The 131,393-nt window shown below is 59.9% G+C and overlaps 11 protein-coding genes across 55 annotated transcripts in view; 6 read left to right on the top strand and 5 right to left on the bottom strand.

Moving 5' to 3' along the window:
* The window catches only part of TMEM80 (transmembrane protein 80), an 8,644-nt gene extending 8,615 nt beyond the window's left edge, over positions 1-29 (bottom strand). The window contains exon 1 of one of the 3 annotated variants that reach the window (XM_067747795.1): positions 1-29. This exon is cut by the window's left edge and continues 19 nt beyond it. The gene's annotated coding sequence lies outside the window, so the exon portion shown is untranslated. The other 2 variants (XM_067747799.1, XM_067747801.1) reach the window with 2 other exon arrangements.
* A 143-nt stretch (positions 30-172) lies between these two features.
* Positions 173-27,032, top strand: DEAF1 (DEAF1 transcription factor). Of its 13 annotated transcripts, none has more exons than XR_010945850.1 (13): positions 822-1,152; positions 3,324-3,421; positions 4,824-4,953; positions 5,239-5,385; positions 5,883-6,022; positions 6,906-6,971; positions 10,430-10,556; positions 11,292-11,420; positions 11,781-11,909; positions 13,521-13,768; positions 20,190-20,279; positions 20,653-20,844; positions 22,464-22,703. XR_010945850.1 is itself a non-coding variant. In XM_067747785.1 (12 exons), the coding sequence occupies exons 1-12, from the start codon at positions 864-866 to the stop codon at positions 22,545-22,547; spliced, it is 1,677 nt and encodes a 558-aa protein (XP_067603886.1). In that variant the 5' UTR covers positions 825-863; the 3' UTR covers positions 22,548-22,703. The 13 variants fall into 13 exon arrangements, 6 of the variants coding, with proteins under 6 accessions (XP_067603890.1, XP_067603886.1, XP_067603888.1 ...); XR_010945851.1 differs by having other exon boundaries at positions 825-1,152; positions 20,680-20,844; XR_010945853.1 differs by lacking the exons at positions 20,653-20,844; positions 22,464-22,703 and adding exons at positions 23,572-23,803; positions 26,621-27,032 and having other exon boundaries at positions 833-1,152.
* Positions 27,033-30,174: 3,142 nt separating this feature from the next.
* DRD4 (dopamine receptor D4) lies at positions 30,175-33,265 on the bottom strand. Its single transcript, XM_067747803.1, has 4 exons — positions 32,996-33,265; positions 31,278-31,390; positions 30,583-31,205; positions 30,175-30,459 (listed from the first exon to the last, which is right to left on the bottom strand). The coding sequence occupies exons 1-4, from the start codon at positions 33,263-33,265 to the stop codon at positions 30,257-30,259; spliced, it is 1,209 nt and encodes a 402-aa protein (XP_067603904.1). The 3' UTR covers positions 30,175-30,256.
* Positions 33,266-43,809: 10,544 nt separating this feature from the next.
* On the top strand, positions 43,810-44,705 carry SCT (secretin). The gene is made up of 4 exons (XM_067747802.1): positions 43,810-43,962; positions 44,059-44,160; positions 44,241-44,333; positions 44,551-44,705. The coding sequence occupies exons 1-4, from the start codon at positions 43,877-43,879 to the stop codon at positions 44,672-44,674; spliced, it is 405 nt and encodes a 134-aa protein (XP_067603903.1). The 5' UTR covers positions 43,810-43,876; the 3' UTR covers positions 44,675-44,705.
* A 1,275-nt stretch (positions 44,706-45,980) lies between these two features.
* Positions 45,981-52,085, top strand: CDHR5 (cadherin related family member 5). 5 transcript variants are annotated; one of them, XM_067747777.1, is made up of 15 exons: positions 45,985-46,214; positions 46,293-46,468; positions 46,829-46,879; positions 48,022-48,114; positions 48,248-48,349; positions 48,435-48,545; positions 48,648-48,818; positions 49,158-49,248; positions 49,387-49,484; positions 49,592-49,792; positions 49,897-50,010; positions 50,087-50,171; positions 50,264-50,572; positions 51,085-51,278; positions 51,550-52,085. In XM_067747777.1, the coding sequence occupies exons 1-15, from the start codon at positions 46,160-46,162 to the stop codon at positions 51,985-51,987; spliced, it is 2,289 nt and encodes a 762-aa protein (XP_067603878.1). In that variant the 5' UTR covers positions 45,985-46,159; the 3' UTR covers positions 51,988-52,085. The 5 variants fall into 5 exon arrangements, with proteins under 5 accessions (XP_067603875.1, XP_067603874.1, XP_067603876.1 ...); XM_067747775.1 differs by having other exon boundaries at positions 45,982-46,214; positions 48,435-48,818; XM_067747776.1 differs by having other exon boundaries at positions 45,983-46,468.
* A 779-nt stretch (positions 52,086-52,864) lies between these two features.
* IRF7 (interferon regulatory factor 7) lies at positions 52,865-56,370 on the top strand. Of its 4 annotated transcripts, none has more exons than XM_067747791.1 (9): positions 52,865-53,271; positions 53,459-53,777; positions 53,865-54,027; positions 54,109-54,329; positions 54,645-54,706; positions 54,807-55,011; positions 55,341-55,868; positions 55,947-56,065; positions 56,155-56,370. In XM_067747791.1, the coding sequence occupies exons 4-9, from the start codon at positions 54,254-54,256 to the stop codon at positions 56,320-56,322; spliced, it is 1,158 nt and encodes a 385-aa protein (XP_067603892.1). In that variant the 5' UTR covers positions 52,865-53,271; positions 53,459-53,777; positions 53,865-54,027; positions 54,109-54,253; the 3' UTR covers positions 56,323-56,370. The 4 variants fall into 4 exon arrangements, with proteins under 4 accessions (XP_067603892.1, XP_067603891.1, XP_067603894.1 ...); XM_067747790.1 differs by having other exon boundaries at positions 53,396-53,777; XM_067747793.1 differs by having other exon boundaries at positions 53,144-53,209.
* Positions 56,371-56,885: 515 nt separating this feature from the next.
* On the bottom strand, positions 56,886-85,033 carry PHRF1 (PHD and ring finger domains 1). 15 transcript variants are annotated; one of them, XM_067747759.1, is made up of 19 exons: positions 84,879-85,033; positions 82,898-82,978; positions 81,181-81,296; positions 80,784-80,882; positions 77,141-77,355; positions 76,087-76,170; positions 74,362-74,480; positions 67,882-68,051; positions 67,219-67,345; positions 64,507-64,703; positions 63,720-63,847; positions 63,118-63,299; positions 62,606-62,725; positions 61,921-62,075; positions 58,730-61,321; positions 58,350-58,495; positions 57,877-58,152; positions 57,660-57,788; positions 56,886-57,234 (listed from the first exon to the last, which is right to left on the bottom strand). In XM_067747759.1, the coding sequence occupies exons 3-19, from the start codon at positions 81,272-81,274 to the stop codon at positions 57,091-57,093; spliced, it is 4,977 nt and encodes a 1,658-aa protein (XP_067603860.1). In that variant the 5' UTR covers positions 81,275-81,296; positions 82,898-82,978; positions 84,879-85,033; the 3' UTR covers positions 56,886-57,090. The 15 variants fall into 15 exon arrangements, 13 of the variants coding, with proteins under 13 accessions (XP_067603860.1, XP_067603865.1, XP_067603866.1 ...); XM_067747764.1 differs by lacking the exon at positions 64,507-64,703 and adding an exon at positions 68,325-68,422 and having other exon boundaries at positions 67,882-68,057; positions 84,879-84,931; XM_067747765.1 differs by lacking the exon at positions 64,507-64,703 and adding an exon at positions 68,325-68,422 and having other exon boundaries at positions 62,606-62,722; positions 67,882-68,057; positions 84,879-84,931.
* Positions 85,034-92,772: 7,739 nt separating this feature from the next.
* RASSF7 (Ras association domain family member 7) lies at positions 92,773-94,830 on the bottom strand. The gene is made up of 5 exons (XM_067747752.1): positions 94,706-94,830; positions 93,833-94,545; positions 93,544-93,672; positions 93,386-93,467; positions 92,773-93,303 (listed from the first exon to the last, which is right to left on the bottom strand). The coding sequence occupies exons 1-5, from the start codon at positions 94,827-94,829 to the stop codon at positions 93,272-93,274; spliced, it is 1,080 nt and encodes a 359-aa protein (XP_067603853.1). The 5' UTR covers position 94,830; the 3' UTR covers positions 92,773-93,271.
* Positions 94,831-96,326: 1,496 nt separating this feature from the next.
* Positions 96,327-102,132, top strand: LMNTD2 (lamin tail domain containing 2). 2 transcript variants are annotated; one of them, XM_067747745.1, is made up of 13 exons: positions 96,329-98,042; positions 98,446-98,530; positions 98,642-98,797; positions 99,105-99,176; positions 99,259-99,347; positions 99,637-99,932; positions 100,350-100,461; positions 100,577-100,766; positions 100,850-100,969; positions 101,054-101,250; positions 101,493-101,620; positions 101,712-101,764; positions 101,862-102,132. In XM_067747745.1, exons 1-13 carry the CDS (start codon positions 97,744-97,746, stop codon positions 101,991-101,993), a joined length of 1,929 nt encoding a protein of 642 aa, XP_067603846.1. In that variant the 5' UTR covers positions 96,329-97,743; the 3' UTR covers positions 101,994-102,132. The 2 variants fall into 2 exon arrangements, with proteins under 2 accessions (XP_067603848.1, XP_067603846.1); XM_067747747.1 differs by having other exon boundaries at positions 96,327-98,042; positions 101,101-101,250; positions 101,712-101,898.
* Positions 102,066-122,799, bottom strand: LRRC56 (leucine rich repeat containing 56). 4 transcript variants are annotated; one of them, XM_067747750.1, is made up of 14 exons: positions 122,513-122,796; positions 119,884-120,353; positions 118,040-118,110; positions 117,404-117,591; positions 115,262-115,349; positions 114,697-114,757; positions 106,873-106,969; positions 106,603-106,803; positions 105,636-105,819; positions 105,053-105,229; positions 104,910-104,974; positions 104,666-104,808; positions 104,319-104,452; positions 102,066-103,040 (listed from the first exon to the last, which is right to left on the bottom strand). In XM_067747750.1, the coding sequence occupies exons 4-14, from the start codon at positions 117,578-117,580 to the stop codon at positions 102,748-102,750; spliced, it is 1,620 nt and encodes a 539-aa protein (XP_067603851.1). In that variant the 5' UTR covers positions 117,581-117,591; positions 118,040-118,110; positions 119,884-120,353; positions 122,513-122,796; the 3' UTR covers positions 102,066-102,747. The 4 variants fall into 4 exon arrangements, with proteins under 4 accessions (XP_067603851.1, XP_067603850.1, XP_067603849.1 ...); XM_067747749.1 differs by having other exon boundaries at positions 106,603-106,969; positions 117,404-117,594; positions 122,513-122,799; XM_067747748.1 differs by having other exon boundaries at positions 106,603-106,969; positions 122,513-122,798.
* Positions 120,218-124,899, top strand: HRAS (HRas proto-oncogene, GTPase). Of its 6 annotated transcripts, XM_067747758.1 has the most exons (6): positions 121,907-122,061; positions 123,255-123,416; positions 123,584-123,762; positions 123,853-124,012; positions 124,103-124,184; positions 124,534-124,899. In XM_067747758.1, the coding sequence occupies exons 2-5, from the start codon at positions 123,306-123,308 to the stop codon at positions 124,163-124,165; spliced, it is 513 nt and encodes a 170-aa protein (XP_067603859.1). In that variant the 5' UTR covers positions 121,907-122,061; positions 123,255-123,305; the 3' UTR covers positions 124,166-124,184; positions 124,534-124,899. The 6 variants fall into 6 exon arrangements, with proteins under 6 accessions (XP_067603856.1, XP_067603858.1, XP_067603859.1 ...); XM_067747755.1 differs by lacking the exons at positions 121,907-122,061; positions 124,103-124,184 and adding an exon at positions 120,218-120,275; XM_067747757.1 differs by lacking the exons at positions 121,907-122,061; positions 124,103-124,184 and adding an exon at positions 120,337-120,654.
* Positions 124,900-131,393: the final 6,494 nt, after the last annotated feature.

The following is a 131,393-nucleotide window of genomic DNA, read 5'->3' as shown; positions in this document are numbered from 1 at the left end:
CTTGCCGCGGCCCGCCCCGCGGCCCGCCCCGCGGCCCGCCCCGCGGCCCGCCCCGCGGCCCGCCCCGCGGCCCGCCCCGCGGCCCGCCCCGCGGCCCGCCCCGCGATCCCGGCATCCTCTCGGAGCCGGACGCAAACGGCGTCCCTTCGGCCATTTTCGCTTCTGCTCCCGAACGGGCTCGACGGCGTCGCGTTTCGGGACTTGATCCCGAACTGTGGCCGAGGCCCGATTAGCCCGTCCGACAGCGCTCGGGCACTTTCGGACAGGAGGAGGCGGAGAGCCGAGGCTCGCTCGTGAGGATCCCGGCTCGGGACCGTTCGGCTCCGCTCGGCTCCTTCTCGGGCGGGCTCGGCTCCCGCGGGCGGCGGGTGCAGGCGGAGCCTGCAGCGCAAGGTTCTCTAGGCCGGGTCGCGTTGCGTCGGAGTCCGGCGGAATCGGCCTCACAGTAAGGGACCCCGATGACTGGGGACCACGGCCGACGCGGCCTTCTAGGCCCTGAGGAGGGCTAGCGCAGAGCCTCTCGGAAACCCTCGTGCGGCCTCGGACCAATTCGGACCGACTCGGCTCCGCGCTTCGGACCACTTCGGCCCCCCTCGTTTCCGGACTCTAGGCCTCGGCTTGGCTGGACTCGACCGGGCCGCTTCGTGCCGGTTCGGGCCCTATTCGGGCGGCCCCGGCTCGGCTTGGCGGCCGGCTTCGGGCGGGCTCGGCTCAGCTCGGCTCGGTTCGGGCAGCCCTCCTCGGTCAAGCTCGGCCCGTCTCGGCCCGGCTCGGGCGGCCTGCTCGGGCGGCGCGCTTCGGGCTCCGTCCCGGCCTTCGGGCGGCCCCGGCCGGCGCCTTCGGGCGGGCTCGGCGGAGTCCGGATGGAGGACTCGGACTCGGCCGCCAAGCAGCTGGGCCTGGCCGAGGCGGCGGCGGTGGCGGCCGCGGCCGCTGTGGCGGCGGCGGCCGCGGCCGCGGCGGGAGGCGAGGCGGAGGAGCCCGTGCTCAGCAGGGACGAGGACTCGGAGGAGGACGGGGACTCGGAGGCGGAGCGCGAGACGCGGCGGGTGACGGCCGTGGCGGTGATGGCCGCCGAGCCCGGGCACATGGACATGGGCGCCGAGGCCCTGCCTGGCCCCGACGAGGCCGCCGCGGCCGCCGCCTTCGCAGGCAAGTGCCGCCCGCCCGTGGTTCCCGCGCACCTGTCCGCACCTGCCCCACACCTGCCCTACACCTGCCCTGCACACCTGCCCCGCACACTCCCGCACGACCTGGCGGCACCTGCTCCGCGCGCACTCCTCACACTTGTCCTCCACGCGCACCTGCCCTGCCCACGCCTGGCTGACCACCCACCCTCCCCCAGCACATGCCTCGCACCTACCTTGTGTGTCGTGTGGTCCCTGCACACCTGCCCCATGGGAGCATCCTGGCCCTGCCCTGCCGCATACTTGCTCCCTGAACTCCTTTCCTTCCTTTCAGTGCTCTGCGCTACTTCCAGAACCTTCTCAGCACCTGCCTGTTGCCTTGCGTGTCCTCTCCTCCTCTGTCCTGGGTGCTGGTGACACAGGGGTCAGACACGGGTCCTGTCCTGGAGGAGCCCGGGGTTGGGTGCATCTGGTCACCCAGAATCCTGAGGGCCTGCTCAGGTGTGACCTTAGTCCTGGGGAGCAAGGCATCTCACTTAGTCTGGGAGGGCCCGCAGCCTTTGGGGGCAGTCCCCTCTGGCCTGTCCGTGGGGCCCCCATTTCCTCCTTTACGGATCTTCCCTTCTTCGGGCACCACCGGGCTGCTGGCCCACGCTTTTGTTCTTGCCGCACAGAACATTCTCATTTTCAAGGTTCGTGAGCCATGCCCCAAAGCGCCCTTTAGAGGTTGTGTCTCCCCGGGGCACCGTCCCGAAGGAGGTAGAGACTTTCCTAAGCATTGTTCCCTCCCACTTGGGCTCCCGTGTGGCCGGCAGAGCCGGGCACTGGAACCCCTGGGGAGCATCCTAAGGCTCTTCTCCCCGAGGGAATTTCATGGGTTTCAGAACTGGACAGCGGCCTCCCCACCCAGTGCTCCGGTTTTTCTGGCCCTGGAGGAGCTGCGTGGGGCCTGCAGCCCGTTCTCTCACTGCCCCGGTGCCTGTGGTCTGTCCGGGATCCTCGCAAAAGGCAGGGAAAGAAGGCTTTGTGGCCCTTAAAGGTTTCCATTTTCATTGCTAAACTCTGGTTTAAAGTTGAGATCTTGGATGGTGAAGTTTTTCTTCAGCTTTGTGTTGTTTTTGCACGGGTTTTTCTGAATGCAGAAAGGGAATGTGATGCTATTCACACGTTGGAGACACGTATTGACATCACGTGTTTCTTTCCTGCAGAGTTTTATCCTTGTGTTTTTCCAGTGTGTTAAAACTTGTTGGTTGTGAATTACCGAGGCCAGGTGATTCCCGGGTTTCTGTAACTCAGCAGGACAGGGTGCTGGCTTGAGGCTGCCTCCCGGGCTGCTGGCGAGCTCTTTAGACCTGAGCTTGTGTTCAGACCCCTCGGGCCCGGGCTCCCTGGGACACGGTGGAGGAGACAGATGGGGAGCAGGTGTTTTTAGAGCAGTTTAAGTGAGCTCGGGCTGATGGAATGTGCAGGACTCTCGGTCAGTTTGAGCACCTCCCCCAGGCCACAGGCGCTCTAGGTTTGGGACATTCCGGAAGGCAGCGCCACCCCTGGTGGCTGGGGGAGCATCAAGGGAGGGCTGTCCGGGGCAGCCCATCAGGAGTGGGCCATGGGCAGTGGGGGGAGCACGGGGGGCGGGGCGCGGCGGCGCCCCCGTGTACAGACGCTGCTAGGAGGGGCCGGGCTTAGAGTTGGGGGGCGCGTGGGGTGGGCACAGGCAGGTCTGCCGCTTTTCAGGAGGAAGAGGTCCGTGGCAGGTAGGGGTGAAGGAAGGGGAGGGAGGGATAGACATGAGCCTTCCTGCACTGACCTGCAGGAGAGGGGCCAGGAGGATCCCCACCCGGAAGGGAGGGAACTCTAGGATTTTAGGGGCCTCTTTGGGGTATGGTTTTAAGTAGAAGGGAGCGAGATGCCAGGGCAGAGCTGTGGCCAGCTCAGTGGGTGCGTGAGGGCAGGCGTGCCCTGTGGTCTACACTGTGCGTGGCAGGCTCTGTGGAGAGGGAGAGGTGGCCTTTTGTCCTTGGAAGGACCAGGTCATTCAGACTGGTCTAGAAACGTTGGTCGGGCGTTTCGTGTACAGCGTGAGGCCTCCCACGGTAGCTCAGGTACTTGACCTGGACCCACCGTGGGCTGCCCCCCACCCTCGCCCTGTCCCCAGTGGCCTTTGGCTGGGCCCTGAGTGAGGCTCCTGTGTTGCAGAGGTGACCACTGTGACAGTGGCCAACGTGGGCGCCTCGGCGGACAATGTCTTCACCACGTCGGTGGCGAACGCCGCCTCGCTCTCGGGCCACGTGCTGGTAAGCCGCCACGGGAGCGCTTCCGGCCCCGAGGGGGGTGGCCCGTCCCCCAGAGACCCTGAGCCTGCCCTGTGCCGACTGCCTGGGGAGGGGAGGGGAGGGGAGATCTCACGGTTTCCTTCTAGCCTGGATCACGCACCTGGGACGCTGTACACCTGAAAGCAAAGTGGTTGTTACTGAGGTAGTGACAGACAGAAAAGTGTTGCTCCTGAGTGTAAGGGCAGCAGGTTGGTGAAGGGCTCAGGGGTGCAGATCTAAGAGTCTTGGTTTATTTCTTCTGGTATCAGGATGCACGCAAGCTGATAGCCAGGCAGTGACGTGGTGCCTCTGGCCGGTGTCCTGCCTGACAGCAGACTCTGTCACGTTCTCGTTTTCTAGGAGGGGCTGGAGCCAGAGGGTCGGGGAGTTAGGGGCGGCCCCAAGTCAGCGGGCTCTGAGGACAAGAAGACCCAGAAACTAGTGTGATCCTTCTGGAAACTGACAAGGAGAGGGGGTCTCGAGTATCGACATGTCTCACATGCCTTCGTGAGAAAAATACTTTGCGGTTCTCGAAGGAACGCAAAGCGTTCTGTGGTTCCGGTCGAGAGCTGTACGAGTGCAGTGATTCAGATGCAGGCAGTGTAGACGCCCTTACTGAGGCGTTGACCCTGCAGGCCTGTGAGAGCAGGCCAGGTGTGTGCATGCGCACGCCGGGTGGAGGGCCCGCAATCCCACGATAAACTTCTACTCACCTCCCCTGGTTTGAAGGCCACATTTTCAGATGTAAGAAAAGGTCTTTGTCTTAGTTTTATCCTCAGCGTGAAAGCACGAGAGTGTCCCAGGCCTTGGTGTGGACGGGGTGCGCCGGGGTCTCTAGTCCACTCCAGGGCTGTCTGAGTGAGGCCATGAGCGTGTGCCTGTGGGCAGTTGGGGTGGGCTTAGCGCCCGCAGGGATAGGAAAGGGGCATCTGGCTGGCCCAGAGGAGGCAGGCGCGGTCACGGCAGCATCCAGCCCCAGTGGAGAGGCATGTAAGCAGCGTGGCTTGGGAAGCCCTGTGTCTGGGTGGGCTCGGGCATGAGAAGGGGTCCTGCACTGGGCCTTGGCTGTGCTTATGAGCTTGGCCTCTCGGAAACCCTCCTCTGAGGCCTGCAACCTCAGAGGCTGCCCAGGCAGACGGGAGGGCATTTCCTGTTCCAGGAACACATTTATCCCTTAACTTGGACAAGCCATGTGAGCATTCGCTCAGAGCCATGCAGACCTAGTGTCGCCTCTTCTTGGCCTTGGCTCTGCATCTGAGAAGCATGAGGCATGGTGGGCCCCCCGGTGGCGGTGTCAGCTGGAACCTCTCTGTAGGACCACGTCCCGGTGTGCAGGTGTGCGCCAGCCGCTGTCACTTGAGACTACTGGTGTTCTTTCCCCCAGTCGGGCAGGACAGCCCTTCAGATCGGGGACAGTCTGAACACCGAGAAGGCCACGCTGATCGTCGTGCACACGGACGGGAGCATCGTGGAGACCGCCGGGCTGAAGGCACCCACTGCCCCTCTCACCCCCGGTATGCCCTCCTGCTCCAGGCCTCGGGGGCAAAACGCTCTGAGAGCTGGTGGAGTTTATCCTGGGGGTGAATTTTATCTTGTGGTGAATTTCAAATTTCAAATACTATTTAGTTTAAGTATAAAAAGTGGATTTTTTCAGGCAATAGAAGAGTTGCCCAGAGTTACAGGGGGCGATGCTGCAGAGCTGGGGGAAGAACCTGTTAGAATCAAGATGTTTTTTGTGCCTTTCTGTTATTCGGGGTGCGTTCAGGTCTCTCATTTTCATGATGCTTTCTTTGCTCAAGGCCCTCAGTCTCCTCCGACTCCTTTGGCTCCCGGCCAAGAGAAAGGTGGAACTAAGTACAACTGGGACCCATCGGTGTACGACAGTGAGCTGCCTGTGCGCTGTCGGAACATCAGTGGCACCTTGTATAAGAGCAGGCTCGGCTCAGGTGGGTGCATGCGGGGTGGGCCCAGGTGTGCACAGAGTGGGCCCAGGTGGGCTTGCGTGGAGTGGGCCCAGGCTGCTGCTTATCGCCTTCCCTTTGCATCCCCCACTGTAAGTTGGGGCCAAGGATGGCCATAATGACGCATAAACTAGTTAAACGGGCAGGTCGAGGAATGGGGTGGCCCGTGGTAGGAGCAGGGCTGGACCATGTTCCCTACGGTCCTGGGTCAGCTGGGTGACCCGTAGGTAGAAGGCTCTGCAAGTGGGAAGACGTCATGAGCTCCGTGTGGGATATGGTGGAGTGTGCGGTGACCGTGGACAGCAGGTCGGGGCTCAGGCATGCAGTGGGAAGCGCTGCCTGCAGATGTGGGCTCGCCGTGGGGCACCGAGGGAGCGGCTGAGCGCAGGCAGGCCCGGGACACCGAGGGGGGGTGGGCGGGAGGGGAGATGGGCCTGGCCCAGTGTCAGCGGGAACTACAGCGGGTGGCTTCGTCCTTTCAGGAGGCCGGGGGCGCTGCATTAAGCAGGGGGAGAACTGGTACAGTCCTACCGAGTTTGAAGCCATGGCAGGAAGGGCCAGCAGCAAAGACTGGAAGAGAAGCATCCGCTATGCGGGGCGGCCGCTGCAGTGCCTCATCCAGGTACCCAGGTGCCGCGCTTCCCCACCCTCCCTGCTCAGAGCCGCAAGCCGCAGGCCCGGCTCCTGGAGCATCGGCCGCAGGGCTTTCCAGGGTTCACAGGCTGGAGTCAGATGCGATTCGAGTCCCCCGCTCACTTGCTGTGTGAGTTACGTCACCTTTCCATCTGCTTCCTGATGTTCCAGATGGGATGTTGAGGGTGTTTGCTCCACACCTTGCCGTGAGGAGTGGATGAGGCAGCGTAACAGCTTCCGCTTGAGTGCGTGTGACTTTTGTTTATTTATTAACAGGAGAAAATCAAACGGAAGTTTAATAACACGTATACATGGGAGAGACTGAGGAAAACTGAGTAACTCTGCCTGTGACGTTTAATTAATTAGTTATTATTTTTTTATGGTACGCGGGCCTCTCACTGTCGTGGCCTCTCCCGTTGTGGAGCACAGGCTCCGGACGTGCAGGCTCAGCGGCCATGGCTCATGGGCCCAGCCGCCCCGCAGCATGTGGGATCCTCCCGGACCGGGGCACGAACCCGCGCCCCTGCATCGGCAGGTGGACTCTCAACCACTGTGCCACCAGGGAAGCCCTGCCCGTGACTTTTTAAAAGACACCTAACTTCTCTCTCCTTGAGCTCATCTGTGAGAGGAGAGGGCTCCTCGTCGCTGTTTCCGGTTTAGCTCTAGGAGGTTGATAGAGAAATCACGCCTACACTCCCTGGCAGGGGAGAGATAGACGCTGCCACCAGCAGAGATGTGTACGAGAGAAGGTTCTGGAAATGGTGGGATTTTACCTTCACAGGGGGATCGGGGTGAAACTGGTTGGGATCTGGGGCTGTTGACTCACTTCAGAGCCGACTTTCTCACGTGTTGCGGTACTTTTTAAATTTCAGGATGGGATCCTAAACCCTCATGCCGCCTCCTGCACCTGTGCCGCCTGCTGTGATGACATGACCCTGGTGAGTGGGCCCCTGCTCCCCTCAGCTCCTCTCAGAGCTGCTTCCAGCTTAGTTTCTTCCTCAAATTCTGGGTTTTGACCATTACTCTGATGAGTGAGGCCTCAAGTGGGCCCTGGGGCTGCTCAAAGAACGTTAAGGGAAACTTTCTTAAATAACGGAAAGCTCCTATAATGTCACCGTTTGTTTTTTTTTTATAAATCTATTCATTTATTTATTTTTGGCTGCGTTGGGTCTTTGTTGCTGCGTGCAGGCTTTCTCTAGTTGCGGCGAGCAGGGGCTACTCTTCATTGCGGTGTGCAAGCTTCTCATTGTGGTGGCCTCTCTTGTTGCGGAGCACGGGCTCTAGGTACCCAGGCTTCAGTAGTTGTGGCTCGTGGGCTCTAGAGTGCAGGCTCAGTAGTTGTGGTGTAGGGGCCTAGTTGCTCCGTGGCATGTGGGCTCTTCTCGGACCAGGGCTCGAACCCATGTCCCCTGCATTGGCAGGTGGATTCTTTAAGCACTGCACCACCAGGGAAGTCCCTATAATGTCATCGTCTTAACCGTACTTTTTTTTGTGGTGACAAGTATATATGTGCTGTTTTATGTTTTTCATTTTTAATGTCACGTTATAAAAAAACTACACTGAGCTGATTTATATAGAGAACTTTTAATGTCTTTTGAAGTCTTTTTTATTCTAAATTCTTAACTGTTTAAATAAAAGATATTTGCATTCGTTTGAACGTATATTGCTCTATAGCTTTCAAAGTGTGACACTAATTTGTTATATGTGGACTACCAGTTTTGTTTCAATGTTTCTATTGTTGAATATTATTTTTAAATGTCCTAAAATTAACTAGGAAGCTGCATAATGAGATTTCTTTTTTTATGGTTAATTAGCAGCAGCTATGGAAGAAAACTTAATTGGAGAGATGTTGTTGAGTGGGAAAACCAAATATTCTAAAATTGTCTAGTTCATGTGTAGATCACACATGAGTCTAGTAGAATGACCAGTAGGATATTTGTGTGAGAATAAGACACTTTTAAAGTTTGCTTGCGAAGATTGGTGGGTGACATTCTTGGAGATCTTCAGGGGTAAGAGGAGCAGAGTGGGGGGTCAGCCCCATCGGGAAGCATGGAGTACCTGGTACGGTTGTTTACGGTCACTCCAAACGCCGAAACCCTCAGGTGTCACCTGACGGCACATGTATGGGACGTGTGTACTGAAGCTAGAAACGGCCAGCAAGAGAACTCCGAGAAGACGTGGACCTGCGGGCTGGAGGCCGCGATGCAGTGAAGACGTCCTTCTCCCCACACTGGTCTGTGGGTTTAACACGGGTCTCTTCAGAGCCCCGGCAGGATCTTGTAGACATCAACAAGTTGATTCTAAGATTCATATCAAAAGGCAGAGGAAAGGGGTAGCAACACGGTTTTGAGGACGAAGACTACAAGTGGAGGAATCACAGCACTTGACTGTCAGACTTGCTGTATTGTTTCTGCGGCCAAGACCGTGTTTGGCAGAGGGGGACCCGTCGATCTAGGAGCAGACCCACCGTCCACACATGGACCTGCAGGTGTGGGAACAGTCGGACACTCACAGGCGTAGAAGTGACCCTTGACCTAAACATCACACTTTATGTACACACGAATTCAAGATGGATCATACAGCCAAATGTGTCCAAAACTAAACTACAATTTGTAGAAGAAAATCTGCCCTGATCTAGGGTTAGACCTTCGACGTGGAACCAAAGGCACGGTCCATGAAATGAAAACTCATAGGTCAGACTTCATCAAATTGAAACATTGCGGCTTCTGCCTCAGGAGTAGTGCTGTGCAGGGCTCCAGGGACCCACTCCCCGGACAAGTAACCCTAACTGGTGAAGATGATAAAAAGCAACCACTTAAGGTCTCTGGAGATTGTCCTGGGGGCATACAACAAAAAGAGAAACACTTATCCAGGAGAATCCTGTGAGTCTGGCGTTCGCGTCAGGCCCTGCTCCCTCCCTGCATCCCTCCGGCTCAGCCCAGGGAAGGTCCATCGTCCCGGCCCCGCTCGTCCCTAGGGTGGAGGTCCACGCAGCTGAGGCCAGCCGAGACCAAGCGGCTTGGCGAGCAGGGCTGACGGCCTGAGTGCCGTTTCTGCCCTGCTCCAGGGCAGCCCGTGGGGAGGAGGCCGGCAATGCAGGAGGGCAGCCGGCTCAGCTTCCCACCGGGAAGTGATCACCCTGAGAAGCCTCCTCAAAGGTTTGTCCTGAAAGCCACCCAGTACAGGAGCCTAACATGACGATCTGACAGTGGAGCCGTTTGCAAAGGGTAGAGCAGTTAGGTGGCTGAGTCCAACAGCTGGTGCGGTAGCTGGGTCACTGCCGCCTGGAGGCCTTTGTCCAGGACTGCAGCCAGGAAGCCCTGGAGGGAGGGGGAGTCATCTGCACAGCCACTCAGTACAGCACCTAAAATGTCCAGTTTCAGCAAAAATTGTGAGACATGTAAAGGGCCAGGGATATGTGAACCACACAGAAGAAAAGCAGCAGATGCAGGCACTGCCCGTGGTGGGGGCAGCAGACGAGGCTTCCAAGCAGCCTCTGTGTCTTCGGGGCTGAAGGAGACACGTCAAAGCGTCGTCAGCACGGGTCTCGGTCTGCGGGGGCACTTCAGGAGCGGGCGCTGACTTTCTCACAGTTGTGGAGGCAGGCAGCCCAGGTCAAGGTGCTGGTGTGTTCCTGGCGGGGCTCCTCCTGGCTTGTAGGCTCTCGCTTACTCAGCTGCTCCTACAAGGGCACTAATCCCGGCGGTTCAGGGCCCTTACCCTCAAGACCCCCGTTGCCTCCTTGCTCCAAATACGGCCACCCTGATGGTCAGGGCCTCACAGGTGGTCCTGAGGACACAGTTTAGCCTAGAAGGTGACGGCAATGTCTCAACACGTGGAGAAAATCAGTAAAGGGAGGAGCCACCGGGGAGAGCCCGGTGGAGATTCTGGGGTTGACACGTAGGACAGAAGCTCACTTGCGGGTCCACAGCAGGTTTGAATGGGCAGCAGGAAGGGCCAGCGAGCCCACAGGGGTCTTGGGCGTGAGCTGGGAGGCTCACCTGATCTTCACGTTTTCCTGCTGTTTCTGCTCCATCGAGGTTCTCTCCTCCCGCGTGTCGGGGCCTCAGGGTCTGCGGGGCGCCCCCTGCTCCCCGTGGGCCCTCTCCCTTCTCCTTCCTTTGTCCCCACTTGTTTTCTGTCTCCCGGGGATTCCTAAAAATTCGGCGTTGATATTACTCTCCTGTTGGAAGTGCTGTTAACTCACACGTTCTCTCTGAAAGTACCTTTTCTGTTATTTTAAGCCGTTTGGGGCCTAAAGGGAGCTAAGGGAGCTTTGCACGGTTCCGTCTTCTGGCCGCAGTCTGGGCATGTCTCCAGGCAGGTCGCCATTGGAGAAGAGTCCCAGGTGGCGTTTCCACGCATCTCACTTTGCCTCCCGCCCCCCCTCCCCCAGAGCGGGCCCGTCAGGCTCTTCGTCCCCTACAAGAGGCGCAAGAAGGAGAGCGAGCTGCCCGCCACACCCGTCAAGAAGGATGCCCCCAAGAACATCACCCTGCTTCCCGCCGCAGCCGCCACCACCTGTGAGTCACAGTGAAGCAGCTGTCGTCACGCGACATGCTCTTAGCGTGTCCTGCTCACGCGTGTGGCCGAGGGGTCTGGTTCAAAAGCAGGCACGGCTGCCGCTCATGGGGCTCCCTGGCCTCTTCGGTCCCGGCCTGTCCTTGGCACGGACTTCACTTCGCGCAGCCCTCAGGCCCTCTCGCCGCCCCGGGGGCAGGCGCGGCTGGGGCACGTGTAGGGAGGGCGGAGGCGGGGGAGGCGCCTGCTTCTGAAACCGGGAGGAGGCGAGTTGGGCTGAGTTGGGCTGCGGTGGTGGGAGAGGCCTGGGAGGCGCCCGGTCGCTAGGGACTGTCAGCAGCCTGACGGCTCCTGCGGGGGAGGCGCCCCATGTCCTTGGGGCTGGTCAGCAGGAGGAAACAGAGCCCCCAGAATGCCGGGGGCCCCGCTGTGTTTTCTCTTCAGCTTTGACAAAAATCTTTTTCTTAATTCAAGCTACAAAGTCCTTCTTACGTTCTTTTAAATTTTATCTCTTGCCTTCTGACGAGACAGTACATCCAGGTGCTCAGGACACACAGCAGGAGCTGCGTCTGCTGGGGTAGGCGTCTCTGGCCCCCCCCCAGGCACCGCCCCTGCGGAGGTGGCTGTGGGCCGGCGGACGCTGCTGTGGCCCCCACGCACCCCGCCCCGACCCCTGGGTTTTTCTGCAATGTGCCCAGTGGGCCCAGCACGCGGTGACAGCTCTCCTGCTTTTCCAGTCACCGTGACCCCCTCAGGACAGATCACTACCTCTGGCGCGCTGACCTTCGACCGGGCGTCCACCGTGGAGGCCACCGCGGTCATCTCGGAGAGTCCGGCCCAGGGCGACGTCTTTGCGGGAGCCACAGGTGAGTTGTCTCAGCGCCTGGCAACGCGGCCCCAGCGGGTCGCTGGCAGGAGCTGTGGGGACCCCCGCAGGCAGGGGCGGCGGGACCAGGGCCTGAGAAGCTGAGGCTGCTCACGGAGCCTAGACGGGCGCCGCGGGGCAGAAACGCCCCATGTGCACGTGGAATGTTCTGGTAGCCGCCTCCGGAAAGTGAAAGGGAACAGTGGAAACTGGCTTTTGTACTGTGTTTTATTTCATGCAGAACATCCCAAATACTGTCCCTCTGACAGTTCACGTCCCCCACTTCCGCGGCTCAGGAGCTGCCCTGTTGGACGTGCAGCACAGCTGGGTCTCACGCCATCATGTCCCTCTCCCCTGACAGTACAAGAAGCAGGCGTGCAGCCCCCATGCAGGGTCGGCCACCCGGAGCCCCACTACCCAGGGTATCAGGACAGCTGTCAGATCGCACCGTTTCCGGAGGCCGCGTTGCCAACATCTCATCCCAAAATAGGTCAGTGTGGAAGAATTCTCCACGAGTGGCCATCACGTGCAGAATCATCCTTCTGAAAGGCTTCCTAGGTGAAGTGGGGTGTGGGGCTTCAGGCCTGTGTTTGTAAAGCAGGTTTCACTGGAAGCTGCTGCTCATTTCTGTGTGGGGTGAGGCCGCTCACGTAGCGACCTTTGACCTGCAGAGCCTGAGATTCGGCTAGGCTCTGACCAGGACACTGTGCTTGGGGTCTGTCCCGTGAGGGCGCTCGTCCAGGTGGCCTCAGGTGAGAGGGTGTGTGCGTGTCTGCGACTCGCCCCGCCTGAAGCTTAACGGGGACGTGGCCCCACGTGTGCATTTTGAGCGATTTGTCACTGACGGCACGTTTTGGACACATTCTATGTCAGGACACTTTTTTACAGGGAGCATCGTAATCCCAGCTGGTGGACCTTTGTGTTTTTTACAGTTTCCGCCAGAGACAAGACAGCAAGATAGAAATTTGTCCCCGAGTCCTAGAAAACGCCCCTTCTCCTTCTCCTTTTCTTGTCTCGCCGCGCTCTCCTCTTGCTGTGACGCCCCTCCCACCCTTAAAGCTCGCCTCTGTTCTGCCTCTTCCCCACACCTTGCCTCAGACCCTGGCCCCAGGCCCGGTGAGCCTCCTGGCCGGGCTGTGGCCCTGCTGACTGCGGGGTCTGGGCAGGGACTGGATGGGGAGTGCCCACCCCATGCGGTCGGCCGTGCCCTGAGCAGGGCTGCGAGGCCTGGGCGACCAGTCCCCCGTCTGCTTGCTTGCTTGTTTGCTTGTTTCAGCGTGGACGCGTGGCTTCCTGTTTCATTCAGGGCATTGCAACCTGTTGCTGGGATGATTTGTATTGGGATGGTCCCTGATTTGGCTGGCAGGGGCCCCGAGAGCGGCTGCTGCGTCCTCTGTCCACCCTGTCACGCTGCCTGCTTCCTTATGTCCGGGCCCAGGGCCCTGCCCTTGCGGGGGCGGGGCATGGCCAAGGGGGCAGGCGTCGCTCGTCCGGCTCCCGTGTGTCTCCTGCAGCCTGTGTCCAGTGACCTCCAGTTGGGGGCTTTTACACCGAGGACTCGGGCGATGCTACCGTCAGGTGTTCTTCTCTGGGAGGATGTTAGACATTCAGCAGCACAGCCTGGGTGTCTCTGCCCCCAGGCCCCCCGGGACAGGGGTGGGGAGCCCTTGCGCGTCCGCGTGTGCGAGTCTCCACTTCCCGTCCAGAACAGCGTCCCTTTGAGGTTCCCTCCCGCCTCCATGACTTTCTTCTCCAGCTGAGGGGACCCTGTCTCCTACATCCCTCATCAGCCCCCCGGGGACCACAGACATCCCCGAAGGCTTTCTGTGTGAGCAGAAACGAAACCAGGAGGTTTTAGTTCTTCCGTCTGCTTTACTTTTTATGTGATGTAACAGCCCCCCGCCCCACACTGGCTCTGCACAAGCTCTATGGTCACCTCACCTGCAGCTGTTGTGTCATCCATGGACGGGTGACTTGAAGGGGGGACCGTGGGTATGCTCTGTTCGCCACCCTACTTTCCCACGTTTGATGAGCGTGCAGAGGCACCTTGAAGCCAGGAGATGGGTTAAGTTCTTGTTGTGTTTTGCTTTCCACACGCTAGTGTTGACATCCTTGCCCGCCCTGGCGGTGCCTCCCTCCACCCCCACCAAAGCCGTGTCTCCCGCTGTGGTCAGCGGGCTGGAGATGTCGGAACAGCGGAGCTGGCTGTACCTGGAGGAGATGGTCAATTCCTTGCTCAGCACCGCGCAGCAGCTGAAGACGTTGTTTGAACAGGCCAAGCAGGCCAGCTCCTACCGAGAAGCCGCCGCGGCCCAGGCCAGAGTCCAGGCGGATGCAGAGCGGAAAGAGGTACCATTTGCGCAGCGGGTCTGGGGCTGCCACCTGCAGAGCCCGCCCACCTTCCTGGGCAGGGGACCTGGCGGCCCACGCACAAGTGAAGCTTCTCTGATAGACAAGTGGCCACCGTTACCTGTCGGGCGTTTTTGTCCCTCACACGCACCAGCCGTTGTTTTTGAGTGCCCGCCTGTTGTAGATGTCACTCACCTGGTCAGGCCGTCTTCCTCCCGGGGAAACGGGTCTCGTGTGTTATCAAATCTGGAGGAGCGTCCTCTGGTGTGTCTTTGGGGCAGAGGTCTTGCGGTCACCAGCCCCTCCAGGCACCCAGCTCTGTGGCCGCATCTCAGCCCCACGGGGACTCGCTTCTCAGCCCCAGAGGAGCCGTCACAGGTATTTCGCTGCTGATGAGGTCCCCGTGGTTCGGGAAGCCTGGTGCCCAGAGCGTTTCCTGCAGCACAGGGTCCCTCAGCCGTGTGGCGCCTTTTGGGATGCAGTCTTCCAGGTGATGTGGAGCAGGTGCCCAAGCCGAGAGGAGGTGTGTCCTCACTGCCCAGGGCTCATCTGGGGCCGGAGGAGGGCGGGCCGGGCTGCTTGGTACCCAGAGCCCTCTTGGGAGCGGCTGGAGGCGGGAGAACGGACAGTGATGCGTCTTCAGTGTCACTTTGGTTTGTAGGTGAGTCGAATTGGTTTATCTCCACCAAATCCATATAAGAAAAAGAATTTCAGTTAGTACTACTTTTTATAGGTAAAGGGGAAAGAAGAGCTTTTCAGGTGCAGTTTTCCTTTTTCTTCTTTTTTTTTTTTGGCCGCGCCGCCTGGCTTGCTGGATCGTAAGTAGGGGGCTCTCATTGCCGAGAGGCAGTGGATTGAAAGCCTACGTGCGTCTTTTATGGAGTTGCCTTTACTCTGCTGCGCCCCAGCCAGCCGCTCCGCATGGTCGCCTCTTCCTGCACTTCACTGATCTCCTTCGTCTTCACTTCTTTAATAACTGACCTTTGGGTCAGCTCAGGATCTGCCTCTGTTCACTCCTTTCCTCTTGACTGGAAGCTCTGTTCCTTCCTTCACATTCCAGTCATTTTGATTGTTGGACCTTTTGGGTTATTCACGGCAGAAGCTCTGAGTTCTGTTGGATTCTCTCTCTTCCCCTGAAAAGTGCTGGACTTGGTTCTCAGAAGCAGCTGAGCTCCTGGCTGGTCTCCTGAACTCTGTTGTGTGAGGGGGAGTCTGTCTCGGTTACCTCTGCCCGTCACATCTCTAGTCCTGGTCTGGGTCACGTGCGGGAATGCAGGCCCTTCTGGGGGCGGGGGGCACCAAGATCCCTGCTCAGCGCCGCCTTCTGGGCTGCTCTTTCTGTTGGCTCAGCCCCGTGCTGGCTGCATGGGGGCGGCAGGTGCCTGTGGCCATCTGTGCTGATCTCGGTCTCCCTTGGCTTCCAGCCATCTGGCAGCTCCATCTTCAGCCCTCTGCCCACCCCCCAGCCCAGGTGACCACGGCCCCTTGCTGTGGCCCCACACACCTGGTGGGCAGGGGAGGCCCTGAGGCTGCCCCACCTGCGGGGGGCCTTCCCCCTCCCCCCTCCCCCTCGAGATTGGCTCCACCCCCCCCCCCCACTCCTGTCCCACCTGCCTGGGCCTTTCTCCCCGCCCCTCCCCGGGGTTCAGCCCTGCAGACTGCTCTGGTCACCAGAAGGGCAGCTGCTCCTTCCTTTCTGGGTCTGGAGGCCGCACGCGCGGGGCAAGAGTGCGCTCTTGCTGCTCAGCTGCCGGTTCTTCAAACATTTAATGTCTGCATGTTCCATGTTTGTAAACAGTTTACTAGTCCTGTTTCTAAAATACTTGATCGTATCTGGTTTTTGCGGTTATAACCAACGTCTTAATCGCAAAATGCACTCACGTTCACACGTTTCTGATCATATACTTCAGAAAAGTCCCCAATGTTCATAACGAAAGGGCATTTTTTTCTTCGTTGAAATATGGTTCACATACTGTGGAATTCACACCTTTAAGGTGCACAGTCCAGTAGTTTGTTCACCAACTTGTACGGCCACCACCACCATCTGATCCCAGATCGTTTCCCCTCCCAAAGGAGCCGTCACTCCCCACCACCCGCAGGCCCCAGCTGCGCCAACCTGCTTTCTGTCTCTGTGGCTTTGCCAGTTCTGGATGTTTCTTGGAAACGGAGTCATACAACATGTGGCCTTTTGTGTCTGGCTTCTTCCACTGAGCAGAGTGTTTTCAGGGTCCGTCCACGTAGCCTGGGTCAGAATTTCATTCCTTTTTATGGCTAAACATTAGTTGTCGCACCGCATGTTTCTTCACTCAGCCATTGGTGGACATTCGGGTTGTTTCTACTTCTTGGCTCTTGTGGACAGTGCCCTGAACATTTTTGCACGGCCGTTTGTGTGGACGTGTGTTGTCACTTCTCCTGGGTGCGTACCTGGGAGCAGAGCCGCTGGGTCCCACGGTGGCTCAGGGTTCACTTTCTGAGGAGCCACCAGACTTTGCCAGGGCGGCTGCCCATCCTGCATCCACCACCGTGTGTGCCGTGTGCCTTGCCCACGGCCTCACCACCACCTGTCCCTGATGAGCACGGCGGGGGGGCGACCCTCCCTTCCCCGGGGGTGGCGAGGATGCCCCCTTGCCGAGACTCTGGGAGTGGAGGAGACCACAGTGTCCCCCCGTCAGGCCGGCTGGACAGCGGGTGGGCGGGTGGCTCGGATCTGGGGTGGCGGCGACAGCACAGAAAGCCGGACCTCATCCCCGCAGGGAAGTGCAACGGGAAAACGGTTTAACTTTCAGTTTTACGTTTTTCATTAATTTTTGTGGACCTTACCTTCACAGAATAAAATTACAAGTAAATTAGACACATCCCTTCCCCTCTGTGAAAATTCTCCAAAGACAGGTGGCATGAAAAAGACGGAGTGAGGCGTTTCCACCTGGTCGGTCCCGAGGTTACTTTCAGGGCACCGTGTTGAGTCAGCTGCGTGCGTTTTGTCTTTCACGTAGGAATAGCCCACAGTCATGGCCACGCTCATCCCACATTTAAGGGTCCAGGAGCTGAATTCCTGTTGTGCAGAACTTCCCCGTCGACCCACCGTGGGACACGTGCTGACGCGCGTGTCTGTCGGGTCAGCCAGGAGCGTCTGCCGCAGCTGGATCGCCGAGTGCCCCACCGTGAAAGGCTGGGCTTTGCACTTCATTTGTAGTTTTATGAATTTCTAAGGAAGAAATACGGCGTGAAATCCTTTTATCCTTAAAATCCTGTTTGGCGGAAGGATGCTCAGCCTTTAGTGAGGGGCTTGAGCCCACTTCCCCCGCCAAGGCGTCCGACACGTTCCCACACCCGGAGCTTTGAAAATGGCTGGAGCTCTTACAGGTGTGCTTGTCCTCTCTCCGGAGCTGTAGGTGTGACGTGTCCTCCAGTAGTTTTCTGTAAGCTGATCACATGGCGGGGGGAAGCTAGGCATCCGTCCTGTCCGAGTGCCACCGGTGGGTGGACGCCAGTGTCCTTTTGTGTGTGCTGGTGTCACGAGGCTCCTCGGGTGACCTGGTTAAGTTGCTTGCAGACGTGGGTTGACCACCCTGTGCACCCTGTGTGTTTACCCTTCGTAACGGCAATGTGTCTGATCCCTGTGGCCCCGTGATGACCACAGCTCCTCGACACTGGGTTCTTGGGAACCAGACTCCTCGGAGAGCCTGTTCCCCAGGATCCTCTGGGGGTTTCAGGGGGCTCGGGGGGGCTGAGAGGCCCCGACCTCAGTCACATGTGAGTGAGGGGACACAAAATGTGTCCCTGAAGCAGGTGGCGGCAGCGAGAAGCGGCCGGCGGGGCCCGGGGGACAGTGAGCCAGGAGGCCAGGTGGGGAGCACTGGTGGCTGTTGTGGAGAGGCTGCTGGACACCCTGACGTCGCCAGGGTGAGACGGAGCCCCCCAGCTGGGTGGTTGGGGGAGGGCTGCCCCGGAGAACTCTTCTGGAAGGTCCTGTCCACGGCAGCCTCCTTAGGGTGCTGGGGCTTGGTGGGGAGGACCGGACGAGTGAGGCCCCGGGACCCCTAGGAGGAGGCTGAGCCCTCGCTCCCTGGCTCCCTGGGAGGGCTCAGGTGCTGGCGGCCCAGGGTGGGGAAGCAGGGCTGCCTGCTTGGACGCTGTCTGTGGAATTTCTTGAAAAGTCACGTTTTAGCCCTGCTGAACTATTAAGGAGATTTTGCCAGTTTTAACCATGGGGCATTTGTGTTGTGTTTATATAGTTAGCTCAGCAGAGATTAAACAGGGCGGAAGACCAGATGCCCTTCCCGTCAAGGGCGCTGTGTCCATCCAGCACAAGCCAGCCACGTGGCTGCAGGGCGCCGGGCCGCCTGCCACGGCCCCGGCTGGGGGAGCGCGCGCACTCTGGGCCCCATCCCTGTGCTCTGGCCTCTGTTCATGCCTCCCGGCTCCTTCTCAGGCCTTCGATGATCTTCCCAACTTCCTTTTCTAGAGGGAATTGTGGCCCAAAGAGTAGCAGTGGCGGGCAGTCTGGGCGGCGCCTCTGGCTGCACCGCAGAACAGCGTTGGAAGAGAGCCGGTGCCCGCGGGTCAGTCCGGTGACACCTCTTCCAGGCTGCAGACATGCCTCCTGGCCGAGCCAGGGCGGGGGGAGGTCTCTGGCTTCTCTCTTCTCATCAGCCCCCGACCCCCTGTCGCGGACTCGTCTCACTCCAGGGCCCCAGGGCCCAGGCCCAGCACATGCGCATTTGGGGCAGATGGGAGGGTTCCATCTGTGGAGTGATTGCCCCTTTTCCTCCCTTAGTCACCCGGGGTGGCGGTCCCCCTCCTGGACAGCGGTGATCTAGGAATATTTCCAGAATTCTTCTCCGTGGGGGATCTGTCTCTTGTACATTTGTTTGTACCTTTGTTTCTATCAAGAGGGGCTCACGGCACCCGTGTTACTTGTTCTGCTCATCCGGTTTGGCTTTGGCGGCTGGAGCTCTGTCGGCTCCCGCGTCCCTAACGTGCCTCTCAGAGCACCTCCCTCCTTTCTGGTGCTAGAAGACGCTCCAGGCCCATCTTGGGGGTTCCCCGCCCCAGCCCTGGAATCAGCCGTTTCTCCAGGGAGCCTGGTTCCTTTATTGGAGAACGAATGCTCTTAGGAACCAAGATCTGGGCGCTCTCAGCTGGCAGCAGGGAAGCAGTGGGTCCGACCGATGTGTGCAGACACAGCCCGAGGGCTCTGTGGCCGTCCGTCTCTGTCTGTGTGTCAGCCGGCGTGTCTGAGCCAGATCTCCTGCCCCAGGTTAGCTTGGGTTAAGAAGTAATTCCCAAGGGGATGTGTTGGGAGCCCGGGGTCGGAAGTTCTTGCCGCACAAGAGCGGCTCCCGCTCCACAAGGTCTGCTCATGACACAGGCTCTTCATGCACTTAAGAGGTATTTATTGAGCGGTGGCTGTTTTCCAAGAACTGTGCTGGTGCCAGGAGCACCAACATGGCAGGTCCAGGTGAGCCGGACTCGCGGGCTCGCGGGGGACAGGGTGTGACACGAGGCCGCTTCCCTGAGGACTTCCAAGCTGAGAGGCAGGAGGGTCCATGGGGCCCCCAGCCTCAAGGGCAGCCGCACCTCTGCTCCCACTAACTGTGAGACCTTTGCTCTCCCTGGAGGAATTTCTATGTGTGGTTACAGACTTCGGTTTTTTCCTGTAAGTATTTTGTTCTTTAAAGTAGGGACAGTGGACAAGCTAACTTAGTAGTATCTCAGAGTCCCCGTAATGCGCGTGTTTCCTGAAGCGAGTGAGGGGGTAGCGGGGGCTCGGGGTGGAGCGTGTCAGTCAGCGCTGGGCAGAGAAGGGAGCTGCAATCCAGAACAGGAAGCAAGAAGCAATTTGCTGCTTTGCATGTACTCTCGGGGGTAGCGGTGGGAGGCGGTCAGCGGTGTTAGGAACGGGCGTCTGGTGTGGCTCATGGGTGTGCAAGTCACACACTCACCCGCTGGCTGGGAGCAGGGGCCTGGCTTGCAGTCAGTGCAGCCAGGTGCGCCGGACAGCGTGGGTCACGGCTGCACACACCAGCGCTAGCGGTGCCACTGGAGTCCCCCTCCCTGGCTGGTTAGAAGGAGTGGCTCCTTCGCGCCTTGTGGGGAAGACACACAGAAGACCCACCTAGTGGAGCTGCGTGGCTGGGCCAGGGGTGCCTGGGCTGCGGATGAGGGTCCGGCTGGGGGCCGCAGGGCCTGACCGCTCAGGAGACGATCCTGACAGCTGAGAATCCTGGCCTTCCTCAGTTTGGTTTCCTGCACGTACTTGGTGGCAGTGAAATCCCCTGGTATTTGGAGCAAGGTTGGTGCAGCAGTGTGATCCGGAGCCCTGCTTCCCGCTCAGCAGTGCCCACCCCGCATCTGGGCAGCGGGGGGCGGGGACGCGGGTCAGCCTGTCCCCGCGACTGACGCCTGTGTCCTCTTGCAGCAGTTCTGTGTCAACTGCGGCCGGGAGGCCCTGAGCGAGTGCACCGGCTGCCACAAGGTCAACTACTGCTCCACCTTCTGCCAGCGCAAGGTAGGCCCCCCCCCCCGTGCCACCTCCGCACTGTCCCTGGGCTCCGGCAAAGCCCCGAGGCAGCCACACAGGCTGTGGCCATGGAGGCCGCTGCTCCCCAGTGACCTTGACCTTGTCGTGGTCAGTGCTCCCCAGCCCTGGACGCCTCGTCATAAACCCTGAAAGTCAGTGCGGTTGTACGTGTAGGCGTCTGATTCTAAGAAGATTAAAGAGTGTTCTGGAGTAGCAGTTGCTAGTTCGGGTTTTTACCACTTTTCTCACCCTTACTCAGAGTGAGGGGCCAAGCCGTTGACTGGGACCTGTGGGGTTATCCTCTCCTCTTAGAAACTTTCCACGATTAAAAAAGGTAACTTGGGCTTCCCTGGTGGCGCAGTGGTTGAGAGTCCGCCTGCCGATGCAGGGGACACGGGTTCGTGCCCCGGTCCAGGAAGATTCCACGTGCCGTGGAGCCGCTGGGCCCGTGAGCCATGGCTGCTGAGCCAGTGTGTCTGGAGCCTGCGCTCCGCAACGGGAGAGGCCACAACAGCGAGAGGCCCGCGTACCGCAAAAAAAAAAAAAAAAAAAGGTAACTTGCCGGGTGGACAAATAGTAAAAAATCCCACCCCTGGTGCCTGTGACTTGGAGCTGCATCTGCGGACACAGCCTCTGCTGCGCAGGGGACCCTGTGCCTGGCGGCTTCCCAAAGCGCCCCATCCTCAGATGTCCTCGGGAGGGAGGTGGGCAGGAATGACCCCCAAGACTAGGGTGTGTGGGACGTGGCATCTTCCTCTGCATCTCAGGGCTTCCCGGGGGGCTGCAGGGGTCAGCACAGCGCGGAAGGTGTGTCCAGGGGCTCCCAGCTACGCTCCTGAGCCCTGGCCCGTTCCCGGGGCGGGAGACTTGGGAAAGAGACCCGCAGGTCTGCTTTCCCTGGTGTCACCTATGGCTCGTGTGCTGAGCAGAGGGCCCGCATGCCTGCTGCGCTCGGGGACGCTGGGAGGAGCCCAGGCAGCCAGGAGGAGCCGGCGGGGTGGACGGGCTCCTGCTGGCTCGTGATCCGAGAGGGCGGCTGATCGGTGGCTCTTCCCTGACTGTGAACCATCAGAGGAAGATTCGTGGGTTTATTTCGTGATGGAGTCGTTTTAGCCAGATAGCACTTTGTCTAAATGCAAGCTGCAGTTTTGGAACCTCTCTTGGTGAATTGGGCAGGTATATTTCAGGTGCAACCTTGTTGACAAAGACTCCATTTCTTCCGTTGGTTGTGTTGGGTTTGTGCTCCTGTGACTCGCTGCCCTGATAAAGGCATAGGCTTTGGTTTTATTGGGTTGGCCACAAAGTTCCTTCGGTTTTGAAGTAAAAACAAAAGACACATTTTTCATGTTTCCCAACAACTTTATTGAACAACGTATTCACCGTTTTGTTCCACTACCTTCTGCCATTTTCCAGCCAACTTCATAATTCCATCTTCCCAAAACTTTTTATCTTTTTGAGCAAAGAACTGTTCCAGGTGCCTTTTACAGTCTTCCCGAGAATTGAAATTTTTTCCATTAAGAGAATTTTGTAAAGACCAAAATCAATGGAAATCCGAAGGGGCAATGTGTGGTGAATACAGCGGATGAATCAGAACTTCCCAGCCAAGCTGTAACAGTTTTTGCCTGGTCATCAAAGAAACACGCGGTCTTGCATTATCCTGATGGAATATGATGCGTTTCCTGTTGACTCATTCCAGACGCTTTTCGTCGAGTGCTGCTTTCAGTTGGTCTAATTGGGAGCAGTACTTGTTGGAATTAACCGTTTGGTTTTCCAGAAGGAGCTCATAATAGAGAACTCCCCTCCACTCCCACCATATACACATCACCTTCTTTGGGTGAAGACTGGCCCTTAGTGTGGTTGGTGGTGGTTCATTTCGCTGCCCCACGATCTCTTCTGTTCCACATTATTGTACAGTATCCACTTTTCATTGCCCGTCACAATTTGTTTTAAAAATGGAACGTTTCCATTACGTTTAAGTAGAGAATCGCATGCAGAAATATAGTCAAGAAGGTTTTTTTCGCTTAACTTATGTGGAACCCAGACATCAAAGCGATGAACAGACCCAAGCTGGTGCAAATGATTTTCAGGCTTGATACGGAGATTCTGAGTCTGTCGGCCTCTCCCGCGTGGGTATAACGTTGATTGTTCTCAATTATTGTTTCGATTTGATAGCTTTCAACTTCAACTGGGCTACCCGACTGTGGAGCGTCGTCCAGCGAGAAATCTCCAGCACGAAACTTCGCAAACCGCTTTTGACACGTTCGATCCGTCACAGCGCCTTCTCCACGCGCTGTGCAAGTCTTTTTTGGGGGGGTTTCAGCTGCGTTTTTACCTTTCTTGAAATAGTAAAGAATAATATGCCGAAAATGTTGCTTTTTTCCTTCAATATTAAAATGGCTACACAAAAATTCACCAATTTTGATAACCTTTTTTTTTTTTTTTTTTTTGCGGTACGCGGGCCTCTCACTGTTGTGGCCTCTCCCGTTGCGGAGCACAGGCTCCGGACGCGCAGGCTCAGCGGCCATGGCCCACAGGCCCAGCCGCTCCGCGGCATGTGGGATCTTCCCGGACTGGGGCACGAACCCACGTCCCCTGCATCGGCAGGCGGACTCTCAACCACTGCGCCACCAGGGAAGCCCTGATAACCTTTTTTTAAATGCATGGTGATATGACAGCTGTCACAATACAGTATAACAAAATTGTTTCGAATGAAGTTAAAGACAATTAAACGCTACTAGAGCCATCTTATGGAAAAAAACAAACTCTTTGGCCAACCCAATATTTACAAAAATCAGTGTACAGTGAAGTTCAAGAACGGTTAATTTTCACGTGGGATCCATCGTGAACCCTCGGTAGGACCTGAAAAAACTTAAGCTCTGGGCTCCTTGTAATAAATGGTGGTGCCGACAGTACAGCTTCTGGGCCTGCCCACTGTGCTCCCCAGAATTCTTTGTGCTCCCCAAAGACCTGGAAAGGTAGTTAATGTTACTCACCTTCTTACAAGTTGGACAAGGGCCATGAATTGTTTTGGCTTTTACGTGCAGACTATTTTCTTTGCAGATCCCATGTCAGGTGTGTGTGTGTGTGTGTGTTTTACATCTTCATCGAGGTGGAATACATACCATAAAATCCACTAATTTTAAGGGTACGATTCAGTGGGTTTTAGTAAGTTTGCATTTGGGCAAACATGACAATTTGGTTTTAGAACTTTCCATCACCCCCGAAAGCCCCCTCGGCCCACACCCCAGCCGCTGGCAACCACGAATCTCTTTCTCTGTAGATGTGCTTCTTCTGGACATTTCACGTAGCAGGAGTCGTATAACATGTGGTCTCCCGCGTCTGGCTTCCTCTGACCAGCGTGTTTTCAAGGTTCATCCATGTGGAGCCTGAGTAGCGTCCACGGTGTGGCTGGACCTCGTCTTGTCCTCCAGTCCTCAGCCAGCGGACATCTGAGTGGTTCCCGCCATGTGACTGTCGTGAACACTCACGAGCGAGCTCCAGGGTGGAGACAGGTTTTTGTTTGTCTCGGCTACATGCGTACATGGATTTGCTGAGTCATATGGTAAACTTGTGTTTAACTTTAGTAAGAAGCTTCCCAACTTCTCCGAAGTGACTGCACCCCCTCCAGTGGCGGGTCCGCCCGTGTCCACAGCGCTGGCTCTTGCTTTCTGGTCGTAGCCCTGCTACCGGCTGTGAAGCGACGTCAGTGCGTTTAGTCTGCATCTCCCTGATGTCTAAGGGCGCCGAGCATCGTTGTGTGTGCTGATCGGGCGTTGTGTATCTTTTGGGGGGAAATGTCTATTCAGATCTTTTGCCCATTTTTAAATGGGATCGTTTCTCTTCTTATCGAGTGTGGAGATGTCTGTGTATATCCTGGATACAAGTCCTTTATCAGATACGTGATTTCCAAGTACTTTCCCCCAGTCTGTGACTTGTCTCTTTATTTCTTAATAGTGTCATTTGAAGGGCAAAAGTTTTTTTAATTTTGATGAAGTCCAGTTTACTTTAAAAAAATTTTTATTATCTATTATTTTTTATTTTTGGCCTTGCCATAAGGCTTATGGGATCTTAGTTCCCGACCGGGGAGCAAACCCGGGCCCCCTGCAGTGGAAGCATGGAGTCCTAACCACTAGGGAAGTCCCAAGAAGTCCAGTTTATTAAAAAAACATTTTTAATGGAGATCACGCTCTTGGTGTCATCTCTCAGAACTTCTGCCTGACTCAAGGTTAGGAGAATCTCCTATTTTCCTCTAAAACATTTATAATTTCAGCTCCTTTTTTTTTTTCGGCCGCATAGCATAGCTTGCAGGATCTTAGTTCACCAACCGGGATTGAATCTCAGCCATGGCAGTGAAAGTGCCGGACCCTAACCACTGGCCCACCGGGGAGCTCCCTTTAAGCTCTTACTTTTAGATTTATGACCCATCTTGAGTTAATTTTTAGGTATGGTGTGAAACACTGTGGACTTGAGCCCAGCACACATGAAGTTTTACGTACTGTACAGACTTACAGAGTCAGGTAATCTACATAGTCAGGTAATTTACAAACTAAAAATTTATTCTTTTGAGTCTAAAAATAACAGGTGCTGGAGAGGGTGTGGAGCAAAGGGAACCCTCTTACACTGTGGGTGGGAATGTAAATTGGTGCAGCCACTGTGGAGAGCAGTATGGAGGTTCCTTACTAAACTAAAAATAGAGTTGCCATTTGATCCAACAATCCCACTCCTGGGCATTTATCCAGAGAAAACTCTAATTCGAAAAGATACGTGCACCCCAGTGCTCATAGCAGCACTGTTTACAATTGGCAAGACATGGAAGCAACCTAAATGTCCATCAACAGAGGAATGGGTAAAGAAGATGTGGTTCACACATACAATGGAATACTACTCAGCCATAAAAAGGGATGAAATAATGCCATTTGCAGCAACAAGGATCGACCTAGAGATTAGCATTCTGAGTGAAGTAAATCAGAACGAGAAAGACAAATACCGTATATCACTTATATGTGGAATCTAAAATATGACACAAATGAAATTATTTACAAAACAGAAACAGACTCCCACACAGAGAGAGCAGACTTGTGGTTGCCAAGAGGGAGTGGGGTGGGGGAGGGAGGGATTGGGGTTAGCAGCTGCAAACAATTATCCATAGGCTGGATGAACAAGGTCCTAATGTATAGCATGGGGAACTACACTCAATACCCTGTGATAAACCATAATGGAAGAGAAAGTGCAAAAGAAAAAGTATATGTCTATAGCTGAGTCACTTTGCTGTACAGCAGACATTAACACACACTGTAAATCAACTAAACTTCAATAAAAAATTTAAAAAATTTATTCTTTTGATATACAGGCAGACCTTGTTTTATTGCACTTCTCAGATGTTGTGTTTTTACAAATTAAAGGTGTGCGGCAGCCCTGCCTTGTCAGGTGAAGGTTATCATTTTTAGGAATAGAGTGCCTTTGAACTAGGTTCGTACGGTCACACACTTAATAGACTACAGTGTAGTGTAAAAGTGATCTGTATAAGCCCCGGGAAACCTGAAATCTTGTGTGACTTGCTTTATTGCTACATTTGCTTTATTCTGGAACTGAACCCGCAGTGTCTCTGAGGTACGCCTGTAATGATTTGAAATTTTATTTTTTTATTATAAAAATAAGGCAACACGTTGTAGAAAATTTGGAAGACATAGGACAGCACGAAGATAGGCAGCTGGAGCCCTGCCCTCCGGGGCTCACCGCTGGTCTCTGTTCTTCCGAGTGTGTGTGATGTTCATTCTTGTCATGGCTCACCAAACCCTAACCTCTCCGTGCGTCTTGGGGTCCGTGTCTCCACTAACCACGCCCCGTCGGGCCCCCAGAGCGAGCCCTGCTCCAGGCCAAGTTCGGCTCCATTTCCCGCCCGTAACGGGCGATGGCAGCCCCCACCCTGATGGGGGGCATTGCGGGGTGGGGGGGTGGGCGTCCTCCCCGGCCTCCCTGGGGGCCGCGGCCTCCCAGCCCCTTTGTGGACACGTGGCTGGCTCCGGCGCAGTCCTTTCACTTTTGCGATGATGAGTAATACGGCTGGGCAGCAACATCGGAGACAAGCATTCCTCTGCAGGTGTGAGTGTTTTCGTTTAGATCCCAGGGAGGAAGCAGCAGGTCAGAGCGTGGACGTGTCTCAAGGGTCATCCTGGGTACTTGCCTTCGGAGCGGGTCCCTAAACAGGAGGGTGGGCGAGGCTGGGAGCCCCCTGCCCCGGAGGGCTGGCCGCTCAGCACGTGCACACCCACTCCCGGGCACAGCCTTCTCACTCTGAACCGTAACACGGAGTCTGTCCTTCCTTTCAGGACTGGAAGGACCACCAGCACATGTGTGGTCAGTCGGCAGCTGTCACCATGCAGGGGGACGACGTCCATGTCGCCGAGGGTGTGATCGAGAAGGTCACCGTGTGAGGGCTCGCGGGGCCTCTGTGGCCAGGAAGGAGCCCTGAGGACGGGGGCCGCTGAGGACGAGGAGGAAGTTGCTGGCCAGGTTACGAGTGGACGTCGCGTGACCGGCACCCGGGCAGCGCGCTCCTGCCGCCAGGCCCCGAAGCGGGCGGGCGGGCGGCCGGTGGGCGCGGCCTGGGCCCTCAATGCCGCTCGCGGTGCTTTTTTTATCCCTTGGATGGTGAGCATCCGGTCTTCCCTACGGGTGTGTCGTGTTCCGTAACACGCGTGTACATACATGTGTCTGTCAGTAAAGTTGGCGGCCCTGCCCCATGCGGACTGGTGACTCCAAGCTCCGACCTCCCCGAGGCCCCGGGGGCCCGATCGTGCAGTTCAGAAGCCGAGACCGTATGGGGCCCAGCCCGGCGGGACGGGAGGCTGGCACCTGCTGCCCAGGAGCTGGGGCTCCAGAGCTGCCAGCCGGGAAGGCCGAGCCGCCGTCCAGTCTCAGGGACGGCTCGGCGTCTGGACGTGCCACCTTCCCTTTGCACAGAGCGCACCCGGGACCCCTAGGGACCCGCCCAGTGTGGCTCTTGCCTGCGCCCGGCTATCCTCGCCCAACTCTCACGGGCTGGGGCCTCGTCCCTGCCCTTCCTGGCGCCCTGCCCAGCCTGTCCCCAAGCCTGGGTTCCAGGAAAGCTTGCAGTGCCCCGTCTTCTGTGCACTGAGAGATGGACTTTGACCCCGACGCTCGCCTCACTGTTGCATCTCGTTCACTCCTCCGGCCCCGCACCTCCCGGCTCCTGCTTCCAGAAGGTTCTTCATAGCACACGGAGACTTGCCTTTTGGGCCACGGGCTCCCCGGTGAGCCGAGGGGGTGGCACCCACGCCCGTCCTCCCGCGCCCAGCCTGGCTCCAGGTGGGGAAGGACCTGCCCCCCCAGAAGCCCCTCTGCCTCCGTTCCATCGGCCTCTGCGGACTAAGCGGGTTTATTTGGGTTTTATTTGTTTTGTCGTCCCGCCTCTCCACCACCTTGGGGAAGGCCAGGCCCGGCCCCTGGGGTTTGCACAGCATGAAGGTGGTGGGAAGTGAGGACGGGAGGTGGGGGCCACGTCGGCCTCAGCAGAAGGGGCTGCACCCCCAGAAGGAACCCCCCCCAAACCTGAAAAGGCTAAAATGGCGACGTAGGCGGGCAGCGCCCCCAGGGAAAGGCTTCCAGGCCCTCCCTGGCGTCCTGGCGTCCAGCTCCAGGCGGCGGCCTCCCCGTGAGCAGAGTCGGAGGCCTTGGGACCAGGCCCTGCAGGGAAGCCGTCCCGGGCGAGGGTTTTCTGGGATCGGGGCGGCTTCTCCTCCCCTTCTCCTTAACGTAGAAGCCTGGGGACCGCACGTGTTCGGGGCAGTTTTCCAAGGTGTATCGTTTCTAAGCCTTTGAAGCTATCTCTGCGCAACCCCGGACATCAGGATCCTTCTGGAAATTGCCATCCAAGCGCCCAGGGTGCGTTGACACCCTCAGTTCTGTGTCAGCACTTCTGACGGCCTCTGCCAGACGCAGCCGCGGGGGCCAGGCCAAGGCTTCTGACAGTGTGCGCTGCGGCAGCCGTCCGGGTGCTGCGGGTCCTCCGAGCTGAGGCTGCGGTGACGCTTGGCATCAGTGAGCCTGGGACCCTCGAGGCACCTGCTGAGCCCCCGGGTCAGCCAGGCTCTGTATATCTGCACCTGTTCCCCCAGTGCCCACCTTGTCACTCCCTAGTGTCCACCTGTCCCCCCTGTGCCCGCCTTGTCCCCCTCTTGGGGGACACAGGAGTCTGCCCACAGGGCCAGTGGGGACAGCGCCGGACACCAGCAGATCCCAGCCCATCTGCAGCCCCACCTCCGAAAGAGATGCACTTACTGGCCTGGCCTGTCGGGGGCGTGGTCACCCCCTCCCTAGTATAGATGAGAAGGGTACATGGAGGGGGACGTGGCCTTGCTCCACACAGATCCCTGGGCTGGTGGGCATGGCAGCTGGTGCCCACGGCTGGCGGGCAGGGGTGCTGCTGCTTGAGACCCTCTTGGCGGTGGCAGACACCAGCTCTGACCACCTGGAGTGACCACAGAAGGCCCAGCAGGCGCACGTCGGGGCACATCAGAGATGGGTGGCAGGGCACGGGCGTGGGGTGTGGACCTGAGGGACGAGCCAGGTGGCAGGGCCAGCGGCCGCAGTCAGGGGCCCTTTGCTCCGACCCTGACCCTGACCCTGCCGTCAGCCTGATGGTCCCTTCAAGTCTGAGGTTCCCAGGAGGGACCACCAGCCCAGCTCTGAAGCAAGTGTCTTGCCCGGGTGAGGCTGTACCATCTGGGGCTCCTCCCGGGAGGAGCCCCGGGGTATCCGCTGCAGCCATCCTCATGCTTCACAGGCAAGAAGGTGCTGGAAGCTGAAGCAGCCAACAGACCTGGGGGCCGGCCCTGGGCCCCCTCCCCCACTCCCATTTTGTGTTGGTTCCTGTGTGGTGCAGGGACACAGCACCCCATACTGGCCCCCAGTCCATCAATACTCGGTTCCTCGAGGGCCAGTCTCTCCCAGGATGATCGGGGCAGGCTGGTCCTGGGGGGTGGTCAGCTGGGGCTTCTCAGGGGAGGCAGCAGCTGAGTCTGAGCAGGAAACGGTGCTCACCCAGAGAGGGGAACAGGGTGGCCCCCTCTCCACGGAATACTTCAGCACGCTGAGGGGGGGCCTGATGCCGGGGCCCTCACAGCCCATAGTTTCTCATGTTCAGAGGAGAGCTTGACACCCGGCAGTGGCCGGCTTGGTCACAGTTCCTGACAGGAGCGCTGAGCCACAGTACTGGGCACAGCGGGTGCCCACAGCGGGGGACCTGGGAGGGTCTAGGTGAAGTCCAAGTGGGGCTGCCTCGGGTTGAGGGGCGGGCCGTGCTGTGGGCGGGAGAGGGGCAGCCACTCCCTGCTCTGCCCACTTGCTCCCAGCCAAGTGGGCAGAGGATGGCTGAGTGCCTTGTGGGCCTGCGCTGGCCTTCCCTGGAGGGAGGCTGCCCCGTGAGCCCACCCAGCACCCAGGCCCCCTGCTCCTCCAGGTTGGGGCGTCTGTGGGCAAGCCAGGAGCTGGCAGGGAGCTGTGCCCCGACCTTGAGGCAGCTGCCGGAGCCGTGGCCGGGGCAGGTCAGCTGCATTTTGCAGGGACGAGGGGAGGAGGCTGCTGGCCTGGGAACAGCTGTCGGGTCGGGGTGGGTTGCAGCTGGCCGGGTGTGTTGGGGAGGGAACGTGTTCGGGGAGGGTGTGAGTCGGGGCAGTCTTCCCAGGCAAGGGCTGGCCCTCTTCCCAAGGCTTCCGGGGCGGGGCAGACCTGGCTTGGTGGGGTCTCTTCTCTGGGCTTCCTCCGGAGGAAGGAAGGGGTTAACTGGCCGGATGAGGGTTAGTGGAGGCCTGGGCTCCTCCTCCTTGCCCCCTCCCCCGCCTCCAAGAGCCTTCCCAGCAGGTGTTGGGGATCTGTTGAATAACTCCTACAAACCCCCAGGCGAGGCGGGGTGCTGAAGAGGGGCTGCGGTGCCAGCGGTCTGCTCAGTAGCAGAGGCGCAGAGCCTTGCGGAAGACGGTCCGGAACTCGGTGTTGAAGACGGTGTAGATGACGGGGTTGAGGGCGCTGTTGACGTAGCCCAGCCAGGTGACCGCGCTCACCAGCCGCGGGGGCACGGCGCACGTGGGACACAGCGCCCGGGAGATGTGCACGACAAAGAAGGGCGTCCAGCACAGCAGAAAGGCCCCTGGGGGCGGGGTTGGGGCTGCCGTGAGCGGCTCCCTGCCACGCCCCCCGCCCCGGGCACCGCCTCACACCCCGGGCGCTGCAGTCTTCCCCTCTCTGCCCACGTCCCCTGGCCGGTACCCACCGACCACCACAGGCAGGACTCTCATAGCTTTGCGCTCCCGGCCCGAGATCTTGGCGCGTCTCCTCCTGCGGGCCCGCAGCGGGGGTTCGGCTGGCATGGCGTCCGAGGGCAAGACGGCATCCGAGGCTGGGGTGGCGTCGGGGGGCGGGGTGGCGTCGGGGCCCGGGATGGCGTCGGGGGGCGGGGTTGCGTCGGGGCCCGGGATGGCGTCGTGAGGCGGGATGCAGTCTGGGGCCGGGATGGCATCCGGGGGCACGGCGGCATCGGGGGCCGGGATGCCGTCGGGGGGCGGCGGGCCGGGGCCGCTGGGGCGGCGGGGCGCACGGCCGTGCAACTTGGCGCGGCGGGCTGCCTCCCAGCGCCGAAGGCCCCGGAACGTGGCCCAGTAGAGCAGCAGCATGAGCGGGCAGGGCAGGAAGAAGGAGCACACGGACGAGTAGACCACGTAGTCGCGGTCCTCCAGGCGGCACACGGAGGGATCGCGGCTGCGCGCGTCGTTGAGGCCGCACAACACGGGTGCCGCCACCGCTGCCGACAGCAGCCACGTGGCGCCGATGAGCAGCAGCTGCCGGCCACCGCGGCTCTGGCGGTTGTAGTGCAGCGGCACGGCCACCGCCACGAACCTGCGGGGAGCGTGGTGAGGGCGGCGGGGCCGGGGCGGCCCTACAGGGGACGGGGCGGTGGGGGCGGCCTACCTGTCCACGCTGATGGCGCACAAATTGAAGATGGAGGCCGTGCACAGCATGACGTCCATGGCCATGAGCGCGTCGCAGAGGCCAGGGCTCAGCAGCCACACGCCGCCCTGGACCTGGGCGCAGGGAGGGGCCCCGTAGCAACAACAGACACAGGACGCTACCCTCCCCCAGCCGCCTGCCCAAGCTGTCCTTCTGACCCCCAATGGTCCGGGAGCAGAGGGGGCTGAATACCAGAGGGGAGGGGAGAGGAGGGGAGGGGAGTGAGCCGGAGACAGCTGGGCAGTCCTGCCCGCCCCTCAAGCTGGGCGCCAAGAGACGACCCCCTTCCTTTCTCTTAGAACTGACAAAGGCCTTGGGGGGGATCCTGGGGGCATAGTCACCTGAGGACTGGGATCTCTGATGCTGTGGGGCTCAGGGTACCGTGGGGCCCCTCCCTGCGCAGGTGGGGACCCTGCGGCCCAAGAGTGTGAGCCCAGCACCCCTATACCACCCCCCAGCCCCTGCAGACAGCTAAGAGTCAGTGTCTGCGGAAACTCGCTCTCTGGGCGTCTGGACGTGTCATTTCACTCCTGTCCCCTCACCCGCAAGAGAGGGCGAGGATGGTACCCACAGCATTGTTACAAAGTCAAGTCCCCGGCGCCGTGCCCGGCGGTCCCACCAAGGGCAAAGGAGCAGACAGCCACCCCCCTCTAAATCCCCTCCTGCTGATTTGGGGCGATTAGGAGCTTAAGAGCCGTCATTGTGACGTCTGTCTGCAGCTCGGGGTGGGGGGGAGCGGCAGGTCACGTCTGTCCTTGTCCTGCTGGCCTCTGCCCCAGCCCTGCCCAGGCTCACTGTGTCCACTGCCTGCCCTCCCCCATCGCCCAGGACGCTGTGTCCCCAGCTCAGCCCTCAGCAGCTTCTCTCTGCCCAAACTGCACAGTGGACATGGCTGGCACCAAGGGGGACCGACCCAAGGGCCAGACCTGCTCTGGGGACGGAGGCTCCTGGGCCCAGGTTCTGGCGGGGGCCCCGGACCCCACACCTGCGCCTTCCCTTGGTTCCACTGTCAGGCCCGGTGTCCCCTCGCTCCAGCTGTGCTCACTGCCCTGCAGCTCCTGGCAGCTGAGTGTCCCTCCTGCTGGGAGCCCAGTCGGTGCGTGAGTGAGGGTCTCCTGCCCTGAAGTGTGCTGGTGTGTGCCCGCCTGTGGTCCTGCCTGGCTGTGGTGTGGCCTCGTGCAGTGACGTGTGTGTCTCTGTGCCCCAGGGGGAGCCGGCATGGGGGTAAGCCTGAATCTGCCTGTCTGTCCAGGATCGGCGGCGCCAGCTCCATGCCCACCCTTCCACCCTCTACACCTGGCTCCCCTGGGGGAGTGGAACCCGGCTGAGGGGGCTGAGTGGGGGGCTGGACTGCCAAAGTCGCCTGTTTCTGGGTTCTCTGCTTGAAGGACAGAGGCATCTCTTGGGTAACAGACACCAAGACAGAAAGGGAGAAGAGGAGAGAGGGGCAGAAGAGGGAGGGCGGACAGACAGCAAAGCGGGCAGATGGACAGCGAGATGGGGGAGGGGAGTGAGGCTCGGAGGTGCTGGAGGCTCCGGTCGTCCTGGGACCAGGCGCGGCCCCCAACTCGAGGCTCCTGAGAGGCCAGGCGGCAGGGTCACGCTGGGTCCTCGGTGTGGCTCGGCACAGGGAACAAGGAGCAGGTGAGGGTGCGCGTGCGGTCGCGACGCGGGCTCACCTCGGAGTAGACGAAGAGAGGCAGCACGAGCAGGGCGAGTAGGAGGTCGGCGGCCGCCAGGCTCAAGATGAAGTAGTTGGTGGGCGTCTGCAGGGCGCGCTCGGCCGCCACGCTCACGCACACGAGCGAGTTCCCTGCGAGCACCGCGCCGATGAGCAGCACGCCCCCCGCCAGCGCCGCCGCCGCCCCGGGGCCCCCCGCGCCGCCGCCCGTGCCGGGCCCGCGCCCAGCCAGCAGCCCGTCCGCGTCCGCGGCGCTGCGGTTCCCCATGGCGCACGGCCCCGCGCGCCCCGGCGGGCGCTCAGCACCGCGGACAGTGCCCAGGTCGGGAGCCGGAGCCCCGCCCCTCCGGCCCGCCCAGCCTGGTCTTAGTCCCGCCCTGTCCGCCCGGCTCGATGGACCCCGGGGCGCTCTAAGTTGCATCCAGTCTTTGCCCATCTTGGACTTCTGCGCTTCGAGAGACCGGCAGGTGGACAAATGCAACGGCCCAAAGCGACCCGAATGAAGTGATATGATTGACACGGGCGGGCCCAGCATCGCTCTGCGCCTGGAAGGGTTGGGGGGCGACGCGCTGGTCTGAGCCCCGAGAAACCGACGGGGATGGAAGGTCGGCCCGACCATCCCACGAGACTCGCGGGCGCCCATGCCAGCGCCATCCCGCCCGGCCCCAGAGAGCCCCGGCGTCCCTACAGGGACCCAAGCTGGGCGTCACCTCCCCGGGGACCCTGCTGGAGGCCCTCGAGGCAGAGGTGGAGCCACTTCTCACTCCGTCCGGTTCTAGCATCTGCGGAGGACCAGCCTTTTCAGGCCACCACCCCAGCCTCCCCCCGGGGCCCCCTGATGCTCGGCGGCGCCAGCTCCATGCTCACCCTTCCACCCTCTACACCCCAGCCTCTTGGGCCCCTTTGCGTCCCCCCGCAATGATTGCAGACCCCAACCAGGGGCCCTGCACTCCCCCCACCCAAAGCAGCCTCTCCATCAGTCTGGACCACACTCAGTCCCTCTCCACCCACACCCACTGCCTGACCCTTCATCTTCCCCCCAGCCGCTGAGTGGTCAGCCTCAATTCCGGCTTCATCGCCTCCGAGCCTGTGACCCTGAGCGAGCTGTGCACCCCTCTGAGCCTGGAAAATGAGCTCACCCCACAGAGCCTGAAAGGCCGTAACAGGAGGAAAGGCCGTGATAAGCCCACAGGGGGCTTAGCAGTCTCCAGAGTTCTGCGTGCTCTTCAGACATGTTTTACCTGAGTCACTTCCTTCTTCACAGAGAAAAGCCCCAAATGAGAACCCGCTCAACCTGCACCCTCCACTCCCACAAACTCACTAGACCCCGGGCCTCCCTGGAGCACTGGAGGTGGTTCTCCCTCCCTCCCTCCCAAGGATGAGCCTGGGGCCCCATGTGCCCATCACCCTCCACCTGCCAACATAAGACTGTAGGAGCTTGAGGGGCTCTGGGTACAGGGTCCCAGACCCATGCAGGTAAGACTGTGTTGTATCCATGGGGCACAGAGTTCATGGCAGAGATGGCTGTGCATGACAGAGAGGTCAGCCCAGACCGTCTGTCTCAGATTATAAAAGTGAACAGAGGGGCTTCCCTGGTGGCGCAGTGGTTGGGAGTCCGCCTGCCGAAGCAGGGGACACGGGTTCGTGCCCCGGTCCGGGAGGATCCCACATGCCGCGGAGCGGCTGGGCCCGGGAGCCACGGCCGCTGAGCCTGCGCATCCGGAGCCTGTGCTCCGCAATGGGAGAGGCCCCAACAGTGAGAGGCCCGCGTACCGCAAAAAAAAAAAAAAAAAAAAGTGAACAGAAAGAACATGCAAGGAAAATGTGCAGTGAGAATTTTTATTATGGACTTCCTGTGATGCGCAGCCTGGTCACTAACGGAGCCAAGAAGTGGGCTATGCAGCTGCATCACTCGGTGGGACCATCTAAGGCACATCCTGGCCCCTCGTTTGCATCTGTGACTCCCTCCGCCCTGGGAGGGCCAGAAAACTCAGGATGGACCCGAAGCGCAGAGGTGCTGCCAGGAATCAAGGATCCTGATTTCAAAGACATCAGGAGACACAGGGGCCAGCTTGAGGGACTGGTAGTGTGTGTATTAAAGAGAAAACAAGGACTCTGAAGAGACAGATGTCATGATATACTCATAAGGGGCAAAATCACTTGAGGTCTGCTAAAGGAAAGGTGTGCAGGACGCGGTGTAGATGGGCATCCGGGTCTGAGTTGCATTCAACATCTCCACCCCTTTCATGTGGATCAGTAAAGGGACAGGCAGGCTTCCTCCCCTTCTGAAGCTTTGAGCAAGAGAACTCACAATACTAGTGACTAGGGCAGCAAGTTTCTTTTCTCACAAGACAAAAATCCAAGGCAGGGCTGGCTCTGTGATCTTGGGTTGGGTGCCAAGTGGTGAGTCCAGCCTAGCCTCCTATCTGCTTTGGGTCTCTCTCCTGGTCCTCAAACATCTGCCACCATTAAGAGTGAAAAGGTAGTCCAGACTGGGAAAGGATATAATATAGTTGCAATGTAGATCTCCGATAAAGGATGCAGATCCAGAATATATAAAGGGCTCTGACAAATCAACAAGAAAAGAAAGACAATCCCATTTTAACAAATGTAAAAGTCTTGTACCCACATTACAAAAGAGGGTATCCCCGGGCTTCCCTGGTGGCGCAGTGGTTGAGAGTCCGCCTGCCGATGCAGGGGATGCGGGTTCGTGCCCCGGTCCGGGAAGATCCCACATGCCGTGGAACAGCTGGGCCCGTGAGCCATGGCCACTGAGCCTGCACGTCCAGAGCCTGTGCTCCGCAACGGGAGAGGCCACAACAGTGAGAGGCCCGCGTACCGCAAAAAAAAAAAAAAAAAGAGGGTATCCTAATGGTCAATAAGCACATGAGAAAGTGCTTAACATCCTTAGCCATTGGGGACATGACAATAAAAATCACAACGAGGGGACTTCCCTGGTGGCGCAGTGGTTGAGAATCTGCCTGCCAGTGCAGCGGACACGGGTTCAAGCCCTGGTCTGGGAAGATCCCACATTGCCATGGAGCAACTGGGCCCGTGAGCCATAACTACTGAGCCTGCGCGTCTGGAGCCTGTGCTCCGCAATAAGAGAGGCCGCGATAGTGAAAGGCCCGCGCACCACGACGAAGAGTGGCCCCCGCTCGCCGCAACTAGAGAAAGCCCTCGCACAGAAACGAAGACCCAACACAGCCAAAAATACATAAATAAAAATAAATTAATTAAAAAAAAATTATCTCCATAGTCAAAATAATTCTTTAAAAAAAAAAAAATCACAACGAGGGAGTTCCCTGGTGGTCCAGTGGGTGAGACTCCACGTTTCCACTGCAGGTGGCAAGGGTTTGATCTATGGTCAGGGAACTAAGATCCCACATGCCGTGGGGCACAGCCCCGCCCCCCCCCAAAAAAATCACAAAGACTTGTCATTGCACACTAAAATGGGGGGGAAAATGTCAGATATGTAATTTGAAAATATTTCCTCCCAGACTGTAGCTTGTCTCTTCATTCTCCTAACAGTGTATTTGGTTAATTTTTTTTTATGTGTGAGGTATGAGCCTGATACCTTACACACATGATACCTTATGTGTAAGGTATGAGCTGAGGTGAGTGATTGATTTTTCTTGCCTATGGATGTCCAGGTATCCCAGCACCACTTGTTGAAAATATTGTTTTCTCTCCATAGAACTGCCTTTGAACTTTTGTCCAAAAGCACTTGATCATATTTGTGTGGGGCTATTTCTTGACTTCTATTCAGTTCCATTATCCAAGCGTCTTTCCTTTCAACAACAGTACAGTCTTGATTATTGTGGCTTTATAGTAAGTCATGATATCAGGTAGCTTGGGTCCTCTAAAGTTGTTCTTTCACAAAACTGTTTTGACTACTCGAGTTCCCTTGTATGTATGCATTTTAGAATCAGCTTGTCTATATCTACAAGAAAGTCCTGCTGGGAAGTTGACTGGGGGAAATTGACATCTTAACAATATTGAGTCTTCCAATTCATGAATATAGTATATCTCTCCATTTATTTAGATATTCCTTGATTTCTTTCATCAGTATTTTGTACTTTTCAGCATACAGATCCTGCACATATTTTGTAAGATTTGTACCTAAGTATTTCATGTTTTCTGGTACGATTGTAAATGGTAGTTAAAAATTTTTTGGTTTCCAGTTGTTCATTGCCAATGAGCAGAAACAGTTTTGTATATTGACCTTGTATCTTTTTTTTTTTTTTTTTTTTTTTTTTTTTTTGCGGTACGCGGGCCTCTCACTGTTGTAGCCTCTCCCGTTGCGGAGCACAGGCTCCGGACGCGCAGGCCCAGCGGCCATGGCTCACGGGCCCAGCCGCTCCGCGGCATGTGGGATCTTCCCGGACCGGGGCACGAACCCGCGTCCCCTGCATTGGCAGGCGGACTCTCAGCCACTGCACCACCAGGGAAGCCCGAACTTGTATCTTTTGATGTTGCTAAACTCACTATTAGTTCAAGGATTTTTTTTTTCCTTTGGTTTTCTTCAGGATTTCTACATAGATAATGATCTTGTTCATGAATAGAGACAATTTTATTTCTTCTTTTCTTATCTGGATGACTTTTCTGTCTTTCTTTTTCTTTCTTTCTTTCTTTCTTCCACTGTAGTTGATTTACAATACTGTGTTGTTTTCAGGTTTACAGCAAAGTGATATATCTATATAATCATAGATTTAAATGTAAAACCTAAAACTATAAAAAATTTGGAAGAAAAGATGGGAGAAAATCTTTGTGGCAAGGGGTTAGGCAAAGAGTTTTAGACATGACACCAAAAGCATGGATTTACAAATGAAAAAAATAGATAAACTGGACTTCACTAAAATTAAAAACTTTCAGTCATAGGATGGAAGAAAATATCACCAAATTGCATTTCTAGCAAATGACTTGTGTGCAAAATACATAAAGAACTCTCAAAGCTCAACAGTAATGATACTACAGGAAAGAAAACTGCAGATGAGTATCCCTTATAAATATACATATAAAACTCTTCGACAAAATATGATTAAGCCAAATCCAGCAGCACTTTTTAAAGGATTATACACTATGACCAAATGGGGATTTATCCCAGGAATGCAAGGGTGATTCAACAGACAAAACTCAATCAATGTAATACATCACATTAATAGAACGGGGGAATAAATTTAATCATCTCAGTTGATGCAGAAAAGTGCATTTGATAAAATCCAACACACTTTCATGATAAAAAGACTCAATAAACTAGGAATAGAAAGAAATTTCCTCAACACGATCAAGGCCATATATGAAAAACACAAAACATCATACTCAGTGATGAGACTGAAACCTTTCCCTTGAGATCAGGAAAAAGACAAGGATACCCAACTTCGTTGCTTCTATACAACATGTCCTGGAAGTTCTAGCCAGAGCAACTGGGCAAGAAAAAGAAATAAAAGGCACCCAAAATCGGAGAGAAAAAAGTAAAACTATTTCTATTTGCAGATAGCATGATCTTATGTATAGAAAATACATAAGGAAGGAAAAAAAAGGAAAGAAAAAAAAAACCTGTTAGAGCTAACAAACAAATTCAACAAAGTTTCAGGATATAAGATTGACATATAAGAATCAGTTATATTTCTATACATTAGCAATGAACAATCCAAAAATGAAATTAAGAAAGTAATTCATTTGAAATAGCATCAAAAAGAATAAAATACTTAGTAAAAAATTTAACCAAGAAGGTGAAAGACTTGTACACTGAAAACCAGAAAACATTGCTGGAAGAGATTAAAGAAGGCATAAATAAGTCAATCTAATGTTCATGGATTGGAAGATTTAATATTGTTAAGATGCCTTTTCTCACCAAATGATCCCCAGATTCAATACACTCCCAGGTGAAACTCCAGTGACTTTTTTTTAAGAAATCCAAAACTAAAATTCATATGGAATTGCAAAGAAACCCAAATAACCAAAGCATTCTTGAAAAGGAAAAAACAAAGTTGGCACAGTTGCTGATTCCAAAAATTGCTACAAAACTACAGGAATCAAAACAATATGATACTGGTGATAAGGACAGACATAAACATCAATGGAATAGAATCGAGGGTTCAGATATAAACCCATACATCTGTGATCAATTGATTTTCTTTTTAAAAAATATTTATTTATTTATTTTTGGCTGCATCAGGTCTTAGTTGCAGCACACAGGATCTTTTGTTGTGGCGCACAGGCTTCTCTCTAGTTGTGGCGTGTTGGTGTGATCAATTGACTTTTTTTTTTTTTTTTTTTTTTATGCAGTACGCGGGCCTCTCACTGTTGTGGCCTCTCCCGTTGCGGAGCACAGGCTCCGGACGCGCAGGCTCAGCGGCCATGGCTCACGGGCCCAGCCGCTCTGCGGCATGTGGGATCTTCCCGGACGGGGGCACGAACCCGCGTCCCCTGCATCGGCAGGTGGACTCTCAACCACTGCGCCACCAGGGAATCCCTCAATTGACTTTTAACAGGGGTGTCAAGACTATTTAATAGGGAAAGAAGAGTTTCTTCAATACATGGCATTGGAACAACTGGACATCCACATGCAAAACAATGAAGTTCAATCCTTACCTCACACCACATACAAAACTTAACTCAAAATGAATCAAAGTCTAAAATATTTGATCTAAAACTATACAACTGGGAATTCCCTGGCTGTCCAGTGGTGAGGACTCTGTTCTCTCACTGCCGTGGGCCTGGGTTCGATCCTGGTTGGGAACATAAGATCCCACAAGCTGCATGGTATGGTGGAAAAACAAGAGTCTTACAAGAAAAATAATAAAAATTAAAATAAACCTATAAAACTCTTAGAAGAAAGTATAGGGGCAAATCTTCATGACCTTGGATTTGCAATGGTTTCCAAAGAAGGTACACAAATGACCAAGAAGCACGTGAAAGATGCCCTCCGTCACTCATCATTGGGGAATCGCGATTCGGAAGCACAATTTCATAGAATTCTAAAATTGATCTAACAATTTGATGAAGTTTTCATTAGTCTCCTAACAGTATCTTTCTGTAAACCTTGACAAGTAGATCCTAGAATTTATATGGAAATGCAGAGGGTCAAAAATTGCTAAAACACTCTTGAAGAAAAACAAGGTGAACAGATTTGATCTGTCAGCTATGAAGACTTATAAAAGTACCATAACTAAGATAGTGAAGTAGTTGAGGCGTTGTGGCTAAGACAGTATGAAGGATGAGAAAATCAGGCTGATGGCATATAACAGGGAGTGTGGACCTAGACCTAAGACGGCTGGTTCACAGTTACAATGACATTGAAGGGCAGTGGAGAAATATGGTCTTTCAGTAACTAATGCTGGACAACTGGACAGCCGCATAGAAAAAACGAAACTTAGTCACTGCCTAACACCATGTGCAACATAAATTCCAGATCTATATCTGGAACATAAAATAATGATGCTTTGGGAGGTAATATATGGGGTTATCGCCCATATATTATGTTATCTTAATTAAGCAGGAGACAAGAAATAGGAAAGGACTGTAAGTTTCACCATATTAAGAATGTTGTCTCCCTGTGTTCACCAGCCCTAAACTATTTACAACCTTTTCTCAATCCTGGCCAGTTTCCTGCTTGAAAGACCCTTCTTAGAGCAATTGTGCCCTTATCCCAAAGCCTGATAACGACACCCCTTGAGCCATTCTCAGCCCATGCTCTTTCTGGCTTGCGTTTGTTAACTCAAGTTCGTTTGATCATCGACAATTGACAGTCCTTAACTTTTTGAGATATATGCTGAAATCCTTACAGGTAAAATGATACAAGTTCTGAAACCTGCTCCAAAATTAATTTGAAAAAAATAGAGAAAATCAACAGGGATAGATAGAATTTATCATAAATTGTTGAAGCTGAGTAACGGTACATGGGCGTTTGTCTACTTTTGTATGTTTATAATTCTCTATAATAAAAAAATTATTTTTTTTCTGGTCCTTAAGAAGGGATGTTCATTAAGGCCACAGAAAGGCTGCACTCTATTACCGTGGGTCCCAGGCTCACAGTGTGAAAGCATCCAGCCAAACATAACCTAAGTCACACTGGAGTTTGCAGTTCTGTGGAAGGCGGGGAAGAGCAGTGTGGTCGGAGATTTGAGGGAAATAATTCTTTTCAATACCTTCCTAGGACACTCCTAATGTAGAACTAAGAGTAGATACAATTAACTTAAACTTGACATTTAAATCTTGGTTAAAACAAACAAACAAAAAAAGAGTAGAGAATACTTTCTGTGCTTTAGTATTCAGAGAATAAAACTGTGTCACAGTGAGAGAAATTCTTCTGCTTCGAAAACGCTCCCTCCTATGTTCTACCGTGAAAAAATAAAGCTGCGGGGCTTCCCCAGTGGCGCAGTGGTTGGGAATCTGCCTGCCGATGCAGGGGACGTGGGTTCGTGCCCCGGTCCGGGAGGATCCCACATGCCGCGGAGCGGCTGGACCCGTGAGCCGTGGCCACTGAGCCTGCGCGTCCGGAGCCTGTGCTCCGCAACGGGAGAGGCCACAACAGCGAGAGGCCCGCGTACCGCAAAATAAATAAATAAATAAATAAAGCTGCATATTCTTCCTCAGAAACCTGAATCCTGAAATTGGCCATTATGAGGATCCCACACACAGAGCGATGTCCGATTAGAGGCTTCAAATAGCTATTCACATATGTTGACTGTTTTCTGTGCGTTTGTAATGAGGACCCAGCCAGGGTTGATGTCCTGGAAATCCCTGGGGCTCTCCCTGAAATCTGTGGGTTGAACGTGGCGTTTAGTCATGTGGCTTGTGTTGTGTGTTTCAGAGTAGGGTCCGAACCAGGCAAGGTGTGAGCGGACCCGTCCATTCCTGCTCCAGTTCCCATCAGGGTCCGGTCCTCGTTACCTGTCGCATTTCAGCATGCAACGCTGAGGCAGCCACACGTGGGTGTGGAGGACACAGGCCAGGACCGTCTCTGGAGAGATTCTGAGCGGCAGAGACAACCGGCGACAGCCATTCAGGCGCGATGGAGACAGCTGGTCACAAAGTCCTCTGTGCCGCGCACATGCAGGACACAGCCCGCCTGTCCTTACCTCGGTTCCATCCGGTCTGTCCTTCTATGCTAGTGACTGCTGGGGACCTCGAGCAGGTGCGACTGAAGTCGCTCAGGGCAGTGGATGTGCCCACAAAGGGCAGCAGGAGGGGGCTCTTTGGGGTGATGGACTTGCTCTGTATCCTGATTGTGGTGGTGGCTACACGGACCATACATGTGTTGAAATTCATTTTTTACAGCATGTTAATTTTTTAGAAGTCAATTTTACTGCATGCAAAAAAATTTTTTTAATAGGAAGATCTTTCCTATGAAGATCTGCCTGGTCACTTAAGTGTTTGAGGTGCTAAGACATCTGACTGGTTAAATGACACTACTCACAATTTTGAGTGTTCTCATGAATGTCATTAATCGGTCAATGTTGTTAAAGTTTAGCGGTTTTAATTTGCCAAATTTGTGCAAGAAGAGGCCGCAGCAGCTGTTGCAAATACATGTAGAGAAAACAACAATGAGATACCACGACACACGCCCTGGTGTGAATGCAAAACGGTGCGGCCACTTTGGAAGACAGTCTGCTGCTTTCTTATAAAGCAGACCATAACCTTACCATGGGATCCAGCAATCGTGGTCCTTGGTGTTTACCCAAAGGAGCTGAAAACTTGTTTCCACACAGAAACCTGCACACAGATGTTTACAGCAGCTTTATTCATAATTGTCAAAACTTGGAAGCAACAAAGATGTCCTTTAATAGGTGAGTGGATAAATAAACTGTGGTCCATTGGACAATGAAATATTGTTCAGCACTAAAAAGGAATGAGCTATCAGGCCATGACAAGGCATGGAGGAACCTTAAAGCATATAACTAAGTGAAAGGAGCCAATAAGAAAAGGCCACAGACTGTATGCTTCCAACCTTATGACATTCTGGAAAAGGTAAAACTATGGAGACAGTGAAAAGATCAGGGGTTGATGAAGGAGGGGCGAGCAGGTGGCGAGCAGGGGACTTTTAGGGCAGGGCCCTGGGTGGTACTGTCTACAATAGCAGACTCGTGTCATTGTACATTTGTCAAAACCCACAGAATGTACACCACCAAGGTGAACCGTACTGTGAATCATGGGTTTAGTTAATAATAATGTACAATACTGGTTCATCAATTGTAACGAATGTCCCAAACTAATGCCTCGTGCCGGGGAGGCTGGGCACGTGCGTGTGTGAGCTCCATTCTTCCCTAACCCTAAAACTGCTCTAAAGAAAGTCTACTAATGATCTTTAAAATGCATATAAAGTTTAACACAAGAACTACTGGCTTATAAGAAGTCCCCTTACTCGATTTGTAATTTACGTGTAAGGATTTCACGGGTGCTGGTTGTAAATGGCCCGAAGCAGGCTCAGGTCTCCCGCCTCCAAAAATGCACCCAAAGGCCAAGGCGCCCCAGGCCCAGGTCTTGCGCGGCATCAGCCCCCGCCCGCCCCACCGCCCCCGGCCCACCTGCCCGCCGCTCCCCCGCCGCCCCGCGCCCGGCGACTGGGAAAGGTCACTGCACGGGCCGACACCCCGCAGGTCCCGCCCGCTGCCCCCGCGGGGGTCCTCTTGTCCCCGGGCGCCCGACCCCAGCGGGCCCGCCGAGGGGCGCCGCCGCGGCGGTGGGGGCGGGCGGGCGGCCGGGGCGACAGCTGCGGGGGCGGCCCTGACCTTCCCGCGCGATCGATGGGGCGCGGCTCGGGCGGCGCGGAGCCGGGGCGGCGCCGACCCCCGCCCGCCCCGCTCCCGCTCCCGGGCGCCGCTATAAAGGGGCCGCGGCCCGACGGCCGCTCAGCCCCCGCCCGGCGCCCACCATGGCCACTCGGGCCCTGCTGCTGCTGCTACTGCTGCTGCCGCCGCCGCTGCTCCGGGGCTGCGCCGCGCGCCCCGCGCCCCCCAGGTGAGCCCGCGGCCCCGGGCCCCGCGCCCGCCCGCCCCCACCCCGCCCCGGCCCTGACCCCCCCCCCACCCGGCCCCCTCCGCGTCCCCTCCGCAGGGCCCCGCGACACTCGGACGGGACTTTCACCAGCGAGCTCAGCCGCCTGCGGGAGAGCGCGCGGCTGCAGCGGCTGCTGCAGGGCCTGGTGGGGAAGCGCAGGTGAGGGGCGGCGGGATGGGGGTGGACCTGCCAGGGCGCTCCCCAACTCCAGACTAATTCTGACTTGGGGTGGGGAGCAGCGAGCAGGACACAGAGAACAGCACAGCCTGGACCAACTCTGCGGAGGGCCACCTCTGCCTGCTGTGGTCGGACGCGCCCACCCTGCAGGCCTGGTGAGCACCAGTCCCATCCCCCCATCCCCCATTCCCTGCCCCATAGCCTCCCTCCCTGGGGCACCCCAGGTCCCGGGCACAACTGGACACAGCAATGGCCCAGGGGTCTGGGAGGGTGAAACTGTCAGCGCTGGTGACCAGAGAAGGCCCAGTTTCGCCGGGTGGGCAGCGGTCTCCAGCACCAAGACCCCAACCCCTAACCTGGCTGTCTCTGCAGGATGCCCCTGAGGCCCCCCGAGGATCAAGCCTGGTCTCCCCAGATGCCTCTTGGACTGAGGGCTGGGGTCATGGTGTCAGAGCCAGCCATCCCTGCTGCTGAGGGGACCCAGAGGAGGCCCTGAGGAAGAAGGAACCTCCCAAGGGGAGCCTGGACAGGGGAGGGGGGCGGAGGAGGGGGGGTTGCAGTTGGCACCAATAAAGGAGCAATTCAGACCCTGGCCCTGTGAGCCCGCTCTGTGCGCCGTCTGGGTACCATCGAGGAAGCTGCTGCAGGGCACGGCTGCCAGAGGGAAGGAGAGACCCATCCTCGGGATTCTAGGACCGTGGCTATGCCCAGCTGCCCTTTCAACCTGGGAAGCCAGCAGGGAGCCTCATCTTTCTGCTTCCTTCTCTCCTGCCCCATCCACTGAGCTCCCTGGAAGCCGCCCGGCACCTCTGGCATCCACACAGCAAACATTCAGGGGCTCTGGGAGATGTCCCCTAGATCCTGCCCCGGGGGGCAGCGGTGAGGGGGCAAGGAGGCTCGGCCAAGCAGGAAGAGGCGACAGGCAGGACCCAGCAGGCCACTCCCCAGTGAAGGTACCTGAGCATGAGTCCTGGCTCCCGGTCCAGGCGTGCAGTCTGGATGGGTGGCTTGACCTCCCGGGGCCTGTGGAGCAGGGCCGGTGATGACACCCCAAGTGCCAGGCTGCAGGAGGCCTTGTAGCACCACGGGCTCAGGGTTGCTCTGCGAAGGTGTTTCAGGCGCGCATGGCCTGGGGCCTGGAGGTGCGAAGGGCTCCACCGGACCCATCACAGCAGCCCCTCCCCCACCCAGTGTCCTCTCCCAGCTGCTGGGCTTAGGGGGCTGAGGAAAGATGGAGGTGGGGCAGTTGCGGGCCTCTGCCATGGGCCCCTCACAAGGATGCCCCTCTGTCGGGGCCCAGGGTCCCCCCCCCAGCTGCCAGCTGCCCCGAAGCACTGCCATCCTTGTCACTGTGACCCCGCCCAGCCCCCTGGAAGAAGCTGGCTTGTTTCTGGGACAGGCAGGGGAGTCCCTAGGACGCATATAACCTTTCCCCTCCAGACCTGTCCCCTAAACTCGGGGACAGGAGGTGGGCCCGGAGGGGAACACCTGCGGCCTGAGCCTGAACCTCCCGGGCCGCCTTAGGAGCTGTGCCCACGAGGGTTCTGGCAGAGGGGCCCAGCAGAGGGCCATCCCGGGTTGGGGGGCAAGTACAGCAAACACAGAGGCCCACCCCAGCCCCAGCCCGCCCAGGCCCCCAGTGCCCGTCCACCAGCTCTGGGTTCCTCTGTCTTGGGGTCCGTGGGTTGAGCCCCCGTCAGCCCCTGCATGTGGCCCGGTTCCGGCCGGGTAACCACCTGGCCTGCCCCTCCTGGCAGCCGGCGAGGCCTGGCCGGCGGCCGGCGGCCGGCGGGGGCCCCCTTGGTGGAGGCCAGGCCTGCGGTTGGTTGGCGGCAGCCGTTGTAAAGGGTCATAAAGTGGGGCGGCGCCTGGCAGGGGCGAAGGTCGCCCCGGCAGAGACTGCGCCAGCAGCACAGCCGCTCAGAGGGTCCCAGACGCCAGACGGGCCCACAGCCTCCCCCGGGGCCGCCCGCCTGCCGAGATGGTGACTTGGGCCCTACTGCTTCCTCTGCTCGTGGCTGTGGCCCAGGCCCAGGGTACTGGGGGCAGTGGCAGAGGGGCGGGGTGGCAGGCAGGGGCCTGGCAGGCACCGACCCTTCCTCTCCAACTTCCAGTCTGCTCTGTGGAAAAGAACTCCTTCGAAGTCAGTGAGAACACGAGTCCCGGGCAGCTACTCCTCAACATCACCGTCCCTGAGGGCCAGCAGGTGACCCTCGGACCCTCGCCCACCCGCTTCGCATTTCGGATCCAGGGGACTCAGCTGTTTCTCAATGTGACCCCGGACTACGAGGTGTGGATGGCGGGCCCAGGGCTGGCTGTGCCCATGGGGTCAGCGGGGGTGGCCGACCCTCCATGGGCCCCAGGCGGCCACCCACACTCTTCCCCAGAGAAGGGCTCTCTGGGGATCTTTGGGTCTCAGTTTGCCCAGGGGGCCTCTCGGGCCCCCAGGCTTGGCTGAGGGCTGGCCCTGAGGGGGTGGGGCCCTCGGGGGACGAAGCTGCCTGGGCCCCGCCGCCCTCTGGACTCAGCATGGGTGACAGGGACCCTTGGCCAGCACCTGCTGCTCTCGCCCTCTGTCTCCTCACCTGAGGAATGGGGCGGGGGTTGGGCCAGCTGCCCAGGTGATTCCCACACCTGCCCGCCCCCGCAGGAGAACTCAATGCTGGAAGCAGTCCTGGAGTGCAAGAGGGATGACACTGTGGTGAGTCTGCCCCTCAGACCCCCTCCGGCATCCCCACATCCCCACCCTCCCTGTGATGTCAGAGGGCTCCGGCTTGGACCTCTGTGCCCTGCTCTGCCTGGCCCACGGTCACTCCCTGGCGACCTCACCCAGTGGTGTGTTTCAAGTGTCACCTCTGTGCCGGCAACGCCCACACTTCCCCCAGCCCAGACTGTGCCTCGAGCCGCAGACTCACAAACCCGGCCCCGGACGGACATCACACCCCACAGACACCCCCACCCCGAGATCCAAGGCCCCCCCAAAGGCGCCTCGCCCTGCCAGCTCAGTCCTCACTTCCCCCTCCCCACGCCGGTCCTCCAGCAAATCTGCCGGCTGACTGGGCCTGACACCAGCATCTTCCGCTGGTCCATCTGTTCCCCTCTTGGCCCCGCCCACCCCAGTCCACTCTCCGAATGGCAGGAGAACGATCCTATCCGGTAAAGCAAGCAGCGGTCCCTGCCCTCCCAAATAAAGCGAATAAAGGCCCAGCGGCACGCCGCGCCCCCAGCCCCCCACCCCGGCTGCTCCCTGTCACCTCCTCGGAGAGGCGCCCGCCTCCCTGGCCCCTCGCACCAGTCAGCTCTGTGGTCTCCCTGAGCCCCGTGGGTGCCCCCCGCCCGACGTCACAGCACACCACCCACAAATACCTCAGGATGAGCCTCTAGCGGACAAGGCCGCTTCTGCTTAACGCGGTAGTGTTGTCACGTCCGGAAAAGGCAGGGGCTCCTCAGCAGCGCGGCATCCAACGCCCACACCCCACCAGCTCCAGAGCGGTCGTTCACAGTCTCCTGCCAGCAAGGTCCACCCAGTGCAGCTGGCTGATGTTTCTCTCACGTCTCTTTCAACACATGGTGTCCTGATTTTCCGTGAGACTTATGCTTGAAGAAATTCAATTGTTTTGCCGTTTTCCTCATTTGGGGTTTTGCTGGTTGCGCCCCCAGTGCCTGCGTTATTTTTCTCCAGGGCATTCGCACCTTCTGTGCTTTAAAAAAATTGCTTTCTGTTCCTTGTCCGTAACGCCTGCTGGAGCGGGAGCCCCAGGCAGAGAGCTGTCTTGGGAACTGTACCCCAGCGCCTAGAATGAGCTCACGCCGCTGGGCCGGGGACCCTCCTCCCTCCCCCAGGTGACCAGCCTGAGGGTGTTTGTGTCAGTGCTGGATGTCAACGACAACCCGCCCAGGTTCCCCTTTGTAGTCAAGGTCCAAAGGGTGCCAGAGGTGAGTGGAAGGGAGCAGCAGTTCACACCATCTGGGGCATCTGGCACCTGGGATGGGGGGCAGAGGGCTAGTGGCTGGGGGTCTCACCCTGGGGACACGGGCGTGGCCAGACCGACCCCCCTCCGTACCCCAGGACACTAAAGTGAATGCCGTCGTCATCCCCGAGACAGAGCTGAAGGCCCAGGACCTCGACAAAGATGACGTCCTGTTCTACACCCTCCAGGAAGTGACCCCGGTCAGTGCCCCCAGCCCTCCCCTTTGGGTATCCCCACCTCTGCGTGTCCTCCCGGGGTCCCAGGCTGAGTCCCCCACCTCCCTAGGGTGCCAGCGGCTTCTTCTCTTTGGTGGGTGCGAACCGCCCAGAGCTGCGGCTGGACCGGTCACTGGACTTCGACAGGTGGCCGAACATGACCTTCCAACTGCTGGTCCGGGTGAGCAGGCCACTCCCGCCCTCATCCCGGACGCCCACGGCCCCACCCGAGCCGCTCCAGCCACAGGCCCCCAGGCCTGACGGCAGGGCTGCGGTGCTGCAGGACACGCGAGAGGAGAACGTGGAGCCCAGCCACACGGCCACAGCCACCTTGGTCCTGGAGGTGCGGCCCGCCGACCTGCGGGCCCCCTGGTTCCTGCCCTGCACATACTCTGACGGTTTTGTCTGCGTCGAAGCCCAATACCACGGGGCTGTGCCCACAGGCCACACACTGGTACGGGGGCCGTGGAGGACCAGGGCAGCATGAGCACGGGCCTGGCTGCCACGGGGTCAGAGTGGGTTGTGATTTTCAAGCAAATGTGAACGATTTTTCGTAAACCAATCTTGCCCCACCCCATGGTGGCAAGTGGGACACAGGGCCTCTGAAATTCAAATGAGGAAACAGGGTCCAGCTGTCCTCAGGGCAGAGCCAGCCAGGCCCCTGGGACCCAGTGAGGGACCCCAGGGACCGACCTGGGTCCCTGACTGCCCCCTGGGGCTACTCCAGATCTCCTTGAGGGGAGCGGGAGGGGCACCAGCTCCACGACGTACCCTCCCCTCCCTGTTCCCGCAGTCAGGACCCCTCATCCTGCATCCTGGGCCCATCTATGCCGTGGACGGGGACCGGGGCATCCATCAGCCCATTGTGTACAGCATCATCAGGGGTGAGTGGGCACCAGCCCCCAACTTCTCTCTCCATGCAACACCCTGACCCCGTCCCCACATGGGCAGAACCAGCTGTGACACTGGGACCTCAGGCCTCCAGAGGGGACTGCGGCCAAACCGTCCTGCCGTCCTCCCAGGAAACGAGGATGGCTCGTTCTCCATTGATGCCAACACAGGCAACCTCACCATGACCAAGAGCATCCCCAGCCCCAAGACCTTCCTTCTGCTGGTCAAGGTGGGTGCCCGCACAGGGCCAGGTCTCCACGGGCCCTTCCTGGGCCCCTGGCTACAGGGCTCACCCTTCAAGGACCTGCTGGTCACTGCGGCCTCTCCAACCCCCAGGGCGAGCAGGCGGATCACGCCAGGTACTCGGTGACCCAGGTCACGGTGGAGGCCCAGGCCGCCAGCGGGAGCCCGCCCCGCTTCCCCCAGAGCCTGTACCGCGGCACCGTGGCGCTCGGCTCTGGGGTAGGCGTGGCCATCAAGGATGCAGCTGCCCCCTCCCAGGCTCTGAGGATCCGGGCCCAGGATCCTGAGTTCCCAGTAGGCACCACCTGGTCCCTGGGTCTGCCCGGCCTCCTGCCGTGGGGGGGTTGGAGCGGTCTGGGGAGCAGCCTGGGCTCAGGACTCACTGGGGCCACGTCCAGGACCTCAACTCGGCCATCACGTATCGGGTCACCAACAACTCTAACTTCCGGATGGACGGGGAGGCCATGCTGACTGACGCTTCGCTGGTGCACGCCGGGGTCTTCTACGCAGAGGTGAGAGGCGGGCAGCATCTCCGAGGGCCAGGGGTCAAGCTGGAGCCCAGGAGGGACAAGCCCCCTTCCTGCCCAGGTTGAGGCCAGGAACACGGTGACCTCAGGCACAGCGACCACGGTCGTGGAGGTTCAAGTCTCAGAACAGGAACCCGCCCCCACAGGTGAGCCTCCCAGGGACCCCGGGTCGGCTCGGGGAGGGCTTCTTGCTAGGAGGAGTGGCGAGCCTGAGCCCTGGCCCTGGCCCTGGCCCCAGGCCCCCCCCCGTCCCCAGAGACAGCAGCAACAACCAGAGCCTCCAGCGGCACCACGTCGGAAGCCCCTCGGCCCCCTGAGCCCTCTTGGGGGTCCTCCACGACCAGCTCTGGGGGCGACAGCAGCCCGCGCCCCTCCTCAGGCACAACTCTGAGGCCTCCGGCCTCCTCCATGCCTGGGGGGCCCCCCAGTGCGGGAACCAGCCCCTCCTCGCCATCAGCCTCACCCAGTGGGGGCTCAGCACAGACCTCAAAGCCAGGAACCTCTCTGCCAATGTCCCCTGGACCCAGCAGGACCACCCAGCCTACAGGTAACACCACCATTTACCCTAGTTAACCTTCATGCTCTCTGACTCAGGACTCTGGGCGGTCGCTGTGGGGTAGGGTCCACCCCAGGTCGGCCCAGCACGACCATGGGGACCACGAAACCCCAAGGGGGGGTCTGGCAAAGAGACAGGTCCTGGGGGGCCCCAGGAGGTAAGCTAGGGAAGATGTGTGGAGGGTGGGGCAGAGGCCAGACTTAGGATCCAGTGACCCCCCCAATTTCCAGGGCCATTCAGCCCACGGGCCCCGTGCTACCCTCAGCTCCCTGCCTGGCACGTTGGCCCCCTACCACCCACCTGGAACTGGTGGGCACTGACCCCCTCCCCGCTCCCAGTAGCCCGGCCTATCGGGGCTCCCTGGCGGGGGTCAGTGGCGCCCACTCCTCCAAACGTCATCTCCGGTGGCCAGGCCTAGCCTGCTCTTCGGGTGTCCCGAGCTTGCCCCAGGCTGGCCCGGGAGTGCTTGCGGTGGGACAGCAAGCGGGCAGCGGTGTTGCCAGCAGGGACGCCTGGGACCGGAGGAAGCAGCCCGCCAGTGGGTGGCGGGTCAGACGCAAGCCGCTTCTCGGTGGTGGATATGGCGGCGCTGGGCGGGGTGCTGAGCGCGCTGCTCCTTCTGGCTCTCATCGCCCTCATAGTCCTCGTCCACAAGCACTACGGCCACCGACTCAAGTGCTGCTGTGGCAAAGCGCTGGTGAGGCCCTCGGGGTGGGGGAAAGGACAGGAGAGAGGACGGGGGGCGGTGGAGAAGCGGCAGGATGGAGAGAGAGGCAGCGTGGAGGCCAGGAGTCCATCCGGGAGATGCAGGGCAGAGGTGAGGAGGGACGGGGCATACACACCATAGCCCACAGATGGGGGGAAGGGCAGAGAGAGGCAGAGCGTCTAGCCACCTGTCTCTGGGGGAACAGGGGTGGTCTGAGCCCAGGCCTGGTCTGGTTGATTGCTGGTTCCCGCCTGCCCCCCAGGAGCCCCAGCCCCAAGGCTTTGACAACCAGGCCTTCCTCAACAACCCCGACGAGGCCAGCTGGGCGCCGGCTCCTAGCCCCTCATCCAGTCCCGTCCCGCCGGCTCCCCCAGAGCCTGCACCCCCAGAACCCAAGCCCCCCAGCCCGGAGACCCTCCGCCGAGTCGCCGAGTCCCCTACGGTGGCCCTGGATGGGGACGGCCCGGCCGCTGTGAGGTCCATCCTGACCAAGGAGCGGCGGCCTGAGGGTGGCTACAAGGCGGTGTGGTTCGGCGAGGACATCGGGGCCGAGGCCGACGTGGTGGTCCTCAACACGCCTGCCTCGGAAGTGGACGGTGCTGGCGACGAGGGCAGCGAGGGCAGCGGCGACGAGGGCGCAGAGGCGGGCCTGCGCGGGGGTGCCCAGGACGCGCCTCGCTCCGACTCCGTCTACCTCTAGTGTGGCCGCCCCTCCTCTCCCGGCGAGTCTGGGTCACTGCAGTCGGCTTGGTGGCTCTCCCCCGACTCCATTGCGCAGAATAAAGTGACATTTTCGGATCTGCTGGGACGCGTGGGGTCTGCCCCAAGAGGCTGCCAGTGGGGGCTGTCAGGACGTGGTCCATTTGCTCCCGCCCTGCACTGAGTCCTCCTCAGAGGGACCGCCAGGGGCGCCGTGGGGGCGGAGAGGGGTGGGCGGGGTCGTTCCCTGCCCAGAGCACTGGGTGCCGTTTCCCGTAAACCACCTGCTGCGCCCGCGGGGCTTCCCAGGCTCGGTGCCAGCTGGTGGCCAGGAAGTTCCTCTCCTTGTCTAACCACAGCTGACCCAACACAGAGATTCTTCCCCTGGGGGAGGCAGAGGAGCCACCTGAGGACACTCATTTGGGAGAGCATGGGCCCGGGGACCTTCCAGGGGCTCACACTCCTGCGTCTGTGGGCTACAGTGAGGGCAGTAAACACGCTGGGGTGCCCTCGGAGGCACGTGGTCCAGGTGGCTGGGCTGTGACGGGCGGTGCGGGGTGGAGGCGGGTGGTTTGGCCCAGTGTGACAGTGGCCTGCAGGCCCTGGGCCCCGGGCAGCAGGTGGGGCCAGTGGGTGCACAGGACAGAGGCTGTGGACGCGACCCAGAGCCACGGAGTTAGGGACCGAGCCCCCTCCACTGGCTTCCTCAGGGGCGACCCTCAGTCAGGACTTCAGCCCCGACCACCGCCACTGTCCCTTATGCATCACTGGCGTTTTTTCCTCACGAAAAGGCATTTCCGATTCCTTTCCAAATATTTTAATCTCGATAGTATTTGAGTATTCTTGCCTGGACAACTGTCACTGGTAAGAACCCAAAGAGCACAGCTGCATCTCCTCCCACGCAACCCCCTCACCCGCTCGTCCGCTCAGGAACCTGACTGGTTTTATTTCCGATCCCGGGGTCCCCAGCTTATCCCACTGCTTCTCCCACCACGTTGGTTGCTGGCGCCCCAGCCCCCCGCAGCTCTGGGTGAGGGAGGGCAGCGGCTGGACTCCGAAGGGGCTGTGCCCTGCGGCAGCCAGGACCCCAGTGCCGCCCCCGCCCGCGGGAGCACGTGACTTCCCCGGCCCCGGCCCCGCCTCCGGCCCCCGCCACCATAAAAGCGCTTGCTCCGGAGCCCCAGCGGAGCCGAAATTTCCCGCGCCGGCGGTGCCACTACCAGGTACTCGGTACTCCCAACCCACGCGGAGCGAGAAAGGCAGCGACGGCCGCGTCGGACCCCAGGTTCGCTCCGCGGAGCAGTGACCAGGAGGGGGCGGGCAGAGCGGGTGACGGCGAGGGGCACGGGTCCGGAACTGGGGGACCTGGAGGCGGAGATCGCGGTGACGCGCGGGGTGGGGCGGGTTAGGTTTCGTTTTCCCGCAGCGCGCGGTTTCGTTTTCCTACGGCCGTTCCCGTCGCGCCCCCGCAGGGCCCAGCCCGGACGCCGGCTCGACACCTGTGGCCCCTCGTGTGCCCGAGGCCCCGCCGCATCTGTAGCCACACCCATCGCCTCCTTGGCCAGGACTCACCTGGGCAACACCGTGGCCAGAAGTCCTCAACTTCCATCTGTGATCCCAACACTTGGGACCCCAACACCAGGGACTACCTGCGGAGAGTCACGCGGAACCCTCCTCTCACCTGCGCTATCCCCCGACTGCCCCCGCGACCCCAGCCCTCGCCGCGGAGGGCGCGCCGCTCTCTCTACGCCCAGCCCTTGCGGAGGGAGCAATGGCCGTGGCTCCCGACGGGTGAGCCCGCCGCGCTGCCCGCTGCCGACCCCACCCACGCCCCCGGTGGCCCGCGCGCGCCCTGACGCCCGGCTGCTCCGCCCGCAGGGGGACCCCGCGCGTGCTCTTCGGAGACTGGCTTCTGGGCGAGGTCAGCAGCGGCCGCTACGAGGGACTACGGTGGCTGGACGCGGCCCGAACGTGCTTCCGCGTGCCCTGGAAGCACTTTTCGCGGAAGGACCTGGGAGAGGCCGACTCGCGCATCTTCAAGGTGGGACCCCAGCCCCGCCCGGGGCGGGGGAGGGCCGGTCCAGGCCCAGGCCCGAGTGTCCGGTCCGCGTAATCCACTCAGTCTCTCTCCCCAGGCCTGGGCTGTGGCCCGCGGCAGGTGGCCTCTCCGCAGCAGCGCAGGTGCCCGGCCTACCGCTGAGAGTGCGCTCCGAGCTTCCTGGAAAACCAACTTCCGCTGCGCGCTGCACTGTACGCGGCGCTTCGTGATGTTGCAAGACAACTCGGGGGACCCTACCGACCCTCATAAGGTGTACATGGTCACCCCCGGGCCGGCGTGCGGAGGTGAGGAGGCCACGGCAGGGCTGCCGGCAGGGAGACTTGGCTCTGTCCTGGGAGCAGCCGCTGGGTCGGATTTTCGGTTTTAGAAAACTGGCATGAGAGAGGCTGGTGCCAGATTGCTGGGGGATGGCGGGGCCGGGGTGAGGGCATGTGGCGCGGCTAGCGGGGACTGGGGATTGCTGGGAGGAAGCTCATGGGCCTGTTGGGATCAGTGAAGAAGTGCGGTTGAGCTTTGAGGAGCTGCCCAGGGATTCACACCTAGGTGTCCCACTCCAGAGTCACAAATCCAGTGTTCCCCCAACCCTAATTCTCCCTCAGAAAGCCCAAGCATTATTAGCCAGGGGGAGGACAAGGCCCTTGAAGATGCCCCACCTACAAGGGTAAGGTCACTGCCCTCTTGGATTCCACCTTGGGGCTGCCCCCTCTCACTGGGCTGGGGAGCTGCTGAGTTATGCTGGGACTGTCTGTCCTCTCCTGCAGGATGGGCTTCTGGGGCCATACCTGGCAGCAGATGCTGGCGAGAGGCTGGGGCATGGGCTGGCCGGGCTGAGCCCTGAGCCCTGTGCCCCAAGCCCAGCTGGAGATGCTGGGGACCTATTGATCCAGGCTCTGCAGCAGAGCTGCCTGGAGGACCATGTGCTGAAAGCTGCGTGTGGGGTGGAGCCGATAGCCCCTGGGGCTCCTGGTGAGGGGCTGTTGGAGGGGGATGCTCTGCCCTGCAGAATTCTGTGTGCCAAGGGGAGGAACAGGCAGGACAGCAGAGTCTCCGGGGAGAGAGGGCTCGGGGGAGGGGGGTGCCCAGCAGGGACGGTGCTGGCCAGAGGTGGGCCACCATCCCTGCTGGGCACAGCTGAGCCTCCTCAGGTCCAGAGCTCCCTGCTTGGGAGTTGTGCCCGCCACAGTAAATGTGGCGCCCCAGCCCCAGGCCCAGGTGACAGGAGCTAGGGGACATGTGGAAGGAAATGGGAGGAGCTGGCGGCTCGGGTGCCAGCTCAGGCCTGCCTTCCTCTCCAGACACAGGCCCACCCCCAGCCCCCTGGCAGCCGCGAGAGGCGGAGCCCCGCACCACAGCCTCCCCCAGTGCCTGCACCCTGATGGCAGGGCATCTACACGTGGCTGGTCCCACCTGCTCACAGCTCGGTCTGCACACACTGCCCAGCTTGGGGGCCCTGGACTTGACCATCACGTACAAGGGCCGAACAGTGCTGCGGGAGGTGGTGGGGCGCCCGAGCTGTGTGCTCCTGTATGGCCCCCCCGATGTAGGTGGTGGGGCTTCAGAGCACCAGCGAGTAGCCTTTCCTAGCCCCGCCGAGCTGCCCGACCAGAAGCAGCTCCACTACACAGAGAAGCTGCTGCAGCACGTAGCCCCCGGCCTACAGCTGGAACTCCGGGGTCTCAGGCTGTGGGCCCGGCGCCTGGGCAAGTGTAAGGTCTATTGGGAGGTGGGAGGGCCCCTGGGCTCGGCCAGCTCCTCCACCCCCGCCCGCCTGCTGCCCCGGAACTGCGACACCCCCATCTTTGACTTCAGCACCTTCTTCCAAGGTCAGTGATGCACCTGCCCTGGGGCTGAGGGCCTCCCCGCCTCCCCCCACCCCCCCTCACCAAAGCCCTGTCCTGCAGAACTGGGGGAGTTTGAGGCCTGCCGGCGCCGGGGCTCCCCTCACTACACCATCTATCTGGGCTTTGGGCAGGACCTGTCAGTGGGAAGGCCCAAGGAGAAGAGCCTGGTCCTGGTGAAGGTGAGGTGGAGGGTCCCTGGGGTGGGGGTGGGGGGAGGGAGGGAGGCTGCACACAGCCCTCCCCCCACCTGACCGCGCCCTCCCCACAGCTGGAGCCATGGCTGTGCCGGGCATACCTGGAGGGCGTGCAGCGCGAAGGCGCGTCCTCTCTGGACAGCGGCAGCCTCAGCCTCTGCCTGTCCAGCTCCAACAGCCTCTATGATGACCTGGAGCACTTCCTGGAGCACTTCCTGATGGAGGCGGAGCAGCCCGGCTAGGCTGGGTCCCCAACCCCTCCCAATCTAATAAAAAGATCCCAAGAACCAGTGCTGGTGTCCTGACCAGGGGCAGGCTTGAGACTGAGGCTTGGGAGGGGCACTGTGGATGCGAGGTTCACCCCACTTCACGGGAAGCCCGTGACCTGTGGGCCCAGGAAGGGAGCCCCCTGCCCCGCCCACGTTGGCCTCCTGTGCACACCCGTTCTCCTGACTTCACAGTGAAAAAACTCAGGGCATGCTTTAGAGCCAACAAACTGCTCCAAGAGCGCAAGGGCCCCTCAGGACACGTGTTCCCCAGAGGGGGCAGCACCTGGGGCCCCTCTGCCGTGAACAGGGCTCCCCATCTGTGCTGCGCCCTGGCCTTCGAGACCCGCCAACACTGCTGTGCCTGGGAGGTGGCGGACCTAAGTGAAAACCCGAGCGATTACTTATAAAACACAACGAGCAGACGAGGGAATCCTGGGACCAGATGGTTGCCCGTGGGAGAAGCGCCACCCGCCCGCCCGCCTTTGGTTTCTCATCACCAAAGGCTTCGCCTTTCAAGTACTGAGCCAATCAAGACATTTCTAAAGATAATCCGTTTTTGATAAATTAGAACACAATGGGAACAGTGTGTATCTATAATATACATATAAAAGTCCAGTTTTAAACTGTGAGCAAGACAGGTGCACAGACCACGTGCGATCACAGGAACCCTGGAAACGGGAGGGCGAGTGGCCCGGAGTTTTCTGCTTCGGCTACTCCAGCCAGAAGGGCCCCGGGCAAGCCTCAGCCCTCGGCACCCTGGGCAGGCGGCTCCTCACCGGCCTCGGCCCGCCGGTGTCTGCGCATATGCCTGTACTTGTCCACATAGGCCTTCACCAGGTTGCCCACCTTCACGGGGTTGATCTCCCCACTCTTGCTGTGGCAGATCTGGGGGAGTGGGGCACAGTTACCCGGATGTCCCTGCAAACCCGCGTGGTCAGGGATCATGGGGATGGAGCGCTGGGGAGCATGCCATGAGGGACAGCAGGCAGCCTGACGTGCGCCTGCCTGCTCTGCCCCCCTCAAGGGCTGCTGAGGGTCCCACTGAGATCAGCTGGCATGTCCATCTCTCATGTCCATCTCTCAGGGTCTCACTTCCTACCCATGAGCTGGGTTAAACATCTTGTGTCATTTAGCCTCTTTAACTAAAGTCACGAGGACACAGTCGTAAGCCCCTCACAAACACCAGCATTTTATACCCCCGAAGCATCAATGAGGCGTGGCTACAACTGGCCTGAAGCTGCGCCCAGGATGTGGCCGAGCGACCCTGGGGCCGGAGCCCCTCTCTCTGGGCTCACGGACCCCACACCCACCTTCTGCACGGCCTTGCGCAGAATGTCCTTGTACTCGTCCTTTGTCACCTCCCTCTTCTGGTAGAAGGGCTTGATGGCCAGCTTCACCTCCTCCACAGCCCGCTCCTGCACGTGCAGCTTCTTCATGTACTAGGGGGGAGGACACTTGTGAGACCACTGGCCCCTGGCTTCCCACCCACCTGCGCCAGTCCCTGGAGGAAGGAGGGGCGCGACTCACCTCCTCGTTCTTGGTCTTCTCCGAGGCTGGCCTGGGAGCAGCTGTTCTCTCCTCGGAGCTGTTGGCAGCGGCGGTGGTCACAGTGGCAGCATGACCAGCCGGCTCTGAGACTGCAGTCAGGACGGTGGGCACCGGGGCCGGGCTCTGGGCCACCCCGCAGCCCATCAGGGGCAGGCTCCCCTGCAAGAGGAACTGGACCGCGGGCTGGCTGACAGGTGCATATGGTGGGACACTCGAAGGCAGAGCCGGGGTGGGGGGCAGGTTCAGGCTCTGTACCTGGGCGAGAGCACAGCCCGCTTAGCCCCTGCAGAGCTCGGTGCCCCAGTGCCCAAGGCAACGTGCTCCCAACCCCCACTCCCGAACCACTAAAAGCCCCGGCAGAAAGGGGCTGGTGCATGAGGCCCTCAGCCCCAACCCGGCCCAGCTTGAGTGGCCTGAGCCCAACGCCACATCCCTGCAGGCCAGGCGCCCACCTGAGAAGGGTCAGCATCAGGAAAGCCAGGCTCTGGAAGCACATAACCAGGGGGAGGGGGCTCAGAGAAGGGAGCCTGCTGGAACGCAGCCACGGGGCCCGCGTCCTCGGTTTCCCGGGGCTTCTGCGGCCTGTGAAGCGGCGTCCCTGAGGGCCAACACAGGGGGGTGGGTGCTCTGTGGCCACGCCAGAAGGCTGTTTCCTGGCTGGAAAATTCCAGAAAAGCATCCCAGCAGCAAGGACCACAGGTCAGGCCGTGGCCATCTCCCTGCATGACCAAGGAGGCCCGTGAGCCATCCAGGGAGAAGACTCCGTGGTGGTCGCTCTGAGCCATCCTCGTATCCCAACCCATTGCCCCACCCCGCCCAAGCGCCTACTCACGCAGGCCTCTGTCCTCAGCCGGGGCACCGCTCTCCACCTCCTGGAGGTCCCAGGTGACTCTCTTCACCAGTGCCTTAACCCGCAGCAGGGGGTTCTGAGAGGGACCCTCCTCCTTCCCCGCAGGCGCCCCGCCCATGGCTTGGCCTCCCAGAGCGCAGGGAGCTGTGGCTGCCTCGGCCGCGTCCTGCTGGAGCAAGTGCTCCTCTCGAGGGCCCTCCATCCTGGGCAGGGGCTGCGCCACATCTTCACCGTGGATCCGAGACACCTCCCTGCGGATGATGGCCACGGCCAGGCCAGCGTCATGCTGCTGGCCAGCCGGGGGCCCAGTGGGCTTGGGCAAGAGGCCTCGCTCTGGGGAGGAGTCCGTGCTCTCCGGGGAGGGCGGGGAGCTCATGTCATCAAGCTGCATGAAGATGGCTTCGTTCGAAAAGTCCTCGAAGAGATGCCCCGCCTCCACGGAGTCACCGTAATCCAGATCCTCAGGGGGGTACTCGGCTGGCACCTCCAGGACTGGGGGGACCTTTGTGGGGGGCTTGTCGGCCTCGGACCCCTCCAGCAAGGCGTCTGTTCCTGCCAAGGCCAGGGGCCTGGCCGGGGGCTCCCTGTCCGGCCTGGGCTCCCCCTGGGGAAGGGGTGCCGGAGAAGCCTCTTTCGGAGCCAACTTCCTCTCCGGGGAGCGGGGGCGGGGCCGTGGGCGCTTCTCACGGGACCGAGGCCGCCGGTGCTCCCGGGGCCTGTGCTCGGGGCTGGGTGACCTGGACCTACGCCGCCTCCTCTCCCAGGAGCCTCGCCTGTCTCGGAGCCGCGCGGCACTCTCCCTGTCGGGCCGCTCCCTCCTCTCCCGGGGGTGCCTGGGCCTCCGGGCTCTCTCCAGGCTGCTGTGGGGTGAGCACTCCCTCCCCCGAGACCGGGACCCCGACCTCCGCCTCTTCTTCCTCCTGCCGTCGCGATGCTCGTGGGAGGAGCTGCCGGGGCTGCCGGAGCGGGAGCGGGACCTCCGCCGGCCTCGGCCCCAGGAGCCCCTCCTTCTCTCCCTGCTCTTGTCCTTGGCCTTCCTCCGCTTGGTGCGCTCGCGGCTGCTGGAGCGGTCGCTGGAAGACCTCCGATCCCGGGCCTTGGGCCGGTGCCTCTTGGCCTGGTCCTCACCTGCCGGTGGCGACGCAGACCGCGAGCTCCTGTCCCCCGAGTGCGACGAGCGGGACCCTGAGCGGGCCCTCCGGTGCTCCCTGGTGGCGACCCTCGGCCTCTGGGCTTTCTTCCCACCGCGGGAGCTGGACCTGGAGCGGGAACGGGTGGGGGACCGCAGCTCCACGACCCTGTGGGTGGTCACGGGCAGGGCGTCCGGACTGGGTGGGGCGTCCGGCTCCACCGCAGTCACACAAGTCACCGTCCGCCCCTCTGAGCCAAAGAAGGAGATGCGGGGTGGTGGGTCCTCGTCCCCCCAGGGCTCTGGCGGGGACGGCCTCTGTGCTTGTGCCACGGGCTCCTCCTCGCCCTGGAGCTCGGGCAGGCCGCAGGGCCCCTGGGGGGGCTCGGGCTCCTTCCCCATGCCGGTCTGCACCGTGTAGGAGGTGACGCAGCGCACGGGCGGCAGCACGGGGGCCTTGGGGCTGTCAATGGAGATGGTGCGCGTGATCTCAGAGGGCAGGAGGCCAGAGCCCGGGTGCTCGGGGCTGCTGCTGGCCGAGCTGGAGTCAGAGCCCGTGGGGTTGAAGGGGTCATAGATCTCGCTCTTGAGCTGCTTCGTCTTCCTGACGGAGAAGAGGGGCACAGGGCTCTCTCTTCTCTGCACCTTGCTGTCCACAGGCCGGAACGTGTTGCAGAAGCCGGGGCTGAGGACTCTGCCGGAATGGGCTGTGTTCCCAGGAATGTTGATCCTGAAGCTCTCGAAGGTGGAGCCGACACCCTTCCCCCGGGAGGGGCCCAGCGGGGCAGGGGGCTGGGGACCGCCCCCCGAGCGCGTGCTGGGCTCCTGAGCGCCCCTGCTGCTGGGCTCACCCTCCGCCCTGGCGCCACAGCCAGGCTGCCCGGGGCCCTCCCTGCCCGTCAGCCGGCTGATGCAGGAGCTGGGAATCTCGACTCTCTGCCCGCCGGCAGGGACCTCGCCCACCCGCCTGTCGTCTCTCCTGATCTTTGGTATCCTGGGGAGCTCGGAGATGTCCGTCCTCCTGGGAGCTGGTCTCGGGGCCCGTCCCAGCACCGTGCTCTCGGAAGGCGAGTTAGAGCTACCATTCGAGGTCTTCAATGACACAGACCTAAGAGGCGGAGGGTGCTTGCTGTCGCCGTTAAATTGGGGGCCGTCACTTTGTTTTAAGCTGGGTCCGCTCACGCTGGACAAGGTCTGAGCCTGGCCTGACTGAAGGGTCACCAAGGAGTCCAGTCTCACAGCTGCCCCCAACGTGAGCGCAGGGACATGGGCGGGGGTGGGCGGGGCCGGGGGTGTGCCTGGGGTAGCCCTGCCTGGACAGCTGGACCCCAAGCTCTCTGGCCCGCTTCCTGACTGAGTCTCTCTGGGCTGCAGGCAGGCCCCAGACCCGGCGCCTTCTGCCCCTCTGGATGGACCAACTGAGTTTCGCTGAAAAGAAACTGGCGCTAAAAGACAAAAGGCAAACAGCCATCAGTCCCCACCCCCATCCTTAAAAAGCCCCACCCTTCTCAGAACACCCTCAGAACACTCCCAACGGTTACAGGGCACAGGGACGGGGCTGGAGGCTCGCTCTGCTGCTGCCCACCAGCCCCTTCTGCTTCATACACTATCTTCACGCTATCTGTGGATCAGAAGGAGCCTGAGCCCGTGATGGACACTTGAAAACAGGGTAGCACCCCAGTCTACCAATGACCACGCCCATGCAGCCTACCCTGCCCTCCATGGCCAGATCCCCCCAGGCCCGAATCCCGCTGGGGCCCAGATCCGTGGAGAGGGCTCCACGCTGGTTCCTGGGGCTGTGAGAACAGACGGCAGCTGCTGACAGCAAGGAGGGCCTGTGGGCTGCCTGGTAACTCCCCCAACAGATGTGTTATCAGAAAGCGATGGGACAGGCATCTTCAGTCCCTCAGCACCCTCACCTACACTCGGAAGCAAACCCTAGAACCGCTGGGTCACACCACACGACTGTCCCTGGAGGAACGCGTGTCCCCATCTCCAGGCGCGCAGAGGTGGGGACGGCGGGCCGTGCGCAGAGGCTCCTCACCTGCCCTCTTGGCGCTGAGGGAGCCATCGCGGTGGATGACGATGTCGGCGCCGTTCATCATCAGGAAGCTCTGGCCCGACAGGATGCTTCCCAGCAGGTCAGGGCCGGGGTCCGCATCCACTTCCGGCTGGGGCGCCATGGCGGGAGCGCTCCTCCTGCAGGGCAGACCCGGGGCAGGCCCAGCGGTCATGGCCCTCCTGCCCACGCGCCTCCACACCCAGGCAGCAGGCAGTGTTCCCGAGGGGTGGGGTGAGACCCACCCGGCAGCTCGGACTAAAGGAAGATGGGGTGGGGGGGGTGGAGTCGTCCGAGGCTTTGGCCCCGGCTCCACTCACTGACAGGCAGGAGCTCGTGAGCAACGCCGACTGGTAGAGTTGGTTAAGTCTTTCTTTTGGAGGGTCAAACAGAGAAAAAGCTTGGCTCCCTGCCCGGCCCCTCCCTGCTGTGGGTTCTGCAGCAGAGCTAGGCACACGGAGGCAGCCTCTGGGGTTGTCACCTCATCCCTGTGCCCTTGGCTTGGGACTGGCCGCAGCACTTCCTCAACCAAGAGCCAGAGGACAGGCCACAGGAGAGGCCGTGGGTGCCAGGTGGCAGAGCGCCAGCCCAACATGGAGCCTGCGGTCCTTGTACGCCTGGGGACCCACCCCGCACCACTGCCCTGGCCATCCTGTCCCCCAGGACACACCTGGAGAGCCCCATGGAGACGGGCCTGGCCACAGGCTGGTGCGACCGCAGGGCTGACCGGGACAGGATCCTCCTCTTGACGCTCAGAGGGGAAGCAGGGCTCGGAGATGCCTCTTCACTGCTGGAGGAGGACACATGCCAAAGGGCACGGGGTGACCCTGCACATCGAGGCCCAGGGAGCCACCCCCCAACCTCTCAGCAGCGCGTGGCACAGGTGGGCTCAGCACTACCCCCACGGCAGCCCTCGTGACTCAACAATGAACCCAGGCCCCGTGCAGCGGTTTTCTGTCAGCAGCTGCCCGAGTCTCTGAGCGGGGACGGGGTGGGGGACAGGCGTGTGAGTTAGATCTTTCTCCAAATTAGGGGACGAGTAGGTACAGAATTCTGAGAACAACTCGGAAGCAGGAATTTCACAAATGCGAATTCTGAGGGTGAGCCATGCCTCCACCAGGAGCGACATGCCCACGGGCCTAGGAAAAGAGTGAGCCCCCCCAGCTCCCCCTCTGCAGTCACCTGTCGAAGGGGTCCAGCTCATAAGGGTCTCCAAACAGGGAGAGAGAGGCTGCCCCGATGTCTGCACGCATCAGCCCCAGAGAGGGGTCTGCAGGCTTGTACACCGAGGGGATGCAGGCTCCATGGGCTGGCCTGCGGAGGCCCAGCGTCCGTGCGATGCGGGAACGAGCTGTGGCTTCATTCTGAACCCAGAGGACAGAGGGAGAAACACTGACCCACAGGGTTGAAATCTGCAGCCTCCATTCCAACTAGGAACCCGCAGCACCGAACACGGCCGACCGCGCAGCCAGGCCTGCAGCCTGAGGGCCACGCGCACTCATCACGCGAGGGCCCCGCCTGGGCCTCGCCCCACCCGGCTCACACCGGCTGCCGGCACCCCAGGGAACACGCGCCCTGACGCGCCCCCCGCGGTCCCAGGAGCCGCTCTGCGGGGCCCAGAACACATCTTGTCTCAGCCCCACCTTCAGTCCGTGCTGCAGAAACGTGCCTATTTATCTGTGAACCTCTAAGTAATTATAAAAAAAGGGTCCTTCTACGACTCCCACTATCTACCCACACACAGGACTGAAGCTCGCCCAGCGTGATCCCCCATCCGACGCCACCTTTATCTTCTTCCCTTTACTCTTCTTCGCGCGGCCCTGGCGTTTCCTGGACCTCGTCCCCGAGCTCCTGCTCTTCACAGATGATCTGGGCTGGGTTTTCTTTCTTCCCGACACTTTCCTCCGTCTTCCTACAAAGAGCACATTGACAGCACACACTTCACTGTGCGCCCCACCCCAGGTGTCCCCCCCCAAGACCCAGCGGATGACAACTGTCCATCCCGGCCTGGGGCCTTCCTCTTTTTTTTTTTTTTTGTTATAGGGTTTTACATACTTCGCCACAGAGGAGGGGAGGGGGAAGGCAGTGCAAAGCAAAAACAGAGTAGGTCTGAGCCTACTTTGATTTGTAGACCTCATTATTAGAACCTGCAGATTATTTTACACAATTATGAAACAAAATTAAATTAGAAAACACAAACCCTAATAATCAAAAGTAAAAGGAAACACTGGCTCCCAGCTCTGTATCCACTTGGTGGTCTCACCCCGGAGAAGCACTCTCCCAGAGGCCTGGAAACAGACGACCTCACGGTACGTGTCCAGTAAAACGTATCCTGAGGATTACATTGCAAACCCAGCAGCGTTCCGACCCCCTCAGCCACCCTGGGGCGCTACGGGCTGACTGGGGACGAGCCATGGCAGCCACAGGGCGCCCTAGTTCTGTGATGCTCCAGCACCCCCGAACTCTCAGGAACCCCAGCACAGAAACAGCAGGTTCCGAGAAGACGTGTGCTGTTAAAGCACTTCCGCTACACTTGAATCTGTGATCTCGCGATGAAGCTAAAAGCCCTACCTGATCTCCACTGAAGGATGCTACAAGCAGCTCGGGGGTTCTGAGAACTGCTCAACAAAGGAAACAGACGGAGGCGCCAGCGAGCCCGTGCTGTCCACGGAAACTGCACTCCTGGAAGCAGCCCGTCAGGAGGAAGCCTCTCCTTCACCTCCTCCGTCACTTCATGGATCTGAGACCTGAGCCCCGGGGCTGCCTGACTGTGAACAGAGAGCCTGGCGGAGCTGCCCGCTGGGAGGACCCCCAACCCCAACCCAAGCAACCCTTCAAACACCCCACCAACCCAACGAAACGCCCACCTGCACCTGAGCCAGCCTCGGGGCTCCAGCCGCCCAGCCGGAGCAGGTGAGACCTGCCCGCGAGGGATGCGCCAGGATAGGAGACCCCGCATCAACCCCAGTCAAGGGGACACAGAGACACTTAACAGGCAGCCACTAGTGCAGCACAGACCTCCTTTGGCTCGAGATGCAAGTAAACTATTTTTTAAATTCCATCACAATTTGTGACACAATTAGAACTTTCAACACCGACCAGCCATTCCACCGTGCTGCGCGATTATTGCTCATCTCCTTGGGTGTAACAACGGCCTCATTGTTAAATCAAAAGAGAGACTCCCTCTTCCAGAAACATACTGTGAGACACTCAGAGGTAAAATGAGGATCTGCTTCAAAATAACAGAGGGGGAGGGGGTGGAGAGAGACGAAGCAGCCCCAGCCAGGAGTCGCCAGGCCATGGCAAGACGGTCACAGGGTGCTGTTCCGGTCTCCCTGCGCTTCCACAGTGTGACTACGTCTGTAAAAAGTGCGAAACATTGGGCTTCTCTGGTGGTGCAGTGGTTAAGAATCTGCCTGCCAATGCAGGGGACCAGGGTTCGAGCCCTGGTCCGGGAAGATCCCACATGCCGCGGAGCAACTAAGCCTGTGCGCCACAACTACTGAGCCTGCGCTCTAGAGCCCGTGAGCCACAACTACTGAAGCCCGCGCGCCTAGAGCCCGTGCTCCGCAACAAGAGAAGCCACCGCAATGAGAAGCCTGCGCACCGCAACAAAGAGTAGCCTCCGCTCGCCACAACTAGAGAAAGCCCGCGCGCAGCAATGAAGACCCAAAGCTGCCAATAAATTAATTAAATAAATAATTTTTTTTAAAGAAGTGTAAAATATTCACGGCAAAGATGTAACAGCCAAGCGTGGGGGCCACTCGGGACAAAGGGAGAAGTGAGCCCGTCTCTCCAGGAGCTGCAGCACCTCCAGCTCTTATCCTGGGACGGGTCTGTGAAATGCAAGGGAGCAACTGCTGGGACTGAGAAGTGAGACCCTGGACATGAGAGGAGATCCAGACAGAAAATACGAGAAGCAAAACCTCTCTCATCCTGAACTTCAAGGCAGTGATCAGCGTGACCTCGGGGTACAGCTCCTGGCTCCATCCACTACACGGGGTTGCGAACCAGGACCGCCCGCCGGCGGCCCTCGGGTGTCTTCTCTGTGCTCAGCTCTTCGGGGGTGAGGGCTCTCCGGGAGCACATATGCGCTCGGCACCTGGCGGGGCCACGCAGGGCAGCGGAACCTGACACACACATGCCCGCTGGGGGTGGGGAGGACGAGCGTGGGCAAGAACGCGGCGCAGCTACAACGCACACATTGCTGATGGGAGTGCAGGGGGTGAGTCAGCTCCAACACACGTTCACTGGTTGCACCAACTAGTCTACTGCTCTCTACCGACCCAGAGCAGCGGAATCACCTGCCTGCAGGAAAGATGCTCACAGCAGCTTCATTACAGAACCAACCCAAACGCCCGGCACAGGCAGGTGGACAAGCTGGGGTGGTTCGTGCCGTGGCACGTTCCTCACCAATGAACAGAAATTAACCCCAGACACCCACTACACAGGCCCCCAATCACTCTGCTGAGCAACAAACCAGAGCACACACTCAAGACCTCATGAGTGAGAACCGAGGATGGCACAGCTAGCGCCAACGACAGGACGGCAGGTGCCTGGAGGGGCTGCCTGGGGAGCGGGGGCAGCGGCTGGAAGCCTCGTCGGTCTCACCGGGAACCATATGCCCAGAGTGGGTGTGCTCATCACAGAAAACGCATGTCTCAATAATGTTGATCTTTAAAAGACCACAGACTGCAACCCGCTGAAAGAAACAGGAAACCACATCTACTGGTTTAAATGAATAGTCAAGGAGAAAAAGGAAAGCTCTTCTTTGGAGAATTCCAACCCATGAATATAAATGGAGCACAGACCCAGAAATCGCCGAGGATGTTAAACTGGGGTGAAAGCTTCTCCCCAGGCAGGGATGTCGACTACCAAAGAAAAATGGAACTTACTGGGACGAAATTACCGAGACTAACACAGAAAAGGACTAGAAAACGTGAACAGCGCCCAAACCAGCAAAGACACTGAATTAATCATTTTAGCTGTTCCCACCCAGAAAAGCCAGGCATGGGGCTTCACCTGTGTGTTGCCCAATTTAGAGAAAACATCGCGAATCTTCCACAAGGTCCTTGGGGACTCTTCCCCGATCAACTTCGGGGAGGCTCTGTCACCCTGATGCACATGCAGGGCGCTGCTGCATAAACAGCACCCTGGGGGGTTCAGAGGGAAGGACCAGACCCAGACCCCTGGGCCTGCAGGGCCTTCTGCGCGATGGTCTGCGGAAACCAGGCTACAGGAATGGCAGCCACCACTGGAAGCCAGAGACCGAGCCAGGCCTACCTGCTTTCCTCCTCCGACGGGCAGGGGCTCGCGGCCCGGGGTGCTGGTACACAGCTGTGCTCAGACCAGCGGCCACAGCTTCGATGGTCTCGTCCAGCAGAGGAGACATGAGGTACCTCGGGACGTGCTGCACAGCACGGGACGGCGCTGGTCAGGGGGGCCGGAGCCGCCTCAGGCCCCTTGAGGGAGCCCCAAGGAGCCCCCTGAGCCCCCGGGAGGCTAGATGCCTCAGCCTGGCAGCAGCAGACATCAGGCAGGCTGCTGGGGGCTCCCCAAGGGCCCAGTGGGAAGTGGGGTCTGGGAAGGCCTCCCGAGGAGCAGGCCGGGCAAGGATGCAGAACAAGGAGGGCTTGCGGGCCTCAGAGTGGAGGGCGGAGGTGCCAGGAGGGACTGTGGGCATCTGTGGTGGGGTCCCGGGACCACATTCCCCATGAAGTCCTCTCAGCTCCTCTCAGTTCAGTACTACGGCCTTGGCAGGTGACAGCTGCAAGGCAGGGGACCCCCGGCAGCTTCCACGATGCACCCACGGGCCGGGCCACCGACCACTGGCCGGACCCGACTGTCCAGCACCCCCAGGGCCAGTTCTCCACTGCTGCCGCCGCCTCAGGCCCACTTGGCTTTGTTCCCTGCACATGGCCAGGATGCGAGGCCACCAGCACCCACCTGGATCCTCCTGGCTGTGGAGATCCGGTTCCGGTTCACCGTCGCTCGGACCCTCTCGCTCTGCCGTGTCCTGGCGATGGCCCGGGTCCTCCCTGCGTGTGGCTGAAGCCGGCTGGTGGTGGGCACTACGTCGGCCAAGAGCAGGGAAACCTCCTCCTCGCTCACGGGACCTGCGTCTTGGAAGAAAACACCCTGGGCTGACGTGCACTCCGCTGAGCCCTGGCCCTGGTAGGAGGACTCTGGGAAACGGGGCACAGGGGGTGTCTCCCTGGAGCTTGGGCTCCTAGACCCCCATCAGCCAACCCCCTGTCTCCAGCCCGTGCCCCGCCCAAAGAGTGCAACCGAAAGCCGCCCCTGCTGGAGAGCCGGACGCGATCTCCCTGGGATGAGGGGCCGGCCCCACAGGAAGGGTCCGGACCACCTGAGGGGGGGCAGTGTGTTACCCGCAGCAGGGGCGGCCCCGGGGGCAGCACATTCCGGACAGAACCACTCGTCCACTGGCACCTCCTGGAGAGGGGGGTCCAAACACTCCATGTGGTACCTAGGAAACGAGACGGTGTCCCCAGCCTCACTGTCCCAGCCAAGCGAGCCCTATGACAGGTCTCCTGACAACACACCCTGCTGTGATCTCGTGGCCCCCCAATCCACGTGTGGAAGCCCTAACCCCGCAACGTGACGGCACCTGGAGACGGCCTGTGGGGGTGATGAAGGTTAAGTGAAGTCATGAGGGCGGGGCCCTGACCAACACAGCGCCCCCTCCCCGACCGTGAGCTCTGCCAGGACTGACTTGGATGCCCCCACCCGAGGCCAAGGGGGAGTCCGCCTGCTCAGAGGGCCTGCGCGCTTGGAGCTGCAGACACCTGTCTTCTCACTCTCCCACCGGCATTCTGGGTGGACGGACCCCCACCGCAGGCTTCTGGGCATCTCTGCCCTCCAAGGGGACCCTGACGGCCGCCAAACTCTCCCCAGGGGACGTACCATCTGGAGGGACAGAGCTAAGAGAGCGGCAGCTGGACCCTGACGGCGGCGGGGTGGCAGCCACCATCCTGGGAGGCCAGTCTCCGAGGAACTAACACCCCGCACGGCAGCGCCACCCAACAGCGTCTGCTCTTCAGTTGCTGGAGGAGCCACCGCTGGCGTGGGCCGCCGGTGCCGGAACCCTCCAAACTCCATCCCAGTGTCCGAGATGGCACCGAGCCAGGCCAGGTGGAAACCAGCGCCGAGCCCACACTGAACACCCGAGCCCAGGCTGGACTCGGCTTTGAAACCCAGAACAGCCCCATGATCGCCCAGTAGGACCGGCCTGCAGCGCTCACTTGAGCACAAGGATGACCTCCTCCCACTGGGAGAGCCACAGCCATGCGGCACAGAGAGGTCCTCCCTCGAGAATAAATACCGCTACATAAAACACAAATGGGGGAACTCCATGGAGGTCCAGTGGTTAGGACTTGGCAATTTCACTGCCAGGGTCCGGGTTCAATCCCTGGTCGGGGAACTAAGATCCCAAAAGCCACGAAGCACGGCCAAAAACAAAACCAAGGCAAAACCCCCCACAGGGCTTCCCTGGTGGCGCAGTGGTTGAGAGTCTGCCTGCCGATGCGGGGGACAGGGGTTCGTGCCCCGGTCTGGGAAGATCCCACATGCCGCGGATCGGCTGGGCCCGTGAGCCATGGCCGCTGGGCCTGCGCGTCCGGAGCCTGTGCTCCGCAGCGGGAGGGGCCACAGCAGTGAGAGGCCCGCGTACGGGGAAAAAAAAAAAAAAAAAAAAAACCCACAAATAATCTGTACCTTGCTTCATATACCAGTGAAAGAACCTGGCATATTCATGTATCTATGGACAGGCTTGTGAGTTACTCATTTAAAAATGAGTAACAGGGCTTCCCAGGTGGCACAGTGGTTAAGAATCCGCCTGCCAATGCAGGGGACACAGGTTCGAGCCCTGGTCTGGGAAGATCCCACATGCTGCAGAGCAACTAAGCCCGTGCGCCACAACTGCTGAGCCTGCGCCCTAGAGCCCGCGAGCCACAACTACTGAAGCCTGTACTCTAGAGCCCGTGCTCCGCAACAAGAGAAGCCACCGCAATGAGAAGCCCGCACACTGCAACAAAGAGTAGCCCCCACTCGCCGCAACTAGAGAAAATCCACGCGCAGCAACCAAGACCCAACACAGCCAAAAATAAAAACAAATAAATAAATTTATATTAAAAAAAATTTCAGTTGCAGCTCCCATTATTAAAGAAAAATGAGTAACAGTGATCTTAGACTTGTAGACTTGTGACTTTAGTTGAAAGACTTAACTGTAAGAAAATTTAGCTAAGGGCAAATATTAGCAGTGAGGATATTCAGAAGCATACGAATCACTATATTTTTTATCAGTTTTAATGTTTTAGGTCTATCACAATTTTTATGTACTTGTCTTATCTGTTAAATTCAAGCACATAAAAAAACAAATAAGTTTATAAATATACTTTACAACAAAAAATATTTTTGCAGAAGTTGCAAAAATCCCCGAGTCACTGTTAAAACTACTAAAATTGGGGCTTCCCTGGTGGCGCAGTGGTTGAGAGTCCGCCTGCTGATGCAGGGGACACAGGTTTGTGCCCCAGCCCAGGAAGATCCCACATGCCGTGGAGCGGCTGGGCCTGTGAGCCATGGCCGCTGAGCCTGTGCGTCTGGAGCCTGTGCTCCGCAATGGGAGAGGCCACAACAGTGAGAGGCCCGCGTACTGCAAAAACAAACAAACAAACAAAACACTACTAAAATTGAAACAATTTTTTTTTTGGCCACACCACGCGGCATGTGGGATCTTAGATCCCTGACTAGGGATTGAACCTGACCCCCTGCACTGGAAATGTGGAGTCTTAACCAATGGACCACCAGGGAACTCCCTGAAACAGAACCTGATATAAAGAATTAACATAATCAAGGATTGTAGGCTCAGACAAGGCAATCCCAAGAAAGAACTGAGCTGGAGGTATCACCCTCCCTGACTTCAGACTATGCTACAAAGCTACCGTAATCAAAACAGTACAATACTGGCTCAAAAACATACACACAGAAAAATGAAACAGAAAAGAGAGCCCAGAAATAAACCTACACTTACATGGTCAATTAATCTACAACAGAGGAGGCAAGAATATACAATTGAAGAAAGACAGTCTCTCCAATAAGTGGTGCTGGGAAAGCTGGACAGCTTCATGTAAAACAATGAAATTAGGATACTTTCTCACACTATATACAACAATAAACTCAAAATGGATTAAAGACCTAAACGTAAGACTGGAAACTATAAAACTCCTAAAAGAAAACAATAACAAAACACTCTTTGACATAAGTCACAGCAATATTTTGGGGGATCTGTCTCTCAAAGCAAAGGAAATAAAAGCAAAAATAAACAAATGGGACCTAATTAAACTTTAAATCTTAACTTTTGCACAGCAAAGGAAACACTGACAAAACGAAAAGACTTCCTGAATGGAAGAAAATATTTGCAAACTACATGACCAACAAGGGATCAACATCCAAAATATATCAACAGCTCATACAACTCAATATCAAAAAAAGTGATTAAAACATGGGCAAAAGACCGCAGACATTTTTCCAAAGAAGACATACAGATGGCCAAAAGGCACATGAAAAGATGTTCAACATTGCTAATCATCAGAGAAATGCAAATCAAAACCACAATGAGACAACACATCACACCTGTCTGAATGGTTTTCGTCAAAAAGGCCACAAATAGGGCTTCCCTGGTGGCGCAGTGGTTGAGGGTCCGCCTGCCGATGCAGGGGACACGGGTTTGTGCCCCGGTCCAGGAAGGTCCCACATGCCACAGAGCAGCTAGGCCCGTGAGCCATGGCAGCTGAGCCTGCGTGTCCGGAGCCTGTGCTCCGCAACAAGAGAGGCCACAACAGTGAGAGGCCTGCGTACCGCAAAAAAAAAAAAAAGACCACAAATAACAAATGTTGGTGAGGATGTGCAGAAAAGGGAGCTCTCTTGCACTGTTGGTGGGACTGTAAATTGGTGCAGCTGCCACGGAGAGCAGTATGGAGGTTCCTGAAGAAACTAAAAATAGAACTACCATATGATCCAGCACTTCCACTCCTGGGTACTTAACTAAAGAAAATGAAAACACTAATTCAAAAAGATACATGCACTCCAGTGTTCACAGCATTATTCACAAAAGCCAAGATATGGAAGTAACCCAAGTGCCCATGAACAGACAAATGGATAAAGAAGATGTGGTGTACACAAACACACACCCTCAGCCATAAAAAAGACTGCAATTCTGCCATTTGCAAAAACATGAATGGACCTGGAGAGTGTTACACTTAGTGAAATAAGTCAAAAGAGAAAAACAAATACTCTACGTTATCGCTTATATGTGTAACGTAGAAATGAAACAAACCACCGTATATAATAAAACAGAAACAGACTCAAATATAGAGAACAAAGTAGTGGTTAACAGTCAGTAGAGGGGAGTCGGGGAGCAAGACAGGGGTATGGGTGGGATTAAGAGATACAAGCTACTCTGTATATAACAAAGTACAAGAATACACTGCACAGCACAGAGAAGTAGAGCCAATATTTTATAATAACTTTAAATAGAGCATAACTGATAAAAATTTTGAATCACTGTGTTGTACACCTGAAACTAATATAACTCTATAAACCAATTATACCTCAATTTAAAAAAAAATGCATGCTATGTTTCAATTTTGTTATGAACCTAAAATTGCTCTGAAAGATAAAATCTATTAAAAAAAAAAAAGGACTGTAGGCTCCATTTAAAAGCTTAAGGGTGTGTGGGGGCTTCCCTGGTGGCACAGTGGTTGAGAATCTGCCTGCCAATGCAGGGGACAGGGGTTCGAGCCCTGGTCTGGGAGGATCCCACATGCCGCGGAGCAACTAGGCCCGTGAGCCGCAACTACTGAGCCTGCGCGTCTGGAGCCTTGTTGCTCCGCAACAAGAGAGGCCGCGATAGTGAGAGGCCCGCGTACCGTGATGAAGAGTGGCCCCCACTCACCGCAACTAGAGAAAGCCCTCGCACAGAAACGAAGACCCAACACAGCCAAAAATAAATAAATAAATATTAAAAGAAAAAAAAAAAAACGCTTAAGGGGGGAACTCCCTGGCAGTCCAGTAGTTAGGACTCGGTGCTTTCACTGCTGAGGGCCCGGGTTCAATCCCTGGTCAGGAAACTAAGATCCCACAAGCCATGCAGCAAGGCAAAAAGGAAAAGAAAAAAAAGGGATAAAAGCTTAAGAGAAAATCCAGGCTTTGTGAGTGAAAGCGCCAACAGCCTCATCCAGGGCTCCCCAGCGTCCTCAAGGCCACTGGAAGGCACACAAGCTCGTCTGGCACAGGGAACCCAGGCCAAGAAGGCAAGGCTGGTGACGAGGGCCAGGCCAGGCCAAGGGGTGTGGCGGCCAGTACCAGGCCTCTCCTTCCCACCACGTGTGGGCTCTCAGGCAGCATCCAGCTGTCCCAGGCCCCTCCTTCTCAGGCCCCGAGCAGCCACCATCACTGGGGAAAAGGGTGCAGTCTGCGTGTGAGCAGCGTTCTGAATGCTGCCACCCCCGTGGCCCCACTCGGTCATGGAGTGTGACAGCAAGAGCCGTGAGCTGGACACACGGGTCTGCAGGACACCCAAGGCTCTGCTTCTGCCCTCTAGCCCCAGACCGACAACAGGCTAGAGGGGACCCGCTCAGACATGGCCAACTTCCGGGACTCCAAAGGGGCAAGGAGCAGCAAGGTCAGGCAACCGTGTCACCAAACACGGATGCAGGCTGAGACTGGTGAGAAAGGAGGGAGGAACGCATTGCATTCTCAGCTGTGTGAGCACCGAGGGCGGGGCTCGGAGGAAGGTGGGAGATGCTGCCAGGCCCGGGGAGTGTGACCTGCTGTCTCAGTGCAGGGAGGTGGCAGGTAGTGGGCCCCGGTGGGCAGCCCAGGAAGTGTCTGCATTGGGACAAGCACAGGCCCCACAGGCGCCCGTCCTCCAGGGCTTGTGCTGCTCCAGCACAAGGAAAGGGCCTGACGAGAAGCAGGGGACCCAATGGTGTTGCAGAATGACAATGAAAGGGGCTCCACGGACACAGGGGTGGCTGGCAGCCTGGCTGGAAGCGCGTCCCACTGTCCTGCCGTGTGAAGCTGCCCCGGCCCCTGGCCTCGCACAAAGTGTGGGTCCCGCTCGTGTCCGCCCCCGGCCCAGCCAGCCCACGCCCCCATTTCTTGCCTCTCCCCCTCGTCCTGAGATACTAGGTACATCTCTGCAAGCGGCCTCAGGATATCGTCTGGAAACAGGTGGAGGATATAAACAACGATGGGGGGGGACGAAGCATGCGGAGCCCAGGACGCAGCAGACGACCCTCGAGGGGCAGGTGGCGCTGAGCACAAGCACAGCTGGGCAGGTCTCTCTAGCGGGTCAACAAGACCAGCTCTGAGCCGAGCTCAGGGCACCCAACGGGAGGGGCTCACCCAGCGTCGCAGCCGTCGCAGAGCAGCAGACGGTCCTCCCGGTCGCTCCTGCCGCACACCCCACAGAAGGTCGGGTCTTCATCCTCATCCTCCCCAAGCCTGGCGCTCTCCACTGGGATCTGGGGACAGGACAGCGTGCTCAGCACATGGCAAGAGGGACCCAAATCCCAGAGCCGTTTATATCACGGTTTGCAATGGACCCAGAGCAGATTCACACGGGCTCCATGGGCCCAGAGCTTCTGAATTAACAAGCACCAGTGACTTTTATGTTTTCTAACCATCTCAGGGTAGTTAGCCCTGAGAAAAAAAACGATTCAACAGAAAAAGTCTGACCCACGGAAGGGCTCCAGAGCGGAGTGGCAGGTGAGACAGCCAAACATGAGGGCTACGTTGCACGGACCACGCGGGTGGAGAACAGGGAAGCGCCGGGCTCTCGTCCCCCAAGAACTGTCCCAGGACCAAGCAAAGCACAGAAACGTGACTGCCAAATGACACTCAAACATGTGCTGCCCCACGACGATCACAGCTACTCCTCATCGCTGCCGCCAGCCCGAGCCACCTCAACAGGCTGCCTCGGTCTCCTGCCCATGAGTCCCACTGAGAAACAGCCTCTGCAGCTCACTTCCCCACGGGTGACTCGCCTGAGCCACACTCTCTGCCTTTGTTCCTGCACCAGCCAGGGACTCGGGACCCTCCCGCGGCCTCCTGGACTCTGTGCTGGGTCTGAGCCGCTCTCGGATCTCCTCCAATTGGACCTGCTGGCGTGTAAGTGGGCCCTTCACCCACCTCCCCTTCCCACACAGGAGGCGCTCGGGGCCAAGGACTCAAGAGGCAGGCACTCAAGGAAACAGAGCTTGCCTGCGGGGAAAATGCCGGCGCTCCCCAGAGACCTCGGGCAGAAGAGCAAAGCGCCCGGGGCAGGCCACAGGAGGCTCCACCAGCAGGACGGGACGGGAGCTGCCGGCCCCGACCAAGACTCCAGGAGAAGTCTGCTCACCCAGAGCCGGAGTCCTCACACATCCCTGGCTCCGCAAATAAAAAGGCACATCTGCGGCTATAAGACTCGCTGCGAAGATGTAAGGCAAATCTCTACGAGTCTTTCTTTTTCTTCTTTTTGGCAGAGCCGTGTGGCTTGCAGGAACTTCCCCGACCAAGGACTGAACCCAGGCCATGGCAGTGAAAGCGAGGAAGCCTAACCACTAGGCCACCAGGGAACTCCCTCAACAAGTCTTTCTAATGCTGCTCCTCAACAGAAGACGACGTATGGAGGCCTCCCAGTCCCCAAACAGCAGGTGAGCAAAAGCACGCTTTTAAGAGCAAGGAAAACACCTTGTCCCCAGCCCTCATGCTCCTGCCACGCGCCTTCCCAAGTCTGGTCCCGAGAGAGCTGGCCCCCTCTCCCAGGGCTGGGGTCCACACCCTGACCTTCCCGGCCTGCTGTGGCTGCCGTGGCTCAAGAGGAGAGAAGCTCGGAGATGCAGAAAAGGCGTGTGGGAGTGGAGAGGAGGAAGTCTGGGAAACCGCTCCCATGCAGAGCCCAGGCTGGCCGGGCACACAGCACCACCTCCAGCACCGGGTTTCACGTTCATGGCCGCAAACGGCCTTTTAGTCGATTTCTAAAACACACGTAACTAATACTTCAGGAAAGCAACTTGCCTTTTGAAGGCATGTTTTCCCATGAGATGGGGACCAATGTAATACACAAAAGGGGGCGCCTACACTTACCTTCTTCAAGATTTTACCGCCAAATTGAGCTCGAATACAAATACATTTAAATATAGTTCGATCAACTGGACAGGAATTGGCATTCTGTAAGAAAGAAAAATCATACTTCAACCTTATAGAATCACTTTCACTATTAATACCATCTGAAAATAATTTCATTTAGAAGTCAAGACTTGCTTTTACATTAAAAATCTAATTTGCAGAATGCTTGTGTAGGCTAGGCTCTGTGCTAGGCGGCTGGGGATACAGCAGTGAAGAAAAGAGACAGAAATCAAATCCCTGCCACGTGGAGCGGTTCTCTTGGAGGGCCAGTCAGTGCTAAGAAGACAAGAGGAGGGCAAGGGGTGGCGGGACAGCTGGGTTACTGGCCAGCAAGCAGGGGGCAGAGGAGAAGAGGCTGGGTGCTTGAGGCAACGCCGTTACTGTCACCCTCGCTGGGTAAGGGCAGGCACAGTGCGGCGAGACCGGCCGCGTTCCCGGGGTCCGAGTTGGTGAGGGTGGGAATAGAATCAGGCAGGGCCGCTGGTCCTCGAGGACGGTGAAAGGCACGGGGCTGTGGGCCACGCGTCCTTTGACTCATTACTTCTTTGAGGTTTTTCACAAAGTTCAGAAAGTAGGGAGGGGGCAGTGCTTCTAAAGCTCACCCTGCAACACTGCACCATCTGGTGAACCCCATGTGCTTTTACTGCTAATCACACGACTCAGGCTTTCCTGGGTCTATGAGATGACCCCTCAGCATGTGAGCACCGGCCAACTCGGCCTGAGCAGGCTGCCCCTGGGCCACTAAGGATTTCTGGTCCCCGAGGGGCACCGGCCCATAAACAACCCTCCTGATCCAGCGCTCCACGAGCATATCACCCCACAGTGAGCTTCACCGACCACCCCGAGGGCCTAGAGCTCGAACGAAGCAGAGATCAAGCTCGGACACCACCTGGGGCTCCAACTCCTGTTATAGAGCAGAGACCCAGACCCTTGAGAGGCCGGCCAGAGGCTGGGTCACACACACACAGAGGCTAGCCCGAAGGGAGGAAGTGCCCGAAGAGAAGCCACGCACCTTGGACCACTCCACGATGCAATCGAGGCAGAAGTAGTGGGCACAGTTCTCGGGTGTCCCCACAGCCTGGTCCCTGAAAGCATTAAGACAGATCGGGCAGCTCTCCGAATCATCATCAGAGTTAAATGCACCGCTGGCTTCCAGCGCCCCCCGAGTAGCCGCTGCTGCTGCTAACGTGTCCACGTCGTCGCCGTCTTCTTCGGAATCCTCGGAACCTTGACAAAGAGGCAATGTTACAAGTCCACAAACCGGAGTACAGGAGGCATGCAGGCCGCAGCCGCACTCGGGTGAGCAGGGTCCCGAATCCCACACACGAGGGACAGACCCGCTCCTGCGGCCCCACCAGGACAGATGTCACTGGGCATTTTAACCCGAAGCTGCTTCCAAGCTCAGGGGACACCAGCCCCACCCCCCCAACTTGGAGCCGAATCAGAACCCTCACGAGGCAGGCAGCCTCCCGGGGCCAGCCCGCCTCTCGGCTCAGTGCAGTGGCCTCCAGAGGGCGCCACGTGCCGTCAACACCCTTCTCAAAACAGTGTCAGTGAGCCACGGCCCTCAGGAAAGGCCTCTCCTACAGGTCTTTCATTTTTCTTGCTTCAGGGATTAGAGGGCATAAATTCCTAACCCAGCAAGCTGGCCACAACAGTCCTGATCAATTTCTGAAAGTTTCTGAAGCTGGGGTTAGGCCAGCAGAAAAGGAAGGAGACACTTTCAGTTCACCAAGGCAGAGTCAACAGGTGCATTAGTTTTCTCTCCCCACTGAACTCCACTGAAATAACGCTACTTCACGTGGACAGGAGAAGCAGGCTAGGGGTGTGGCAGGCAGGGTTCTTACACACCCCCGAGACCCTGCTGTCTCAAGGCAAAGGGAAACTAGAACATAACCAAATGAGCTCTTTAAAAGTAGTTTTCTCTGGCTGGTTGTAGAACGTTGCGGCCTATCCACTGAGGGGTGACTCCCAGGAGCTGAGTGACAACGGCCTCCCCTGGCAGCCGGCCAGAGACAGGACTGGAGCCCCATGCCCGCAGGGATCTGAAATCTGCTGACAAGCCGTGACCTTGGGGAGCACCCTGAGCCTCAGACGGGAACGGCAGCCCTGTGACCCCTTGATGTCAGTCGGGTGAGAACCAAGCAGAGGACCAGCCACCGGTGTCTGGACTACAGACCCATGGAACCACTGAGCACGCGGTTCTCAGCTGCTGTGTTCATGACAATCTGTTACAAACCAAGAGAAAACTAACAAAACTGGTGTCCACAAAATTTTGGAGAATGACTTTGCTCAGCTTCCTGCTTGGCTAAGGGCGTGGAGGCTGGAGGATCTGGTTCTTCCTCCGGAATTCCAGAAGGCTCAGGAACTGAAGGGAAGGCAGAGAGCTGGCCATCTGAGGGCCACCTGACCCCTCCGCGGTGTCCCACCCACGGAGGACGCCTTTGAAGTGCCTGAGGGGCAGCGACCACCAACGGAGAGGCAGCTAAAGACACAGGCAGGTGCCAAGACCCTGGGCCACCCGCCTCCCCACCCCGTCTCAGGGGCGGCCGGACCAGGCCCCAACCAGACGAAGGACCAGGCCAAAGGAGGTGCAGACATGGGTGCCAGCCCGGCGTGGCAGCTGGCAGCACAGCACGCCTGGGAACCCAGTGCAGGTGAGGGCACGGCTCACACGAGGAGGGCAGGACCACACTGGAAAGAGCTGGGAGCAACTGAGATGAGGCCGAGTAGGGAGGGGCTGCGAGCTGAGCAGACCAGGACGCATGTGCACCGCCTGGAGAGCGGGCTGAGGCAGCGGGTCAGAGTCCCAAGTCCTCATGTTTCGTCCTAAGACTTGAACAGATAATACCTATCTAAAGTTGAAAACTGAGCAAACAGCGACACAAACAAATGACTTTCAGGAATCAACACTAGCACAGGAAAAGCAAAAAGATGAGTAGAAAGAGCTGCGGAAAGAAGGGGGACGTGGCAGATACCAGGCCCGTAAGGATGCAGGTAACTCCCTTTGAAGACACTACGTCTGAGATCTCTTAAATTCTCACCAGCCAGAGATACGCTCCTTGCCTGTGAGTTTCACTGACCGGCGCGGAAAACTAGGGGTGTCTGGTGGAGTCTTACTGCCCATCAGCTATGGCCGTAGCCTCCAGGTGCCTGCCCGCCACTGGGCTCTACGCCAGCTGTCCCTGCACGGCACTCCCCACCAGCCCATGTCCCCCATTACCCGGCTAACCCTCCTGCCCTTCAGATCACAGCTTAGATGTGTCTTTCTGGAAGCTTCTCCTCACCAGCCCAGGCCCACAGGGGCTGAGGCCTCCCCATTCCCATGATGTCCCCATAAACACATTCTTGGCATCTATCACCTGACCTAACTGCTCCTTTACACCGTTGTCTCTGCTGCTAGGCAGTTAGCTCGGGCAGAGAGCCCCGGCTGGGCTCCCGCCTGCCCTCCAGCCTGCAGCCCCCGTCCTCTGGCCTCCAGTAGAGCCTCAAACCTCTGCTCGAGGGATGAAGTGACAAAGACCTGATGTCCTCTGCCTCCAGCCTGGTCAAGGCCACATGCCTGTGCCCAAGCCCCAAGCCCATCTGCAGAAACAAGCGAAGAGCCACAACGTGACCTGCAAACTCAGCACAGAACTTCACGTGCCTGCACAGAAGTCAAAATCTAACTCTGGAAGAATATGTCACCAACACACGCGCGGTAGCAAACTCACACTGATGTGCTGTGTCAGTGCTCTTCCTTCACAAGCACTGTCCCACACGTGAGGGGTTACCTTTCTGAAACATTCTAAGTTCATAAACACAGGAGTCCAAGGACTGTGATAAAAAGACTAGGCAGATGCTTCAGGACCACACACGTCCTGAGTGGACGGCTGTTGTCAGAAGGAAAAGAGCCGTAAGTCAAGCTTCCAAAGCCCGGTGCCACATGGGGAGGGGGCTGAGCGCACCTCCCTCTGAGGGGCTGGGACAAGGCAGTCCAGCCTGGGGACCCCACAGGACATGTACCAGCCAGGATGCCCGGGAAGGCCAGGGAAGGAGGTGCCGTGAGGTCCTCAGGCGGCACTATCTCCCCGTGCAGGAGTTCAGAGGCACAAACGTCAAGTGATGTAAACATCCTGGGAATTTCTTAATAAAGTCATTCCGTGCATTTGCCAGTTCTCTCAGGGGTTCCATCAACAGCGAGAGAAGGAGCCACAGGAGGCACCGCCATCCTGCCCAGGTGGTCCCTGGGGTCAGGTGGCTCCCTGGTCAGGTGGTCCTAGGTCCCGGCAAACCTCGGCTCATGCTACCCCTGCCCTGCAGCAGGGGCTGGGGGCCTGCTCTGCCCGCAGGTCCAGTCCTGCGTTCTCCCTGGCAACGCCCTTCGCACTGCTCCCTGTTCTCAGGCATTTTAACCTCCTGCCGCCACCAAGGAAGACACCTACCCACTGTGCCATCAGCCCAACTACATCAATGCGAGCCAGCTTCCCAGCTGAAGACGAGACCCACTGCAGGGGACTGCCAGACTGCTGTGCTAGGGAGTTTCACCCCCAGTGTTCACAGCCCCAGGTGGCCAGCGCGGTTAAGACAGCAACTTCAACAAGGCCGTTTTATAACAGCAATCCCTGTCACGAGAGAGGGGACACGCGGGGCCGCTCGAACGTCAGCGTTCTCACCAGATCCGTCTTCCAGGTGCCCCTCCTCGTCGTCGCCATCACTGTGCTCAGTGCACGTGTCGTCCTCAGAGCCCCCACTGTGGGCATCACTGCTGTCTTCTAGATGGACAGGTAAACACAGGCCCGGGGGGCAGCGTCATGGCTGAGGCAGGTTGGAAGATGCACAGAGGTGTTCAGAGGACACCTGCCCACAGGGCGCCCAGCGCTGCCCCCAGGGATGGGGGGGTGGGGCCGCATGGGGACGTGGGGAGGGAAAAGCAGCATCTTTTGCTCAATTTACATCTGTATTGATTGCATTAAAAATAAACACCAAACAATGTGCCGCTTGTGCACTTGAAAAGCAAAGCATGAACACTTGCTCCCCAGCTCCGTGTGGAGCGGCGGGAGGGCGGCTCACCAGCATCGCTGGTCAGGGCGGCAGGACGGAGTCTCGGGTGGCCATCGGGCCCCGGGCTTCGGTCCACAAGCTCGTCCAGGCTGTCGTCATCCATTGCTGGACATTGGAGTTCAGCTCTGAAAGAAACCAGGGTCAAGTAATTTCCCGCTGTCCCAAACGTTACGTAAAGCTCCCTGCCGAGAGCAATAGTCACTCTCTACACGTCACGTCCTGGTGACACGTGTCCACCCGTAGCACAGGAAATATAATACGCTCAAAACTGTGCATACACACAAAAGAGACTGGCTCCTATCTACAGAGCCACGTTCAAAGTCAGATCCCAATTTATAACGAACCTAACTGAGCCTCAGACTGGCCACCTTCTTGTTCAGTCAGGCACCTACCACACCTCAACACTCCCCAGGTACCACGAGGCCAGGCTTGAAGGAAATGGCTTATCACAAGCTGAGGCAAAGCAGCGCTTTCAATGGGGGATGGTCACCAGAAGGCCCCGGTGCCAAGCAGGGCCCTCTCCCTGCACTCCCCTGGCACCTCCCTCTCAGCCCTGGCTGGCCAGCCCAGGCTCCACGCACCTCACTATAGCTGGGAGGCCAAGGTACCAGCTGACGTTCCTCTGACCTCGCCCCAGTGCATCCACAGGGCACCGCCAAGTCACCTGACTGCCCGGGGGCAGCACGGGGCCACAAGGAGCAGAGGTCAGGTTCTGCCTCTTGGCTGCCAAGTCCACCTGCTCTTGGGCTCCTGATCTCCAAGTGGGGATGCCTGTCGTGCCTACTCTGCAAGGCCACTGCCAGGATAACACAGAAGATCTAGACCAATGACCTCAGAGACATAGTGGGACACAATTACCCTCCCACACCAGGGCCTCTGACTTTGGTCTCCAAATAAGGGCTCCTTTCCCATCAGTGCTACTCACTTCCCAAGTGACCCCGAGAGGAAACACCTCAATGACACACAGTGAGGAAACACTGCCCCCATCCAGGTGGCACAGTGTGCTTCCAACCAAGTCCAGTCTACATGGTCAAAGGAAAGGGGTCACAGGAAAGACCGGAAGGCAGAGGCACAAAGCAAGAACCAGGCGCAGGGGGTTAGGCTGACAGCAGCGTGCCCAGAAGCCAGGAAAGGCTCTCATTCCTGGATCCTACATGCAGGCTTCTCTCCCGTGGGCTGTGGGCCACACACTGTGTATGACACATGCATCACAGAAACAAGGGAACGGGCTGTCACTACCACCATTGTACAGATGCTCCCAAAGAATGATCCCCTGATGGGGCTGAGGCCAGGTTCAGACCCCAGAACGCCTCACTTCCCATACAAAGTCCGATTCTGGGACGATGCTTTCTAAAATAGTGAGGGCATGTTAATGTCATGAAACTGCCACATGATGCTTCTACTGCAAGCAGGCAACTGAAATTTTTAACCCCTGAAAGCCACCACCTTTCTTCTACCTAACATGCCAAGGTTAAGAAAATCAGCAACAGTCCTACTCAACTTAAGGGTCTGCACCCCACTTCTTGGTGAGTCAGCAACACAGCAGGGACCTTCCCTGTCCTGTACCCACGTCCTGACCATGTCTTCTGCTGGAGACGCACAGACCATGGTGCCACTGTCCGTCCACCTTTCCCCTGAGCATGATGGCTGCAGCCCATTGCAGGTAAGAAGACCTATTATCCTCTGGCTATAGCTGTCATTCTGGGACACCTGCTCTCATACTTACCCTGCCCCTACTGTGTGCAGCACAGGTCCTGCCCTGGAGAAGCACAGCCTATGAAGGAGGTAAATACTCACACCCAGGAACCTACCGAGGAAAAAAATCAGAAAATGTAACCCCCCAAAGAGACGACAGAGCACAGCCAGGGACAGTTCACACGCAAAAGGTCAAAAGCACAAACAAATAACCCCTGGCCTCTCCCTTGGTGACTGAGACCTAGGCCTGCCTGCCAGGGGCAGTGGCAGGGCCTGGCTCAGAGAGCTGTAGGAGGTCAGTGCGGCCACGATGGGGTCTGGCTTGCCTGAGACACCAACTCCGGAATCAGGATGACTGACTCCCCGCGTCCCTGCACCTGTGGGGATCAGTCCCGAGAGCCCTGTGCTTCTCCATCACAGCTGCGAGGAGAACCTCCAGGCCTCCCGACAGCCCTCCCTTCCTGCATCATCGTACACAGTAACTTCTGGCAGCGCCCAGGGAAAAGAGCCGGCTAGCCTCTGAAGGTGCTTTCCAGGGCAAGCGCTGTGCGACCACGAAGGAAGAGACCACCGTTAGCAAGCCCCGGCCCCCCCCCCTTCCTCTGTAAGGAACCCTGCACTCAGAACACTGTGCGAGTGGGACCCTGGCTTAGCACCTACTGGCCCCACCAGCAGCCCCAGCTCAGACACGCCTGCTCAGATCCACCATCCCCACCTCTGCTCATATGTCCCAGACCAATGGCCAGGAAGCCCTTTCTGCGGGAAAGCCCACAGCCCCCCGGCTGCTGGCCGCCTTCGGCAGCGCCCGCAGCACTGTGGTGCTCCTGCCGAGCCTTCAGATTTAAGGGAACCTGGGGAAAAATTTAAACCAGAAAGAGTATTTCCCTCTCTTTTCAAATTCAGGGACTCAAAGCACCTGCAATCCCAACCATCACTAAGGAACCAAAAGACCTTCCGGTATGGTCACCAGCAGCTATGCCAGGACCAGAACCTGACTGCCCATCACCAGGCCCTGAGCAAGCCTGCCCGGTCCAACGTCTCATACGGGGCCAACTCTCAACTTTCATTCATCGTCTGCCACAGAGGATACAAGACCTCGAAACTGTAAACTGCAATGGAAGTAAAAAAGCTAGGGCCCAGCAAGGTCTTGGCAGGGTTGAGACAGACACCAAGAGTCCATGCTGGGAGGCTGCTAAGAGAACCAAAGCCAGGCTGGCCCTGTCACGGCCTTGCCACCAGCCTAGCGCAAAAAAAGGAACCAGCTGTTGTCATTCTGACACAACATTCTTCTCCTAAGAAAAAATACTGAGTGGTCCAGGGAGAGGGAAGGTGTGCTATGTCCCAAGTCAAACCTCACTTCAGCCTCAGGTTCTGTCCAAGTGACCACTGGCCAAAATGTGGCTCACAGGCTGACTACCATCTTGCTGCTGCTGCAGAAACAAGATAAGTATATAAAAGCCAAAGCTGACAAGAATGTAAAACAATCCTTGTTATTAAAAAAAAAAAACATGGGCCAGGAATCAGGGCTAGGGTTAACACAGTGCCCTGGCTCCGCACTCATGAGCTGTGTGACGTTGGCAAGTTACTTAACCTCTACGGGCTCCATTCTATGTATGTAAAACAGGAAGGCCAATACCTAGTCCCGAAAAACTGCTGTGAAGACTACGTGACTTAAAGAACGGGAAACCATCCCGTCAACCAAACAGGCCTGTCGAAACACTGGCGAAGCCAATGAAAGCAAAGACGACCAGGAGCTGGAAACGAGTTAGCAAACGGTCACACTTCGCTCTAGGAAGTAGCCCCCCCGGAAACCCGCCTGCAAGCCCGGGGCCTCCCAGCCTCTGCGCGAGGCCTCCCGCGCCCGCAGGCCGTCACCGCCGCCCGCCAGCCCGGGGCCAGTGCGGCGCAGGCCTCGCACCGCTGGGCAGGCCGCAGACAAAGCGCGAGGCGCCCGGGGCGGCCCTCCGGTCGGGGCGCAACAGACACCCGGGAAGCTGCGGCCCAGCACGTACCCGGAACCTCGCGCCCCGCCGGCCGCTACCGGGCGCTCGCCGCCACTGCCGCAGCCGCCGCCCGAACGAGAACCACGACTAGGCCCGAACAACGCCAACGCCAACAACAACAACAACAACAACAACGCCAACGCCGCCGCCGCCGCCGCCGCCGCCGCCGCCGCCGCCGCCGCCGCCGCCGCCGCCGCCGCCGCCGCCGCCGCGCGCTCCTCGACCCGGAAGTGCATGGAGCCGGCTTCCGGGGTCCTTCCACCCCGCCCTTGGCGGGAACCACTGGGACCAGGGAGGGGAAGAAAGGCCTGAGGTGGAAGAGAGAGCCGCTCCCTGAGCTTGGGGATCTCGAGGCTTTGGAAACACTGTTTAATGCGTTATCACAGTCCAAAGAGACAAGCTGCTTGGAAGAACTTGAGGTTTCTAAGTTCCTGCCTTTGGGCTGTTATGGGACTGCCCCTCCGTCGGGAAGCTGGCACAGTCCGACCCTCCGCCCGTCGCCCAGGGCGAATGGGAGCGGAAGCCTGGCACACCTAGGGTCCCGCCCCCAGCCAGGGTCCCGCCCCGTGCGATGGCCCCGCCCCCAACCCGGGTCCGGCTCCACGCGGCGCCCCCGCCCCGCCCTCCCGCCACCCCCCTCCCATCCCTCAGATGTCAAGCGTGAGCTGCGGAGAGCCAGGCCGGGACGGCCTGGTGGCGCTCCAGGGACGAGCAGCTTTGTGCCGTCCGTTCACTCCGACCAAACACTGATGGACCCTCTGCTCGGGCTCCGCCAGGCGCTGAGCACAGCGAGGACGATTCCCCAGTCCCGTGTCCCATCTTGTCCAGACACAATAAACAATGAACGTTGCGAATCACTGCGCCGCGTGGTGTGTGAGAAGCTGATTCGTGCTCTGATAAAAAGGGCAGAGTCCGGGGCTCCGGAGGTAGGAGGACTGGCCAGTGGTAGTTAGCGGGTGAGACGTGATGGCGGAGGGAGCAGCCGTGGGGAGAGCTCGGAGAAGCTGCCGGGACCACAGAAGGGAGGCCCGCGAAGTGGGCCCGGGCGGGGAGCGGCACGGGAGGGTCCTGAGCAGGGTGACAGGCGCTGGCTGATAGGATCCCCCGGGCGGCAGCGGGTGAACAGAATGGAGCAGCGGGGGCGGGCCCGGGGGACCAGTGGGGAGGCCTCTTTGGCCAACCCCCCTTCAGGGACCCCCGTGGTGCCGGCTGGGGTGGGGCAGCGCAGGTGCGGGAAGCGATCCGCTCCTGGTAGATTATGAAGACAGAAGCGAGGGGGGCGCGGTTGTTGAGTTGGATGTGAGATGCCAGGTAAAAGGGGAAACCAGGAAGGGTTCCTGGAAGCCGGGGGAAGAAGGCGCATCCAGGAGGACGCCTGTGTGGAGCGAGGTGGGAGTCACCGGTGACCCGGAGGATAGCAGCGCTGGGGGGCGGGGCAGCTGGAGGCGGTTTAACGAGAAGGCGAGCTGAGTGACGGCCGGCGAGCACCAAGCGGGAAACAAAAGTGGAGGCAGCTGGGAAGAAGGCCACCGAGAGAAGGTTGTTTTGTTTTTTCTTTTTGCGAGGGGAGAAATAACCCGCGTGCTTACAGGATCCGGAAAGGACTTTGCAGAAAGGAAGAATGGATGGTGCCAGAGAGGTGAGGGACTCTGGAGGGAATCTTCTCTGTGGGCGTGTGTGTGTGTGTGTGTGTGTGTGTGGCGCTGGCACAGCATAGTACCTCTTGGGTGTCACCCAGGCCAGGTACCCAAATCCGGACACTTTAGCTCTCAGCGTAAGTATGGATCTTGTGACCTCGGAAGAGTTTCTCAATCCCTCTGTGCCTCGTTGGCTATAAAATAGTGATGTGGAGGGCTGGATGGGTGGGGTCCAGCATGCTAAACACCCTGCACCAGACACCTTCCCCTCCCTCTCAGCTTGGTCTCAGCCAGTGTCGGCCCTTCTGCACACACATGCCTACCTGCCAAAGACCACTAGATATGAGGACACCGCCCAGCAGAGGATCCCAAATCTGGGTGGGTGGGAGCACGCCACTAAAGCTCCTGGGAAGGAATTGGACAAGCAGCTTGGAGCCCCCTTGGAGCGGGATCAGCCCCTCCTACCCTCATCTGCAGCTGCTCTTGGGGCCTGCTGGAAGATTGTCATAATAAACACATGCAGGGCTTCCCTGGTGGCGCAGTGGTTAAGAATCCGCCTGCCAATGCAGGGGACACGGGTTCAAGCCCTGGTCTGGGAAGATCCCACATGCCGCGGAGCAACTAAGTCCATGCACCACAACTACTGAGCCCGCGTGCCACAACTACTGAAGCCTGCACGCCTAGAGGCCATGCTCCGCAACAAGAGAAGCCACCGCAATGAGAAGACCGCACACCGCAACGAAGAGTAACCCCCACTCGCCACAACTAGAGAAAGCACGCACGCAGCAACGAAGACCCAACGCAGCCAAAAACAAATAAATAAAAAAAGAGAGAGAGAGAGAAAAACCTGTACCTTGCAGCCCTCACTGGGCCATGGTGCATGCTGGTACACCCTACTCCTGCCCCTCGCAGGCCCAGGCAGGCCCAGACACAGGATGCATGCTCCTCTCCTCGTGTGCACAGGAGGGTGGAGCTGGACAGGGAGCTCCCTTGGTTCTGTCCAGCCCAGGTCAGCCCCGTCCCCTGCCATCAGTCCACAAACACACAGGGCCAGAGCCGGGGAAAGGAAACAGGCAGGGCTGTGATCCCTAACTTAGGAAGGCAGGTGTATCAGTGTCCTAGGGCAGCCACAACAAATGACCACAGACTGGGGGGCTTAAAACCACAAATTTCTTCTCTCACAGTCCAGGAGGCCAGAAGTCCAAAATCTAGGTTGACAGCTGTGCTTTCTCTGAAATCTGTAGAGGGAATCCTTTGTTTCCGCTTCTGGTTTTTGGTCCTTCAGTCTTCCGTGGCTTATGGCAGCATCACCCCAATCTCTGCCTCGGTCTTCGTATGGCCTTCCTCCCTGTGTGCCTGTACCTTTCTTAAAAGCACACTTGTCTTTGGATTTAGGACCCACTCAGATAATCCAGGATGACCTCATCAAGCTGCAAAGACCCTTTTTCCAAGTAAGGTAACATTCACAGGGTCTAGGCATTTGGATGTAACATAACTTTTTGAGGTACCACCATTCAGTACACTTCAGAGGGTGATAAAGGGTGCATTTGGAACCAGCAGGACTGAGGGGGCACTGCTGGAGGTCGTTCCAGCAGGGCAAGGCAGGAACTGGGAGTCACCCTGATTTCTGGCCTGTCCCTGTCCCCGAATCCCAGACTTCTCCCCTCCAAACCTCTGCCTGTCTGCCCGCCCCAATCACGCCCAGTCCTGAAGGTGCAGGCCCTGCCCACAGGGGGCCACACCCAACACCCTGCACTTGAACATCTATACTCAGGCTTCATGCTCCCAAGGTCCCAGGCAGGGTCAGATGTCTCCCTGGAGGCCCACACTCGGCCACCTGGGCAACACTTTTGAAGGAAGAAATGAAATGACCAAGATGGTGGGAAGGGTGCAGGAGGGGCCCACACTGGTTTTGTGGCAACTGGTGGGCTCCAGCCCAGGCTTATGTGGGCTCCGGGGAGGACAAGAGTGGGGTAGTGAGCTGGGGGGCAGGAGGGCTGCAGGAGAGCAGCCAGGGTGGCTGATGCTGGGGAGGTACTGTCCCTGGGCCAAGTCGGGGGCAGAGGGGCCCTTTGTAGCTGCCTGGAGCAGGGAGAATGGGGTCCTCCAGGGAGGGCCAGGCTCTGAGGCAGGTGCCAGAGACTCTGGTTGACTTGAGGGAGGTGGGCAAACGGGAGAGTTCTTGCTTACTTTGGAGGGGACACAAAGGTCTTAAGAGGACCTTAACCCTAACCCTAACTCTCCAGACTGGATGGTGGAGAACAGGAGGGGCTCGGGCACCTCTCTGCCTGATTAGGGGTCCGGATGACCCATGATTCTGCCTCAGGGAGGCTGCGAGGGGAGTGTGAAGAGAAGGGGCCAGGGCCACGACTCCCCTGGCTGCCACCTTGGGGCTACACCAGAAATGGATGACTCCAGGTCTGAAACGCTCCGTTCCCTTGGTTTCTACAATTTTCAATGCCCGGACAGGACAGGTCAGAGGACGGGGGCAAGCTGCCGAGGGCCCTGCGCTCCGTGCCGTGGCCCCTCCGGACAGGAGTGACCAGGAGTCCCCAGGGCCGGCCCGCGGGGGTCGCGGGTCAAACCAGGCAGAAGCGGAGCCCCCTCAACGCCAGCCAGGCCGCCCCGGAGTGGGTGCAGGAGGCGCAGCCAGTAGGTGGTCGCGAGGGCACGGGCCGGCTTACGTGTGCCGGAGCCCGGCCTTCCCGGGGAGGGGCCCGGCTCGCGCGGGCCGGGGGTGCTGAAGCGCCCGGGCTGTTCCACCGCCGGGGCCGGCGTGGGTAGCGCCTCGGGTCGTACCAACCGCACCGGCCGGCGGGGGAGCTGCCCCGGGCGCCAGGCGACGACGCGGCGCCCGCTGGCCCCGCCCGGCAGGTGGCGGCCCCGCCCAGAGGCCGACGTGCGGAGAGGAACGCGCCGGCCGCGCCCGCGAGGCGCCGCGCGACGGTGGGCGTGGCGTCCCGTCCCCGGCTCTCACACAGTGGCTGCGGCGCGGCAGGGCGGGCCCGGCTCGGCCGGCCATTGGCTGCGGGACCTGTACATTTGCATACGGGCCGGGCGCGGAGCGCGGAGCCGGCGGGGGCGCGAGGGGGCCGCGGCCGCCGCCGAAGTTGGGCAGAAAGCCGGCGACGGCCCCGTGCCGGGGTCGCAGGTGACGCGCGAGGGGTCCCAGGCCGGCGGGCGGGAGCTCGGACCGGGCAAGGGCAGCGGGATCGGACAGCCAAGTTGGAGGGGAGGGAAGGGTCGGGGGCTCGGGACGACCCTTCCGCCCGCACGGCGGTCCCTCCAGGCGCAGGGCAGCCACTGCCCACCGCACACTGCGCTGCTCCGGACCCACTGTGCGTGTGACAGCGGCTGATCTGTCTCTGGGCTGCGCGACCGCCCCGTCCCCTCTGTGACCCTGCAGGGCAGGGGACGGCCACATCGGGTCAGAGGGCGCGCGCCAAGGCGGGTGGTGGGCAAAGGCGCCCCGTGGACTGGGTGTGCTTTTCTGCGACCAGCAGTGGGCTGAGGGAAAACGGGGGGCATTCAGGGAACTTCGCTGTCCTCCGCACGAGGAGGCTCAGGTTGGACCAGATGCCCTCTTGGAGGGAACTCTCTTTCCCTTGTGTGTCTCAGGGTGTCAGGATGTGCAGGGTTCCTGGGACGGCCTTCCCGATGTCGCCAAGCTTAAGGCAGTCCTGGGCAGGCACGGGTGCCGGGGTTCGAGCCTTGGACGTTGGAACAAGGACCTCCAGAACCAGCCTCTTGAGGGCTACCTCTGAGGACTTCCTTGAGGACAGTGGTGACAGATTTGACTTTTCTGTGCACTCTGCCACTTCAGCGAGGCCGCTAAGGGAGGCGGGGCTCTGAAGACCCTTTTGTGGCACCCCTGACACACCCTCCCAGGGGCGGGGGCTCCTGGAGGCCCGCTTTCCTGTTAGGGATTCTTGAGTTCACCGTGAAAATCCTATGGTTGTGGAGCCGGCCCAGAGCAGCCTCTGGGCCTGCAGACGCCAGGAGGCCAGCAGCAGGCTCTGTCCCCTCTCCCAGGTGGTGGGGGCTGATGGCTGGGGCAGCCTGGGGGGAGGTAGGCTTAGTCGGGGCCTTGTGTGGACTCGGACTCCCCTTTGGAGGGACTCTGTCCTAACTGATGGTCGATGTGGTGTGCTGAGTGTCACACCCAGCAGGCTTGGCAGGGCCAGGTTCTGCAGGTGGCAGGGAGGCTGTTGGTGGCTTTGGGGCTGAGAACCAGCAGAGCTGATTTGCTGCCACTGGGTGATGACTTACTCTGGGCAGCCGTCTGTGAACCCTGGTGTTCTCAGCCAGCCCTGGAGGGCCCTGCTGTGCGGGGCGGGGGCCAAGCAGGAACTCTGAGGCCAGTCGGGGCACCAGTGCCTTCCCCCCAACCCAGTCTGGCCCTGCGGAGCGACAGTGAGGATAGCTGCCTGGTACTCACAGCAGGCAGGGTCCTGCCCTGCCATCCACTGGTTTGATGGGAGCTGGGCCTTTCCTCACCTCAGCACATTTCACATCATTGTTTTCAAAGTACAGTTTAAAACTCAAAAGTAAACTTTTCAGCAACTCAAGGATTTGCTTAGTGATCTGAAGCACTTCTGGCAACTTTCGGGGGGTGTGGAATTTTGTTCACCTGGAACAGCCTCAGAGGAAGGTTCTGCCTGAGGACCCTCTCTGAGCTGGAGAAGAGGGCTGTCAGCATCCTCAGAGGCAGCCTCAGGCCAGGGGCAGGTCCCTGCCAGTGACTTCAGAAGGAACGGGTGTTCCCTGAAAACAGACACGGAGACCAGGGGGCTTAAGTATGCCCAGTTCTGTGTCTGCCGCCCTTTGGGGAGTGGGGAAGCCCACGACGCTAGGAAGGGCATGGGCTGGTCCTCCCCTTTCCCCTGTGTGTGTAGGGTGGTCCCTGGATAGCACCTGGCCTTGCCCTCTGCTGGCCTACGTGCTCAGCTTGGGAGATGACGCCGTGCTAAGGCTCAGGGCTGGTGCCCAGCGGCCCATCCAATCCTCTGGAGCACAGGTGGGGGCTACAGATGAAGGGAGCAGGCCCCTCGGACAGTCCCCAGTCCTCCCACCCAGGGCAAGGCCTTACTGGCCCGTGCACTCCAGGCTGCACCCTGTGTGGCCTGTGCTTGGCCCTATCTGGAGTCACAGGTCAGGCAGGCGTGTGGACAGGTGAGGGGATGGGCTGGGGGCTCCACAGAGGAAGCCAGGGCCAGATCCCTTTTGCCACCAGGCCCGTGCAGCCACTCCCATCCCTGCTGCAGCTCAGGCAGGAAGTACCGGCTCCTGGTTACTCCCATAAGCTGTGCGCTTGGTGGTTTCCTTGCTCCTTGCACTCAGGACTTCACGTCCCCTACTGTCGGCCCCAAAGGAAGTGGGGAATGCCAGGCCCGGCTCAGGGGCCACCCCAGAAGAAGGCTGAGTCCATCCCAAAGTTGCCCGCCCCCAAACTAAGCACGAAGACCCCTGTGATCTAGGCTGTCCCGTCCCCTGTTCCTCAATACACGTGGCTGCACCCAAGCCTCAGAGCCCCCCAGGTTCTGACCGGCAGAGCTCTCCCATCCCAGCCACAGCTCTCTGAGCTGGGAGCCTGTGGCCCAGCCCAGGACCAGGGCTGTGATTTGGACCTCGCCCTGCCCCAATTTCAAGGCTGCAGGCATGCAGCTGAGGCTTCATGCCCACCTGGGGAGTGGAGGTGGGAGGCACACCCTCCAGGGGCCAGCAAAGCTCCCTGGGCCTCGCAGACCCAGGAGTCCCCACAAGCTCTGAGACTCAGGAAACCTGATGGACGGGTCTGGCGTGTCCTTGAGTCCTCATATCCAGGAGCCACCCCAGAGCGGGCAGCGCTTTCTGCTGCTGGTGGGGAGCAGGCCAGAGAGGGAAGCCAGGTGGGGGAGGGGTCCAGACAAACCCAGGTCAGTGCTGAGGCTGCTTCAGGCGCCCAGCACCACTCCAACCCCAGGCTCAGGTTGCCAAGGAGAGAAACACCCCCCCCAACCACCACCACCACCAGCACCACCACCACCACCACCACCCCCCCCCACCACCACCACCCCCCCCGCACAGCAACAGGGAAGGGCCACCCCCCCAGGGGGTGGGTGGACACAGCAGCCTGAAATGTGAGCCCCTGGGAGCTCCGGCTTTAGACCAACTGATGACTGGTCCCTGGGAAACCCCCATCTCAGGATCTTTGGCTGCTGCCAGCCCCAGGCAGCTCAGGGGACTACGCAGGGACCCCACAGACCCTGCCCATTGCAGCCTTGGGACACACTTAAGCCACGTGGGGCAGTTTATTGAGGTTTTAGTGTCGGGGTAGGAAGGCAGCACACACACGTGTGTGCGCGCACCTGCACACACACGGACGTGGGGAAGGATGCCTCCCACACGCAAGCGCATACCTACAGGCTGAACACAGGGTGGTCCGTGCACCTCTCTTCCCCAGCAAGGAGCTGTGGCCTTTGGGGCCTAGTGATTTCTGGGCTGGCCATGCCCCGTGCTTCTCCAGGGGTCTGCGCAGATTTGACAAGGACTAGAGCAAGAGTCCTCAGCCTTCCCCTGCCCACTGCAGCAGAAACCCTAGGGCTCTGAGGAGTCCCATCTCAGACCCAGGGTACGAGGGCTTCCCACTGCATGGTGGAAGGAGTCCTCTGTGACCCCGAGCTTGCCTTCTGTCATCCAGGCTGGGCTGGCCTTGGCTGCCCTTGCTCATGTCATCAGAGCCCAGGGCTGGGCTGGCACTGGACGTCCACTCTGGGGCGAGAGCTGCTACCTCCAGGAGTTCTGCCTCATGGGGGTGACTGTGGGGAAGACATGGGCTGAGAGGGCTGCGGGGGACACAGAAGGACCTCATCCCACCCAGAGTGGGGGAGACAGACATACTCTCTGGGCTCAGGCTGGACACCAGGGCTGGACTCGGGGGGGCTCCCAGCAGGGGCTCTTCTCTGGACGGAGGCAGAAGATCCTGTGGGAAGAGCGGGTCAGCATGGAGCTGGGCTGGGCCTCCCGCCAACCTGGCCACCCTCCAGAACCGCTCTGACCTGCGTGCCAGGGGGAGCCCCGTCCGGCCGTGGGGACGGGGACAGTGCAGCCCCCGTCTGCCGGATGAACTGCTGCAGGTTACACTGACGCAGCTCCCGGTTCAGCTCCTCCAGCTCCTGGGCCTGGGCCTAGGGCACACGGGACCCTCAGAGGCACACGGGACCCTCAGAGGCGCACGGCCGTGGAGCCGCACGGCCTCATGCTCTCCCTCGTCTGATCCTGAGACCAACACCCAAATCCACCCTGCGATGGAGGAACTGGCAGGGGTGCGGGGTCCAGCGGGCTCACCTGCAGGGCGTGCTCAGCAGCCTCCAGAGCCCTGCCCACCAGGGCAAGGCTGCCCTGCACCTCCACACTCTGCCGCTCCTGGGCGGCCAGGTCCTGGCGCAGGCGTTCTGCGACAGACGCTGTGGGTGAGGGGGGCCCAGGGGCCTCTGCGGCCATAAGTAACTCGGCCTCCAGGGCGCGGGTCTGGGCGTCCAGGGCCTGCAGCCGAGCGGCATGCTCAGCCGTGGCCGCGCTCAGCGCCTGCAGGCGGGCCTGCCCCTCGTGCTCCCGGGCCTGCTCCCGCCGCAGCTCCTGCTCCCAGAAGGCCTCCTGGCCCAGCTCCGCTGCGTTCCTGCGCACCCTTCGCTCCAAGCCCTGCAGGTCTGCGCAGCAGCCCGGCATTGGTGCTACGGGACCCACAGGCTCGGGGGGTACAGGGTCGGGGGCCAGCCCAGGGAACCCCAGGCTGAAGGCCAGCGCTTTGCAGGGCTCACGGTCCAGTGCTGGTCGAGGCTTTGGGGGAAGGCTAGCTCGGATTGGGCAGTGCTCAGGGGGAGGGCAGCTGTCTGAGGAGGGCCTCCCAGCGAGGCTGGGTCCTGTCCGCCTCAGGACAAACTGGACATCGCTGGCAAACTGTCCACAGGTCGCCTGCGCACCCACGGGACACTCCTGGGGTAGCAGCTGCCGTTCCTTCTCTCTGAGACGCTGCACAAGCACGAAGCGGCCTGTCTGGCCTGGAGTAGGGGGGGAGGGGTCAGTCAGTCCACATCCCTTACCGTCTGTCCACCTGGCTTGTGCAGTTGGGGGCAGGCAAGAGGGATCAGCAGCAGCCCCACCCTCCTCGGGGCACCCCAGGTGCACCTGCTGGGCCCATCCGTGCTTCAGGGGACTCACCTATCGCTTGGGCCAGTGCGATGACCACTTCCTGACAGGTGGTCTGCTCTGAAACCCCACAGACCACACGCTGGATGCCATCCACCCACACCTTCAGCTCCATGGCCGCCAGCCCTGAGAGCATCCCTGTCCTGCAGGGAGGGTGAAGGCCACAGGGTCAGGCTCTGCCTGGCCCCAACACAGCCTGGCCCCGCTCTTCCTCCTTGAGGCCTGCCCCTCACCCCCTGAACTGGCTCAGGACTGCTGCCCCTCAGCGTCTGCTGCCCAGCCCCACCTGCAGGCCGCGCATTCCTGGGGGTGGGGTAGCAAAGACCAGTGCCCCCCAAAGGGGGAACCAGTGTGCCCTCCCGCAGCGCTCGGAGGCTTCCCCACTTCCCAGCCTGCTCTCGCCCCGCCCCACTCCCGGAACAAGGCAAATCATTAACCAGACCCAGCCACCTGGCTCGGAGGGTACAGCCCCTCCCGCGGGGCGTCCGCCCGCAGACCTCGGCCCTCCAGACCCACCGCACCCGGCACGGGCGGCCCCTCCCCACTCCCGCCCGTCCCCGCGATCGCCGCGAGGCCGCTGTCCCCGCCCGGGGCGGGTGCAGGTGCGGCGCGGCCCCCACGCCGGCCTGGCTTGCGCCCCTCCGTCGGAATCGCCGTCCGGGGCCGCTCCCTGCGCTCTGGAAGTTCCGGGACCCGGCGCAGCTCACCTGGACGCTCGCCTGCCTCCGGAATCCGGACGCGAACTAGCTGCTGCCAGGCGCCGGGCGCCGCCGCAACCTGCCGCCTACAGCGCCGCGGGAGCGCCCCGGCCCGCCACCCCATTGGCCCACGGCCGGAGAGCCCCGCCCCAGACACTTCCATTGGCTCCGCGGCGCGCACTGCCCGCCCCATGCCGACGCCCATTAGCCACCTACTCTGAGCCTCGCCCCTGGCCCTCCCCATTGGCTCCCCGCCCGTCCCGCCCCCGGCGGCGCCCAGGTGTGGGCGGGGCTCCGGGGAGCAGCGGGGCGGACAGAGCCCGGGTCCACGCACGCCCCAAGCCCGAAAGCAACACGGAAGCGCGTCCCAGACCGCGGTCGCAGGCGGCGCGTGGGGCAGGTGCCTGGCCGCGCTCCACGATTGACTTCCGCAGAAGCCGCCCAGTCTGAGGAGCCTCCTGCCTAGGGAGGGGGCGCCGGCCTGGGACCCCACGAGCCCGGCCTGCGCCTAGCGGAGCCGCGGAGCCAGAACCGCCCCTTCCCCGGCCTGATGGGCCCGCGTCGGAACGCACAGGGGTCGGGGGCTCTTAGCGGGAGGCAGTGGAGCTGGTTGCCCGCTGCACCTCTCTGGCTGCTGCCGGGCTGACAATCCTGGTGGGTGAGGGGGCCGCCCAGAGGTTGCCTGGGACAAAGGCCCTGGACTCTTTGAGGTTCCTTCCCCCCACCCTTTCCTGCCCTCAGTGGGGCCCAATGCCTGCCCAAGCTGTGGACACGCTCCTGCACCAGGCCAGTCCTGCTCTCCTGCCAGGAGACCCCAAGCCAGCGCAGCAGCCAGGGCCCCTCGTAGCCTCAATGCTATCTGTGTGGCCCAGCGGCAAGGGCATCCAGAGGCTGTACTCGCCCAATCAGACGGCCACGGGCGGGGGTGGGGGGTGGGGTGGGGGGTGGTGTCCTCCCTCCCACCACAAGCCCTACCAAGAGCAAAAGCTGAAAGTCTGAATGAATGAATGGTGAAGGAATGAAGGTGGGGTGGGGGTGGGGCAAATACTGGAGGGCGTGAGTCTAATGGGTCAGGTCTGGGGCCTCACTTTTGTCCAGAGGCGCGGGTGAGGGGACCATTGTCATCATTATATAAGTGTCCCCAGGCCTCCCGGCAGTTGCTCAGTGGTGGAGGTGGATGGGGGAAGGGGAAGGGGAGGCTTCTCTCTCGGTCAGGTAAATGGGCACCAGGCGCTATGGGCACAGAGGCCGTAGGAGGAACTCAGGAGGGGTTCCACTGCTGGTTAGAGCTCAGCAAGCCCCTCCGCCAGGTTCTCCGAGCTCTCACCTGCCTCTCCCTCCTCCCCAGTCAGCTCAGGCCCCAGTGAGGGCCACATTCTCACGAAGGCCGTCCTGCTGGCCTGTGGACACACTCACAGGGCAGCAATGCCACCAATACCCACTGATCACCATGGTCAGGCTGGGGAGGGACGGTGGGAACCTGCCCCAGGGTCGGTTGGAGGTGTTGGGCTGCGCTGGGGACCATGGCAGACCCTACTGGTCACTCTGTGTCCTCTGGGCCTGCGGACGTTAGCTGGGCTGTAGCTCAGCCTCTCACAGCTTCTCCTTCAGGCTGGACAAGGAGGGGGCCCAGGGTCCACTCAGGGCCCTGGTCTGGGGTCTCCCTGGAGACTCCTGGTAACAAACGGCCCCTCCCCTTCTGGGTGCTGGTATCCATGGCAACACTGTAGAGCCTTTCTCTCCCCAGGCCTGCTTGGATTTCAGGCCTCAGGTGAGCGTTGGCGGGAGGGCCCTGGGTCTGAGGGGGACAGGGACATCACCGGCAAAGGACTAGCACCTTTGGGGACACTTGCACTAGGCTGGGGGGCAGGATTACAGCTCCTGGAGGGCAAGGGTGACGGGGGGAGATGACAAGGAATGTGTGAACACCCAAGTGACATGGTGCCAGGGGTGGGGGTGACCTGCTGCCCTGGCCTGGTGAGAAACACGCAGGTGTGGACACCCACGTGACTGGCAGTGTGCTGTCCTGTGGGGCAGACACACACACACACACACACACCCCTTCTTGGAGAGTGACGCCCTGTGAGCCAGCGGTACCACCTTGGGGCTGCCATACACACGCACGTGCGCTGGCCATGTAAGGAGAGCCCTGCAGGGGTGCCCACACACGGGACCCAGGGCAGCCCTACCATCCTTCCTCTGAGCTCCCTCAACATCAAGAATGGACCCTGAGTCTTGTCAGGAGGCTGAAGATGCCAAGGAAAAGGCTTTCCCATCCCTGGTGGACCGAGAACTGGTCAGCGGCCACATGGGGCTCCCAGCCAGCGCCTCTCCTGACCGTGGGGCTCCCGCATGCCCTCAGGACACCAAGCCCAGCCCCACCAGGATGGTCTCCTCTGTCAACCCGCAGTAAGGAGGGGAGGGGGGAGGTCAGCCGCTTGGGCCAGGCCAGCCAGAGAGCAGGGCCTGATCAAGTGGAAGGAGCGCTGGCCTTTCAGGTCTGCCCCGGAGTCTCTGGACCCCCGCACTCTGCGGCTGCTGTGGAGGCAGCGAGAACTGGAGATCCAGGCCCTGCGGTGGGCGATCGAGAACCACCGGGAGGCCCGACACTGCCGTATCCTGCAGGAAGTGGCTGGGCTTCCAGCTGAGAGGTCAGCAGCATATACTGCTGGTCCCCCGCCTGCCCAGTCCCCGTGCTGACCCTAACTCCGAGTTCATGTCTGACTCCAAAGTCCACTGCCAAGATCGCAGCCCTGACCCTGGCCCTGATCTTCGCCTCTAGCCCCTGTCCTTACCTGGTCCTGATCCCCCACCCCAGCCCTGAAGAAGTTAATATACTGTAAAGCCACCCAGACCCTAATCCCGAACATGTCTGTGGGTGCTGAACCCAACCTGGACGCCACCTCCAGCCCAGACCTCTTCAGGGCCTGACCTGGCCTGGCCCAGTTGCACTCTGTGCCCTCAGGCCCCTAATGACAGTGAAGAGGAGCCCCTCCTTCTCTCCTTGGCTGCCGACCCAGAGGTGGGGGCTGCTGAGATTGCCCTTTCCCCCAGGAGCTCGTGCAGCCGGAAGCTCTTGCAAAACCAGGTCCAAAAGCTGACTCTGGAGTTGGAAGAGCAGAAGGGACAGGCCCAGCTGGTGAGGGGCAGGTGGGATCAGGGAGTGGGGTGCGGACGGGGGGCGGAGGGGGCAGGCAGGGGTTGGCCTTGGCCGGCAGGGTCTGCAGAAGGCCCCGCCCTCCCCGAACAGGAGAAGGCACACCTGGAGGAGCGGCTGCTGCAGACCAGAAACACGCTGCGGCAGCTGGAGGCAGAGTTGCAGGCCTTGCAGAAGTCCTGCCTCCTGCAGCTGGCCCGCTCCTCCTGGGTGGGCCGCATGCTGCGGTCTTCCACGGGCAGTGTGGAGGTGAGTCTGGCCTCTGGGCACCCCCGCCCCCCAAGTCCGCCCTCCTCGGTCTTCCCTCCGACAGCTAGCATGTCCCCTTGAGACTGGCGCTTCCGCCGCGGGTCCCTGGGCTGCCTGGGAGGCCTGCCCCCCTCAGGCTGCCTCTGGAACTAGGACCGAGGCCTGGGGCAGGGAGGAGCTACAAGCCCTGTAGTCCCTGACACCTGATACTTAGCAAGTGTGTGCCTCAGGCACTGGGGAGGTCAGAGGGGAGAGTGACCTTGGGCAGAGGGGAGCGCTTCCCCCCAGCCTGCTGCCCCTTGTGCAGGTGGTGACGGCAGAGACCCTGATGGACCCCAGTGACCTCTCTGAGAACGATCGGCCCCCCACTGCTGGGGAGGTAAGCGAGGCCCTCCAGGTGTGTTCTTGGCTCTGCAGTCCTGCGGGAAGGTCAGGTCATGTGCTTCTTGCTCCCTGGCCAGGGTTTCCGGCTGGAGAATGTGGACTGGAACAGCGTCGCCCACCGGTACCCCAACCTCTTCACCAACCTCGAGTCCAGCTCAGATCAACAGTAACTGCACTGGGTGGGGACTCCCTAGGGGGGAGGGGAGGGGAGGGCTTGCCTTGGTTGGTATGGACCAAACTCCAAGTTCCACCCCTTAGTGTCCCTGGACAGGTCACTTAGAAGGGAAAGGGCTCTGGGGCCATCTCTGTCCAGCCATGAGCCCTTTGCCCAGGCTGGATCCTAGGGACTGGGGCCACAACTTGGTGTGCCCTGCCCTCCTTATGGAGGCTGGATGGGGGCAGGGCTGGGGTCCACGAGCTGAAGCCACGGGCAGCGAGCTGATCTTGGCCTGCAGGCACCCCTGGGCCCCGCCGCTCCCGGAGCTCCCACCAGCCACACAGCCTGACCAGTGGAACTCAGAGCTGTACTGCCGGCAGAGTGAGCATCGTCTCAAGAGCGTCGAGTGGAGCTCCCTGCCCCTGGCGGGCGCCAGCAGCTCCGGGGGTGCCGACTCTGAGTCCAGCAGCTCCCTGCTGGCTGCACGCTACCATGTGCAGAAAGCGACAGGGGGCCCTCTCCAGGCGCCAGGCCACACTGCTGAGCAGAAGGGGGCACAGAGCCTCTGCGGGGACAGTCGAGCAGCATGGGAAGGTGGAGTGGGCGGGGCTCCCCTGGTTTCTCCCCCTCCCACCCCCGCGGGGCTGTGATCTCTGCCCAAAGTCCTGAAGGGTGTCCCCCACCCTCTGGGCTTTCACAGTAGCCCAGTTTGAGGCAGTTGGGGCCTTTCCAGCCACATCCCTAGGGGTTAAGGTGGTCTTGGAGGACGGCTGCCACCGCCTTTGCGCTCTGGCCTGAATCCACATCCCCCCACGCCCCAGCAAGTACTGCCAGGCGCTCCTCTGCTTCGCGCAGCCTCCTGGGTCCAGCCGTCTCCCCTTTCTGCGATCCGACCCTCACCTCATTGCTGCTCCTCTCCCACGTGGAGCCTCAGGGCGCAGTGGGCCAGGTCTGGCCTCACCGGAGATGTCCCCAGTGGACCCTCCATATTGGGGTTCCCCTCCTGGACAGGCCGCCTCTCCCTGGATCTCCGGAAAACCCACTCGGACAGGCAGGGCAAGAATGGCCAGGAGCCTGAGTCCCGTGCGGATCCCCACCCCCGGCATTACGGGCGCTGTCCAAGGTGAGGACGGGAGGCAGCCCCGAGCGCAAGGGCGGGAGCAGGTCTCCTAGCGGGACCACGGTGGGAGGGGCCCGAACGTCTCGGCACAGCTCCCCTGCCCGCGCTCCCGCCCCAGCCCCACGGGCTCCTGCCTGAAGATCATGGCGGTGAGCCACCGCCGGGGGTTCGTGCGCATCCTCAACCAGTCGCTGGAGGAGACGGCCGACCTGGGTGGCTTCGTGCTGCAGCAGCTGGTGCGCGACTTCCCCGTGTGCATGTACCGCTTCCCGCCCAGCACGCTGCTGGAGCCAAGGCAACACATCACGGTGCGCCCTGCCCCCCGCGGCCCCGCCCCGGCCCCCCCGCCGCCGGCCCCTCACCCCTCACTGGCCGCCGACGCCGTCCCCAGGTGTGGGGCGAGGCGCCCAGCAGCACCAAGCGGCAGCCACCCTTCTCCTTGGGCCAGGAGCCCGTCCACTTCCACTCCAGCCGGGGCTGCGTGACCCTCCTCCTGAACCCCCAAGGCGAGGTCAGTGCGGGTCCCAGCGGGGGTGGTGGGAAGGGCGGGCTTTGCGGGGTGGAGGTGACCACCGTGTCCCCCACGGCCCCGCAGGTCCTCAGCGAGCACCAGGCCGCTCACTGCGTGACCCCCGTGTGCAGGATCTTCGCCGACAACACCGACTTGTCCATCGACCGTTTCCCGCTCTCAGAGGCCCGGCCCGGTGCCGACCTCGCGGAGCGGCAGCCCCTGCCTCGACCCCCGCGCAAGGGTCGGGTGCAGGAGGCCCGGGCCGGGCGCCGGAGGCCGGGGTGAGAACCTCGGGTCCCCCAGTCCGTACCTTCTCCCCAGGCCCAGACTCGACAAAGACCCCAGACCCCCTACTAGGACTGTCCCCCACCTCCCCAGGGCCCGCCCTTGCCAGGACCACCCGCCAGCTATTCAGGACACCCCTCAGGTCCTCCACCTCCCCTGGCCCCGTCCCCTCCGGAACCACCCCTTCCCGCGGACAGGCTCTGTCTCTCATGACCCCCCTCACCGCCCTTCCCCCCAGGACGCGGGTTCAGTTGCCCCGCCTGAGCACCAGAAAGCTCCTCCGCCAGCGAGAGGTGCCAGGGCGGCCCGAGGGCGCCGCCGAGACCCACCCAGAGCTCCTGCCCGCCAGCCCCATCCCCGTCCCCGGTGAGTGCGCAGCAGGGAGGGACGTGGAGGGAGGGGCGGACAGCGAGAAGGGGGCGGCCGGCCGACCCCACACCCTCATTGTCCCGCGCAGAGGCCGCGCTGGGCCTCAAGGACTGCCAGGCTAGGAAGGAACACAAGGTCCCGGTGAGTGCTGGCGCGGGCGTCCGGGCAGCCCCCGCCCCGCCCCGGCCCCGCCCTGCCCCGGCCCCGCCCTGCGGCCACTCAGGCTCCGCCCCCCCAGGTGGGCCGGAAGAGCGTGGACCGCGGCTGTCCGATGGTGGCGCTGTCGGTGCAGAGCACGGCCGAGAGCAGGTTCGGCTTCCGCTTCCTCAGCTGCCCGCCCATCACCGCGGACTCGCGCTGGCCGGTGTAGGGCCGGGCGGGGCGGCGGCAGCGGCGCCTGTGCTCCCGCGTCTCCACGACGGTGGCTGCGGGGCGGGGCGGGGAGAAAACGCCGGAGGCAGGCGGTGCCAGCTGCATAGTTTATTGAACCAACGCCGCCTACCAAGTAAACCGCATTTCTGTACACCTGGGAGTCGAAAATGATTCGCTTGGTTTCCGGGTATCCGGCCCCAAGAGGAGGGAGCTGGCCACCCCATCCCCGCGCGGGGAACCCCACAAGTCCACCAGGGATGGGAGGCGTGGTCGCACCCTGGTTGGCCTAGGGCAAAAGCCTCTGCTCGGGACCACGGCAACCCAAGGGTGGCTCAGAGCCCTGGGGCGGCTGGAGGGCTGGCCAGGGGATGGACAGGGCCCAGCTACAGCCACCTCGGCCTGGGCCCAGTCTGCTGTCTTCCAGGCCTGCTCCTCCAGGGAAGGCCAGGCCACACGGAAGAGGTGGGCAGCTGGGCCAGCGGTGGTGAGTTGGACCATCCTCTCCTGGGCTTTCCCTCTTCCCACCCTTGGTGGTCCCAACTCCTAACTTCCCTCTACCAAAAGGGTCCTCTCCTGTACCAGGCTCACTTCCCACCCCCCAACACACCCGCCCAGGTCCTCTGGCTTCTGTGAGGCCAGAGTTCACACGGGGGCTCCCACGATCGCCCTGGGGCCCTTGCCTACCGCCCGGGCCAGCCTGGCAGTGGGTAGTGGTGTACACTAGGGGTGGGGCTGGGCTGGGGCGATGAGGTTCAGGTGCGGCATGCACTGGAGGCTGGGGGTCTGGCTGCTGGATCTGGTGCTGGCTTTGGGCCTGGACAGCCTTCAGCTCGAGGGCTGGGGCCTGAGGCCACCTCTAGGGCTCTCAGAGCAGTCACTGCAGCCAGCCCCTGACCCAGGCCAGGCCCCAGACTACCCAGGGCTCTGAGGTGATGCCCCCGAAACTGCAGATCTGTGGACCCCCAGGAGCTGCTGCCCCTGTCAGATGGCATGAGGGACTTGGGAGGAGAGGGGGTCAGGTTGTAGCCCAGGGTCCTGGAAGGCTCTGGAAAAGAAGGAAAAAGACGGCATGTCAGACAAGGGCCCCCAAGGAGTCACTTGGGGCGGTCACCATGGGCAGGGCTGCAGTGTCCACTGTGGCTCCTCCCCTTAGCCCTTCACCCCCCCCAAGGCAGCACCCCACTGCCCCACTTCCTGTGCTCCCCAGGGAAGCTGTGGCCCCTCGGCCCTGTGACCTCTGACCTTTGCTTGAGCTGGACCCACCTCTGGGGAAGTCTGGGCTCTAGCTTTGGGTCACTGGGTCCTGTCCCCTAGGGCATGCTCACAGGCTGGTGGCCCTGGGGCAGTTCCCAAACCTCCCCTACAGAGCGAGGCCCTGGCACCTACCTGAGGGCAGGCTGGGTGGGTGTGTCCGTGGTCACCCAGAGCCCACCCGGCCCCGGACTGTAGTAGGAGGTCCTGGCACCCCTTTGTCCCTCACTGCCTGTCACCCCTCCAGCCACTCCTCCTGGCTGCCTGCCTGCTCCCCCTCCACCTTTCCACCCCTCCTGGCTGTCTCATGGCCCACCTTCCCCAGCCCCTCCCCGCAAGCCGCAGCCAGCACAGGAAGTGCAGGGCTTTGACCTGCCCTATCCCTGCTCCACCCTGGCTTCCTTGATGCGCACCCGCCCCCAGTGCCACGCCACCCCGGAGGGTCATTGGGCCAATCTTGCAGCCTACATTCTGTGGCCCCTGCTTACAACGCCCCCTCCCCGGGTTTGCCCACCCAGCTGTTCTGCCAGTCGGGTCAGACCCTTCCTCCAGGAAGCCTCCCTGGGGCCTGCTGGGTGAGGGGTCTCTCTGCCTTAAGGCCCTGCATTTGCTCCTTTCAGCCATGGTCACTCTGAAGCCAGTGTCCCTGAGGGAGGGCCTCGCCTGGCTTAATTCTGTGTCCCGAGCCCAGCACAGGCCCTGTCTGCAGAGGAAGGGCAGTCCCCCTCCCGGCCTTGGTCTCCTGCCCATCTGGTGGCCTTGCTCCCTTGGCTGGCCTTGTGCCGTGCTCCCCGCAGGACTTCTGGTGGGTCTGTCCTGCTTGCTGTCCCGGCCCCTCACTGCCCCCACCCCTGGGGACACTTGCTCTTTCATCCAGGACCCCTCTGGCCGCTGCTCACACTGTGCTTCTCTGGAGGGCCTTCTCTCTCTCTCTCATCCAGCCCCGGTGGCCACATGGTCCCATGGGCTCAGGGGAGGGGGACTTGGGGTTGGAACCCCTTGGTCGTGAGGCCCCACCCCCAAGAGAGGACCTCCCCGTCCCACCCATCTCAGAGCCGGGGTCGCGCGGTACCTGGGGCCAGGCTCGGGGGGCGGGGGCGAGTCGTGGGCCCAGCCTCGTCCTGCTCTTCCTCAGGGCCCCTCTGTGGGCCCCCAGGGGCGGCAGCCGCCTCCTCCCGGGACTCCAGGCACCTACTGGGGAGGGGACTGGGGTGCGGGGAAAGAGAGAGGCTGCAGCCCTGCGCCTCCTTTGGAGCCAGTCCCAGATGAGTGTGGCTCGGGCTGGTGACCCAGCCTTGGGCTCCCGTGACCAGCCCCTCCAGCCACCAGGAGGACCAGCGAGCACTCAGCTAAGGCAGGTCTCAGCCAGAAGGGACACACAGGGTGGCGGGGCCAGGCTGGGGGGCAGGGAGAACCCACCGCAGGCGCAGCTCCCTCAAGGCCGGAAGGCTGGCCGAGGCCAGGAGGTGGCGGCTGTCTGCAGGGTCAGGCCCTGGCGCGGAGGCCCGGGCGGCCAGGTCTTCGGGCCCGGGAGGCGGCAGCCTCTCTGGGTGCGCCCCAGCCTGGGGAGGGACAGGCTGGTTCAGGGGCACGGCCTTCGGGGAGGTGCTGGGGCAGGCGCCGTCAGGCCGGGGCACGGCCTGCTGGGGGGAGCAGGCTGTACCTGGCACTGGTGCCGGCGCTCCTGCAGGCCTTTGGCGGGGTTTCCACAGAGGACCCGGCCGGCACCTGAAGAAGAGGGTGCGGCTGGGCCTAGTTCGGGGCTGAGGGGCTACAGGCAGCTTCACGCCGAGGTGGGTCGCCTACCGTGGGTGAGGCTGCTGGCGTCGTCCTCTGGGGCTGGGCCCTGGGGAAGAAGGCCTGCAGGCAGGGGGCCCCCGGGGACCAGCAGGGAGCGGGGCCAGGGCCTGGGGGCCCTGCGCTGGGTCTCAGGTGAGCATAGCTCGGGGCTGCGTCTCCAAACGGGGGATCCGTGGGGAGAACCTGCACAACAGTCAAAATCAGAGGTCATCAAAGCCCACGCCAGCCGGCCACCCAGGATCCCCCCAGCTGAACCCTGTCCACGGAGCAGGGCCCCCCACCACCCAGCATCCGTGTGCCCGAGGCCCAGCGCCACCAGGGGGCAGGTTTGGCCCTCCTTTCCCCCTGAGGATGGTTGGGGAGGCCCCCACCAGGGCTGCTCACAGGGAGGGTGTCCTGGCCTGGGGGTGGGTGTGCAGGGCTCTGGGGATGGGGCAGGTTGGGGTGGGTGGGGGGGTTCGTGGCTGAGAAGGGACACGAGGCGGCTCTCCGGCTCTGAGAGACCTGGGGGCGGGGCCAGGGGTGGGGGGGTGGAGCCCTCTCCTGGGGCAGCCCCAGCCCGAGGCCCCTGGACGGCTTCCGTCTGTACCCAGCCCGGGGAGCAGGCTGTCCAGGACGCTGCCCTCCTTGATGGCCTCCTTCACCACGAGCCAGTCGTGGTCCAGCTTCCGGGAGGTCGTCAGGCGTGTGTGTGTGGCCGGCAGCTCATCCAAGACCTGCAGCTGGGGGACGAGCTTCCTGACCTCTGCCCGGTAGTTGTAGCCCTGGGGCACCTGCGGTGGGGGTGGCAGGCCTGAGTCTGGTGGGCCCGTCAGGCCAGCATTGCCCTGTAGCCGCTGCCCCCAGACCTGCTGGGGGGCAGTGCAGGGGAGCTGGGGGTCGGGGATGCCATCTCTCTCTGCCCAGGCGGCCAGGCCAGCCTGGGTCACTCTGGGAGAGCAGGGACTGCAGGGACCCTGGGCTCTTACCCATGCATGATCTCACTCTCTGGGCTCACTGCCAGGGTCCAGGGGTGCCCTCTGGCCTGCGGAGCTGCCCTGAACTCAGAGCTCTGGCCCAGTGGGCGGCCACTGTGCACAGGCACCATGAGTAGCTGGGCAGGCGTGTGAGCTCTGGGAGTGCACGGGCAGTGCGGGGGTGTGTGCAGCCGCGGGCGGTGTGCACAGACCACCGGTTTACGAGCAGCGCTGCAGGGGGTGGGGCTGCTTCTGCACGGGGCCTGCATGGGTGTGTGTATGTGAGCGTGTGTGCTTGTGTACATGACTCTGTGGAGACTGTACAGAACACGCGTGGTTCCCCATGGCGTGTGCACAGACCTCTTGGGGTGTACGCGTGGCCCTTCAGAGTCTGGTCCCGGCCTAGGAGGACGAGCTGGCAGCCGCCGGGCCTCCAGCAACATGGGAATGAGCTCCTAGTGAAGAAGCCCCGGCAACAGGCGGGTGTGCCCTAGGCGTGTGTCCTGGGATCCCCTGCGACCCGGCCGGAGTTCAGGTGGACAAAGCAGTGCCCGGGCCGAGAGGCTGGAGCTACAGAGCGCCTCCCCGCCCGGTGCCCACCTGGTGGGCGGGGCCGGGGCCGGGCCACAGGCATAGCGGGTTGCCCTCCAGGGTAAGCGTGGCCAGCCGCGGGCACAGCTGCAGGTAGCGCAGCTGCCCTGGGTCCTGCACACAGTTGCCCTCCAGGTCCAGCACCTCCAGCTGCTCAAGCAGGCACAGCGGGCTCAGGTCCGAGACGTCGTTGTAGGAAAGGTAGAGCTCCTGGGGGGCACGGGGGGGCTCAGTCAGGGCCCCCCTCCCCCCGCACTCCCTGGAGCGCCGCAGACCCACCTTCAGAGCCGGGAAGGAGCCGATGCCATCCAGGTCAGCCAGGCCGCAGCGAGCCAGCCACAGCACCTGCAGGCGGCCCAGGGAGGTGCCCAGGTCCCTGCAGAGGGTAGGGTTGGCTGGTCAGTGCGGTCCTGGGGCGGAGGGTCATGTCTCGGTGGCCGTGAAGGCCCTGTGCCATGCCTCCTGCCCAGCCGCCACCCACATCTGGCTGTCTCCAGGTTCAGGGACAGCTGTGACTGGCTTGGGTGGCCTCCAGGCCGAGGAAGGGGCTCCAGAGCCCCCGGGCCCCTGTCTTCCCTCCTGGCTGCAGCCGCCTGTCTTGGGCACCTTATCCAACCCCTGCAGGGTCCGGGCCTGGCCGCGGGAGCTGCCCTCGTGCTAGACGGCCGCTGCCTGCTGTAGTGGGTGTCCCCTCCCCAGCGGGGTCAGCCGGGGTGTCCTCCCTCCCTCTTTCCTCCCGGCCTTTTTTGTGGATGATTTCCCTGTGTCACAGCCCCTCCCCCTGCCCCCACCTGGGACTTGTTTGTGCCACCCTCCCTTGGCGGCCACTCCCCTGCCAGTGGGCAGGCCGGGGCTCTCCCATCTGCCCCCGACCTCAGTGGGCCCCACCTCTGCCCGCGGGGTCCTCTCAGCCTGGGTGACCCTCGTCTCCTGTCCGGGCACCGGCCCACTGTTGCACATCCTTTCTGTCAGCTTCTGGGATATTCCCTTTTGTATTTTCTCTCCTCGCAGTCTCTGCTCTCATATCTGGAGCTCAGCCTCTCACGTGTGGTCTCTGAGAAGGAGCTTGTTCTCATCCCTTCTCTCTCCCATTTCCATCTCTTTGCCTTTCCTCTGCTTTCTGGGAGATTCCCTTCTCTTCCAACAATGCTGGTAACATTTTTTGTCAGCCCTCATACATTTAATTCCCAAGCGCCCTTCGTTGTTCTCTGATCTTATTTCATGGCATTCTGGTTTTTTTTTTTTTTTTTTTTTCCTGGTACGTGGGCCTCTCACTGTTGTGGCCTCTCCCATTGCGGAGCACAGGCTCCGGACGCACAGGCTCAGCGGCCATGGCTCACGGGCCCAGCTGCTCCGCGGCATGTGGGATCCTCCCGGACCGGGGCACGAACCCGTGTCCCCTGCATCGGCAGGCAGACTCTGAACCACTGCGCCACCAGGGAAGCCCTCTGTTTTTGTTTTGAGGGTGCAAAGAAGCCACGTCTTCTTCCGTGTCTCTCAGAACATTCACTGAAGGTGCCTGGACGTTTTACTCCCCTCCTGGCATTGTCTGCTTCCTCTGGGGTCCTGTGGGTTTGTCCTGACTTCCCTTTCATGCTGGGGGTATTATACTATTAATAGCTTCTTGGGCATTCAGATTGGGAGTGAGGGTCTGAAATGCTGACTCACTGGAGATGCTGAGGTGAGGGGCTTCCCTGCGGTGATGAGGTAGCACATGTTGGTCCTTGCTGGCCGCCCTGCCCTCCCTGCCCCGGCTCCAGCAGCTCTGGTCTCCCCATGGTCCTGAATCGCACCTGCACTCTGGTGCCCCTGGTCTTGGCATCTGCTCTTCCTCCTGCTTTGGGGGCTCTGCCTGCTCCCCTGGTCCAAGTGAAGGCGCCTCCTCACCTCTGAGGTGTTCCTGGCCCGCCTCACCTTTCTGCGTCACTGGGGCCCATCTTCCGGTTCACAAATTCCCCTTCGGTTATGTCTCATCCACCGACTAACCTGTATGTTGCATTTTTTAAGTTTTGTTCTGTTACCGTAATCTCCACCTTTAGTTACAGAGATTCCATGTTTCTCCCCAGTCTACTGCCTTCAATGCATTTTCCAATCATCTTTTAATTGGCTGAAATTTGCGTCTCATGATTCCTTCAAGAGGGGCTAATCAAACTATTTTCCTTAATTTCTTACTCATTCCAAAATGTTGGCTGGGTATGAACTTCTTGATTCATACCGTCTTTCTGCTGGGCTGTGTAGACATCATTCTACTGGCTTCTGGCTTTGAGTGTTTCTATGGAGAAGTCTGAGGAAAACGTCCTTTTTTTTCTCTTCTTAAAGGAAGACTTGATCTCTTTCCTTGGCTGCCCCCAATATGATCTGTGTCTTGAAGTCCAGGAACTTTATTAGGATACGTTTCAGGGTTGCCAATTCAGTTTCAGTTTTTTATTTCAATCTGTAGATGAAAGTTTTCTTTTATGTCTGACAAGTTTTCTTTATCCTTTAAACAACTGTTAGGTTCTATTGTTTCTCTTCACTTCTGTAAAGATTACAATTCTGCACATGCCAAACCTCTGCTAGTTGCCCTTCAGGATTCTTTTACTTTTTATTTTCTTTTATTTTAAAAAATTGTTTAATTTTTGGCTGCATTGGGTCTTTGTTGCTGCATGTGGGCTTTTCTCTAGTTGCGGTGAGTGGGGCTTCTCTGTTGCGGTGAGTGGGCTTCTCATTGCGGTGGTTTCTTTTGTTGTGGAGCACGGGTTTTAGGCGCATGAGCTTCAGTAGTTGCAGCATGTGGGCTGAGTAGTTGTGGCTCACGGGCTCCAGAGAGCAGACTTAGTAGTTGTGGCGCACGGGCTTAGTTGCTCCGCAGCATGTGGGATCTTCCCGGACCAGGGCTGGAACCCGTGCCCCCTGCATTGGCAGGCGGATTCTTAACCACTGCGCCACCAGAGAAGCCCTAGAAAGTTAGATCTTTAAATATATTTATCAAAAAACTGGAAGGAGTAGAACAATTAAGCTAAGCATTCAGCTCAAGGAGCCAGAAAAAGAACAACAGCAAATAACAAAAGGACATGAAGGAAAGATGTAATCAAGATTAGAACAGAACCAGTAATAACTAGAAAAAACATAGAGAAGATGAACAGAGCCCAGTGCTGATTCTTTAAAAACTTAATAGACAATCCTCTGGCAGGACTGATCAAGGATGAACAGAGGGACAATGCAAATAAATGTATGGAACTTAAAAAGAGGAATAATTATGGCTATAGCAGCAATTTAAAACAACAAAAACCATTATGAACAAACTATATACCAACATTCTTGAAAACTAGACAAAGCTGGTGCCAAAAGAAAGAAAACTAGACTAATAACCACTAAAGAAATTAAACAGTGATTAACACCCCTCGCCCCACCCCCGCCAAGTCCCCGGATCTGGATCAGTTTTAAAAATAAGATCTATCATGGAATAGACAATCTCTATCTTCCACAATAATTTCCTGTACAGGAAGTTTCAAAAAATTAAGCAGTTGAAGAGAACAATAAAAGGGAGGGCCCCGTCCAAGTCAGTCCTTGATTCCAGGACCAGAGAAGTACAAACTGGGGCATTAAAGCACTATCACTCATGAAGACTGATGTGAAAATTGCAAAGCAAATATTATTTTAAGGTTACAGTGATTTAAAAATAACTCATCAAGTAGTGTTACTGCAGGAATGTAAGGATGAATTACCATCACAAAATCTGTCAGTGGAATCCAGTGCATAAATAGACTAAAGGAGAAATATCATTTTATGATCATGTCAATAGATGCAGAGGAACCCAGACACATACCCGTTAAGATCAGGAACAAACCAAGGATGCCTGCTACTGTCATTGCCGCTGTCTAACATCGTACTGGCTAGTAGATCCTGGCCAAAGCAATAAGACAAGAAAAAGGAGCAGGAGGATTTGAGTGAAAGATAGCACTCGTAACTTGCTGATAACATCACCATCAGTATGGAAACCCATCTGAATTAACAAATTATTTGAATTAATAGGACAGTTTGGCAATAATGTTAAATACAAAACAAAGGTACACTATTGCCAGAGGTAATAGACCCATTTATAAAAATCAATTGTTTTATTGATTTAAAAAATCAATTCTAGGAAATCCAAAAAAGAGGGCATATATGTATACATATAGCTGATTCACTTTGCTGTACAGTAGAAACTAACACAATATTGTAAAGCAACTATACTCCAATAAAAGTTAATAAAATAAAAATTTTAAAAATCTATTCTAAATCAGCATAGTGTTTCTCTAAATTTGCAACAATCAAACAGAATACAGCAGAATCAGGCCCTCATCCATGATTATAAAAATACTATAAGTATGTGGGAATTAATTCAGTTCTGGTTTCAGGGAGCCCTGCCTTCAGAGGAGGCTGGTGTCCTGCCCTGTCCCAAGTGGCAGCAGGGTGCACAGGTGGGGGTCCTGGTTAGCCCACTCCAATCATAATTCCATTCCCTTGCTAGTGGTTGGTGTAAGAGAGTGTATACATGATACAGTTCTGGCCAAAGAAACACAGAAGAATGCTGGGAACCTTCTTGTTCTTACTGATGGACACAGGAAGGCACATTTCCTGTTATGGGATGAATTGCATCCTCCCCCCCCCGAAATTCATATGTTGGAGTCCTAACCTTCAGGACCTCAGAATGTGACCTGACATGGAAACAGGGTCTCTGAAGATGTAATTGGTGGAGGTGAGGTGGGCCCTAATCCAATATGACTGGTGTCCTTACAAAAAGGGGGAATTTGGATCTGGACACAGGAAGAAGAAGGCCACGTGAGCTGAAGGCAGAGATTGGGGTGATGAGTCTACAAGCCAAGGAATGTCAAAGGTGGCCAGCAAACCCCCAGGAGCGAGGAGTGAGCTGGGCTCTCCCTCTGGCTCAGAAGGGGATACACCTTGATCTTGACTTGTGGCCTCCAGACCTGAGGGAGTCAGTCTCTGCTGTTCAAGACACCTGGTTCATGGTGCTTTGTTCAGCAACCCTAGAAGACTAGCTACCACACTCCCTCAGCCCACCAACGTGGCTGCAGCAGCCCCAGGCATGGGGATGGGGGCCACATCCTGGGGGCCACCGGCTGCGTGAGCCACCACCGGGCTACTTGTGTGCCCTCAGAGACAGGGATTCTCACCTGTTCTGTTCCCTGACATATCCTCTGTGCTTAGAACAGGGTTTGCCCCGTGGTCCTTAGGCACTTAAGGGATAAACAATTTCTCACTGCTCAGGCCGGTTGGCTGCAGGTTTCTGTAACTTGCAGCTGAAAGCGTTCTAACCTATAAACTTTACAGAAGAAGTTTAAAGACTCTATTAAAAACATTAAAGCACACATGAATGGAGAGCTATACCATATTCATGGATGTATATAACATAAAAATTAACCCAAATGAGCATGTGCCTTTTTAAAATTCCGAAACAAAACAAAACAAAATCCTGAAAGATAAGGGTGTGTGAAACCCAGCAAACTGATCGTAAAACTCAAATGCAAGAATAAGTGCTCAGGAATAGCTAGGTCAGTTTGGAAAAAGGAAAACTACGAGGAGGGTAACAGATGTTACAGATTAACACAAAGGTGCACCAATGAAGACTGTGATGACGGAGAGCTCCTCACTCCGCCAGCGTGTCCGCGTGGGCCTGGGGTAGACGATGCTGGGAAAACCAACTCACCAGGTGGTGCTAAACAGAACTGGGTCTCCATCTCATATCAGGAGTGGAAGCAACCTCACAGATAAGTAGGATTAAAGACCCCAAACTGAAAAGTGAGACCGTAAGTGAATAGAAGAAAAAGAATATCTCCAAGACCTTGAGGTGCAGACAAACCTCCTAAAAAACACCCACAATACCAGCCAGAACTGATGGGCTGGAACAAATCAAAATGAGGGGTTTCTGTTTAAGTGAAAGCCACCATGGTCTGAGATCGCGGGAGGAGGAAGGGTGGAGAGTCTTCAGGGGACACACACACGATTAAGTTGTAGTGAGAACTGTCCCTTCAATCATTTTAATGATCTCCAAGTTAGTTGCTGAGTTTCAGAGATTGTTACTGTGGTTTCCCCACACAGTGGTCCTGGTGAAGGATGCTCTTGTCAGATGCTGGCTGGCCTGGAAACCAGCCCCATCTGTCCTCACGTCAGTGACACTTTCAGGGGCTGAATTCTCTCTCAGCTTCGGACGAAGTGACAGCCATCACATGAAAATTACTTTCCAGTCCTCGTAACACTGCCTGGCGTTTTAATGTCTTGACTGTCTCTGTCATCAGCTAAGCTGCAATACTACTTCACTGCACTGTCACATTGAATTAGCTTCCTTTTACAAATATTTGTTTACTGTCACTCCGTGGAGATATGCAAACAACATTTGGCCAAGTTTCAGGATTCGCTAACAGACAGCTTAAACATTCCTTACAGTTTTCACTGTCGTTATCAAGGAACAGAACACATGTTTTATATAAATAATGATTTAATTTTTTCTTGGAATTGATTTTTTTTTTGAAATCAAATATTTTGTTTTGTTACAAATGGTAACAAATACTTAATTTTATACCTTCCACTTCTCTTTGTAGTTTCCATCCTTTATATGTTTTCTATATATTTTATTGTTCTTTGAGCTAATTTGTAAGCCTTAATAATGAAGGAGTAAATATGATTTTTTTTGTCTTTGTTAACTTAAAGTATTGACGTCTCTGTCAGAATACTGCTGAACCATGTATAGGTACTAAAGGCAATTCTGAGAACCTGCTTTCCAGACCCTTCCTTGCAGGCCCAGGAGCCATGCAGGAGCCGTGGAAGCTGGCATCCACCTGCTTGTCCCTGCCTACGGGGGCCACGCGGCCTCTGATCTTCTTTGCTTCCACTTCTAGGCTTTCAGGTGTTTTTCAAATTCTTTTTGATGTTTATTCGACAAACAGCAGTACAAATAGGAAAAATCGTGCAAGGCTGCTTAATGAATACCTTTATCATCTCCTCTGGAAATGACTGGATACTTACAGCCCATTTAAAACATCAGGAGAACTTTCTAGAATTGGGACTGGCCTCCCACTGCCCCAAGACGGCTGTCTGGCCGCATAAAACCAGCAGGGCTGGGCTTCCCTTGTGGGGCAGTGGTTAGGAATCCGCCTGCCAATGCAGGGGACGCAGGTTCGAGCCCTGGTCCGGGCAATTCCCACATGCCGTGGAGCAACTAAGCCCGTGCGCCACAACTGCTGAGCCTGAGCTCTAGAGCCTGTGAGCCACAACTACTGAAGCCCACGTGCCACAACTACTGAGGCCCACGCGCCTACAGCCCGTGCTCCGCAACACGAGAAGCCACCGCAACGAGAAGCCCACGCATCGCAACGAAGAGTGGCCCCCACTTGCCACAACTAGAGAAAGCCTGTGCACAGCAACGAAGACCCAACGCTGCCAAAAATAAATAAATAAAATAAATTTATAAAAACAAACAAACAAAATCCCAGCAGGGTTTTCCTGACACCCATTTTGTTCAAACACCCAATAAACTCTGATATTACCTCAGCTTTGTTCTTTCCAGCCCGACGAAGTAAGCAAAAACCTTAATCTGTCCTGATTTTTGCATTTTGTCTTTTAAGCTATTAAGATGCTGTTGTGTTTCACGTGGGGCCTGAGGTCCAGCTGGGCAGTAGCGGCCATGCTCCTCTGCTCGTCTTGCTGTGCTGATGGGGGCCGGCTCAACCCCCAGCTACGGCCCCACCAGCACGGGGACACAGCCCTGGGCTGTGGTGAGGGGTGGGGGGATGCCCCAAATCCAGAAGCTGGTCGGTGATGAGCCGCCCAGGCTCGCGGGTTGGGGGTCCTCTGCCAAAGGTCAGTGGGCGCCTTCCGGGCACCACAGGGAGGTCCCTGGAGACCTCGTCAGCCACAAAACCTGGTGTAACCAGCCTGACCCTGACTGCAGGCTCCGGGTGGCTGGCGTCACCCTCAGCGGGGCCTCCAGCGGGCCAGGGGTGGGCGACGTGACCGGGGTGGGCGTTAGGGCCGGGAGCTGGCGATAGTGGGATGCCCAGGACCCCACCCAGGCCGGCAGCACGCCCTCCCCCGTGACCACCGCGGGGGGTGGACACTCACCTCAGGGAGCCCAGGCAGCTGCCGTTCAGCTTCAGCTGGCTGAGGTTGGGCAGGTGCAGCCCTGTGGGGCCGCAGGAAGAGAGGTCAGCGCAGGCCCTGCTGCCCTTGCACCTTCAGAGGCGTCAGCGCCCTTCGGCCCCTGCCGCCCGACGGCTGCTCTGAGGCCCAGGGGCAGCCTTGGGCCACATGCTGTGTCTGAGGCCCGGTTTGAATGACGCAGGCCAGCAGGGGAGGGTGCAGGAGGCACCCCGTGGGGGCAGAGGCACACAGAAGGCCACGGGGCCATGGGACTCTGTGGGGTCTTGCCCCCGGGCCGCCTCCCACGGGGAACTGCAGGCATGGCCAGACCACACACTGGGCTCCAGAGCACAGCCCCCCCAGCCAGTGTCCCAGGCTCCCAGGGCCCCGGGAGAGGGTTATCAGTCCCTGGAGAGCGGGGTGCAGGGCAGGTCTGTGGGTGCAGTGGTCAAAGACCAGATCCTGGTGGGCAGGGCCCGAGCAGGCCGAGCCTTCAAGCACGGCCTGGCCATGACAGTGGAGGGTGTGCATGGGCAGGGGCTCTCACCAAAGTTCCCCAGGCTGTTCTCGTGGGTGTTGACACACAGCTCCAGCACGCTCACCAGTCGGAGGTCATCCACCTGGGCCAGGGCCTGCTGCAGGGGTCGGTGGGGAGTCAGCCCTGAGAGCTGGACAGAAGTCACACACACCCCGCCCCGCCCCCCAGTGAAACTCCTGCTTTTGGCTGCAAGCCTGGAGCAGGTGGCAGGCGTTTCCCTGCCTCACCCATGTTGACTGTGGCCACGATTGGCTCCAGCTGGACGATAAGTGTGATGTGACAGGAGTGGAGATTGTGATCCTGTGTGGCTGGTGGGGCCGTTGCCAGAGAAGGGTGTGACCTGAGGTGTGCTGGTGTCCTAACGAGACCCATGGAACAGACCCAGTGCAGCTTGGGGCCTGGAGCCCAGCTCTGCTCAGCATGGCCGAGCCCCAGCCTCCTTCAAACTCATGGACGGTACACCTGCACTGTAAGCTGATGAGTTTGGGGGTTGTTTGTTACGTAGCATCACTATAGCAATAGCTGACTCATACAAAACTTGGGATCTAGGTGCAGCTCCAATAGCTACCATAACACAAATGATGAAACGATGTGACACTGGATGGGAACTGGTGGGGGGCGTGTGACGTGAGTGTTACTGAAGCTGGAAAGATGGAGACCCAGGTCATGTGACAATGGAAGTTTTGGTGAAAGGGTCTCCTGTAGTAACCTGGATGGCAGAAGATGCACACAATGGACCTGTGATGGGGGTGGAGAGGTGCCAGGCAATTGTGGGCAGAGTGAGCTGGCCACAGTTCACTGCATTTGATGAGGTTTTACACAAGGCAGAGTTCAGAGCTGGTGGAGAGAGCCCAGGGGTCCTGGAACTCGTGGCTTGGAAAATAAAATGGCTTCTCAGCTCAAACCAGTAAAAGAAGAAATGAAGAAGGGCTTGGAGTTAGGATGACTCAGTAAGACTCAGCCTCAGGGAGAAACCAGTTGCCACATGCTGACTACATGCGAGAGGGTCTGGGAGGACAGAGGCCTGAGACCCCCGGTTCCAGTGACCGAGGGAGATGCTTCAGCAGCCACGCTTTGGCATGGTGGGCACCGGACTCAAATATGTTAAGAAGCAAGGGTGGTCCTGGGGTGCTTGGGCCACGCTCACACAGGCAGGCTCTCTCCCCAGCCAGGAGCTGGGTGGGGGAGGGGGAGGTCCCGGGGTGGACGGAGTAGCTCTGATCAAGGCGTGTCCCCAGCACCCAGCCCGTGCAGCAGCGGGGGCCGGCGGCCTGACGTGACGGGTCCACGCTGGACCAGGACCCTGGGTACTGTGGGCGCTGCAGGCCTGGCTGGAGGGCGGACACACAGGGGCTGCTGGGGGGTGTGGGGAGGGGGCCAGCGGGAGTGTCCTGTCCACCTGCAGTGACCAGACCTCGTGGACCCTTCTCCGAGTTGGTCAGGGAAGTGCGTGGGGACCTCAGACAGCCAGGCTTCCTTCTGTCGAGTGTTGGTGGGTGCGTCACCCCAGGGTCTCCAAGGGTCCCTCACCTGGGTGCAAGTGTTTGTGTGGGCTGGAGGGGTGCTGGGGAGTGCCTGGCCCTTAGCGTGGCTAATGACGGGCGAGAGCAATGGCCAGAAAGGGAAGGGGTCCGGTCACCAGGAGGTGCAGGGCTGCTCTCTGGGGTCACTGGGCAGGAACCTGCAGGCGAGAGGGCTCTGCAGAACCTGCTGGGCCCCAGTGTGGGGGTGGGAAGCAGCTGCCACCGCACCCCAGGTTTGGGAGAGAGGCTTCAACAACTGCGCCAGATGTGGTCAGTGGGACCCCAGGATGCCCCGCCCTGCAGATGGCCTGCTCCCTCCTCTGCTCATGGCTCCCTGTCTGTGCGCCACGCGCTCGGATGGGCTGTCACCCTGTTTCCCACGGGAATGAGGGGCCTTCTCTCTGGTTCACGGAGGGGTCCCTGGAGCCCAGCGCACGGTAGGGGCTCAGCAAATCTGAGGCTGGGCCTGGCTCGGGCCCTTCTGCGGCCTGAATGCCTGGGGGACGTCTGTGTCACCAAACACCTGGGGTCGGCCCAAGGGTGGAGCAGGCGCAGGGGCCCCAGCGGGCCGAGGGCATCTGTCAGCCATGCGGGCCCCTGCGCCCGAGCCCAGCCCCCCGGCACTCACCAGTCGGGCAGGTGACAGGTGCTCCTCCGGCAGCCGCCCGCTGTGGCTGCCCCCTCGGCTGCCCGGGGCCTTGCTCTGGGGGCGGGGCTTGTGCCGGCCCTGCCAGCTCAGCGCCCGCACTCGGACACTGGCTATGCTTGGCCGAGGCCCGTGGGCTCTGTCCCAGGCCTGGTCCATTCACATCCAACCTGCTGGGTGTAGGCAGAGGGCAAAGCTGCTCAGCCTCTGCTCTTCCTCTGATCCACAGCCCAGCCGAGACCCTGTGCGGCCCTTGATGTACGCACGCACACAGCAAGCCCCCAGAGCCCACCTCTGGCCCGGAGAAGGCTGTAATGGTGAAGCCCCAGCCTGCCCGGGGGCCTTGCCGTCTCCTCCCCCAGCCTGGGCTCACACCCCCGGCCTGGGCAGGCCACCCTCCCTGTGCTTCTGCCCGTCCTTCAGGGTCCACGCGGGGTGCCAGCTCCGGCCTGCCCTCTGAGGCTCCGTGTAGGCCGGGGAGGGGGGCTGCCTCGAGGTCCCGTTTGCCCATTTGCCGCTGTAACAAGCAAGCCTGTGCCTCGGGCCTTGTGCTGTGTGTCCTTCTCCACCTGATGGTCTCAGGCACCCCCCCCCCCGTGCCCATTGAGACCCCCTCACCTGGAGGCTGCTTTTTCCCACCGTGGGCCAAACATCTAGGCAAGAGGGCAGCATGTGGCCCCAGGCGGCACCTGCGGGAGAGACAGTCAGGTTGGCCTCCTGGCCAGGTCACCATGCTCGAGGGACCTGGGACAGGCTGGGCCAAGGCCACAGGGCCCAGAAGTGAGCAGATGCCAGCCTGGGGGCTGGCCCTTAGGTCCTTTCAACCATCCTGATGGGGCACCTGGCCCGGCTGACTGGAAAGACAGCCATATGGGTGACCGACGCTAGGGTGCCTCTGGGTCCATCCAATGCAAATGCTTGGTCTTCAAATCCCCACTTCCCTCCACCCCCAACTTTACACTCTCCAAAAGGGGTCCCCAGCCTGTTGCTCTGGACCATCCCCTGTGGGCTGGCCTCCCAGGCACCCTGTCCCTCTTGGGCGTTACCCCCAGGGCCACAGGAGGTGGTCCACCTGCGACAGGCTCACCTGGCGTTGCTCCTTAAAGACACAGATGCCTGTGCCTGGCCCCAGACCCTGGAATCATCTCTGAGGGCAGAGCCAGAAGTCTGTATGGAAACCCTGGCTTCTTCCCTCCACCTTGGATCAGGGCCTCGCCAACCCCTACCCCTGTGCTCCCTCCCGACCTTCCTGGACTTACTACCTGATAAGACCGACCCCCTTCTACAGCCCTCAGTTCAGTTGAGTGAGTGCCTTGCCTGAGACAGCAAGTGAGCTCTGCGTGGGCAGGACACTCACCTGCCATGTCCAGTGTGCAGAACAGGGGCTCAAGAATATCCCCCAAAATCAGTGAATGTGGCAGATGCAGCTTCTGGCCACTGTTCTTGTCTATCACCCCCTGTGGATGGTCAAGATTCATCCTCCCTGGGGCGGGGGTGATCAGCTAGCCTTTGACAGAGAGGGTGGGAGGGAGTGCTGGGCCTTGGGACAAGCTGCCCGGGCTCCACGTGCCCTTGTCTGGAAAATGACCACACACCAAGGACCCAAGGAGGTGAAGGCCATGCAGGGGAGCCTCACGAAGAGCCTCACGGAATTTCTGGCCAGGATTTCTTTCCGAAAGTTCCTCTGCTGCCTGCCTTTCTCCGGCTGGTGAACGGCCCTAAGCCTCAAAGGAGGACCCCAGCACCAGGCCCCCTAGGAAGATGCTGCCCCCACCTACCCCAGGGCTGCTAGCCTTGGGCTCTGGGAAAGGGATGGGCTGGCCAGACTGTGGCCTGGGATGCCAGTGGGCCACTCTCTTCCCTTTGTGCCTGAGAACAGCTGACCTGAGGTCCTGCCCATGACTAGGCCCAGAGTATGGGTCTAGATTAGCCAAAGGTCTTGGGGTCCAAGGAGCAGGGCCTGGGTTGGAGGCTGAGGTTCCCATTGAGACACTATCCCTTCACATCTACTCACTGGCCTGGACCCGTCCACACTGTTCATGGCCCTGATCCCATCCTGCCCTGCCACTCCGTGAGTCCCCGAAGTTGGAAATGTGGTGGCCTTTCTCTCTCCACGGCCCAGACTAACACCAGCTCCTGGCCGGGCTCATCACCTCTCTGGGTCCCCTCCACCTGCTATCCCTTCTGAGGGTAGGGCCTCTCCCCTCCTAGGTCCCCATCATGGAAACTCCCAGAGTGGGTCCCTAGGCAGGGCTTGGGGTCCCTCCTGTCCCGGTGACCACGAGACCCTTAGCAGGGCCAGGGGTTGTGGGATGGGCCCCCAGGGGACCAGATCTGACAATTGGGGCATCACTGGGACCTCACTGTCTTTCTGCTCCATCCCTGGCCTCAGTTTCCCCCCCAACACGGGAGGAGACAGCGAGGCCTGAGGCCCCGGACCCAAAGGCGCGCTCGGCTCTCACCTGAGGGGTCGGCCCCGGTGCCCCAGCCTCGGGGGCTTGGTCCCGGGCGCCCTCCTTCGCCAGGCGCTCTCTTCGACTTGGGGTTGTTCTCCCGGCCGCGGGGTTGAGGGGCCTGGGCGCCAAGGCAACGGGGGCGGGGCCTTCTCTGAATCTGCAAATATTCATGAGCCGCGGGAATCTTCCAGCTCCGCGAGGCCGAGCCACGCCCCCTAGCAACGGTTGCTAGGGCGGGCGGGAGGGCGGGCGGGGCGGCGGCCAACCAGATTGGGAGGTTCGCGCGTGTCCCGCCCCGCACGCGCGGGAGCGCCCCTGGGGCCGGTAGGGCAGCTGGGGAGGTGAGACGCGGTCGAGACGGCGGGGCGCAGGCAGGCCAGGTGTCGGCTTCCGCAAAGGTGGTCTGGGGTGGAGACTCGCGCCCACCTTTCTCAGGTGGTAGGCGCCCGTGTCGGGTCGTCCCTGAGGCCAAGGCCCTGCGGGATTTAAAGGAAGCGCTTTGGGAAAGGACCCTCAGAAGACGAGGGAAATGCAGACCTGGACTCCTGGAGGGGAGTCCAGAGTGTCCGCGCCGGCGAGAGGCGCCGTCACCCGTTTTCACTTATCCGCCTTTACTTCGCGTCTACGCGCGTCAGGCGCGAGCCGGGCTTCGTCGTGGCCGCGGCGCAGTGCGCGGGACGGCCAACCGGACACAGCCACGGCACGTGGGGTCGGCGCCGTGCCTGGGGCGGGGGCGGCCCCCCCCAGGGGCCCGCCGAGGTCAAGGCTTGCAGTGGGGTGAGCTCCTGGGGAATAGCACGGAGCCGGCACGGGAGGGGGCCGAACGGCGCGGAAGGGGTAGGAATGGAAGGGGGTGCCGGCTGAGCAGAGGGGGAGGTTTGGCCTTACGTGTAATGCACCATTCTTTCTTATAAACAAGGAGAATGTGTTTATGCGTTACTTTGAAATTTTTTTAAATGTTAAATCATGTACTTCTGAGAATCTCTAAAGGAGATACAATGTGCATATTTATGCTTGGGGTGGGGGAGTCTTCAACCCCCTATGGCAGCTTTTGGGTTGGATTTCCTGGGTACCGTTTGGGCCTCAGGGTGAGCTCCTGCAGGGCTGGGCTCCGGGCTTTGGGGAAGCTGGGTGGACGGGTAGTCTGCAGGGCCTGCCGAAGTTGGGGGAAGCTGGAGATCAGGGAGCGCGGGACAAGGGCCCTCTGCGGAGCTCGGGGCGGGGCTGCGCACTACGTAAGTGAAAAACAAGACCCCCCGCACTGGGTAAAAAGATTGAGCCGGACTCGCTGCTCTGCGGGCTCAGACGTCCCCGCCCAGCCGAGGCGCCCTGCGCCGCCTGGCCCTGGGCGCATGGCTGAGCCGCGCCCAAGGACCCCGCCAAACCGCCAGGCGTCCTGGGAGCCGGGAGGAGCCCCTTCCGAAGCCACCTGCACCTGACCCGCGTCCCGGCAGCCCCTCCGCTTTTCCCCGGCCTCGGGTCCGGGGGAGTCTGCGGTGAAGACCCCGCGGGCTCCACCCTCCCTGAGGCTCAGCCCTCGGGCTGTCCCCTCCGCTCCGGAACCCCTACGGTGTGCTGCGCGGCACGGCGCAGGGACGGCCTAGGGGGGCGTGGGCGCAGCTGTGCGCGCCGTGAAGGTGCCCAGGGGCCCGGCGCTGGGCTCTAGGAGCGGCGCAGGGGCTCGAGTCGGACATCGGCGACCCCGCCCCAGTCCACACCCGGCCGCGGACCCGCTTCGCCGCGGGGTCTCTATCATCCCGCGAGTCCCGCCTGTTCCCGGGAGAGTCCTGGCAGTTTCCGGAGAAGTTGTCTCCCCCGGACCCCGTCCCTAGCGGAGCCAACCCCTCAGGCCGCGGCCCACGAGGCCCAGCCGGGCGGGAACCGCCCTCCGCGCAGCTCCCGGAAGCCCCGCCCGGCCGAGGCCTCTGACGGGCGGGCCTCTCGGCCAACCGGGGTGGGGCAGAGCGGGGCCCGGCGCGCGCGGCCAATGGCAGGCTGTGCCGGGCTGACGGACGGGCGCGGGGCGGGGCGTGCGCGGCCCGGTCGGGTGTCCGCCGCCCGCAGCCCGAGCCGCACCCGCCGCGGACGGAGCCCATGCGCCGGGCGAGCCAAGTGCCCCGACCCCAGCCCCCGCCGCCGCCCCCGCCCCGGCTCCGGCCCCGGGGGCAGTCGTGCCAGTGAGCGGTGAGTGCGGCGGGGGCGGCGAGGGCCGGGCCGGGCGGGGGGCCTGCTGTCCTCGCAGGGCGCGCGGGGGCGCAGGTGAGCCGCGGGCGGCGGCGGGCGGGGCGCTGCGGCGGGAGTTGCGGGCGGCGGCTGGTCCGCTCTGCCTCACCCAGGCCAACTCCTTCGGCTCCGTGTCCCGGGCCCTGTCTTCCGGGGCCCCACAAGTGCACTGGGTGTCCCCGAGCGGAGGCCCGCCCGTGACCATGGCGCTAGGCGGGGTCTCCCACCCGCCAGAGACCCAAGGACCCCTGCGAAGAGCTCGGGCACCGGGCGGCCATCACATACACCAGACGAATCTGAGGTTTAGGAAGTCACTGCCCACTGTCCCCACAAGGGCATCCCTTCTTTAAACGTCACAAATTGGGGGCACCCCAGCTAGGGGCCTTGGCCCCAAGCCTTTTTCCTTTCTCACCTGTCTCCTTATTTCCACACCTCCTTTGGGTCTTTTCCTGTGATCGGCTTCTGCTTCCTGGAGCCCTGGTCCCCTGCTCACCTCCTCACCTTCCTTATGCTCTCCAAAGTTCTTCTGGCAGTGGGGCCCCGTGGGTTTCCCTTTATTTTTCCTTTATGTGGATTTTTTCTTTGGAGCGTAGCCCGAACCTGCCAAGGCAGGGGTACTTACTGTCTGCTCGTTATCGTGTGCCTGGAGCAGTACCTGGCATGCAGTAGGTGCTCAGTGAATACTTGTCAAATGCACCAGCATGCCCGGGGGTGGGGGGGCCTGGAGCTGGTTGTCGGCTGCCACCAGCCTGTCCGGGCACGCTGCTGTGCCCGCCACCGTGGCAAGGCCTGTTCTCATGGGGGCGCTGGTAACGTCAGCCCACGGCGCTTCCAGTTCAGGCTTCTTGCCTACCCAGCAGCTTCTAATTCGGGTGCATGCTTGGGAGACGCTCTCAGCTGTCAGCCTTGCCTCTGGGGGACCGGCTCCCTGCTTCTCTCGCACAGTCATTAAATGCAGCTGGAGGCAGGACCCCCCTCCCACCTCTGGGCTGGAGGTGCCACAGGTGAGCGGCTGGGCCACCATTCTGGCTGCCGCCCCTGTTACCTGGATGTCCAGGCCCAGAGGGCAGGCTGGGCCTAGGCAGGCTGGGCCAGGCAGCTCAGCGGGACTGCCCTGCGTGGTCTGGCCGTGCTGAGTGCCGCTTCCTCGGCAGGTGGGACAGGCGACCACTGCAGTGCCTTGTGCTGTGGTCCTTTGAGGAGCAATGACGGAGTATAAGCTCGTGGTGGTGGGCGCTGGAGGCGTGGGGAAGAGCGCCCTGACCATCCAGCTCATTCAGAACCACTTTGTGGATGAGTACGACCCCACCATAGAGGTGAGCTGGCCCGGCCCCTGTCCACAGCCTGGCTCCTGGCGCGGGCTCGTCTTCTACCCGCTCTGCAGGAAGGGGTCTCTTCGTCGTAGGTCCTGGGGGGCACGAGAGGAGCGAGGGAGGGTCCCGTCCCCGGAGGGCCTGCTGTCTCTAAGCAGTGTCCTCCCCAGGACTCCTACCGGAAGCAAGTGGTCATCGATGGGGAGACGTGCCTGTTGGACATCCTGGACACGGCGGGCCAGGAGGAGTACAGCGCCATGCGGGACCAGTACATGCGCACCGGGGAGGGCTTCCTTTGTGTGTTTGCCATCAACAACGCCAAGTCCTTCGAGGACATCCACCAGTACAGGTGAGCTGCCCGCGAGCCCTCAGGGGCCTCCTGTCCTCCCTCAGGGGCCGCGGGCAGCCTGCCCGCCAGCTCACGCCTTCCCCCTTGCAGGGAGCAGATCAAACGGGTGAAGGACTCGGATGACGTGCCCATGGTGCTGGTGGGGAACAAGTGTGACCTGGCCGCGCGCACCGTGGAGTCTCGGCAGGCCCAGGACCTCGCCCGCAGCTACGGCATCCCCTACATCGAGACGTCGGCCAAGACGCGCCAGGTGAGCAGGCCCCCTGCCCCCGCAGCCAGCCAGGGCCCCGCCCCACCCCGCCCGGGAGCCGCACTCACTGCCCCCTCTCCCTTGACGCAGGGCAGCCGCTCTGGCTCGGGCTCCAGCTCCGGGACCCTCTGGGACCCTCCGGGACCCCCGTGACCCAGCAGCCCCTCTCGCTGTAAGTCTCCCCGGATGGCAGGGCAGCGAGGGAGGCCAGGGCCCGGGTCTGGGCCGACACAGCTCCCGGGGGAGGTGGAGGTCCCCGGAGAGAGCTGCCCTGAGCCAGACCGGAGCGGTGACCCTGGGGCCCCCACCCCTGTGCCCCCAGATTGCCCCACGGGTCCTGGTCAGCCCCAGCCCCTCAGTGGGCCGTGGGGGAGCTGCTGAGGACAGGCCTCCACAGGGTGGCCCCTGGGGCCGGAGAGGAGCAGGGTCCAGCTCCCCGTGTGCGGGGTGGGGTGAAGGGGCTGGGGTTCTGCTCGAGGCCGAGGCAGTGGTCCCCCCCTGAGCTGGCCTCCTCTTCCCAGGGCGTGGAGGATGCCTTCTACACGCTGGTGCGCGAGATCCGGCAGCACAAGGTGCGCAAGCTGAGCCCGCCTGACGAGGGTGGCCCGGGCTGCCTGAGCTGCAGGTGCCTGCTCTCCTGACAGCGGCATGGGTGCGGGCTGTGGAGGTGCTGGATGAGACGCGGGCTGAGGATGCAGGGAAGGAAGGAAGTGCTGCCAGAGCCTGGCCAGCCCAGGTCGGTGGACAGAGTGACCGCGGGCCTCCCGGGACGCTTCGCACAGACTGTCGTGAACTGACGCCGGCGGCCCCCAGTTGTCACTCTCCTCCAGCCCCGTCCTGGCCCACTGGGTACAGGCTGAGTCGCAGTAAATTATTTCATGTCTTGACCCTGGCATTTGGCTGAGGTCGGGAGGCTGCGGTGCGAGTGACGCCCCAGGAGGCGTGCGGGAACCTCAGCTTCGTGCAGCCGGCAGCTTCTCTGCCTCTGGGGGCCCCAGGTGCGTCCTCCGGAGACCTCTGGGTGCTGTGAGAACCAGCCCGTCTACCACTTAGCACACGAAAATTTATTCACCTTTAACCGGCAAGAGGGGAAACTGAGACCAAAGACTGTCCCTTCCCTGGGAGGGAGGCCTTCACAGGGAATGGCTGGGGGGCGGGGAGCTTCTTCGGACTCCCGGTGGGGTCGATTCTCCTGAGTTTTGGGGACCCTGGAAGGCAGTAACTGACTTTGGCAGAGGGAGGAACACAGCCCGTCGGGTCCAGTGGCACCCTCTGCTCTGCCCCGTGGGGACCAGGTGGCTGCGTGGGGGCCAGCGTCTCGCTGGCCCTGCCTCCATTATGTGTGTGAGGGTCGCCCGCTGGCCCCTGCCGTCCCCTCGTTGGAGGTGGCCTGTTGCTCCCAGGGCCACCTCAGGTCACCAAAGCGGCCTGTGGTGCCCATCCAGGCCCCAGGTGGCCACATCCAGCTCCGAGAGGGCTCACCTTGCCTTGGGCAGAGCTCTGGACTGGCCAGGGCGGCCCCTTTAGTCATCATTCCAACTGTCGGGGTGCTCACAGCGCCCCTGCCTTCCCAGGGCCCAAGTCAGGCCAGGCCAGGCGCTTCTGGGTCAGGGCCTTGTGCTGTGTGAGGGGGTCCTGTCCTCAAGGAAGGCCAGCGTGAAGAAGTAGGGCGTGTCACTGTGCTCACAGTCACCTTGTTCTCTGGAGGCCCCTGAATGTCCAGCTTCCTCGTGGACGCAGAGGTTGGGGGTTGTGGGGACGTGCGGGGCTTGCTCTTGGGGCACTGCCCCGGCCCCGTCGCGGCCGTGCTGGTCACTGCCCCAGGAGGGGTGCTGGCTGCAGTCGTCACAGGGCAGGAGGGGTGTCGTGGGCCTGGAAGTGCTCTCTTCAGTGGGCTGGGCAGAGCCAGTGGCTGGGACCTCAGTGGGTTTGCAGGGCCGTGCCTGTCGTGTGGCCCTGCGGGTGGCCCAGGCAGGTGTTGAAGCAGAGAGGACCCAGCATTCCGGCTCAGAGCCGATGTCTGGGGGCCACTTGCCTGTGGCCTCGTGGTTCACTGAGAGGCTCGGGAGGGAATTCCGTCACTGTGGCTGCAGCCGATCCTGAGGACTGTCCTGGGCTGGGGACAGGCAGGCCAGACTCGGAGCCTCCGGGGCCCCCAGCGGGAGGCCTGAGGCCGTGGCCCCCTCGTGCCACTGCTCCTTGGCCTTCAGGATGGCCGGGCCGGGCGAGGGGCTGGGCTGCTCGTGCTGGGCAGGTGGGCCAGGGAGAGCCAGCCCATCTTCTCTGGGGAGTGTCTTGATGCCGGGAGGGGTAAGGGGAGGCCTGGGGGCTGGGGCAGGCCGCTCCAGGCCCAGGGGCCTCGTGGGGAACTCTTCAGGTTTTGCTGGAAATGTACAGGCCAGGCCAGCTTCCCGACCAGGCCGTCCGGCCTGCGCAGGGTGGGCCGGTGGGGCCCTGCATGGCGGCCCCAGCCCAACACTGGAAACAGCTCGCCAGGCCGCCGACCGCTGGCTGTCCTGATGCCCAGCCCTGGCCTGGCCGGCCGAGTCTTAGAGCAGAAGAGCAGATGGATGGGGGTGAGGAGGAAGGCCTGGGGCTCGCCCCACCGCTCACTGCCCCAGAGGGTGACTCCGGAGGAGACTGCTACTCAGTGCCCCTGAGGGAAGCAGGTCCCACTTCGTCCTGCGTAGCTTGGCCATCGAGGCCTGCAGCTGCCTGAGCACCACGTCGTCCTCCAGGGCCCAGGCCCGGGACAGCGTGTCCTGCAGGAACTCCTGCAGGCCTTCCAGGGGCAGCTTCAGGAGGCGTTCTGGGGGTGCGGACGCCATCAGGCCAGCGGGGGCCCCACCGGGAAGACTCAGCTCCCCACCCTGGGGCACCTCCCGTGGGCGGCGGCTGTGTTCCGCTGGGCATCACACCTGTAGGTCTGCTGTGCCCGGGAGAGCCATGGGCAGGGCCACTGCCAAGGGCGTGCTCCGGAGGGCGGCCTCTGGGCTCCTGTGCTGGCCAGCCTGCCTCCTCTGCGGCCTGCACACCACGCTCGGGGACCTTAAGGACTGTGTACACCATGGCCGTCGGCATGTGCTTGCTCTCCAGGATGTAGGCATCCCAGAGCTTCAGGGTCAGCGCAAAGGGGGTCTGTGGGGACAGCAGGCCCAGGAGGGGCAGCTTGAGCAGGGCACGGTGGTGGTCCCAGCACAGGGTAAGAACCCGCCACCGGCCTCCGGCCCCTGCAGTCGCCCGGGCTGCATCAGACAAGCTCCTGCAGCTCCTCATCTGGTGGGGCTCGTCCCGGTGGGGCCGTGGCTCCTGGACTCAAGGTCCTGAGGATCTGGCCAGCACGACCCCTAGTCTGGGGGCAACAGAGCCTGTCCACGCTCGGTGGGAACACCGCAGTGGAGCAGAACGCTGGCTTGCCCACCCCCGGGCTGACCCAGCCTTCTGATGGCAGCCAAAGCAGAAACGGCTGGGACTTCGAGATGCCCTGCGCCCACCAGGAGGGCTCTGGGCTGCTCCTGGACGCCCCGCGGGAGGGGCATGGCATGTCTGGGGTGTGGGGCTGGGTCCTCCCCAGGCATCAGGAGGGGTCAGGGAGCACCTCTGGGACTCAGCCTCCTGGGCAGCCTTGCCCGGTCGACGGAGCACTGCAAGAACCACCGGATGGTGTCAGTGCCCGTGGACGTCTGCTCCTCACCCTGATGGAGGGCACGGGCTCGGGGCCTGCGTGCTCGGCTGGAAACGCGCTCGCCGCTCACCCCCCCCACCCCCGCCTCGGGAGAAGGAGAATGAAGCCTGAACCACTGGATGGTGTCAGCGCCCGTGGATGTCTGCTCCTCATCCTGATGGAGGGCACGGGCTCGGGGCCTGCGTGCTCGGCTGGAAATGAGCTCGCCGCTCACCCCCCCCAACCCCCCCTCGGGAGAAGGAGAATGAAGCCTGCAGGAGGCCAAGCCCCTGCGGTGGCTGTGGGACGGCGCCTCTGTGCGGGGGCAGGGGCGATGCATCTACTCACCAGGTGTCCTTGCAGCTGGGGGAGGGCGCTGCCTAGAATGTGCTCTTCGTGGGCCTGGAGTCTCAGCAGTTTTGGGAACCCCGGGATGGAGAAGCCCGAGGAGCCCCCGGACCCCCACAAATCAGAGCCGTGTCCAGTGAGGGTGGAGTACCGCAGGCGCCCCCGGCGGTGACCCCAGCGTGCAGGGCCCTCCTGAGCCCTGGCTGGACACGCCCTTCCCAGGCAGGACAGCCTGTGAGGCCGGGGCGGCCGGGGCAGAGGCCCTGCTCCCGGAGGCCCAGCTTGGCTGGCACCCTGGGCTGAGGGGTGGGCAGGCGTCTGGCCCTGGCGCTTGCCCTGGCCGCAGCGGGGCGTGGGGGACCCGGTACAGAGGGACAGGGAGTGCAGCCCACGGGGTGGGTGACGGGGGTGTGCCTGGCCCTCTCCTAGGCTTGGCAGCCAGGCTGGGGGCACGGGAGGGGGTGTTGCTGCCGCCGGGGCTTCGTCTGGCCGTGGGCTCGGAGGGCACTGGGGGGTGGCAGGTGTGAGGCAGAAGGACCAGCAGGGAAGGGAGAGTTGCCTGGACGAGGCCGGGATTGAGGGCCGTGGCTCTAGGACCCAGAGGGCAGCACGGGGAGCCCGTGCCCTTCGCTGATGGGGACATAGACTGGGCCCAGGTCCCCGCCAGCCCACTGCTGGGGGAGCTCTGCAGGGAGACCCCTGGCCCTGATGCACTCCAGCTGTCCTCGGTGGTCACCTACCATGCATGGCATGTTTCTCGTCAGTCATCAGCTGGACCAGCGCCCAGAAGGCGTCCTCCTCACCCAGGAACGTCAGCAGGATCGCCATGACCTGGCTTATGCCCTGGCAGTGTCCACCTCTTGCAAGAGCCAGATGTGCATGGAGGACCCACCTGGAGGCCTCTTCTGCCCCCTCCATACTACCACCTCAGCTCCTGGATGGGCTCCCGCCTGGCCGAGCTCACACTGCCCTGGAGGGGCCCCCTGAGATGCCCTGTGGGCTGGAGAGCCCCTGAGCAAGCTAGGCGCCAGCACCACAGCAGCCCCAAGCCGGAGGCTCTGGGCGCCGTCCTGGGTCCCCTTTCCCAGACGAGGCGAGGGAGGCGATGGGGCCCGGCACAGTCTGGAGGTCCTGCCATGAGGTCAGGCTTGGGGGGCCTGACCTGGGAGAGCACAAGGCCAGGGGGCTGGCCCAAGACCCCACTGTGGGCAGCCCGTGGGGTCCTCTCAGCTGGTATTCCTCGAGGGAATGTTCTGGAAAGAGCAGGTAGAGCAGAGCTGCCTCCCTGGGGGCCCCACAAGAGTTCTGATTACTGGGAACCTTCATCCCTGCCAAGTTTCTGATTAATAATACAGCATTTTTAGGATCAAAACTCGAGTTTCAGGGGTAAAGTCTACATGCAATGAAATATAAGTATCCCAGGTGTACAGTTTGACAAGTTTTTATTTTCTTTATTTTTTCTGTTGGCACACATCACAGTTCAGTCTCGGGGATGTACAGCCCCTTGGGTTTTCACACACGGGCGAGGCCGCCGCATCCGTGCTCCGGCCTAAGATCCCACCCCGTTAGCCCTGGCGGCCGCTGACCCTCCCCCTCCCGGGGCTGTGCTTTTTCCAGAACGCCCTGTGAGTGGAATCACATGTGGGTCTGGATTCCTTCACTTGGCAAAATATGTCTAAGACTCATCCATGCTGTTGAGTGAATCAATAGCTTCTTCCTTTGTGTTCCTGAATTAAAGTCCATTTCATGGAATCCCCCAGTTTATCCATTCCCTCGATGAAGATGATCTTGGTTGCTTCCAGTTTTTGACGATCACGAACAGAGCAGTGAATATTGCATGCAGGTTTTATGTGGGTTTAAGTTTTCAGCTCATTTGGGTAAATACCAAGGAGCATCATTGCTGATCACATGGTGAGAGTATATGTAGTGGGCTTTTTTTGACTGCATTGGGTCTTCATTGCTGCAGCACGTGGGCCCTAGAGCACATGGGCTTCAGTAGTTGTGGCTCGTGGGCTCTAGAGTGCAGGATCAGTAGTTGTGGTGCACAGGCTTAGTTGCTCCGCGGCATGTGGGATCTTCCTGGGCCAGGGATGGAACCCGTGTCCCCTGCATTGGCAGGTGGATTCTTAACCACTGCGCCACCAGGGAAGTCCCAATATGTGTAGTTTTGTAAGAAACCACCCAACTGTCCCCCACAGTGGCTACACCATTTGCATCCCCACCAGTGCTGGATGAGAGTTCCTGTTGCTTCACATCCTTACCAGCACTTTGGTTCTTATTCTGCCTGAGTCCTTAATTAGATATATGATTGGCAAATATTTTCTCCCACTCTGTAGCTTTTTCATTCTTTTAACAGTGTCTTTTGCAGAATGAAAGTTTTACATTTAGATATAGTTCTTTCTCTCATAGGTGTCTTCTGTCTCACCTAACCGGCCTCTTTCCCAGTGTCCATGGCCTCACCCCATCCTGGCGTTCTGGTTTTCTAATGCAACAAGTGAGTTGCCCTGCAAACAAGCCAGAGGTTTAAGATGGAACCAGAAGTTGGGACACAGCCGTGTTTCCTCATTTGTGTATCCAGTAGGCTGTGTTCTCAGACAGCAGTGGCTGGGCCTGAAGCCTAAGATATTTACGATGTGGTGCATTATAGGAAACCTCCCTGATTCCGTGCCCAGGCCTGCAGATGGGCAGGGGTGGTGGGTTGGTGGGGCCCACCAGGCTTATCCTCACACCCTGGGCTCCTGTCTGCGTGAGGCCTGCAGCCTGGGGGCTGTGGGGTGATGGAGGTTCTGAGGGCCAGTGGCGGCTGACTCGCCCTGGGCCCGGCCTTGGAGGTCAGCAGAGACACAGCCACGCTCTGGGCCGAGGCAGGCATGGGGCTTCCCAGCTTCGGGCCCGTGGAGTCTCCTCGGTAGAGGAATCTTGTCATGAGAGGAGCGTGGGAGGTCCAGGGCGACCACTCGGGCAGCACAGCCCACGCCTGCCTTGATGCTCCCGGCGCCGTCTTGGCCAGACCCCTCTTCTCTCCGGGGTCAGGGCTCTGAAGAGCATCTCTTGGTCCAGAGCGAGCTTGATCTGTTGGCTATTCATGTACGCCCCGAACCTGTCACGGCAGAACCTGCTCTCCTGCCCACCCACAAGGTCTCCCCGGCCGGCAGGGTCTTTGCGCCATACCCAGTTACCCAGATTGGAACAGGTTGTTCAGAAAGGAGTGAAGCGTTGGGAGACCCGATATTAGGGCTCCCACTAGGGCTGGATATTAGGGGATTACAGTAAATGCTTCAGGTGTAGCAACAGGGTCAAGGGCACGCATAAGAATCCCTGTGTCTTCGTGTCCCGTCCCGTCCCCACCCCCCCGCAAAATCCCACTCA

This window comes from Pseudorca crassidens, chromosome 9, assembly GCF_039906515.1.
Source record: "Pseudorca crassidens isolate mPseCra1 chromosome 9, mPseCra1.hap1, whole genome shotgun sequence".
Lineage (NCBI taxonomy): Eukaryota > Metazoa > Chordata > Mammalia > Artiodactyla > Delphinidae > Pseudorca > Pseudorca crassidens.
The sequence above is the reverse complement of the archived record's forward strand: the minus strand, read 5'-3'. Positions and strand labels throughout refer to the sequence as shown.

Coding starts and splice junctions, on each gene's coding strand:
- IRF7 (XM_067747792.1), top strand. CDS start 53,758: ATGGCCGTGGCTCCCGACGG. Junction 53,778..53,864: donor ATGGCCGTGGCTCCCGACGG/GTGAGCCCGCCG, acceptor CTCCGCCCGCAG/GGGGACCCCGCGCGTGCTCT. Junction 54,707..54,806: donor AAGATGCCCCACCTACAAGG/GTAAGGTCACTG, acceptor CCTCTCCTGCAG/GATGGGCTTCTGGGGCCATA.
- LRRC56 (XM_067747749.1), bottom strand. CDS start 117,580: ATGGACCAGGCCTGGGACAGAGCCCACGGGCCTCGGCCAAGCATAGCC. Junction 114,758..115,261: donor GAACAGCCTGGGGAACTTTG/GTGAGAGCCCCT, acceptor GCGGCCCCACAG/GGCTGCACCTGCCCAACCTC. Junction 104,975..105,052: donor CGCCAGCAGCCTCACCCACG/GTAGGCGACCCA, acceptor CCTCTTCTTCAG/GTGCCGGCCGGGTCCTCTGT.
- RASSF7 (XM_067747752.1), bottom strand. CDS start 94,829: ATGCTCTCAGGGCTGGCGGCCATGGAGCTGAAGGTGTGGGTGGATGGC. Junction 94,546..94,705: donor CGCACTGGCCCAAGCGATAG/GTGAGTCCCCTG, acceptor CCCCTACTCCAG/GCCAGACAGGCCGCTTCGTG. Junction 93,468..93,543: donor GGGCTCCCCCTGGCACGCAG/GTCAGAGCGGTT, acceptor CTCTTCCCACAG/GATCTTCTGCCTCCGTCCAG.
- PHRF1 (XM_067747759.1), bottom strand. CDS start 81,274: ATGGATGACGACAGCCTGGACGAGCTTGTGGACCGAAGCCCGGGGCCC. Junction 68,052..74,361: donor TGCGACGGCTGCGACGCTGG/GTGAGCCCCTCC, acceptor TCCAAGACGCAG/GTCCCGTGAGCGAGGAGGAG. Junction 62,726..63,117: donor GAGCTGGACCCCTTCGACAG/GTGACTGCAGAG, acceptor GTCCTCCTCCAG/CAGTGAAGAGGCATCTCCGA.
- SCT (XM_067747802.1), top strand. CDS start 43,877: ATGGCCACTCGGGCCCTGCTGCTGCTGCTACTGCTGCTGCCGCCGCCG. Junction 44,161..44,240: donor GGCCTGGTGGGGAAGCGCAG/GTGAGGGGCGGC, acceptor GGTGGGGAGCAG/CGAGCAGGACACAGAGAACA. Junction 44,334..44,550: donor GCGCCCACCCTGCAGGCCTG/GTGAGCACCAGT, acceptor CTGTCTCTGCAG/GATGCCCCTGAGGCCCCCCG.
- DEAF1 (XM_067747784.1), top strand. CDS start 864: ATGGAGGACTCGGACTCGGCCGCCAAGCAGCTGGGCCTGGCCGAGGCG. Junction 5,386..5,882: donor TAAGAGCAGGCTCGGCTCAG/GTGGGTGCATGC, acceptor TCGTCCTTTCAG/GAGGCCGGGGGCGCTGCATT. Junction 10,557..11,291: donor CGCCGCAGCCGCCACCACCT/GTGAGTCACAGT, acceptor CTGCTTTTCCAG/TCACCGTGACCCCCTCAGGA.
- LMNTD2 (XM_067747745.1), top strand. CDS start 97,744: ATGCCCTCAGGACACCAAGCCCAGCCCCACCAGGATGGTCTCCTCTGT. Junction 98,531..98,641: donor AGAAGGGACAGGCCCAGCTG/GTGAGGGGCAGG, acceptor CTCCCCGAACAG/GAGAAGGCACACCTGGAGGA. Junction 101,765..101,861: donor GGAAGGAACACAAGGTCCCG/GTGAGTGCTGGC, acceptor CCGCCCCCCCAG/GTGGGCCGGAAGAGCGTGGA.
- DRD4 (XM_067747803.1), bottom strand. CDS start 33,265: ATGGGGAACCGCAGCGCCGCGGACGCGGACGGGCTGCTGGCTGGGCGC. Junction 31,206..31,277: donor TGCGCCATCAGCGTGGACAG/GTAGGCCGCCCC, acceptor CGCTCCCCGCAG/GTTCGTGGCGGTGGCCGTGC. Junction 30,460..30,582: donor AGTCCTGCCTGTGGTGGTCG/GTGGGTACCGGC, acceptor CCCCGCCCCCAG/GGGCCTTTCTGCTGTGCTGG.
- CDHR5 (XM_067747773.1), top strand. CDS start 46,160: ATGGTGACTTGGGCCCTACTGCTTCCTCTGCTCGTGGCTGTGGCCCAG. Junction 46,880..48,021: donor GCAAGAGGGATGACACTGTG/GTGAGTCTGCCC, acceptor TCCCTCCCCCAG/GTGACCAGCCTGAGGGTGTT. Junction 49,793..49,896: donor CCCAGGATCCTGAGTTCCCA/GTAGGCACCACC, acceptor GGCCACGTCCAG/GACCTCAACTCGGCCATCAC.
- HRAS (XM_067747755.1), top strand. CDS start 123,306: ATGACGGAGTATAAGCTCGTGGTGGTGGGCGCTGGAGGCGTGGGGAAG. Junction 123,417..123,583: donor AGTACGACCCCACCATAGAG/GTGAGCTGGCCC, acceptor TGTCCTCCCCAG/GACTCCTACCGGAAGCAAGT. Junction 123,763..123,852: donor GAGGACATCCACCAGTACAG/GTGAGCTGCCCG, acceptor TCCCCCTTGCAG/GGAGCAGATCAAACGGGTGA.